The following is a 143,312-nucleotide window of genomic DNA, read 5'->3' as shown; positions in this document are numbered from 1 at the left end:
TGGGGTGGGTGGGGCCTAAAGTTGAGCAGGCCTGGCATATGCTGATCATTTAGGCCTGGTCTGAGCGGGAGGGGGAGTTGCCTGTGTCTTAGGCTTTCTAAATGGCAGTTGAAATGGCTTCAGCGTTGATTCCCGCAGAGAACATTGCTGCCCAGAGAAAGAAGGGTCATGCCATTCCACATTATTTTACCACAAAGAGCCCTCCAACCTGTGGAAATGGTAGAGTAAGAAAACAACCCCCTTTCTGCTGCGTTGAATGCAGGAGGGGTATTTGTGGGCAGGAATGGGTGGGTTTGGGGAGGAGTTTTCTTCGTCCCAGCTGGCCCGGAAGACTCAGGGGAGAAAAGTGTGGCCAGCACCTGAGTGGGGAGAAGCGGGGAGGGGGCGAGAAAGAGGCTGTGGAGCCGGGGGAAGAAACTCCATGTCGCAGTGTGTGGGGAGGAGAGAAATGCCCAGCAAGCAGGGAGAAGCATGGTGGGAGGAGGAACATGATGGAGGAAAGGCAGTGGGGCTCTTCCAACACTTTTAAAAACCACACCTCAAAAGAAATCAGGAGCTTTTCAGTGCATGAGGGGAGGAGAGAAACGGTCACCCAGCTTGAGTGGGTGAGGAAATCCGCAGTCCACAGTCACTTTGGATAAAATTAAGTGTGGGAACCCACTGATCCAACCTCAGCAAGCCCTCTCATTTCGAAAGGCTCTCTGTCAAGCCAAGCAGAATGAGAGGACAAGAGGAGATATTGGAGTAAGGAGTCCATGATCCAGACCCACAGATTTTGGCCATCAGTACCACCTCTAAAGTGACAAATGCCCATAGAGATTTTTGGCAATGTTTCGGCATTGAATAAACTTCAATGTTTATTCCTTAATTTAGTCATTAAGTTTATGCATTATCTTGCCATCTTGGAGAACTGTTGTTCCTAGCCTGTTCTCTCTTCAATGCCCTTTTAACAACTGCTCTCTAACATGAGCGCACCCAGGGATCTCACCCTCTGCAAATGGGCGGTTAATTACAACCATGCTCTCACTACCGCAAGATCCGCGCTCCTCTCTGCCTCTGGCTCTTTGGAGTCTTGCCCGCCTGCATTGGAACCAGCCCTGCAGCTGACCCCAGAGCGTGTGGCTTGCCGATGAACTTGGCTGAGGCCTGACAAGGAGCCTGATGAATGATGCCGCCTGCTTCCCAGTGCCTTTCAAGCTACACTGTTCCCACTGGTGACATATGAACCATGACCATTGATGGGGCATCTCCGGCATCCCTTCTGAGTGGCATAAAGTGCCAGGATGTGGGCTCTGTTTGTTTCTTCGATCACTGGGAGAACTCCCAGAGTTATTCCCGGAGATGTGCCCCCCTCCCTCTCCCCGGCAATGTTTTTCACAATATCAAGCCATTAGTATCTTCATTGCTTCCAACAGTAACCTGGAGATTGGTGCTGATTCCTGGAGACACCAGGCCATTCGTGAAGGGTCGGCAACCCAAGGTACATGGGAAGGTGCTTTCTGTTGAGTCGGATCCTTGGTCCATCTAGCTCAGTATTGTCTACTCTAACTGGCAGCAGCATCTCGTCTCCAGCTTCCACACAGGAACCTTTCCCAGCCCTACCAGAAGATGCCAGGGATTGAACCTGGGACCTTCTGCATGCAAGCAGATGCTCTACCACTGGACCATAGGCAGGAAAATAGGAAGCTGCCTTATACTGAGTCAGACAATTGGTCCCTTAGCTCAGTATGGTCTATACCGATGGGCAGCAGCATTTCCAAGGTTACAGCCATGAGTGTCTCTCAGCCCTGTCTCGGAGATGCCAGGGAGGGAACTTGGAACCTTCTGCATGCAAGTATGCATGTGCTCTTCCCAGAGTGGCCCCAGCTTGTAAGGGGAATATTTTAGTGTTCACAGGTAGTCTACCATTCAAATGGAAACCAAGTTGGACCCTGCTTAACAAAGGGGAGAATTCATGCTTGCCACCACAAGACCAGCTGTCCTCAAACAGAGGAGATTGTTGCACTTAATAGCTTTATCTAGGAACATAGGGAGCTGCCATATACTGAGTCAGACCATAGGTCCATCTAGCTCAGTATTGTCTACACACAGACTGGCAGCGGCTTCTCCAAGTCTGCAGGCAGGAATCTAAGAATGTAAGAACAGCCTTGTTGGATCAGGCCCAAGGCCCACCTAGTCCAGCAACCTGTTTCACACAGTGGTCCACCAGATGCCGCTGGTAGCCACAGGCAGGAGGATACTCAGAGGCATCCTGCCTTTGAGGCTGGAGGTGGCCTATAGCCCTCCAACTAGTAGCCAATGATAGACCTCTTCTCCATGAAGTTATCCAAACCCCTCTTAAAGCCATTCAGGTTGTTGGCTGACACCACGTCTTGTGGCAGAGAATTTCACAAGTTGATTATGTGTTGTGTGAAAAAGTACTTCTGTTTGTTGGTTCTAGATTTCCTGGCAATCAATTTCATGGGATGACCCCTGGTTCTGGTGTTATGTGACAGGGAGAATCTCTCTCAGCCCTGGCTTGGAGATGCCAGGGAGGGAACATGGAACCTTTTGCTCTTCCCAGAGCAGCTCCATCCCCTAAGGGGAATATCTTACAGTGCTCGCTCATCAAGTCTCCCATTCATATGTAACCAGGGTGGACCCTGCTTATCTAAGGGGACAAGTCATGCTTGCTGCCACAAGACCAGCTCTCTGTCTTATCGCCCCTTCTTTAGCCCTAACTGCAAAGGTGCCAACCTTATCAGAATTCACAATGAACATTTCTCCCCCAGATGGTACAGACCACCCCAGCTGGCTCATGGACTAAGCTGCTTGCCATGGCTAACATCAGTGACTGGCTTGCATCCTCTTGGCATGTCCCGGAAAATAAATGAGGCTTCTCATGGTCTATGTTGCCAGCAGTTCCTAACTTTGTTCTGTCTGGGATTTTGGGTCCCAGACAGTACTATCCACTATAAGGAAGTCAAGTGAAAGTGTCAGTTTTCTTACACTCTACCATTTCCTGTTTAGGCTGCAGGTTGGCCTACAAGCCACTTTGAATTTAGTTTGACTGGATAGGATGCAAGCCAGGAATTGGGGAGTGGATTGAGATTGATTTTTGCAGAATGAAAAAGTTCAGAGAAACTCTCCAAGCTTCCAAAGTTATTGGAATCCCTAGTCTTTTGTAAATGGACTCCTTGCTTCAAAGTAGGTCAACAGGAAAACAAACAAAAAAGTCAATAAAAGAGGAATATACTGAGAAAAGATGTAATGGAGACATCTGAAGAGGTTTGCATTGTAGCTACTAGAGGCCTGATACTCTCCTCTCCTCATGGGACATGAGCAGAAATCTGACTTGCATCAGCTTGGTACTGGATACAGGGGCGGCCTTTTCATGAGGCGGGGTGAGGTAGTCACCTCAGGCGGCAAATTATTGGGGCACCAGCAGGGCAGTGAGATGTCACTTCCCACCATCCGAGCAGCTCTTTGAGACCAACCAGACCCATTTCACACTTCTTACAAAGCTTGCAGGAATCAGAAGCAGAGAAGGAGGCGGCTGTTGGCAATCTTCCCTTCTTCCCATCCTCTGTGCCCCTTTCACAGCGTGCAAGGTTTGGTTTTAGTTTATCTACCTACCTACCTACCAGTGTTCCCTCTAATTTTTTTCATCTGTGCACTGAATATGTTTTGTACTGGGTGGCAGTATCAAGGCAGTGTGCACACACACATTCAGAATGAATTCTTCCTGATTCAACCTGAGCGGGGTCCAATATTAACTGAATGGATGTCTAAAAACTTGTGTGTGTATGCACATGCACACACCTTAGAGGAAACATGGCTACCTACCTGCCTGCCTACCTTTCACATTTATATGCTGCCCCATATAAAACCTCTGGGCAGTTTCCAAATTAAAACACAACAATTAAAACCTTAAACATCATAAAAAAACAAATTAAAATAACCATCAATAAAACTTCAAAACATGGCAGACTAAAAGCCTGATAAAATAGGTTGCATTTTCAAGAGTGGCTTAAAAACAGCCAGAAGTGGAAGGTCCCGATTTCATTTGGGAACGCATTCCAGAGCCCTGGGGCAACCCTAGAGAAGGCCCGGCTCTGGGTCACCACCAAAATGAGCTTTTGAAAGAGGGCTGGCCCCCACCAGAGGCGTGGGGCAAAGAGGGCTGCCCCTTGCTGGGTAAGAGAAATGGCTGCTAAGGGCAAAAATTGCTTCTGGTTGCAGAGGCCTCAGCATTTGCATGATTCTCTTCATGCATGGCAGATAATGATCATTAAGAACTAGCTTCATTGTTAGCTACATATTGTGGGTTGGCAGGGGTTTCCTAAGTAGTCGTATTGACTGCTGGTTGGTCTCCTGGGATGTGCTATCAAAAACTTCCCCAAAATAATATAGATCATTCTTAGTGTGTCATTCCATAAAAAGCTTTCTTCAGGGAAGTGACTTCCAGAGACATCCCAGCAACTGCTAGATCCAGATTGATGCCCATATAAACATTCTCAAGAAAAGAGGAGTGGATTGCTAAGCCCCCTACTGTGCCTTCTTCTGTGACAGAGTCTGAAAGAGAGCTGGCATTTCTAAATAAGTAATGAGGCCTTTCAAGGCAACTTTCCCTCCTGGTGTGGAGGGTGACAAAAGGCCCTTCCCCAAAGGGATTTCCTTTGGCATCATGATTTCCTTCCCGACCCTTCAGTCACCTGCTTGGTCAGGGGCGGCTCTAGAACAACTAGGTTGGGGGAGCAAACAGGTGGCAAAAAATATTGTTAGGAGAGCGGGGATTTTGCTACACATTAAGCTCTTTCACATGACCATATAGGGGTGGGCTGGAGGGGAGGCATGCTCCAACCTCATGCCTTCCAGATGACCCGAACCCTGGGTTGGGTTTATGTGCCCAGCTTGCACATGATCTGGCTGCTGCACTCTCTGGGAGAGGGGGGAAAATGAGGGGGGTCCTCCAATATCCCACAATGCATGTCAGGAGAAGTGGAGAGGCAGTCCTTAGCATTGCAGCAGCTGTGCAGTGCCTGGCCCCACTTTACACAGGACTCTATGACCCTGACGGCTACCAGCAGCTGGAGCTGCTTCTTAAACTGATCGTGCACACAGATGACCCAATGCAGAAGTAGGAGAGGAGCTGTTTTCCTCCTACATCAGTCTGGACCTGGGTAACAAGGTCTGGTTACCCAGGTCTGAACGGGGTGGGTGTGAGAGAGTCCTGTGGGCCCAGACGACCTTGAAAAGCTGGGTTTCCTCTCTACTACCTATCTTTTCTAGTTGTGTGAACAGCCCCATTAAATACTTATAAAGGTAAGGTAGTTAATGTTGTTAGTTTGTTTACCTTATGAATGAAGCTTGCTTGACATTTTCAAACTTATTCAGAAAATGGGCCAGGTTCCTCTTATTTGCCCCTGTTAACTGGGCAAAGAGGCACCTTTTTAATGTGGTATCCACCCCCAGCACAGTCCCTCCTGGTGTCCATCTTATATTTCTTTTTAGATGTGAGCCCTTCGGGGACAGGAATCCTTATTTATTTATTTATTTATTTATTTACTTACTTACTTATTTATTCTCTATGTAAACCTCTTTGGAAACTTTTTTTTGGTTGAAAAACGGTATATAAATATTTATTATTGTTGTTGTAAAATACTAGGCTTGTTCACACAATCAGAAATAGGGCAGGACAAGTGTCCTCCCCAAGTTCTGGAGCGGTGTGCACTTTTCTGATTGTGTGTGAGTGAGAAACAAAGTAGGAGGCATGAGCAGTGATTGTCTGCTAAGTGGCAGCTGGTTTGGAGGGCTTTTTCTCCTACCTCATTAAAGAGGTGGCTATAGCTGCTGGGTAGGATGCTCCCCAGCAGCTCCTACCCAGCTACCACTTAGCAGACAATCACTGTTTGGGCCTTCTAACTGGTTTTTCACTAGCTCATGATCGGAATGGAACCATGCACAGCTCTCAAACTTGGGTAGGATGCTTGTCTTACCCTATTCTGAACATGTGAATGAGCCTTCACTGCAGTGTGTAAGTTTAAACAAAATCAAGATCAACAATAACTGGCCCGGTGTTGAGGAACAGCCCTCTATTCCTCCTAACCTTTTTACCGCTGCCACCAAGTGGACTTCTGGTATGGCTGGGTCCACTACAACAACCCATCCAAAACAAACAAACAAACCCTCCGTAGTGTGGAAAGGCTTATAGGCGTGGAGTGAAGACAATCAACAAGCTTCCTTATATATATATATATAACAAATAAAATTTACTTTTAGAAAAATTGGTTCAATTAAAACATTACTTTTGCAGCAAAAATAAATAAATACAAATTCAAAAGTTATTAACAGAGCATGTCAGGGAAAATAAAAACTGGAAAAATGCATCTACTTGACTATACTGGTCCGTACTCAGAGTCCTCTGTGCTTTCTTGTCAGCTTCTGGCTTGCTGGGTGGTTCTGATTACTGTACAGGTCTGGGGCTTAATCCAGCCTGGTGGTTCTTTTTCTTCTTAGTGATTTCAGTTGGGTTTCTCCCTCCAGCAGACTGACTTCCAGGACTCTCTGAGGCTCTACACATGTTCCATGCGTAGAGCCTAACCAGGCTTTGTGAGAAGAGCGGGCTCTCCCTACAGATGAGAAGGGAGCTTGCCCTGGGTGCTCGGATCAGCCACCCACATGACTACCGGCTCTGTCATGGAGCGGGTAAGGGCGACAAGGATCAGGGGCTTCCCGGTTGGGGTCTCCTTGCGAGTTGCCGCAGCACAGAGCCGCGCCGTGGCGACTCACAGTCGCAAAAACGGGGTTAGCAGAGCACTCGCTCCACTAACCTCGTTTAAGGAAGGGGGAAATTAAGTGGGCTAACTTCCAGGAGCCACACGGCTCCTGCCGGTCCTCAGCATGCTTTAGAGCGGTCATGTGAATAGCCTCTCTGTCTTCTTCAGTCTTCAGCTCTGACTCTCTCCAGCAGACTCTTGACTTCTCCATCTTCCAGGCCTCTGTCTCTCAGGACTCTGTTGACCCCCCTCACAAAACACTCCGGATATATATCGTTTCTCTGCCCCAACAGTTTTTAAAGCCATCCAATTAGAATAAACAAAAATTCCCTCCATTTCTTGAAATCTCTTTTCCCTCCAAAAATCAACTGTCAGAATGCTAAACCAAAAGTGAAACTACTGAAAGCCAAGAATGAACTTTTGACCCTGCCATCCTTCTCCATGCACAGGGATTTGCAAGCACAGAAATCCTGTTACAATACTGCGGAGTTTTTATGAATATAATATAACACAATTCATTTATCAGGGCTTATTTCCAAGAAGAAGTTTGGGAATATTAATACACGATACAATACAGGGGCTTATTTACAGAAACCCAAGAGTTCTAGGCCTCGTTCCTTCACACAAGGAAATAAAGATCAATAAAGCAGACAATACAGAGCACAGGAAACGTTGCAGCAGTGTTGTGGATGGGGTTGTAGATCAATGGTAGAGTGTCTGTTTTGCATGCAGAAGTTCTCAGGTTCGATCTCTGGCATCTCTAGGAAGGCCTGGGAAATATTCCTGCCTGAAGTCTTAGTGGGCTGCTGCCAGTCAGCGAAGATCAGGCCTGCTCAACTTAGGTAGCCCAGCTGTTTTTGGCCTACAACTCCCATAATCCCCAGCCACAGTGGCCAATAGCCAGGGATTATGGGAGTTGTAGGCCAACATCTGCAGGCGGGCCAAGGTTGAGAAGCCTTGGCATAGATGATACTGTTCTAGATGGACCACTGGTCTCTGACATGGTAAGAGCAGAGGCGTAACTATAGGGGGGGCAGGGGGGGCACGTGCTCCGGGCGCCATCTTTTCTGGTCACATGGGGGGGCGCCGCCATGACCAAATTTTTTTAAAAAAATTTTAAATTTTTTGTTAGTACAAATGTTTCCTGCTCAGTGCAGCAGCGCTGCAGCAGTCAAGGGTGGGGAAGGGTGCCCCCTTCCCCACGAGCGGTCCCTTCCGTGCCGCCTGCGCCCCCCCATTGCTTTGCTGGCGCCTGGCGGCCAGTCAGTGGCCTGGCTTGGCGGCGGCGGCGGGCGCTTGTGAGGAAAAACCTAAGTATAATGTAGTATGTTGGGGGGGCGGCGGGGGGGGGGGCACGGTGGGGGGGGGCGCCATTTCAGTGTTTGCCCCAGGCGCCGTTTTCCCTAGTTACGCCTCTGGGTAAGAGGCAGCTTCCTATGTTCCTAATCAATCCTTAAAGGCTTTGTGAAGAATAAGGTATTATTACATGCCTCTGGAAGGGTGGCAGGGAGGAGCTTGTAGAAACTTCATTTGGAACAGAGTTTGGAAACATTGGGTCTGACACCGAAAAGGCCCTGCTTCTTGGGTAGGCTAATCTTGGCTCTCTATGAGATGGAATCTGGAACGGGACCTCATCAGAAGGTCCCAAGTGCTTGGCTGCTGGGTTTTGATTTGGGGTTCTCTAATAGTCCATAATACATGCAGCTTGGCTGATGCTGCTCCTTGTGCATTTGCTGTATACATTCATTTTTTTAGGTCTGTGACTTATTTCAGAAGCAAAGGTGCCTAAATACGTGTAAACAGTTGTTTCCCTATTTCTTCCCGACAGATTTTGAAGTATTTGAAAACTGTCAACATCCTCCCCCTCCCAACCTATAATCTTCTTTTCTCTGGGCTAAGTATGTCTAACTCCTTTAGCCTTTCCTCATATGACTTGCCTTCTAGACCATTTTTATCTCTGACTTCTCCTCTGAATCCTTTCCAGTTTGTCGACGTTCATCTTCTTAAACAGAGAGGCACAGAACCAGAACACCGCACTCTAAAGAAGGACTTGCCAGTGAAGAAAAAGTATGCACTTGAGGACTATTCACACACTAAGTTTAGGGCTGCTATATGAAAAAAAGGACAAGTCTTCTATGACTTTAAGAGATGCATGGAAGAGGGAATTTCAGCAGGAGCAGCTTGTTATGCAGAGGGAAGAAGAGCTTCACCTACTGAAATTCCCTTTTCTGTGAATCTAGTAAAGGTACCGGAAACCTTTTGTCCTCTTTTCTACATGGCAGGGATGTGCAATTTTATTTGACCTCAAATTGTTTTGGGTCAAATTGGGGGAGATTTGAGGGTTTGACCTTGAATCGAATCACCTTCAAAATAGAGGGCCCGATTTGGGGGTCGAGGAGAATCACCCCCGATTTGACCCGAATCATAATAGACCAAAAGGGGGAAAGGTAATACAAAATACAATACAAGGCATTTTAAAAACTCTTTAAAAATAATTTTAATAAATCAAATTTAAAAATCAAAATTTAAAAGGCCTGAGTGAACAAAAAGGTGTCTAAAAGAACAAAGTGATGAAACCAGGCAAATCTCACTGGGGAGGCTATTCCATAAGTGGAGTGCAACCACTGAAAAGGCCCTCTCCCTAGTAGCCACCCGCCTCACCTTGCTTGGCAGGAGCACCCAGAGGAGGGCCTCTACCGAAGATCTTGTTGGGAATTCTCTCTGATAAGAGAAACCCCTTTTCATTATAGCAGAGTGCACAGAACCACAACACAGCAGAATTTGGTTAGGCATGCATGTGTGCTGAGAGTAAAATAATTTGGAGCCAGTTCATCGTTTCAAATCAATATAAGGAGTATTTATTATAGAACTCCATTCTAGATAGTAAAGTGAAGAGAAAGGATCTCTAATCTAGCTAGCTAGCTGGATGCAGATGGATTCTGCATGTCTGCACACATGGTGCAGGGAGAGAGGAGCTTGCATGTTGCAAGGGAGAAGGAAGGGAAGAGAAGAAAAGGAAGAGGAAGGAAGTGGCTGGAAGGATGGAAGCCCCTAAGATTAGCAATCTACATATCAAAGGGATAGTGTCAGAGCAGTAGAGAAGGGATGACCAATGTCTTGACCCTCTAGCCCTCTGACTCACTAGTCTGTCCTCCCATGTCATTGAGACAAGAGACAGCGCATAGTTCTTCACTTCCAACGGATCTTAAGGTCCGGATTGGGACATATGGGGCAAGGCGCTCTCTCAGATAACTCAGTCCCAAGCCATTTAGGGCTTTAAAGGTTAAAACCAGCACTTTAAATTGGGTCTGGAAACGTACTGGGAACTAGTGCAGCTGACGAAGCACTGGTGTAATATGCTCAGATATAATTTTTGCTTAGTAATCTTGCAGCTCTATTTAGTAATCTTGTAATATGCTTAGTAATCTTGCAGCTCTATTTTGTACCAGCTGCAGTTTCTGGACCGTTTTAAAAGGCAGCCCCATGTACAGTGCATTGAAGTAATCTAAGCAAGAGGTTACCAGAGCATGAGTAACGGTGGCCAAGCTATCTCTGTCCAGGTAAGGTCGCACTTGGCATCTCAGCCGAAACTGATAAAAGGCGCTCCAAGCCACAGAGGCCACTTGAGCCTCTAGTGACAGTGCTGGATCAATGAGCATCCCCCAACTGCGAACCCGGTCCTTCAGGGGGAACGCATCTCCGTCTAGAATGGGCTGGACATCACTCATCCATAGGGGTGCCATATTCCAACTTCCCAAATCTTGCATATTATGCGGCAACTAATTTGCATTTTATTTATGTATTTATTTGACAGATTTGTATACTTTCCCTTCTGTCCCTGCCCTCCCATGTGATCGGATCCAGAGTAAAATCTGGGCGGTCTGGGCAGCACATTTGAAATCTGTGTAAATCCAGGGTGGAATTTAACAGCTGGGTGGAGGAGCCAAAATCCAGGGGCTCCCCTAAATTCTGGGGGACATGGCAAGGCTATTCACCCGTGCAGAGGAACCACCGACCAGCAATACTGCCTTGTCTGGATCGAGTCTCAGCTGATTCACCCTCATCCAGTCCATTGCTGCATCCAGGCACTGTTCCAGGACAGTCACCGTCTCACCTGCGACTGATGAAAAAGAGAGATACCACTGAGTGTCATCTGCATACTGATTGACGCCTCCGGCCAAATCTCCGGATGACTTCTCCCAGCAGTTTCATGTAGATGTTAAACAGCACAGGGGCAAGAGTGGAACCCTGCGGAACCCCAAAGCACAACTGCTAAGCGGCTGAGCAGTAATCCCTCTTCTGAAATGCTGGGAAGTATGCGAGAAATGCACAGTGCTTTGCCTTTCCTCTCCTAGTCTTGGAAATAAGGCTAGAAGACAACCCAGGCATGACTGATAAGAGCCAAGGAAATCACGAAAGCCTCAGAGGGCAGGGAAAGCTGGGAGTAACAAACGCAGGCTGCCGTTCCGCTGGACCCCATATTTTGCTGTCTGGCAGGAGGCTATTACTGTAGTGGTAAATAGAGCAGCAGCAGCAGCTAGCTGTTTGACATGGCCAACGCTGACCTAATTAGTCTCTCAAACAACAAATGGGCCCAAATATCTCAAGTCTCCAGCTTCTGAAGCAAGTGATCTCCGTCTCAGTTTGAGGCCACGGCCCTTAGGACATGTTCCGGGCAGGTGGCACGTTCATTCTTCTCTCCTATTCAGGGGGCGGTTGCATGCCATCATCTGACCTCATTAGCTTGCCTTCAGGTTGCTGTTCCCTGCATGCGCCTGCCAGTGTGCTAATTGTTAAACAAAACTGTCTGCAGGAATTTACTCCGAGGAGGCTTCTCCTGCCACTGATCTGAACAATCATTGGCAGGGGAGGAAGCGCAGGCGAAGGGTATTGGAAAGGGGGAACATGATGAGATTCTGGATTCTGATGAGGATTCAAGTCAAAAGTGAACCAAATGGGATAGCCTAATTACTATTTATATAGCATGTCCTCATTCCCTTGCTTCTTGCTGTCCTTCCTCCCCCCCACCCTTGATTGAATGGAAGGTTTTAGGAAGTCAGATTCTATGCCGTCGAGATTACGGGATTTCTCTTATTCTGTTGAAATTCCTCTTACTCTCTCTGCCCTTCTGATTGATTGATTGATTGATTTCTAGAATTCTGGAACGGTAGAACCCGATTCAGACATTATGCTTTGTGAGTGTACAGATGTCTGTACGCTTGTACATGTGTTTGTGTGAATGACTGTACCTATGTTCATTTTAAAAGTAAACCTGTAAAAGTAAGGCCCTTCAAATGCATGGTACAAATAGGAAGTGTACTTCTGTACCCGCGTTCAACATGAAATGTGAATGATTGTACCTGGGTACAGATGTGTGCCTGTGTACGCTGTGCACTCGTTGTATGAGTGTTGAACACAACATGTGAATGGCCCTCAGGAATGTGCTATTTCCCACTGCTTTTTGTAGACTCCTTCTCACTATTATTAAGGTAGAGGAAGCCTAGTACCCTAATAGGGCAGCTCGGTGTGTTCCTGTTTTGTGACCATCTGTGAGAGTAAAACAAGGTTGGAGGTGAGGAGCTTGCTTGTGCACTAGGCCCCAGCTCGGCCTACCCAGATTCCGACCCCAGTTTCGGAACGAGGTAGAAGGAAAACTCTTCCTCCTCCCCAGCTGGGGCTTAGCACACGAGCAAGCACCCTTACTCCAACTAGGGGCATCATTAGGGTGTGGCTGATGGGGCTCGGCACCCCCAGTGAATGGCTCAGGGCCCCGAATCCCGTCAGCCTCTTCCTCCTTGAATGCAGAGTGGGCGGTGGCCTCTGCTGCTCCAGCAGCCGCAATCGCTTCTTGTCTCTCGGAAAGGAGAGCTGGTCTTGTGGCAGCAAGCATGACTTGTCCCCTTAGCTAAGCAAGGTTTTCATTCATTCAGTCATTCATTCATTCATCACATTTATATACCGCCCAAACTTTCATCTCTGGGCTGTTAACATAAAACAATTAAAACACATATAAATATTTAAAACAATTCAACAATTTAAAATCAATCACAAAATTAAAACCAACAAATTTTAAAAGGCTGAGAAAGCTTGGTTAAAAAGATGGGTTTTTAGATGTTTTTTAAAAATTGCCAGAGATAAGGAGGATCGTATCTTAGTGGGGAGTGCATTCCACAATCTCAGGGCAGCAACCGAGAAGGCCCGTCTCTGTGTAGCCATCAGACGAGTTGGCGGTAACTGGAGACGGACCTCCTCAGATGACCTCAATGGGCGGTGGGGCTCATAGTGAAGAAGACACTCTCTTAAATACCAAGGGCCTAAGTCATTTAGGGCTTTATAAGTTATAACTAGCACTTTGTATTTTGCCCGGAAACCTATTGGCAGCCAGTGTAACTCCATCAGCAAAGGAGTAATATGGTCTCTCCGAGATGACCCAGAGGGTTGCATATGAATGGGAGACTTGATGTGTGAACACTGTAAGATATTCCCCTCAGGGGATGGAGCTGCTCTGGGAAGAGCAGAAGGTTCCAAGTTCCCTCCCTGGCAGCATCTCCAAGATAGGGCTGAGAGAGAGTCCTGCCTGCAACCTTGGAGAAGCCGCTGCCAGTCTGTGAAGACAGTACGGAGCTAGATAGACCAATGGTCTGACTCAGTATATGGCAGCTTCCTATGTTCCTATGTCTCTGTCTCCTTAAAAGGTGCTGTGATGGGAACAAAAGAAATGCTTTAGCCCCCAATATAGCACTTGTCTGCTCCAGTTTCCCTTTGGAGAGGAGGAGTCAGACATAATTATTCGGGAGTGGGGCATGATTGAGCTTGATTATCAAAAGTGGGAGCTCTGGGTCAATGGAGTTTTCCACATAGGGCTTTTTGTTCTCATCTCCTAGAGTGTGTGTTCACATATAGGCCAAGTTTACCCCTAAGTCCCTGCGAGCTATCAGGGAGCACCACACACGATTCGGGTTTTTCATTGTGTGTTAGAGTGCAGCCTGATTTATATCCAGGGTTTAAAAAATCCACTTTTTGCATCAGTTTTTTGGAGGAACATTGAACTTGCGGTAAAGCCTCTCAGTAAACCCACAGTAAAACCTACTGTCTGGGAAAGCGCCAGGATCTGGACCTTTTGAGTACCTAGCAATGCCCCTGCCTCCAACCTTTTTTTACTCTCACAGACAATTACAAAATGGAAACATACAAAAGGGAAACACACTCAGCTCCCAAACTAGGGTAGAAGGCTTCTCCTACCCTAATAATAACCGTGGGAACGAGCCCAGGTCCTCCCATTGAGCTCCTAAGGCACAGGCTTTGTGCCACGCCATCTTTTCCATTCAATGTGGGCAAATTATTATTCCAAGACGAACCATGGACGGCAGCCCAGTGCCTTTTCTGTCTTTTCTTCTTAAACAGGACATCCCACCTCCATTCCACATCACAGCCTGATAACCGTTTCCATTTCCATTTCATTTCCCTTCCTCATCACCAGCTTTGCTTTTGTCTTCGTTTCCCTTTACAAATGTTAATTCTAGCTAATATCTCCACTGTCGTCATTTCGGTGCATTGTCATTCCAAGAGGGCTTCTTGCTTTCTGCAAAAGGAGGAACAATACAGAAGCAGCTGCGTGGTGGTGGGGGTGGGGGTGGGGTGGGGTGCAGATAATGAATGGTGATGATGAGGATCATAATAATCTCTTACACACACACACACCCCAACTCCCCAGAAACAAAACACAAAAAGCCCTCAAGTTGCTCTGAACTCTTGGAGAATTGCCCAGCCGCTTGCCGCACGTCACTCATGATATTAAGACTACCAGAAACTGGGGGGGAAAAAAAAGGTGACCCCAAAAAGCTACCCAGGTTTTCCGCCTACCTTGTTTACATACAATCGCTTCTACCCAGGTTTTCCTCCTAAGTTGCTTCCACATAACCAAAAATTGGGAGCACACACAGCTCCGACACCCAGGCAGAACACAGTTTTTTATTATTTGAATGATCTCATTGTGTAGGCAATTCGGAGCTAGATGGACCAATGGATTGACTTGATCTAAGGCAGCTTCCTATGTTCCTATTCTGAAAGATCTGCACTGGCGTCTATGGAGGCTTACCTGGTGATACCAGAATTTGGTGGCTTTTTGGTGGCAGGTGAAAACCTTGAGGCTCTCTTCACGATCTCATGAACAGGCTAAGGGAGCCCAGCCCAGTTTCTGCTGCTCATGTTTCTGCAATGGGAGCCGCCCAGCTCCCGGCAGCCAGCCCTCTTAATTGCCCCCCTCCGTTAAACGAGGTTAGCGGAGCGCGCTCTCTTCTAACCCTGTTTTTCTGGTTGTGTGGCGCTGTGCTGCACAACTCACGAGTAGACCCCTGACAGGGAGGCTACAACTAGCCTCCCTGTGTCGGGGGGCTCCCCTAAATGCCCTGTGCACTCATGCATGGCATCCTGGGGTTTTCAGGGGCCAGGAGGCCCCTGATCCCCACCACCCCAACCGGCTCTGTGACAGAGCCGGTAATTGTGTGGGAGGCCGATCTGGCCGCCCAGGGCGAGCTGCCTGCTCATGTGCGGGGAGAGCGGGTCAAGCCCACTCTCCCCACAGACCCCCTGCAGGCTCTCCACACTGCTCATGTGGAGAGTCTCAATGGGATTTTAATTCTCTTCTGCTAGTTTGTGGCTGCTGCGTTTAAGTCATTTTGTTAATGGTTTTATTTATTGGCTTAATTGTGTTATTTTAAATTGTCCTGTAAGCCACTCTGGGAATTCCAAGACTGAAGACTGGGTTATTAAACAAGTAGAGCAACAGAAGTGCTTTTGGAGGTGAAAAACCAAAACCAAAAAACAAACAAAACAAAACCCTGAAGCAGAAAGACAACCGGGGATTGGAAGAGCCCAACCTGAGAAGCTGCTTTAAAAGATGAAACAGATCAAGCAGTTGGTCTGGACAGAATCAGTTCAGTGGCAGAGCACCAGCTTTGCATGCAGATGGCCACAGGTTTAATCCCTGACAGCATTTCCAGGTAGGGCGGGGATGGGGTTGCCATGCCCCCCGGAATTCTGGGTATCACCTGGATTTTAAGCATCTCACCCAGATTGCTTAGCCCACCCGGATTTGCCTGGATTTCAGCTTTCTTTCTTTCTTTCTTTCTTTCTTTCTTTCTTTCTTTCTTTCTTTCTTTCTTTCTTTCTTTCTTTTTAACAAAAGCTACGCTCTAGCCCTTGTGGAAGCGGAGTTATGGAGAAAAGCGTGCAGTCACTATTCTGCGATACTGGACTAGATAGGTCAAGGGTCTGACTCAGTAGGCTCACATGACCTCTGGCAGGGTAGGAACTCGCAGCAAAGCAAAATATTTGTTGCTCTAGTTGTGCAGGAGAGCCCCCAGCTTGTTTCTGAAGGAGCATGGAGAGCTCCTGGAAAAATCCTCACCCCAAGCCACATAGCTGACTTCTTTTTCCCTCTCCCCGCCTGCCCTTCTTGCTGGAGAATCTGTTCAGACTGAAAAGCAGAAGCCAGCAGTTGGCCAGGTGAGCTGCAGTTCAGAGGCTGTGCCAGGTGCTCGCTCTGCAGCTGGTCTGAAGTACAACTCCCAGGCTCCCTTTGGGGAGGGCTCTTTGAAAGGGCTGCTGCAGAACTTTCTTATATGTGTGGCTGCAACCTTCAAGATACAGCTTAGGGCAGGCATCCAGGGAGGGATGTGTGGTGCTTTGGGTTAACCCATTCATTGATCCAAGCCAGCTTTTAAATGGTGCTTTAGTTACTTTTATTCCAATCCTGTTGTAGAGGTGGGGCTAACAAATAGCCAGCAGCAAGAGCACTGAAAGACAGTCTGCGCTTGCCTCTCTGTAAATCACGAAGCTGTTCTGACGATCAGCCAAAACCACACTAAGAAAGCCAAGCCCAGTCTCAGCTGATCATCAGAACCGCCTGGAGTGTGTGGCTCTCAGTGGCAAACCCACCTCCAGAACCTGCCTTTAAAAATGAGGTTTAGGGAGCAAGCACAGTGCATTGTGGGAGTTCTGGGGGTTAGGACAAAGTGTCCCAGTCCCCGACCCTCTGCGCTGCCGGTGGCTGCTAGCAATCATATGGACAGACGATCCGCCCATTCAAGGAGCCAAGAGGGATCGTCTGTGGGGAGGTAAATGCAAGCAGCCTTTCTCCCCATTCTTCCTCGAGCCCTTTCTCACCAATAGTGAGAAAGGGCTCAATATGAAACCATTAATTTTCCTGGTTCTACTCCCCTGCCTTGTCGTTGCACACCACAACTCTTTCCTCTGGATTCTATAGGGATGGAAGAGTCATGCTATGCAATTACCTTGGATTTAGCTGACTGGACAACCCCCTCTTCACTCTCATCTTATTTATCTGTTATTTTTCTATTCATTTATCTTATTGATCTATTATTTATTTTTCTATGTAAACTGCTTTGAGAACCTTCATTGATCAAGGGACCCCCATTAGGTTCAGAGTCTGAAATTACCTAGCTGCAGCCCTGTACTTCCTTAATGTTTGCAAGCACATGACCACCAGTTGGGAGCACACCAGGCTTTCCTACCCAGGCTGGGCACTTCCGTATCCTGCTGGTGGTCATGTGAACAAGTCTAGAATATAGGCAGGATCATATAATCAAAACATTTATTTTGTTAACTCCATAGATTCATGAAACGGTGGCAATACCGTGTGTGTGTGTGTGTGCGCGCGCGCAAGTGCAAAGCAGATATTTAAAAGATCTGATAAATCCATTGTTTTCTCCTTCTGGAATTGCAAAGTTTATGAAGAGAAGACATGTTCTTGATAATTCACATGTTCTTGCTAGCAACACAAATGCATCTCAGGGGGAATGTTTGGGGATCTTGAACAATTGAATTAACCACCTTTGTGACGTGTATGAGGAAACCTCTGCCTTCCAGCTAATTCAATCAGAAGCTCATTTGACTTGCTGCCTAATTCGATCAAGACTCCTGGAATGAGCCATTTGCATCCATGGTATCACTCTTCACTCCAGCTTTTGATCAGTTCAGCATCGTGAACTCTGGCAAAAGAAATGCAAGGAGACAATAAGGGAGGCAAAAGGAGAGTTTGAGGAACATTTAGCTAAAAGCATGAAGGGGAATAACAAAAACTTCTTTTAATACATCAGACACAGGAAACCTGCCAGGGAGGTGGTTGGTCCATTAGATGATGAGGGAGTGAAAGGGATTATTAAAGAGGATATGGAAACTGCAGAGAAGCTAAATGAGTTCTTTGCATCTGTCTTCACAGCAGAGGATACAGTGTATACCTATACCTGAACCGAGCTTTTTAGGGACAGCAGCTAAAGAACTGAATCAGATAGAGGTGATGAGAGATGATGTTCTAAATTATCTGGAAAAAATAATAATTAACAAATTGCCATGGCCAGATGGCATCCATCTGAGAGTCCTTAAAGAACTCATACAAGTGAAACTCGGAAAATCAGAATATCGTGCAAAAGTCCATTAATTTCAGTAATGCAAATTAAAAGGTGAAACTGATATATGAGACAGATGCATTACACGCAAAGCGAGATAAGTCAAGCCTTAATTTGTTATAATTGTGATGATCATGGCGTACAGCTCATGAAAACCCCAAATCCACAATCCCAGAAAATTAGAATATTACATGGAACCAAGAAGACAAGGATTGTAGAATAGAACAATATCGGACCTCCGAAAAGTATACAGTGTACTGTGCTTGATTGGCCAGCAAACTCGCCTGACCTGACCCCATAGAGAATCTATGGGGCATTGCCAAGAGAAGGATGAGAGACATGAGACTAAGCAATGCAGAAGAGCTGAAGGCCGCTAATGAAGCATCCTGGTCTTCCATAACACCTCATCAGTGCCACCGGCTGATAGCATCCATGCCACGCTGCATTGAGGCAGTAATTGCTGCAAAAGGGGCCCCAACCAAGTACTGAATACATATGCATGCTTATACTTTTCAGAGGTCCTGGCTACTCACGATCCCAAAAACCGGGTTTAGGAGTGCTTGCTCATCGTGTGAATAGCCTCTATATATTGTTTCATTGTTACAATGTCTTTCAATCCTGTAAAACATGCTTCAACACAAAATATAACAAAATGATCATGGTGATCGAAGAATGTGGAATGATAGGTCTAGAGCCATTTTTGTATAATGGTAAGTGTCCAAAAGTAATGGTTTGTCCAGTTGCAATGGCTGAATACGTGATGATGAGTTCCACAGGATATAATGGCTACGGAGTTGAAATAGGACCAAAATAGCTGCGAATGCTGGCGACTGAAAAAAAGTTTGTGCTAATTCTCTCTTTCATGTATCTTCTTCAGTTCCAGTCAATATAACTGATTCAGGTCTGTACTCAGTAGTCTTCATGATCCACTTTGAACTTCGATGTTTATTTCTTAATCTCCTCGTACCATTATCTTGCCATCTTGGAGGACTGTTGTTCCTAGTCTGTTCTCTCTTCAATGCCCTTTTAACAACTGCTCTCTAACATGAACGCACCCAGGGATCTCACCCTCTGCAAATGGGCGGTTAATTACCACCATGCTCTCACTACCGCAAGGTCCGCGCTCCTCTCTGCCTCTGGCTCTTTGGAGTCCTGCCCGCCTGCATTGGAACCAGCCCTGCAGCTGACCCCAGAGCGTGTGGCTTGCCGATGAACTTGGCTGAGGCCTGACAAGGAGCCTGATGAATGATGCCGCCTGCTTCCCAGTGCCTTTCACAGAATATCTTCCAGAATATCTGCACAGGACTTGTGGCTGGATCATTCAGTGGCAGCAGCTAGCAGGGATTCCATGCCACACTGTTCCCACTGGTGACATATGAACCATGACCATTGATGGGGCATCTCCGGCATCCCTTCTGAGTGGCATAAAGTGCCAGGATGTGGGCTCTATTTGTTTCTTCGATCACTAGGAGAACTCCCAGAGTTATTCCCAGAGATGTGCCCCCCTCCCACTCCCCGGCAATGTTTTTCACAATATCAAACCATTAGTATCCTCATTGCTTCCAACAGTAACCTGGAGATTGATGCTGATTCCTGGAGACACCAGGCCATTCCTGAAGGGTCGGCAACCCAAGGTACATGGGAAGCTGCTTTCTGTTGAGTCGGATCCTTGGTCCATCTAGCTCAGTATTGTCTACTCTAACTGGCAGCAGCATCTTGTCTCCAGCTTCCAGTCAGGAATCTTTCCCAGCCCTACCAGAAGATGCCAGGGATTGAACCTGGGACCTTTCGCATGCCAAACAGATACTTTACCATTGAGGACCATATCTATCTATCTATCTATCTATCTATCTATCTATCTATCTATCTATCTATCTGTCATCTTTTTACACCGCCCAAAACTTGCGTCTCTTCCCATAGGCAGGAACATAGGAAGCTGCCTTATACTGAGTCCGACAATTGGTCCATTAGCTCAGTATGGTCTTCACCAATGGGCAGCAGCATCTCCAAGGTTACAGCCAGGAGTGTCTCTCAGCCCTGTCTTGGAGATGCCAGGGAGGGAACATGGAACCTTCTGCATGCAGGGGCTCTTCCCAGAGTGGCCCCATATCTTACAGTGCTCACAGGTAGTCTCCCATTCAAATGCAAACCATGTTGAGCCCTGCTTAGCAAAGAGTACAATTCATGCTTGCCACCACAAGCCCAGCTCTCCTCCCATCCCTAACCCTGGCCAGAAGTAGGGCAGTTTCTGATTGGTTTCCAGGGGTGAGAACAACCAGAGCAGCCTGAATTTCTACCATCTTTCTAGAGCAGTGACAGATCCTGCTGAGGCATCATGGCCTCCAGCTAACTCCATTTGTTCCGCATCAGAAGATGGAAGGTGGGATGAATAGTAGGTCAGCTGAAGTTAAGCGCGATGCTGTTTTGGGTTGCTGTAATATAATCATTCGGCTGCCAGGAGTGGCAGCGCTCCTGCCAATTACAGGAATGGGGTCCATTCTGCTAATACAGGGGCTCCCGACTTGTGGTACTGCAGAGGTTGCTGAACTACAACTCCCATCATGCCCAGCTACAATTTATTGTGGCTGGGGATGAGGAGAGTTGTCGTTCGGCAGCATCTGCAGTACGCCAGCTTGGTAACCTTTGGACTAGTACAGGGATTATTTATCATTATTTCTCAAGTGGGGGCCGCTTTGACCAAAAAGAAAAATCTTCAGTGTTTCCCACTGTGCTGACCTCCCACACAGTACTTCGCTTTTCTCAGTGCTGGGAGGGCCCTTTAAGAAAGACAGAGACTTCTCTTAAGAGCATTAGGAGCAAGGGTGGCTCCTTAGAGGGGTCAGGGCAGCAAGTGCCCCCTTCAGAAAAGTAGCCCCCCACAGCTGCCCCCATTTCTGTTTCACAGCTCACCTGAAATGCACCCTGTCCCTTCTTCTGTGCCCCCATCCCCCCCCCCGGTGCTGCCACTATCTAGGAGGAAAGCAGTGGGAAGGACTACACTTCCCAGCATTCCATGTCTGCCTTCCAAGCTGGTGCAGGGGCTCAAGAGGGCTCCGTTTCCCTTAAAGGAGCCCCCTCTAGCACTGGGCAAAGCGCAGCACTTCACGGTGAGAAGGGTCATCTCCGCATGGTGCCGAGGGGGACTGGGCAGAGTATTCAGCTTTGGCCAAATCTTCATACAGGGCCCACGAACAATTATTCAGGGAGCCATACTTAAGTATGACGACGACAAATGACAATGGTTTATTTACCGCTTTTCAGCAATAGTTTCCAAAGTGGTTTCCAAGTTGTTCTAGTAAGAACGAATTTGCCTACTTTCCTTTCACTAGCTCTACAACTGGACTAAATTTGGTTCAAATCGAGGTCCACAAGTTAGTCCTTAAATGTTGATATGTCTGCCATCTTGGTCAAGGTGGGTGACATCATCACAAACTACACCATTGGGGCATGCCTATGTGTCCCTACAGCTGTAGCAAATTTGGTTCAAATCGGTTAAGCAGTTCACAAGTTAGCCACTTGTGCCTCAAAAGTTTATGTGCCCGCCATCTTGGATTGGGGTGGATGACATCATCACAAAATATGCCATTGAGGTGTCCCTGTGTGTCACTCACTATGACTGTACCTACTTTGGTTCAAATTGATTAGACAGTCCACAAGTTAGCCCACTTGCACCTCAAACTTTCAGGCATCTGCCATCTTGGATTGGGGTAGATGACTTAATCGCAAACTATGCCATTGAGGTTTCCCCATGTGTCCCTACAGCTGTAGGAAATCTGGTTCAAATCAGTTAGGCGGTTCACTAGTTAGTCTACTTGCACCTCAAATGTTTGCACATCCGCCATCTTGAATTGGGGTGGATGACATCATCACAAACAACACCATTGAAGTGTCCCTGTGTGTCACTTACTACATCTGTACCTAATTTGGTTCAGATTGGTTAGGCGGTCCACAAGTTAGTCCACTTGCGCCTCAAACATTTACGCATCCACCAGCTTGAATCGGGGTGGATGACATCATCACAAACTACACCGTTGAGGTGTCCCTATGTATCTCTATAACTGTACTAGATTTTGTTCATATTGGTCTAGGCATTGCGAAGTTGATGGTGGGGGTGGGGGGGATACACATTGACGCATGGATACACAGAATGCTGAGTGATCTCATAAGCCTGCTGGAAAGTAGGCTAAAGATTGCTCCTTGTCTCCAAATTTAGATTGTGGCAGTCAACCAGCGGCAGCCACTTGAGGAATGTTGTGCTTGGGATGGATAGGGCAAGTTGCTCTCCTCACTAAATAAAGAGAATCACCACTTTAGAAAGGTGCCTCTTTGCTCAGTTAACAGGGGTATGATGGGGGCTGCCACTGGTCCCCAGGCCTTATAACCAAGAACACTGCACTAATAGGACTGTAGTTGCACATGGTGTAAATATGACAGTTGTGGGCGTTTCTCTGCACCTTCATTTCTTACGGTGCTGTCATTGTTGGTTGCAGGCAAGGTGCTGAAGAAAAGCTCATGTACAAAGTATCCCCCCCCTCTTTTCCTTTCCTGTGCTAGCTTCTGCAGCTGCAACCAATTTGGCTTGTGATGAGTGCTGGGGTTTTCTTTGTTGCAAAATGAAGATATTTATTGCCTGTTTTCTGAACACATTACAACCACTATGGTGCTTTACAAAAATTATTTCAGAAATCAGGGCTCTCTCCCTTCCCAACTGTTTAAAGCCCTCGGTGTGGAATTAAGGCTGCAGGTGTACTTCACTCGTGGATGGGATCTGGGCAGGGGCCAGCCTTACCAACTTGAATGATGACCAGGGACGTAGCAGCAACTGAGCGAACGGGTTCAAAGAACCTGGGCCACCCTGTTCTAGGGGCCACACCTGGTGCCCCAGCCACACCCCCTGCATCTGACATCAGGCATATGTGGCGTGGCCACATTAGCAAGTGGGGCCGTGCCCCCCGTTTGGAAATAAAATTTGGGCAGTGCCACATTTGCAGCATGGCCTGGATGGTTTCTCCCTGCTTGCAAAACTGAAAGTTCTCAAAAACAGAGCTGTGCAGTTTCAGCCAGCACTGGGCTTAAGTTTCAGCCAGTGCTGGGCTCCCGGCCTGGCTGGGGAAACAACTCCATGCCTTTGCAAGCAGGGAGAAGCCATCCCGGCCATGCTGCAAATGTGGTGCTGACCAAATTGTACTTCCAAATGGGATATGCGGCCCTGCTTGCTGATGTCAGACACAGGGGGCATGGCTGGGGTGGTGGTTGCCGCTGTCAGCAGGCTGGACAGGGGCCGCCAGCCTCCTCTCTATGCCATGGGTTATGATGGTGAGAATGGCAACTTGAGGCATGAGTGAAACCCCAGTCCCGACCCTGGCAAGTGGGGTCGTGAAGACCCCAAAGATTCTGGACAAATGAGCCAAGGGCGAATTCGTGATGTCATAAGCACAGGCCTTTATCACCCTGGGATTTAAAACAAAAAACCAAAAAAAAAACCCCTATGTCAGGATGTTTGCACTGTATCCTCCTGTTTGATCTTCTGTGAATGTGATTAGTGCAGGGTTCTCAAATGTGTGTCCCCAGATGTGGTTGGGCTGCAGCGCCATCATCCCCAACCACAATGGCGAAAGTGGTTAGAAAAGATGGCAGTTGTAGTCCAACCACATCTGGTGACCCAAGCTTGAGAACATAAGAACAGCCCTGCTGGATCAGGCCCAAGTCCCATCTAGTCCAGCAAACCTGTTTCCCGCAGTGGCCCACCAGATGCCTCTGGGAAGCCCACAGGCAGGAGGTGAAGGCATGCCCTCTTTCCTGCTATTGCTCCCCTACAACTGGTATTCAGAGGCATCCTGCCTCTGAGGCTGGACATAGTGGCCACCTGCAGACTTAACGTGGGTCCATTGAACCCATGGTTCTGCACCCTACTGCCACCCACTCTCCTGTCCGAATTCGGCCATTAAGGAGAGCTGTCTGCCTGCCGTCAGCAAGGCTGCAGAGAGGCAGGGGAGCTGGCTGTGCGGGCTTTCTTCTTAATAGGACAGCCAGCACAGACAATTGGACCAGAGTGAGGGAAGAGCTTCCTCCCTCAACTCTGGTTTCATGGGGCCGAAACTGCAGTGCCAGTGTCCGGAAGTAATGCTGGTGCCACAGAAATGGAGTTTAAACTCCACTCTGAAACGAAGGTTCAGATTGGTATAAGTTGATATGTCGGCGATGCAATGCACGTATTAACTCCAACTCTCAACAAAAAGTCCCTTTATTGCACAAAGTAAAAACTAAAAAGTTGAAAGACATAAGAAGTTTTGGTGTAACACACCATCCTCATTTAAGCGCACAAATAAGCACATAAAAACCTCCTCCGTTCCCCAGGTGTTAAATTCCTTAGACGTGATAACACTCTGTTCCATGACTGGCGGAGAGATAATGAGCGGGGGGTGGGGGGGACGGGGCGGGGCGGAATAAAAGATTGGAGTTCACCTGATTGGAGTTCAGATGGGAGTTCGGGGAGGGAAACCGCGGGTCCCTTTCCATAGCAAACTCCATTTTCTCAAATTCGAATGTGCGGGTGGGGAAACCAGAGGTGACGGGACCTCCGGTTTCCTGTTATGTCTGAATTTGGCCAGTCTCTAAATCTCGAGAACCCCTGGGTTAGTGTATCATCTGTGTCAAGTGCAGGCAAACTTTAGACTTGTGGGACCTTCTTGTTTTTTCCTAGCAGCCCAAGGTCCACCAGTTGGAAACCAGTGCATTGTATTGGATTGGGAAGTGGACATACACTTAGAATGATGGGTGTGAATTCTAGACAGGATTGTATGCCATGCAGCATCCCAGGTTGTTTGGCCACGCCCCTTCATATATGCCACACCTCCTAGGCTGCTTAGCCACACTTTCTGCACATTCACAGGCATGTCCCAGTTTTCAGTGGTGATATGTTGGAGGATATGCATACGGGTGCCATCTCAGAGAAAACCCTCTCTCCAGTAACCACTCACCTGGCCTAAGGAGGAAGGAGTACACAGAGAAGGGGGTCTATATAAATATTCCTAGTAATAGCAGTAGTAGTTCAACAACATCTGGGGACCAAAGTTTCCGGCCCTTGTGGCTGGGGATGATGGGAGTTGTAGTCAACCCAGGATTGGAAACCCCTGCCCTGACTGTATGCACTTTGGCTCCATATAGAGGCATGTGGAGGCGAGGTAGCAAAGGGAGGCATTCCACCCCCCACCCCCGATTGAGCCATTCCTATTGAATTCAAAGAGGCTTACTCCTAGGTAAGTGGGTATAAGATTGTAGCCTTTGTCCCTCTTCCCAAAGAAGTCCTGTGGACACCCATGGCTCTGTCTCTGCAATCTGGGGGTGTGTTTTTATGCAAACTGTACGGACAGACCCAAGGAAGCTGCAACAAAAGTTACATCTTTTTGTGGGTTTTAGCAGATTAGTAAAGACTTTCCTGTTTTGCCAAGGTTTCCTAGAACATTATCTGACAAGGCTGCAGAAACTGAGGTCTGAGGGTTGTCACCCAAACGGGTTGCTCCTCCTTTTGTTTCAGTAGTTACTGAATTGTTTTCATGTCCTCTTTTCATTTTCATATTTTTCATTTGCATAGCATGTCAGGTACTTTTGACAGAAATGTGGTCTATCCTTTTTAGTAAATACTTTAAAAACGATTACTCTGGACTAAGCCTTGAGGAGTTCAATGGAACCCACTCCAACCGGAGTGTGCATAAAACGGGAGCTTTAATGGGTGCTCCATTCCCATCTGGCCTGGCGGGGGGTATGGGACTGGGGAGCAGGAAGGCCCCATGTTTTCAATGTTTTTCAAAGTTTTAAAAGCACAAAAATGGCTATAAAGGTTTATTGATGTTTTCAGAGGAATGGAAATGAAAGTTGGCAGGAAGGAACGTCCTCCAAAGATTACTCCATTAAAGAGTACTACAATTTGTTTGTTGTTACCCTAACCCTGACTCTACTTTGTTCTTCACAAAAATGACTACAAGTTGACTCTAATCATTTGGGGGCAGGGATCAAGAAGGAGTGATAACACAGAGAAAGCTGTAAGCGCAATGGTGCTATTGCCTATTTTCCATCTCTATGGGGGTAGATGCCCCTCTAGGAGCAACAATTCTAGGAACACACATGACCAAACAAGGCTGTGCTAAGTGGCAAAAAATAGGGACAAAACAAGGAATGTTGTTTGCCAAGGACAGATTCAGGAAACAGGCTGTCCCTGGTAAACAGGAACATTGGGAGGCTATGGATACACTGCCTCTGAACACAGAGGTTCCATTTAGCTATCACAGCCAACACATGTTGATCGTCCCCAGCCCTCCTCCATGAATTTGTCTAATCCAGTTTCAAAGCCATCTAAGAAGGTGGCCATCACCACATCTGATGGCAGGGGATATTTGGGGAAAGGGACAGGGTATGGGAGATAGGCTGCTGTTGAGGTGAACAGAGCCCTGTGAAAGCCTAAGCTGGGCACACACATGCAGCAGAATGAGATGGTGGAAGAGTTCTGAGGTGGTAGACTAGAGTGTGTGCCAGTCTGCAGCTGGAAGATCTCATGCTTTATGTTCTCCTATATAAACGGAGGAAAACAATCCCTGCCAGTAGAAAACTAGCTGGCTGTACCCAGACCAGGCAAGGCGGCTACAGGCACAAGCTCACAAAGTGAGCTGTTGAGCCAGCAAATGCTACCCTTCCTGGATCTTCAGGCCAGCCTTGGCCTAAAGAAAGTCAGACCTGGCCTGCTTCTACTTTTCCAGTAAGGCCCCCTTTGGGTCAGAGTTGAATCCTGATACTAGTACAAGCAGGGAAAGAGCTGGACGAGAACATTTCTCCCTGATAAACTAGTTTTCTGTGTGTGTGTGTGTCATGCAGAGGAGCAGACTAAAATAGGCATTTCCTACCTGCAGTCTGAAGGTAAGAAATTCTACCATTCTACCCTCACAGTTCTCTTTCACCTTATTCTGCATATGCAATATGCATGATTTGAAGTATGCATGCAGCAAAATACAGTCTGCTGCATGTACAGAGACTAGATCAGACCCAAGATAGAACAGCTTCTGGAATGAATTTCCATCCTTAGTGCCTGGGTTGCATATTTGGGATGGGGATGAGGACCTGACCATCTGAAGACAAATGGTTTTCACCTATGAATCTCCTTGACTCCTAGCTGTAGAATATGCATGGGCACCACGACTGCCTAATAATGGTAAAATGCCCAGATAGCCCTGCTGTTGGTTGACCTCTTTGTTCAGTCCTTGGTGTCTGGATGCAAGTAGCGTTTTATGGTTTAGCTCCGCCATCTTGTGGTCAGATCCACTGATGCACGATTGTGCCTGTTACAAAGCAAGAGAGGCCTTATGCTGTTATTGAAACAATGGATATGCCTGCACCAGCTTTCCTTTGTTGCAGATCCAGTTCGTATCATTTGTTTCTCCCATTGGTTTCTCTGATGTGATGCAACAGTTTTGGTGTTTTTTTTAAAGTTCCAGTTGTGCCACACACTTCCTCCTATCAGGAAAATGGGACAGTTCTCCGGATCTAGGGGATTTTCAGTTCTAAACAGTTCTAAATGTGTAGACCCAGACAGCTCAGAGGCCTTGTGAGAATTATTAATTCTATTGGGGCTAGGGGGCCTCCCCCCACCCCCAAAACGTGGAGGAATCTGTAGGACTCACACAAATGGCTCAATTTGGTTTCTGAGCTGTCCTATGATCTGCTATCAGTCTCTGCCAGAGGCATTGCCTTAAAAAGATCTGTGTTCCAGGCCCACAACTCCCCTTTTGATAATTAAACTCAACCATACCGCTCCCCAAGAATAATTATGCATGTTCTTTAAAGTTTCTAATACTATAATTCAGTACTTCTGAAGGTGGACCCAGCAGAGAGCTTGGTGAGGCTGGAAGCTCTTTCCCCTGCTCTGTGCAGGGACCTTCACTGCTGGTCTTGTGGTAGCAAGCATGACTTGTCCCCTTAGCTAAGCAGGGTCCACCCTGGCTGCATATCAATGTGAGACTAGAAGTGTGAGCACTGCAAGATATTCCCCTCAGGGGATGGAGCCACTCTGTGAAGAGCAGAAGGTTCCAAGTTCCCTCCCTGGCAGCATCTCTAAGATAGGGCTGAGAGAGATTCCTGCCTTCAACCTTGAGAAGCAGCTGCCAGTCTGTGTAGACAATACTGAGCTAGATAGACCAGAGGTCTGACTCAGTATATGGTAGCTTCCTATGTTCCTATGCCTTTCCTTCCTGTAAGAGGTCATGGAGGAGAGGGCTGGTTGGTGGGATCTGGGGCTCCAAACAACTCATTGGGGGTTGCCCCATGGGTAACCTCCCTAATAATGCCCCTGGCCCCTACCAGAGGGGATGCTTTGGAAATGCCTTTGGAAATTCTGTAGCAAATGCAGGAGCAAATCTTTGGACTGAAACCAGGTTTTTAAAGAACATTCTACCTTCACTGGTTGCTGATCAACTTCTGAGCAGAATTCAAAGTGCCGCTGCTGATTATTATTTAGAATATATTTTTGCATCCACCAAGGTGGAAGTGCTTCCATGGAGCATAATGTGAAAATCCATGCCTTACTGGCATTCATAACCCCACCACCACAGTTCTAGCATTTAGCAACGATTAGTAGCTATGATCAGATCCAAGTGGCAGCAGGACCACGATTCCCGGTATAGCGAGGGTTTTCATTTCACATTCTGCAGGAGGACACCCAGCTTGGTGATCATAGTTAACCCTTTAACCAGTGGTGACACCAAAAAAAAAAAAAAATAAATAATGGGGAGGGGGTGTAGAAGGGGTGAAGTGCATTTATAGGTGGGCAAGCTGTGTCCCACATATTAGGTTTCTGAAACGGAAATGGGGGGGCAGGTGATGGTCTAAGCTAGTTATTTGAGGGGGCGCTTGACTCCTTTCTGGAGCCCCCCCCTTATCTATGATCGTGTGTGACATAAGGCCCAATCTGTATTTTAAAAAGAACCAGGCCATATTGCTGCTTCTAATAGCCTCACTTGTCCTTTTAAGTTCAATGGGAGATTTTATTTTATTATTTATTTATTTATCAAATTTGTATACCGCCCCAAACTTTCATCTCTGGGTGGTTCACAATAACATAAAACCAGTTAAAAACATATACAAAAACTTAAAAACTCAGTGATCTGTCAGTGATTTTCCTCATCATGTCAGCAGCCCCGTTTCCTAAAGCAAAAACTGACCTGAAAAGACACAAGGGGTTGCTGATGCGAACACTCCTAACACTCCTAACAGGAGTGTTGCCTAACACTCCTGCCCAAATAGAAGGCAACTCTGAATTTAAGATATATATATTTTAAAAAATACGAAGTTAAATACAGGTAAACCTGTAGTTATCCAAAAGGAAGATAACTCTGAATTTAAGGCGAGCCCCTGATTTCTACCATCAAAGAACTTGGGGAAAGCCTAGTCTTGGATTCAGGTAAATACAGTAGAACAGAAACATCTGCTGTTGTTTTTGGCAACGAATCCTGAGTCTGGGTGAAGAGGGACGCATGATGCTTTTGGGGGCTGATGCTGCATCAGAATTATTGGGAGGGGATATGCACAAGCGTGCTATTGATTTTGGGGACTGAAGCTGCTTGAGGAGAAACTAGGATGGGTGGGGATGTACAAAGGTGTTTGTTTATTTATTTAAAATATTTATACCCCGCCTCTCTGGCACACTACCGCTTGGGGCAGCTCACAACAATAAAATAGATACAATATACAACAAAAGTAATAAAATTAACCAGATTAAGTAAACAAGTTAAAAGTCAGGTTTCTTCTGTGCTGTTTCAAGTCCTTGGTTGCCTTCAATCAAACATGCAAGACGGAACTTTTTGTTTCTGGCCACTGCTTGTTCTACAGCTTTTGACCATTTGTCATCCCTTTAAACTTCCAAAGTGCTTTGTAATCTTTGTGAGGTTTTGCCCAGCCCCACAGCCCACAACAATTGCCCCTCTAAATAGGTCTTTATTGTTATGGGTTAGGCTGTTCAAAATCTCCCTTTCGCTTTTGCATGGCCACTAACAATGCATCAAGCCATCAAAATGCTCTTTGGGTCAGGTCACACCCACCCGCTGCTTGGGTGGCAGCTGAAAGCCAGGTCTAGACTTTGATCTGAGTGGGGTGTGTGTGTGGCGGGGAGTGAGGTAGCTTTTGATTTTGGCCAGAAAAAGATAAATAGAGCACGTTTCTCAAGCAGGCTGGCAGGAAGCAGTGGGGTGGGGTGCGGGGCTCAGCGGTGACTGCAAGGGGTTGCAGGTGGCCCCCCTCCAAATATTTCCTGCTCCCACCAGTCTGGAACTTTACAGCAAAATGTCAGCGAGTACAGTCATAGATTCTTATGGTCCTATAGCTTGAATTAATTGTTTGAAAAGGCCTAAAAGGTTGTTTAAAGAAGCCTCATTCACTCATGCCTCTAATTGAATCATTAATTGGGGATACCTGTTCTGATGTGTTCTCACCCATGAAGTACAAGTATAGATGCTTTTCACACTGCAGAAATTATTGTCCCTAAGGCATGAGCACATCTGCAGGGCATTTTCTAGGGTGGGGGCAAAGCCTGCGACCCTATATGGTACTCACTTATCTGGGAATATGCCCCATTGAATTCAATGGGATTGGCTCAGTTGGCGGGGGGGACTGCCCCCTCTTGCCTCCCTCCAGAAGCCCATGCCCCCCAAGGATGGATACTAGCAACTCATCCCCACCCCAAACTTAGAACACTATTGAGGTCATTTGCACAATCAAAAACTGTATTCTACCCAGGTTGGGGAGCTGTATGTGCAAGGTAGGCAGAAAACCTGGGAAGAAGTGATTGGGAAAAGTTACCCAGGTTTTTTTTCCTACCTTGCTTCCACACAATCACTTCTTTTTCCTACCTAGCAGACTTTTATCAGCTTCAGTTGATATGTGAGCTGCGTCCGTTTCTCGAGATGAATGACCTCAGGACAGTGGTCCGGTCTGCTGGTAACCTCCAGACTGGACTACTGTAATGCGCTCTATGTGGGGCTGCCTTTGTATGTAGTCCGGAAACTGCAGTTGGTCCAGAATGTGTCAGCCAGGTTGGTCTCTGGGTCATCTCAGAGAGACCATATTACTCCTGTATTGAAAGAGCTATACTGGGTGCCAATAAATTTCCGGGCAAAATATAAGGTGCTGGTTGTAACCTATAAAGCCCTATACGGCTTGGGCCCTGGGTATTTAAGAGAATGTCTTCTTCGGCATGAACCCCACTGCCTATTGAGATCATCAGGAGAGTAAGTCTGCAGCTGCCACCGGCTGGTCTGGTGGCTACTCAGGTTCGAGCCTTCTTAGTTGCTGCCCCCACGCTTTGGAATGCACTCCCTGCTGAAATAAGAGCTTCCTCATCTCTGACAATTTTTTTTAAATCTTTAAAGACACATTTGTTCACCCAGGCTTTTGATTCAATACCATTTTAATAGTTTTAACTTCATTTAAAAAAAACATATTGTTTTAAGGTTTTAAATTCTTGTAATGTTTTAGCTTTTTGTTGTCATTCATTTTAACCAATGTTTTAATTTGTCGTTTTATTTGTTTTCACTAATGTTTCAACTTTTTGTTTTTTGTTGCAAACCGCCCAGAGACGTTAACTTTTGGGCGGTATACACATATGTAAAATAAATAAATAAAATTTATTTATTTATTTATTTGAAGCATTTAATACACCACCCCCCACTCCAAAGACTCCGGGCGGTGTACCAAGCCTATGAACTACTATGTGGGCGCCTTTTAAGATCTCCTTTTCCCTCCCTCTCCATTCATTCATCTAAGCTAGCTCCTCCCCTCAGCCCCGCCCTCTCCCGGAATCCCAGCCTATCCGAAAGCGCGGCTAGTCCTCTCGGCGCAGGCGCCTTTCCACAGACGGAGATTCTTTTCACCCCCTCTTCTCCCTCCTCCCTTTTTTCTTTTCCGCCCGCCTTTCGCTCCTCCCCCTTCCCATGCGCTCGACCGCGCGCGCCGGCCCGGCTTCTCGCGCGCTGAGCCTTTTTACCCCATCCTGCCTGCTGGCCTTGCGGTCTCTCTCACTCCCCCCCCCCCAGCCGCCCATTCCATCCCAGGCCTTTCTCCTGCCGTGGCTTTGTGGGCGCGCGCCGCCTCCCTGCCTCTGACGTCAGCGGAGCGGGTAAGCAAAAGGCTCGGCGAAGGGGGTGCGTGGGTTGGGGGGGGGGCGTCTCTGGTCCCGGCTCGGTGCCGTGTGTGTGTGTGTGTGGGGGGGCGCTTGGAAAGAAGCGGTGGCGTGTCAAGCCGGTGACCTCATGAGAGGGGGTCGAGCTGCTGGGCCCCCACTTCAGAACTGACAGGCTGGGGGGTGGTGGGGGGGGGGCGAGGTGAAGGACGTCCGGGCCCGAGGAAGAAGCTGAGCTGAGGGAGCTTTCCTCCCTCCACACCATTTATTTCAGTGGAGTTGAGGATGTTTCTTTAAAAAAACACAAAAAACCTTAAAAGTTTTCTCTCTGCCAAAGCGACATAAAAACAACCAAGGAAATTCATGGGATAAATACGCCCCAAGGACACGTGCTATACATCTGTCAGAGAAAAGCAACGCGACGGATGGATAGGTCTGAAAGCAGACACGCAGCCCTGTAGGCTGCCCTGGGATTCTTGGAGGAGGAGCAGGATGTTAATGTAAAAAAAAATAAGTCAGTGTCAGGCTCCTGAGGAAATGCAGGATGCCTGCTTCCCCCTTGGCTGGCACATTATGCTGCTCATCATAAAAAGCATAGGAAGGTAATGGATATAGAGATGACTGCATGATGAGAAGGCATGTTTCTCTCTGCATTTACCATTCTCCTACTCACTGGCTTTTTATCCTGCCCTTTCATCATGGAGCTCAGGTTGTGGCGCATGTGGCCTTTTCCATTTGTCTTCCACTCTCTCGCCCTCCCAGTTTTATCCTTGCAGAGGTAGATTTATGCTGAGTAGATGACTGGCCCAAAATAAACTGAATGAGGATTGGAACCTGGATCTCCATGGTCCTAGCCCAGCCTCATCTGTTCTGAAGGACATAAGAACAGCCCTACTGGATCAGGCCCAAAGCCTATCTAGGCCAGCATCCTGTTTCACACAGTAGCCCACCAGTTTGGGGTGGAGAGCCAATCTTGTGGTAACAAGCATGAATTGTCCACGTTGCTGAGCAGAGTTTGCCTTGGTTTGCATTTGGATGGATGTCTACATGTGAGCACTGTCTGCTGTCAGATGCACTGTCTTAGGAGAGGAGAGCTGGTCTTGTGTTTGCAAGCATGACTTGTCAGCTAAGCAGGGTCCATCCTGGTTGCATATGAATGGGAGACTTGATGTGTGAGCACTGCAAGATATTCCCCTTAGGGGATGGAGCCGCTCTGGGAAGAGCAGAAGGCTTCAAGTTCCCTCCCTGGCTTCTCCAAGATGGGGCTGAGAGAGATTCCTGCCTGCAACCTTGGAGAAACTGCTGCCAGTCTGTGTAGACAATACTGAGCTAGATGGACCTATGGTTTAACTCAGTATATGCCAGCTTCCTATGTTCCTAAGATATTCTTAGGGGATGGGGCTAAAGCTCAGTGGAAGAGCATCTGTATGCTTGCATGCAGAAGGTTCCATGTTCAATCTCTTACATCTTCAGGTAGGGCTGGGAAAGATTCCTACCTGAAACTTTGGAGAGTTGTAGCCATTCAGTTTTGACAGTATGGAGCCAGATGAACCATGATCTGGGTATAAAGCAGCTTCCTATGTTCCCCCTACATTCCTCCTCTGTTGGTTTTCCTGCTCTTGACTCATAATGGGTTCTTCCTGCTTCTGAAAGTAGAGATTTTTGAAAAGGGTTGAAATCGAATAGCTGTGCAGTCACAGCGAGAAATGACTTGCCTAGCAAGCATGAGGTTGCCGGTTTGAATCCCTGCTGTTATGTTTCCCAGACTATGGAAAGCACATATATCAGGCAGCAGTGATACAGGAAGATGCTGAAGGGCATCATATCATACTGTGCGGGAGATGGCAATGGTACCCCCCCCCCGTATTCTACCAAATACAACCACAGGGCTCTGTGGTCATTGACACCGACTCAAGGGCACATTCCATCTTTTCTACCCAATTCTCAGAATGCATTGAGCAGTGTTTCCAATCTTACAGAGCACATCTAGAGTGCAGATAGTGCTCCACGTGCTAAGGGCTCTTGCACAACAGCGCATGTTCAGGGGAACTGGGGGAGTTGTACAAGGGTGCCTGACACATCCCTGCAGTCCCTTGAAACACACATACTTCATTAGTTAAGATGTCATAAGGACAGCCCTGCTGGATCAGGCCCAAAGCCTATCTAGTCCAGCATAGGATGTGCATGAACCTGTTTGGAGGCCCTTTTACAGTCCTCCCAACAGGTTTGAACACTGGCTGGTTCAACGAGTTTGGCAGCAGGGGTGGGATAACTTTAAGGGCAGGGGAGCACACTCCCCCCTCACCCGCCGGTGCTCTCTAAAAAACCAGTCTGGCGGGGCGGTAGCATACTTTCCTGCTGCCCCGTCCTCTCCTTGGACTGGAAGTAAGTAGCCTGGGCGTGTGTGCATGTTGGGCTCGCTCGTGCATGCCGACATACACACAGGCTACTTCTGCTTACTTGAGGTCCAAGGAGAGGACGGGGCAGCAGGGAGGTACCAATGTCGCTCAAGGATCCATCTGGCAAGTAAACTATTTTGTCTGGCTGGTGAACAGAGTCAACATATCAGGGCTCAACATTTCTTGACCCCTGATAATGCTAATTAATAGCAGCAGTAGTAGTCTACTGGGGAAATAAAATTCTTGGAATTCTAAATCCCATGTATTGTTTTAGATGGATTGTGTTCTTTGGCAGTAGGTTATTTTAATTTTAATTGGTTATTATTTATGTGCTGTGCATGATGTGCTGTGCATGATGCTTTACATAATTACATATGCCAAAAAAACCAGATCCCTGTCCTGAAGAGCTTGCAATACAAATATCAGATATAATTTAGTGATAGGCTTGTTTATTATTGTTATACAATAATATACAATTATTGTAGTATACAATTAGTATACAGATATGCTAAGTAAAGTAGCAGTAGTAGTATACTGGATACACCATTATCTTTTTTGTAAGATATAATAAGTTATAATTTATATAGTTTGAAATTTCTTGAATTTTAAATATCGGTCTTCCAAGATATGATCATCTCAGCTTTTCTTTCTTTAGGCAGAGGTGTTCACTATGTTGCTGTTTTCTTTTCCAGCTATTAAAGCAAATGAAGTACATTCTGGTAACGGGTGGTGTTATCTCTGGCATTGGGAAAGGGATCATTGCCAGCAGCGTTGGGACAATTCTCAAATCATGTGGATTGCACGTCACTTCCATTAAAATTGACCCATACATTAATATTGACGCAGGCACTTTCTCACCTTATGAGCATGGTAAGACGGAAAGAACATGTTCTGTCTAATATTAGTGTAACACAGAAGCAAATAATTAACTTTTAGGAGTGCAGTAATGCTTAGGACATATTTTGTGTTAGTCTGAATGCAATCACACACTTTTTTCACAGTACTATGAAGGTTTGAACTTGCCAGGTGCTGTGGTTAGTGATCCACCTTTTTTCTGGGTAAAAGGTGTCTCTTTGATATTGTGTTAAATTGTGGAGCTTTATTTATAAAATATAAATAGTAGGCCCCATTAAAACCACAACAAAAATAGTGGCTTGTAGTAGCAATATTGACATTATTGAATGGGAGAAAGGATATCAGGGTTGTAGCTACCAAGAACCTGCTCTTTGTGTCCTGTGCACAGATGCAGTAATTAAGAGGATATTCTCAGGAGATCATAAGGGAGGAGGTAGTTAATGCTTCAAGCAAGTTTACTCACTTGTGAATATCACTCTTGGTTGCAGGTGAAGTATTTGTATTAGATGATGGAGGGGAAGTGGATTTGGATCTGGGTAACTATGAACGCTTTCTTGATATCCGACTCACCAAAGACAATAACTTGACCACTGGGAAGATCTATCAGTATGTTATCAACAAAGAAAGGAAGGGAGACTACCTGGGCAAAACCGTTCAAGGTAAAATATTGGAAATATGCTTTTAATAGTTGTTGGTAAAAATCAGTATATTGGGTTTTTTTGTGGGCCTCATGTCATTTGAAGTACAAAAATAGAGTTCTTTGCATATTTAAGTTGACTTTAGTATGCTGTTTTAATTATCTATAGCTGGCAAGAAATTTAACACTTTAAAATCTATGTGTGTTTAAAATACATCTGTTTAGCATTGCTCAGCCCACAGAGGATTCGCACAATGGAGTGCAACTTAAAAAAAAAAAAAAAAACAGCCAAAAAACTACAGCATTAAAAAAAAGAAGTCATTAAAACACACACACACCCCTAAAATATCATCTTGACAGTTCTAAAACAGCTTTGCCACACGATGATTTATAGGCCAAAGGCCACTGTATAAAGAGAGAAGTTTTGCTAGTCTGCAAAGTTAGCTGCTAAACAGGGAGTTCGTTAATTGTACGACTCTGGGGCAAGTACCAAAGACAAGGTTCCATCAAAGAAGTGGCTCAAGATTTCATTGCCCTTGTCCATGCACTATAAAAGAAGTAATGGCCAATATGTCCTTCTCTAAAGATCTCGGAGCACATTGGAGAATATGGGAAGAAGATGGTTCTTCAGATATTTGGTCTCCAGACTACTTAGGGCTTCAAATTATTTATTTACTTATTTATTTTGACTGGAGTCTTCAAAGCAGCATATAGTATTGGCCAAGATGCAATAGATACCTTTACCTTCCACACTAAACAAAATTCCAGTCTAGTTGAAGCAGCATAGGCATCTGAGGTTTACCTCCCCTGACTCTCTTTGCCTCCTGACCCCCATAGTAATTGAGATCTCACTTGCTGCTTCTATCCACCATAAATATGAGAGCTGCCAACAGGGCTACCTCCTGAAAATTTTGGAACATGCAGGGTATTATGTGGGAACAAGGTGTTTCTTAAGAAATCCTGTCTCCAGATTACTTGAGGCTTTAAAACTTAAACCAGCACTTTGAATTGTGCCTGGAAACTTAAAGGCAGCTGGCGTAGAACTTTCAAAACCAGTATTATATGATCTCTGCAATCAGTTCCCATCTTACACTAGTGGTTTTTAAAAAATTTACTTTCCAGAAACCTACACGTTTCTTGAGGAAACCCTGTATGTCACACATGACTTGGAACTTTTGCTTGGCAAAAGATTCTGGGGCATGTTTGAAGGTGCAGAGCCAGTTCCTTTGGGTCACATTGTCTTGCTTTAATTTGGAGTGAGCTCTAGAACATCCTTAACATTCTTCTGCTGCTCTGGTTTGAAGGGGAGTGACTTACGGGGAGAAGAGACACCCATTGCTCATCTTCTAATTGAGCAACCCCATTGATAAGTTTCCAAGGAAGCCTAGAGTTCTTTGAAGCACAGTTTGAAAGCTGTTTCTTACAATAATAATTTTAGTTACATATTTTAATAATCTGCAGTAATATGATATATATTGATAGAATGAAACTGGCTAATAGATTCCACACCAGGGTTGGCGTGGTAGCAAGTTTGGTTGCCAATAAATTAATATTTCTTTAGCTAGAAAGTCAGATTACTTTGACTCATGGATGCGGTGGGTTTTATAGCTAATTTGGTTTGAGACTTAAGATCCTTTCCTGAGTCTAAATCTTGTTTTGGTTTGTTGCTTCCTGTTTACTCAATTGTCTGCCCTATTCTCCAAACATTCTTTTCTTCAACATCTGCGGTATGTTTTACCTTCCTTGACCCAGATGATTCTAATTCTTTCTCACTGTCATTTTTCATAATCTTCCTGAAGCTGCTATTTATTGAATGATGGGATGTGGTCCAATGATTATTGCTTCACTTGGATTTTAAGCATTTGCGTGTCAGATATTGGTTACGTAAGACTGTTTATGTGGAAGAGCTGTTTTTCTGTCTCACTGCTTTCTCACTCTAGTTTTAATGTGTACTATCATTCTACATTTGAAAAGTAATACAGTATCTCCTGGTGATGAAGGATAGGACTTCAGTCCCTGTGAGACTTATTACTAGAAAGTTTCGGCAAATATCTGTTGGTTAGCAGGATTGTGCTGAAATGAACAAAGCTCTTTCTTAGGATACAGAGCAAAGGAAGCATAACAGCAAGTGACTTATATAAAGAGTTTTAGATTGGGAAACATATTGTATTCTTGATTCTTCCCTTCTTGTTTTTGTAGTTGTACCCCACATTACAGATGCTATCCAGGAGTGGGTAATGAGGCAGGCACGAATCCCTGTAGATGAAGATGGCATAGAACCTCAAGTCTGTGTGATTGAGGTTGGTACAGTCTCTTCTGTGTCTATGTCTTACCTTTTAGAAACTAGCATGCATAGATGCAGTAGTATTCTAGACCAAGACTGATAGGGATGCTTTAGCCTGATTGCAAAGCACTTTTGATTTGTTGTTCACTTAGGGTTGGCCTGGATTGGCTTTTGGAAAGGAAACACAAACGTTAATTACATCACCCAGCATCTTATTACATGTCGTGCTCTAAGCAAAACTGTTGACAGTTCCTCAGATGACATTGACACAGGCCATGTGGTCTAAGAGCAGAGTACTGTGTTTAATTTGAGATGCTTTTTTTCTAGCTTGGAGGAACTGTAGGAGACATTGAAAGCATGCCCTTCATTGAGGCATTCCGCCAATTTCAGTTCAAAGTCAAGCGAGAGAACTTCTGTAATATTCACGTCAGTCTGGTACCCCAGGTAAGGCTCTGAAAAGCTGTTCAGTGTTTGTGCTGATTCTAGTCCAACACTGTGTTACATGTAGTGTAACTTGCCCAGTTCATTTTAGAGAGAGAAGGAAAACAACTCCATCTAAAACGTTGATCAGTTGTGATCTGTTTGCTACAGCTAAGATTATTAGAAGGATGTCCTCAGAAACAGCAGAAGACGTTAATGTTTAACAATTTTCAATACTGTGAATTGTAGCAGTTAAAATTCAGTATGAAAGCTTACACATAGATATTAAAAAAGTAAAATATAGTAACTGAGATTATCATACATATATAGTGAAACACCCAAACTAGTTGATGTGTGTCTTCAGTTGTATGGATTTTCACTGGAGAAAAAGTTCAAGCAATGCTCTTAAAGAAGGCTATACCTAAATAGTTGGCTACCCTTCTTGACTCAGTAAAGATAATAAATTATCAAAGCTGGGAGGAACAGAGTTGTTCATGTCTTGGCTAACTCCTGTGGTAAGATGCTTTTCATTCAGTTGATTCCCAAGGTAATTATCAAGTAAGTAATTGCAGGACTCTGAAATACAGGGCAGCATCCAGACTAAGTTAGTCATGACTAAATTCCAGTGGAATTAATGGGATTTAAGTTACTAATGACTAACGTATCTTGATTTCAGTGATACTTAGTCATGACTGTATGTTGCCTGATGTAATTTAGTCAGTGAAAAGTTAAATTGCCTCACTTAACTACTGTTGCTTAACACTCCCCTTTAAGTGAGATTTCTTTTTAAAAATGCTTTTATCAATAAGTAAACCTCTTTTATGCAGGTGAAAATAATGATTAAATATTAACATACCTGTCATTCCAAAAATCACATGAGGCTTTCTTAAAGATGATGTTAAAACTTGTTAGTCTTTTATAGTTATTGTGACACACAATGTGTTGCACAGGTTTACTAATTGATCTGGCAGCATTTCCAGTGTGGCCATGCAGCCTTTTGCTCACAAGACCACCAGTGTTTTCTTAGATGCCTGCAGCAGTGCGGGCCGATTGAAAGCACCAGCATAGGTTTTCAGAGCATGTTGGCCAGTACTTGAAGCGCCCTTGATCTGATACACTGTTTTCTAACATTTGTTTATTGACACTTGACTGCTAGCCAAGTTCTACAGGAGAGCAGAAGACAAAACCCACCCAGAATAGTGTTCGTGAACTCCGGGGTCTTGGTCTCTCACCAGATCTGGTAAGTTCTGCTGTGATATGTAGCAGTTGCACACATTTTATGGAAACCTTTGGCCACCATGAGATGGCAAGATTATGTCTACACCCATGGCCTTGTAAAACAAATAACCAAGGAAGATGCATAGCAGTTTGTTGGTGGAATCTTACCATGTATAATCTGGACAATCTAGGAATTGCTATTATTAGATTAAAACTTGGTGCAGTTTTCTCTTAGTTTTATTGTCATCATTTTCTTTACTAGATTGTGTGCAGGTGCTCCACACCTCTAGATACCTCAGTCAAAGAGAAGATTTCCATGTTTTGCCATGTGGAACCAGAACAGGTAAAAACTGCTCCATTGTAAACACTTTGTTACCATCCATCAACATATATTTTTGCCTAGAGCAGTTTCATTTTAGATACAAAGGCAGCCAATACAAAGTGGGGAGATTCAGGGGTCCTGGACTTGGAGAAGGTGTGGGTGTGGCAGTTGTTATTCAGGTGAAGCACAGAACAAAAGGGCTCTATTGTACCGATTCTACTTGACTGGGAATTTTACTTTGACTGCATTCCACGATATGTTCTCCCTGCTGCTTAGGGCTAGTCTTCTGTATTTTCTTTTTTGTATTAACAAAGAACATTTATTAATGCATGGGATTTAGATGAGTGTGTCAGCTTTTTCTACATAGTCTTTATGCCTGTGGAGGAATAGCTATCCCACCACCGCCAGCACATGTGGAGGAACCGCCCCGCTGCACTACCGTGGGTGACAGACCCCATGGCTACCACCACTTGTGGAGGAACAGCTCTCTGTTCCTCCTAAACTTTTTACCACTGCTACCAAGTGGACTTTTAGTGTGTCTGGGTCCACTACAACAGCCTTCAAATTTATCAAAAATTACAAAACACCTCAGTAGTGTGGAAAGGCTTATAGGCAAGGGATGGAGACAAATCAATAGGGATGTGCCCGAAACATTTCGGAGGCCATTATGAAGGCCTCCAAAACGTTTCAGCACTGGGGGCGTTTCGTTGCCAACGGGGGGTAGCGCTTTAAGGGCGGGGGAGGGTGTACTCACCCCTCCCGCCGCATTTCCCCCGCCGGCGCGCTGTCATTTGGAAGCCCCTCGGGGCGGCAGCGTTCCTCCCTGCTGCCCCATTTGCCCCATTGGCCGGAAGTGGCCGGAAGTCGCGACCATGCGTGCGCCCGTCAGACAGTTTTTCCGGCGAGCGCCGGTGGGGGGAAAGTGGAGGGAGGGGTAAATGCACCCTCCCCTGCCCTTAAAGTTATCCTACCCACGCCTTCAAACTGGCCAGTGTTGGAACCTGTCCGGAGGCCCATAAGAAGACCTCTGAACAGGCTTGTGCACATCCCTACCAGGGGAGTCAGAGAGGTTGTCTGGCAACACACTCTTGTTTTGTGTAACTTTCTTCATTAATCTGTCGAATTCTTCTATTGTTGTATACATCATCATAAACATGCAGTCTGATTATACCTTTTTCTTTCTGTTTTATTAAATAGGTCATTTGTGTTCATGATGTCTCTTCTATTTATCGGGTCCCTCTGTTGCTAGAGGAGCAAGGTGTCGTTGATTACTTCCTACACAGACTTGACCTTCCCATTGAGAAGCAGCCTAGGAGAATGCTCATGAAGTGGAAGGAGATGGCTGACAGGTAGACTCCCTCCTGGGACGCAATCACTCTGTTGGCATGCTACTCTCACGTTCCATGTTATCAAAAGAATAGTTACAAAGGTGCCCCTTCTCACCCCTTGAGCCAAAGCTCCATCTCTGTCTTGACAAGAATAAATTCTGCTTCTACCTCTTCATTCACTGAAGAATTGTAGATACTGTACATCTTCTAATAGGTAAATTAAGAGTCATTTGGTTTTTGTCATTAGATATTGTTGGGTCAGACCAACAAGTTAGATAGAAACATAGGAAGCTGAGTCAGCTTCCAATGCCATCTAGCTCAGCATTGTCTACACAGACTGGCAACGGCTTCTCCAAGGTTGCAGATCTTGGGTCAGATATTGTTGGGTCAGACCAACAAGATATCTCTAAGATAGTCATTAGATATTGTTGGGTCAGACCAACAAGATATCTCTAAGATAGTCATTAGATATTGTTGGGTCAGACCAACAAGATATCTCTAAGATAGTCATTAGATATTGTTGGGTCAGACCAAAGGTGCATTAAGTTCAGCTTTCCATTTCCTGCTTTGGCCAACCAGTTTCCTCTGAGAAGTCCATAGCCTTCCTCTGGCCCAGATGGCTGATAGGAAAGAACTTCTGCTGAAGTACCTGTAATATGTAGATGTGTTTGGCTGGGTCTGCTTTGTACTCTTTAGACAAACATTCAGTTATTTGTCTGGAATTAGCTGCCGCTTTTAGGGATAAATAATGGCTCATTTCATATGTAACAGTTAGACTGTGGACTCTTGTGCTGTCTCCCATGCTCTTCCTTCATGCCCCTTATTTCCTGGTTCAGACAAAAGGTAGTTTTTCAGAATTGAAAACCAAGATTTGAAATGGGTTTCTGCATAACAGCAAACCTATGGTTTGCCCCCCTAAGAAAGTTAGGAGGGAATTGGAGTGTGCAGGAAGGACCACACAAGGTTGAGGCGCAACAGCAAATCCATGGTTTCGTTGTTATGGGTGAACTAACTTGATATTTTGCAGAAGATAAATTGACTTTAAAAAATCTTGCCTAAAGTCTGATCTCATGGACTGCTTTTTCTGAAGAGATGCGAGTTATGGTCTGATACCGTTAGCTTTGGGACAATTCGAGCATGGCTCAGATAAGCTCATCATGGAATGGATTGACAGCACTGTGCCTTAATAACCTCATTCCTAGAAGTGGAGTCTTGCAAAGCTGTTAATGGAGCATTGTAAGGCAGAACTTAGACACAGTCCAGAAGGGTTTTGGCCACCTCAGAGCCGCTGGTTTGTTTTAAATATGAATACGACAAATATTTCTATACCACTTTTCAACAGAAGTTCCCCAGAGTGGTTTAGATAGATCTAAACAAACAAATAAAATGGCTAGATATTGGTATCCTCTCTTTTTCTATTAAAAACAGGTGCAAGGTGGCTCTCAGTATGGAACAAAACATAGCATACAATACTAATAGAAACAATGTAAGAGCAGTAGTCTAAAACCAGATACTGTATTTATCTGGATCGAAGATGACTCTGAATTAAAACAAACCCCTTAAAAAGTAGAGGTTACAGCTGCATTTACTCAAAAGGAACAGGACTCTGAATTTAAGACCAACTCCTGATTTAGAGATATCAAAAAACTTGGGGGGGAAACCTAGTCTTGGATTCAGGTAAAGTAACAATTTGCTGATAACTGCAACTCTGTAATGGGGCAAACCTAGTATAATGACACTGGAACTGATTCAGGCACAGCATAACAAGATGGACTTGCCTTACTCAGGGTTTGGTGATCTGTGTATTCTTTCAGATCAGGGAGTGAGTATTTAAGTTTTAAAATGTCCTGCCTGAAATAGTTAAGCACCTGATTTAAATATATGAAAATTAATATATTTCCTGTATGTACCGAGGCCTGGTCTATACATTTATTAATTTTTTAATTTTATTTTATTTCTATACCGCCCTTCCAAAAATGGCTCAGGGTGGTTTACACAGAGAAATAATAAATAAATAATATGGATCCCTGTTCCCAAAGGGCTCACAATCTAAAATGAAACAAAATATAGACACCAGCAACAGTCATTGGAGGTACTGTGCTGGGGGTGGATAGGGCCAGTTACTCTCCCGCTGCTAAATAAAGAGAATCACCACGTTAAAAGGTGCCTCTTTGCCAAGTTAGCAGGGGCATTATGCAACAGAATAATGTGGTAGAGTGGATTGCATCACTTCAGATTACAAGCAGGGAGTGCCACAGTATTTCTCTTACGTGTGTAAACTCTGCTGGTGGAAAAACTTGCCCAAGAAGCAGAGGGGTTCTAGCTTTTTCTTTTAGTTGTTCTGTTAAATTCTTTATTTGCAGAAAGGCTTTTTAGAAAGGTGAGCATTAAAAATGTGATTCCACCCCGCTTCATTCTGAAGTGGTATCTTCCACTCTGCCATCTTATGAGTCTACCATCTGCTGAGTGTGCAGATCAAGCCTGAAAGCAGACATGTTAATTCAGATTACTCATTTGGTATTTGAGTTGATGTGTCTGGGCAGTAACCACACAAAATCTATGTTGTGTTTTGTTTTATTTCCACAGATATGATCGTTTGTTGGAAACCTGCTCCATTGCTCTTGTTGGCAAATACACAAAGTTTTCCGATTCCTATGCTTCTGTCATCAAAGCTTTGGAGCATTCTGCCTTGGCTATTAATCACAAGCTTGAAATCAAGGTATGCATTTTACCAGCCACAGCAGAACATCTGTCTTCCCCAGATTAGCATTCAAAGCTGAAAGCAGCACTGAATAGGATGAACCCCCCCTGCTTTGAGAGTCGTGTAGCAGTTGGTAGTAAGGTGGTAATACTTATGGGAGTGCAACACTTTCTAGCTTACTGGTGCCAGCAAGGGGCGTGAGTGCTGAAATGATGTGGCCAGTAGGGCGTCAGCCGCAAGCTCCTTAGGATGCAAAAATGAGGAAGAGAAAGTGGACCTCAGCACTGATTTCTATACACATGTCTACCCAAAACAAATAGAGACAATCTGATAGAGTATTAAAAAGTTATATTGAATTCTAATACTAAAAGTACAGTAGTAAATTTATTGGTGGTGTTTCCTTGGTTTCATTGTTCTTTGACTTCTTCAAGCAGGACTTAATCATTTCAGCAGGTGTTTTGTTTCTGACTGATTGCTGTATATGGAGTTGATTGACTGATGCTACTTTTAATATTGCTATGTGTTTTATATGTGAAAACATTTATTTTAGTCACATATTTAAGTGAAAATAGGATAGTATTAATAATTTTAAATAGTTTATGGGTTGTATCCAAAGCAAGGCAGTACTAACGAAGCCCTATTGAAATTAATGGGGCTTACGTGAGTTACAACTTGTCTCCATTGACTTCAGTGTTGTTCATACAGGATTCATTTTCTCTGTATATAACCCTATGTTTTGTATTGGACTTTGTTTACTTTTCTAAAGAAAATAATTCAAAGCTGTGTAAAATATATTGGAAGAGAAATAAATTCTGGTACAATAATTCTCATACCCTCTTGTTTTAATGGCTTTTTTCCTTAGTACATTGATTCTGCTGACTTGGAGCCAGCTACTTTACAAGAGGAGCCAGTCCGATACCATGAGGCCTGGCAAAAACTTTGTAGTGCTGAGTAAGGCATTCATAATTTGCTGTCCTCTCTGAGAGAAAACACCTACTTCTGTTATCTCTGCAAGCTTCTCTTATTGTTTCCTGCTTGGCACAGCATTCTGGTTGGTCCAGTCTATTTGAACATGAGTTGAAAAGGCAGGCTTGTGTTTTATCTTGTGACCTGAGAAAATTATATGCCACACATCTATGTGACTGGAAGCAATATACAAGAAATTCTACTGCCATGGAGTTAGTAGCAAGATATCTTGCCAGCACGACTAAGAACTGTCCCTTGTAGAGATGCATCAGACACAAAACTGCTGGGTGTATCTGTAGAAAGTTATTGTGGCTGGATTATTGAATTTCTGCCTGGACTCTTGTGCAGGTGTCATTTGGAGGAAGCACTCTGCATTGTAGAGATGCATCCATTTTGGAGAGACCCAGAGTACTAGAGCAGGCGTCTCCATTTAATATCTGATTCTGCCCTTTGGAATGTAGTATGGTTTGCTGCATCTAGCTGGACATCAAAGCCTTACCTAACTCTAACACTGAGAGTCTTAATGGGCTATAAAATATATTATAACACAGAGGGCCATAAAATATATTATGTGGAAAGCCAAGCACTCTTGCAAGTTTTACTGAATGGACTCTTTCCACTTTTGTATAGTGGAGTGCTGGTTCCAGGTGGGTTTGGTGTTCGAGGGACAGAAGGGAAGATACAAGCAATTTCTTGGGCAAGGAAACAGAAAAAGCCCTTCTTAGGTGAGAATATGCTGCAACACTTAGTATCGATGTATATCTGTATGTCAATTTGAAATATCTTATCTGAAAAAGTGGAAGTTTCATCTTGTCCTATATCCCAGCTGGATAATTTAACCATAAGGCTATATTACCACTATAATATGCAAGGATCACATACGTGAGGAACCCTGTAGTGAACGGGGAGCCTGCTGCTATGCACTTTTGCTGACCCTTTCATGTGTATGGCTTCAAGCTGATGGGTTGGCTTGTGGGAGAAGAGGATTTTCAGGGTAGTAATAGGCAGTTTCTGTTTCCTTCAGGATTCATGCTTTCTGGGGTGAAGAAGCAGAAATCAACAGTCCTCCCCACTTTTTTGGGGGGGGGGCAGGTCATTGTCATATTTTGTGACCAAGTGGATCCTAGTGTAAATAAAGGCTGTGTAATTGGAGTGCTTCCAAGGATTTAGGCACAGAATCGGGGAGTTCCAGCTTTATGTCAAAGCTAATCTACTCTGTGCTGCTTTCTCTGAACTACCCAGAGAGAGCTCTGTACTAGTTATATATACTTTTCCTACTCTGTTTCTGTAGGAGTCTGCTTGGGAATGCAGCTAGCAGTTGTGGAGTTTGCACGCAAAGTCTTGGGCTGGCAAGGTAAAGTCAATGATGAGCAAGTACCTAGTTGTGGTTGAGGATGCCAATATTTAGGGTCACTAATGATGAGTGTCTGTTGTAGTCCGGTATAAAGAAATTGCCACTTACAAGAACTTAAAGCCTTAAAGACAACCTTCACACACTTTTACTCACCCAATTTTTGTAACTGTTTCCAGCTGTTTGAAAATGGTAAGCCAGTTGACCTAATTTCAGTGGAAGTGGAAAATAAGACTGTATTTCCAGTACTTCTCTTAGTGACTTGAAGCATATTTTAAAGTGCTTTATGATATCTTAGTATAACACATTGTGTCTTACATATAGTTCTTCTCATACACATTCTCGGTAATCTCTACAGTGAGCCTGCATGATAGGTCTGTATTATCCCCATATTTATAGAGGCTGAGGGCTGAACAACATGTTATATTAGAACTCTATGGGTAGGATCCTAAGCCAGTGAATCCCAACTAAACACCATTGAACTTGATGATGTTAGCTGTGACTCACTTACATCCCATTAATTTCAATAGGACTCAGTGATGACTAACTTTCTTAGGATCCAGTCCTGTGTTTGGAGAACCCAGTGTCATTTTTCTTTTCAAAAACCAGCTGGGGAGGGCTGGACTACTTTGGATGTGAGGGAAGGGGCCCAACGCCCTATGCTTCAAACTCAATTTCCCCCCCCCCTTCCAATCCAAAACACGCCCCAATTCCCTTGAACCTGTTGATAGCTGCAGAGTAGAAAACACCGTGACTAAATTTTTTAAGCTTGTAAAATTTCCCCTCCACGCCTAATAGTTTTGTGCAGAGGGTGGAGAAAAGCAAATTTGGATTGGGTCCAGAGCAGAAGGAAAGGGATGGACCTTCCCCAACCCCCATCATACAGCTGTACACGTTACAATTCCCCCTGCCAGCTGCTTTTTGAAGAAGAATGACTTGCCTAAGATGATTGAACGGATCAATGACTGAGGAAACATTTGACTCAAGGACTTGGGGTTCACAGCTCAGTGTTTTGGAGCTAGTGTGTCTTAATAGTCCTCTGATAGCTTTTTTTTTTTTTTTAAGGAGCACTTAAAAAGGAACACTTCTTATAAAAGAGAGTCTGCAGGCACAAGATTCAAAAATATGAATGTCATAAAAATGCTGAAAAATACATGTTAATATGCTTATTTGATCATGCTATCATGAGCAGCTAGGCTGACTCTTAAAGAGTTTGTGGCTGCAATCCTGTACATGGTTATCTGGGAGCTCAAGAGACTTGCTTCTGAGTAGACATGCATAGGATTGCACTGTGTATGACTAGTGGAAAAAGATGACCCATGGTTTGAGGAATAGGAATTATTTAAGATGTAAGTTTGTAGGACAAATTGTATCTAATCAATCTGTAATCTACAGATGCCAACTCTACAGAATTTGACCCCAAAACTACACATCCAGTGGTAAGTATATGACTTGGAGTCTGGTGTAATTATATGCATTGCAATCATGTCATGGGCAAGGAATTCAACATTTCCTCTTCACTAATAATTAAGCCAAAGCATGATTTGGCATGAAACCTCCCCTCCACCTTGTGGAGTACAAAAAATAATTGCTGAGCTGTTGTTTTATGTGAGAGATCAAGATGGGAACAATGTGGCTGTGGATATCCGTGCAACAACAGAGTTCATAATACTGAAGTCAGATGGCCAATGAAATTACCGTTGTGCACGTGAACGGAGTACTTGTAATGGGGTGGGATACAAATCTAAATGAAAACTTGGAAATATCACTGTGTTCTGAATTCAGCCTTTATAATTTCTGGTTGGTTAGAAGTATAAAAACATGGCAGCTGGTGTCTACAAGTGACAGTGTCTACTGTGAGTGTAGGGTTGACTTGCTATCATATACCTCCTTCTGGGATAGTATTAACTTCATGGTTAACAAAATTGCTCAGTTATTTTGAAAGGTTCTCCAATATTGTTAGTTATACCACGTGTCTGGAAAGGTAGTTACTTGAGTGAGGGGAGCTGGAAAGGAATATTTTGATTAAAAACCTTGAAACCTTTAAAAAAACAAACTGAAAGACCAGTGTAAAGGGTATAAAAACCAAACTTTTATTTAGAAATCTGTTTTCACACCTGTTTGGCTTCAGAGTGAGGAGTGTGAAGACAGACAAGTAGGGATGATTCACCATACTAGAAATGGGCTCCCTGTAATGTTGCCTCTTGGGTCCCATTTGCAGGAATGTATAGGATACAAGTTGAGTCCTCCATAGGTATAGCCTCAGCTTCCTGACATTCATTTTAGGAACTGATGCTTGGATAATGAGTTTGAGTGCATTTGGTGGTTAGTTCTGTTACATCATAAGTGTTCTCCAAGAAAAGATGTTGCTAGGGTTAGTAGCCCTTTTAGGCCTCTCTTTTCTAGCCTGTAACTGTCAGGTAAAAATACATTTTTGATGATCCTGTTGAGCAGTGTTTGCCCTCTAATTCCCTTTCAGTCACAATGCATCCTTTGAATTATCTCCTTCAGGTAATAGACATGCCGGAACATAATCCTGGTCAAATGGGTGGAACTATGAGGCTTGGCAAAAGGAGAACAATTTTCCAGACCACAAACTCACTCATGAGTATGGCATTTCCTAGTTCCTTTTTCCTCCTTTCTATCCTGTCTTCCATTTGGTTATTGGTGGGCTTTGCCAAAACTTACTGTGTGATGGCAGAAATGCAAGATGTATTTTAGAAAGTAGCAAAAAGGTTCTGTCAAATCAAGAGCCTCTGCTCTGTTTCTGGGGATGAAGGTTTTTCCTCCTCCTCTCATTCTAGAACTTGGAGTTTATCCAGTGAAATGGATTTGCAGTAGATTCGGGACAAAGAGCCAGCGTGGTGTAGTGGTTAGAGTGCTGGACTAGGACTGGGGAGACCCGAGTCCAAATCCCCATTCAGCCATGATGCTTGCTGGGTGACTCTGAGTCACTTCTCTCTCAGCCTAACTTACTTCACAGGGTTGTTGTGAGGATAAACTTAAGTATGTAGTACTCTGGGCTCTTTGGAGGAAGAGCAGGATATAAAATGTAATAAATAAATAAAAACACAATCTCTACACAATTCATAATTAATTTACATAATTCACTGCTGTAGGTTGTGATGGCTTCTAGGTCATATGACTTTAAAAGGAGAGGGATTGTGCCTGTAGCTATTGACCATGATGATTCCATGGAACTCCAGATCTGGAGGCAGCCTGCCACTGAATACCAGTTGTTGTGGGGTTATAGTGGGGAAGGGCTATTACCTTCAAGCCCTGCCTATTCCTGGAAGCATCTGGTTGGCTGCTGTGGTATACAGCATTCTGGACTAAGTGGACCTTTTTGTTCTGATCCAGCAGGGTTGCGTTTACATTATTTGGTGGGACAGTGATGATTTGTAGAATTGTCTTTCAGTGGAATCTGGTTTTAAAGCAAACACATCACTTTAGAGTTCTTAAACTCTGACTTTGGAGTGGTATTTAGACGCTATTCAGACATTAAATATTTGCTTTCCCCTCCAAGGTCAGAGTTTAACAATTTTAAAGTTTAACAATTCTAAAATGATGTGTTCGCTTTAAAACCAGATTCTACTGGAAGGAAATGCCACAAATCATCACTGTCCTGCCTAAGAACATAAATGCATCGCTGCTAGATCAGAACAAAAAAGGTCCATTTAGTCCAGAATCCTGTGTACCACAGTAGCCAATCAAATGCTTCCAGGAAGTGTCTGAATTAGTTTACAATCATTTAAGGGTTGTATTTTCTTTCTGGATAGGAAAACTGTATGGTGATAGTGACTACTTGGAAGAGAGGCATAGACACAGGTTTGAGGTATCATCCAGCATATTGCAAAGCTTTATCATTTTTCCCCATTGACTTCTATGAGAGTAAGAGATCACATGACTCTTCCTGTTTCACAGGTGAATCCAGAGTTGAAAAACACCTTTGAAGAAAAAGGTATGAAGTTTGTGGGCCAGGATGTTGAAGGCGAGCGAATGGAGGTGGTTGAACTAGAAGGTGAGCTTTTGAGTCAGCTGAGGGGTTGCATGTGGGCTACTACGAGATTTGGCAACTATGAGATACTACTAAGACTAGGAGTTCTTCATTCCTTGGGTGGAAAGAATTAATGATGAGCACTGCAGGAGAAATGAAGTGTACAGGTGGCCCTCGCTATCTGTGGTGGCCGGAGAGTCCCTACAGCCACAGTGCCCGCCACCGCCGCCATGGAGGTGATGGTGGCCTGCCCCATTTGGCTCACCCCCGGAGGCCAAGATAAGAAGGGGTGGTGGGGCAGTCTGCTTGGGGGACCTCTGGGCCCAGGGACATTTGTCCCTGCTTGTCCAATAGAAATTACACCCATGCCAGATGGAACAAAAGTGGCCAAGAGATGATAGTATCCAGAATCGCACTATATATGATATACTGAGTGAGGTTGCTTCAAATATTTTCCTAATAAAACACCTATTGCCTTCTCTGTTAGACCATCCATTTTTTGTTGGTGTTCAGTATCATCCAGAGTTCCTCTCCAGACCCATCAAGCCATCTCCCCCTTACTTTGGCCTCCTCCTGGCTTCTGCAGGGAGGCTCACACATTACCTACAGAAAGGTTGCAGACTCTCCCCCAGGTGAGTTCAACTGAATATCCTGCCTGTTTGCTTGGCAGCCCTTTCCTGAGCAATGTGATGTACTAATCTGTCTCAGGCTTCAGGCTATATAGTATCCTTTTGTCTAACTGCAGCAGTGTCTTGCATAATGATGGGATGGAACTGCAGTGCTTCTCCAGAAACTTGTCCTGTGGAAGGCACCATCCTTGGGATTTGCTCTTCTGTAGGAGACTGTAGCTGGGACACGCTCTTGAACACACATGGCTACAAGTTGACCCTTAGGCAGTGCATTGAGACCCAGTGCTGACCCAGAGTGTGTCTAGGTTTTCAGAACCATATTTTGTCAGTGGTTCTTTCTCAGGGTTCTAGAGGACAGGGTAGCAGTGTTCCCTGTAAGAGGGATTCCCAGATGTAGTTGACTACAACTCTCATAGTCCCCAGCCAAAGGCCATTCCAGCTGGGAATGCTGGGAGTTGTAGTCAACAACATCTGGGAAGGAATCCCTCTTACAGGGAACACTGCAGGGTAGCCCTTTGCCGCCCTTGACATATGTGTGCTTTGCAGAGTGTTCTGAGGAGTACTGGGGGACAACCCTTTTCCTTTTTCCTCAGTGCAGTTCAGCAAACATAGCAGATGAACATAAAATTCACTATTGTCACTGAAATGTGACAATTCCGTGAATGACAGATGATGGTAACGAAAACAATGCAACAAAAGTGCTCTTCGGGCATACAAATAATTCTGTGCTAGCAATAGCAGCTGGGTCAACTTGAAACCTTCCAGGACACTGAGAAGTGTTTGAATTTAAGATGAATGGAAGGGAACGGGGTGTGTGGAAGGGAGGGAAGAAATGAGTTTGGGAGGAACTGAGGCAGTTCTGCACTTCATAAAGCCAGGATTGATGAATCGAGTGCAGGATTTTCATAAGACTGTACTGTACAGGTAAAATAATTTGCCTCTGTTAAGTGGGGTTCCTGGATAAAATTATTTAAAAATTACAAACAGTGTGGAGAGAGTACTAATTAGCCATGATCGGTAAACATAGAGCTTCTTTCTCATGCTGATGGTTAATAGGGATGTCTTGCTGGCATGGCCTCCTTGTGAGTGTCGCAGAGCCTCCTGGCTGATGGGTGAGGGGAATGCTTTGGTCTAGATTATTTTATTTTAATTAATTACACTTAATTAATTACATTAATTAATTACACTTGTATAAAGCCCAAACTTTTGTCTCTGGGCAGTGAGCAAAGATGGACTTTGTTCTGATCCAGCAAGCCTGCAATCTTATGGACAAAACTGGCTTTGGCAATACAGAGAGGGGAGAGGAAGTGACGATTCAGATTCCTATAGTACTGTTATCTCTGCATATAATGTGTGTATCTGCTCTAGCGCCATCATCCTTTGTTTTTAACGTAAATTTTAAACATTGTGAGGCAGCTGTAGATTAGCTTCTGCCTAGCTCTGTTTGTGCGTTCCGTTTACTTATCCAGAGGCAAATGGGAGGCCAACAGCTAAATGCTCTTGGCCCAATATAAGGGTTGTATCCGTTGTATGTATAGCAAACACTGTCATACTGGAGTTCTGTATTTAGTCAGGAAGCTAGCGGGCCTTTGTGAAAAATTGCCACAGACTGTTTTTCAATGGAAGTTCCTGCTGCTAGATTTTTGTGAGAGATTAGAAGTTGTTAACTGTATGACTAGGTCTTTTCTGAGGTCACCAACACCTCTGTAGAAAGGAAAATGTAGGACTTTGTGCTTCCATCTTGGCTCGATTAGGATCTCCCTTCTAAGATAAATTGGTCTGTCTCTTTTGTGCTGATATATCAATATGCTCTTGTCAGTATTTGAGGAGGCTGCTGACACTATGCTTTGGGTATCAGTTTTCGAAATGCTCTTTCTCATGCCTAAGTGAAGGTCAGTTCTTTGTATCCTTCTATGCCTTTGGGGGGGAAAAATCACTATCAAACAATCTTTCATTGCCGTCTTCTCCCCAACCACCCATTCTGTTCTGGCTGTATAGTTCATAGAGTTCTATAACGGGGGAAACGACATTTCCCTTGCAGCAAAGGAACAAAATTGCTCTTTCTAGGAGGGTTGTCTGCAAGAAGAACACAAAGTGTCATTCACATCCTTAGCCTACTAGGCCCAGTTGCTAATGGCTTCTTTGTAAAGGATCTGATCTCCTCATGGTAACAAATAGAAGTCCAGTGATTATGTGGAAAGAATGATGTGTTTGGATCTTGCACAGACGCTCCAAGGGGTGGGTGGGGATGTGCACGAGACTTGTGCTTTCTGCACAGCATTAAAAAGATGCAATTTGCCCCTCTCTTCCATATTTTAATGTGAGTGTTCCAGAGCCATGATGATCTTCTGCAGCCTACTGCAAGGGAAACAGGGTTTCCCCTTTGTACATTCTACACACTATCCTTTGTTACTTGTTTTACTGGGTTGTTGTTGTTTTTTTTAAACTGTTACTGTAAAATGCATGATGTTGCTTGCAGAATCAAGACTGGAAGAATCCTGATTGCCATCTAGTGTCTGCCTCACTCATTCACTCTCTGAGGCAGAAGCCTCTATGCCACGTTCTCTGGACACACCAGTCTGTTTTAAGAACAATATAAGCCCCAAGAGGGATGTGGGAATGAGATTCCTTAAAAGCTGAGAGAATGTGGAATGTTGCCAGAATGTGAAATGTTGCCATCTGGACTAGTTTGGGGAAATAAAGGCCTCATGAAACTAACTGTTGCAGGCTGTAGCACATGATGTGTCTCATGGCTAGATGACTTAAATGAACTTGAATAGCAGCTAAGGAGTTCTGAGGCGTGTTGCGACAAACCTAATTTCTCTGACTTTTGAACTTCACAGGGATACATATAGTGACAGAAGTGGGAGTAGTTCACCGGATTCTGAGATCACAGAACTGAAGTTCACAACTGTGAATCATGAATAGTTGCTGGTAATGTCTGCTTTTAATCTTATGGATCTTCAATTCATTTCATTTGTCTTTCTTGCATTCCTCTCTCTTCCCCACCCTTCATTCCCCAGTTGCAAAACTGAACCACACCTCTTTGACTGTTTCTTAGCTTGGAAAATAATTGTCTGTTTAGGTCTTGACACCTCATGGTGGTGGGGTGGGCTGTTTCAAAGCATGAAGTGCAGACTAGGTGGCATCTCCTTGAGTTGTCCAGTTTGAACTTGGCCTGTATACTTTGGTTATGGTCAACTGTAAATCGCTTTGGGCATTTTCATTGGAAAGTGACTGAGAACTTACTTAATACCTAATAGAAGCTAATAATACATTCTCTTCCTCTTCCTCCTGCTCCCTGCTTTGTCCAGGTATGCTTCACTATGAGAAGATCCTCCATTGAACTTTCCAGGCAACCTTATAGCAATAGTTGGACTGCTGAAGTCTCTTAAATCATGTTGTCATAATTTTTATTTTGAGAAATCATGCCACTCCTTTTTTGTTCGTTTAAATCTATTTTGTTACATTTTAATCTGAGAAGCGAACACTGTAGTGCCTACTGATGTGCAGTCTTGAAGCCCAGAATCTGAGGAAGGAGTGGGACAGATTCGCAACGGATCACAATCCAGATTTTGGATTTCCGAGGGGGCTTGAAAAGCCATTGTACTAGTCATAAGCACTGCCAGAAAAAAAATTCTCTTCAGGCTTTGTTTGTGTTTCCATTATGGGAGTTTAAGTTGTGATGTTTGCCCTCTTAATGGATTGTGAGATGTGAGTGTAGAGCAGAGCGACTTAACCTTACAATGTGACCCGTATAGGTATTTAAAACAAAGTGATGAATTTGGTGCTTCAGTGCTACCTCCAAACCTCTGTTCCAGGAGTCTCATTTTCCTGCTCATGAAACATGGGAGTCTTTGGCTAACTCTGGTCTGAAACAGGTCACGTCATGCTGCAGTGATTATAAATAACATGTGAGTGTGCAACATTCCCCCCTATTTTAAAAGCTTAAGTGAGGGAGGGGTTATTTTTAAAGTCCTGCTTCCTGGACTGCTATTACTCCTTGCATCAAGGGGGCTGTGTACACAAGAAAGTGACTTTTCAGAAGCTGCCTTTGCAACTCTCACTGAGAGATCTGCCTTGGACTAGAAGTTCTGAGGTCCTTATTTTTGTAAGGGAGGCCCTCTTGATTTTATTTTTGCTCCGCTGGGAATATATCTGCATGTAAATATGCCCCACATGCAAATGTGTGGCTCCATATAGTTCCAGTTTCTATTGGGGGAATTCACCAATATATTTGTGGTATTTGTTACAACCTGTATGGGAATTAAAAGATCATGCCAGACCTCCAGCAGTGGTAGGAACTGTGTGAATCAAGTGTTTTGTAATCTTGCCTCTTGCCAGTGTTAAGCCATAAACTGCGTGTTAGGAGAAAATATATATTATTTTTTGCTATAAAATGTACCATATGTCCAAGTACTCTTCAGTTCTTTAACACTTGAGAAAAACAATTTTGAGTCTTTGTTCTGGTCATCTATTAACTTTGGTGGAGCTTAAAGGCTGTTTCCCCGCCTTTCTCTTTTATTAACAAATATGACCTCTCTCTAGATTATATCTTCTTTGTACTTCTTTCTGTTTCCATGTTTTTTATTTTGTGGTCTGATTATGTAAGTCAGGAATGGATACTTTGTTCATCACAGAAGATGAAAAGGTATGTGCATTGTTGTAATGAATACATTTCCCTTTCATTTGTGTGTGAATTGTGTAGCATTGGCTGATTTACAGTTTCATGGCCAAGATTAGACATAGCAGACTGTAAGATTAGGAGTTGACTGGCAGTTGCAACAGTCATCCACCAGCCCAGCTGCACAAACCATTGTGCATACAAGCAGTCTACTTGAACATCATAGTGGACATCTCCAGTTTGCAGAAGAGGAGTGATCTTGTATGAGTTGGCAGCTTAGTCATTAGCTAGCCATTGGAATATATTCTAAGGCCTTAGAGCTGATTTTGACAGTCATGACTGAGTGATTTTGTGAATGTATGCAGCTTTCCTAAGGGTGTGTGTGTGTGTGTTTTGCAGTTTGTGTTAGTTCCTGATGCATAGGATTGTCCCTTGAATTGTTTCAAGATGTCTCTTCCATATGCACATATCAGTGGTGTGCAATTAGCTTGGTTAGTGAGTGAGTTCACATTAAGGATTGAATTGATGGACACACATATGTGCACTGTCTTCACTGCTCTTGTCACCACTGCAGCTTTAGGATGTGGTGGTAGCTGCATAACCTTTCCACTTGGGTTCTGATGCCTTGGTTAGTTAGCATTAAGCCTGAAAGAGAGGAGAGGGAAAATGCAATACTATGGTTGCCCAGCAACTCCACAAGTGGTTTCCCCCCTGTACTCCAGTTTAACCTTTAGTAGCACTGTCAACATAAATTATAATTGTGACGTTTCAGCTGGCTATCCCCATGGTACTTTAATTTTAAAAACTATGGCCAACATCCTCACTATGTGCAGAGACACCTTGTGTGCAAAGCGCCTGCCCAGTATTTAGTAACCTAGAGTCCCACTGTGTAGCCTGGGGGCGAGTCTCATGATCTCTCCTTCCCCTAGAAGTGTTCTTTAACATCCATAAATGTGTCCCTGAGGGTTGTGCAGCTTTCAGGGGCATATTGCCATTTGTTAAAGTGCTTCAGTTCAGTGAAAATTGCCCCCTACTCACATAGCAGGACTCTGGACCACTAAGTAATGTGGAGGTGCTTTACACAGTTTAGCACCTGCCCACAGTGTAGCCGTAGAGTTAGTAAAGCTGTCATCTGGTGCTTCCACCACAGCATTCACATCACTACCCTGAGGGATAACTGGAAAACGGCCAGGTACCGGGCCCTAGTAATTTGCTCTTGGAATCATTTGTTAGGGAATTGGCTGTCAGTTTATCATCTTGAAAGTCTAGCGGTGCATATGTTTACTCCTAAATTTTGTTATGAATGCAAGTTTCAGTGTTCATGTTGTGCCAAGTTCGGGCTTTTTAACCTGCTTTGAAGGTCAGTGGAATTGCAGCAGCAGCTTACAGTGCACGATTGGATTGTGATATGAATGCCATGAAAACAGGGAAGGAGATGGACTGATGAACAAAGTGGAAGAACAGAATGTACTGTTATGAAAATGGAAAAGGAAAATGACTGATGGGGTTATTAGGAAGGTTGCCATCATATGTGTAGGAATGTGGGGGAAGCTGAAATATGGCTTTTATTATGGGAGGTATAATCTAAAATTATTCCAAGTAAAAATAATCATGCAAGTATACCTCAAAACAATTTCGGGATGCCAAGGGAAAGCTCAGCTTATGCAGTGCTCAGGTAGACGATAGCTAACAGTGAATGAACTCAAGCTCTACATACATGTTGTTACCAATCTCATAGCATGGCTAGGATGCCACCCATCCAATAAAACAAGAGACCGGTTGCCCAAGTTCTTTATTGGGCTACATTTCCTTCCAATGTTGTGGGGTAGTTCTCAATGGTTACATGATAATGCAGCAGCGAGCTCTGGTATTTTGCTGTACATGCTGCTGCAGGGTCTCCTTCTCCTTCAGCAAACTCTCTATTTTCATTTCCAACTTCTTGATCTCTTCTGTCCACTTCTGCGGATTTACAAAAGAACAGTTATCCTCCCTTCACATCCTGGTAGCAGCCAAATTATCTCCTCATTAAGCGGATATATGATCTTGGATATGGCAACACTCCCCTTGGACCAAGGGCAATTCACCTCAAATACTGTGGCATTAACTGATACCTGTAATGTGCATCATCCCGCAAAAGAGATGACAACAAGTACTGATTTACTTCATCTGGCTGCTGTAAGGCTTGTCACAGAAGACAGCCCTCCACTGTGGAGAAAACATAGTTAATGGATAACCCCATTGACCAGCAAGATGCACTAAGTGGGTAGGAAGCTGTCCAAGATTTTTTCAGAACCTCATATCCAAATACTTGATGGTTCCTCACAGGGTTTATACCAGTGGAACAAAGTTCCTCAATGGCAGCTGATAGAAACAGTGGGAAAGAATTTGACCTTGGATCAGGACTCAGAGGTCAGGATCATTTCTTGTTTTTTCTTCTGGCTACCACCAAAACAATTCCAGGGACAGTGATGGAGATGCCAACTTGTGGCTAAGCTGCTCTATGCTGAATGAGTCTAACTTCAACCCCCCCACCGCCCCACCCAAAAAAATTACCAACCTTTATGAAAAACCTTAAATTTAGCTTTCAGAAACCAACTAACAGAAAAGGAAACATTTGTTTCTGAGAGCTGATACAGACTTCTTGATGTGAAAGTAGTGTGTTGTGTTGTGTGAATGGAAACCAGACTACTGTGAAAGGGATACCATCTACTCTGGAGAGCACTTTCTAACTTAATTCCCTTTAGACAAGAGTGAATTCATGTTGCTTTCTGCAGCTAGTAATTGGTTGGCATATAGGAAAAGGCCTACTAAATTGTGTTGTGCAATGTGAAAGTTACCTGTCGGCACCACTCTTGGATGGCACTCCCAGACAGCGGGCCCTGAATGCTGCCATCTCGCCGGAGGTAAACTTCCCCTTGATCTGTTTCATAAAGAAGAGGTTCTCCATGCTGTTTGGGGGGCTGAACGCTTAAGCGGATAACCTTCAGGAAGATGCCAGTGTCTTCAGCTTTGATAACGGGGATGAAACTCAGTGTATAGGCTGCAGGAAAAACTTGGGGCTTGAAGCCTTTCAGAAGAGAGTCTATGAGTAGGCGAACTCTATCTTCATCTTTGTGGTCACATCTGACTCCATGCACTAAGCCATTGTCCTCGACCCCAACAAAAAGGCTGCCCCCTTCGCTGTTGAGGAAAGCACACATATACTTCCGCACGTGGTGTTTGAGGGTTACTGTCAGATATTCTCCGCTGCCACGTTTGAATTCCACATTCCGGGTCTCACTGCCCATGAAAGCTCCATAGAAGAGGCGCTCTTTGCCGACAATCTCTCTCTGGACAATGGCACTGTCTGAACGAGTGCCGCTCAGAAAGGCTGCTGGCCGGTCTACCAGTCTCCATGGGTACTGAGCAGACTTCCGGCTAGAATTAGCTTGGGCATCGCTCGAGACCTTCTTCCTGCTTCTCTCTGGTAGTTGTCGCCCTCCCATGGGAGATTCTGAACTGCTCCCTACAGAGTCGCTCTGCAGACATGACAAGAGTACAATCATGCAAGCGGACACAGAGTATGTTGCATGTTGAGGGACGGGGAAGCTGACGAGCAAATGCAGTGGCTTGCACGGGCCTGGGGCCTTGCTTTGGTGGGCAGTCTTACTATAACAAATTCATATGTACTTACACTTGAAGCCCTACTTACCCCTATTCATTTTATTTATTTGTTTGTTTACATATTTGTATACCACCCCAAATCTACGTCTCTGGGCGGTTTAAGTAAAACATTCGTTAAAACAAAAATGAAAAGTTTAAAACACCACAACAATCCAAAAATTTAAAAATATTTTAAACCAGCATTAAAACAATATTAATTAAAAGCCTGGGTGAACAGATGCATCTTTAAAGACTTTTTAAAAATTGTCAAAGATGGGGAGGCTCTTATTTCACAAGGGAGCGCATTCCAAAGCCTTGGGGCAGCAGCAGAGAAGGCCCGTGCCCTCATGGCCACCAGACAAGCCAGTATTCATTAGGTTTTTGCTAATGAAATGAATTCTAGATGCAGGTTTGGCACTAAGAGGGAATAAAGTTTAGCTTCGAGAAATGCCTAGATCTCAGGGTGGATATGCCATGCTGAAGGCGTGCACTAAAACTACCTGTGTTTTGGAATGGCAAACACTGTGATGTGAAGTGGAAGAGATGTGAACATGTGGGTTCACACATTGGACGTGCTGGGGAGTCTTGATTGGTCCACTAAAATCTTGGGAACTTGTTTGTGTCACCCTCCATAGCAGGTTTGTATGGGTTGGTAAATGGTCCTTGGAGCAGGTGGAAAGGTCTGGATTGTCATACCTTTACCTGTTTTAGGGGCAGAGCTGTAGCTCACTGGTAGAACATCTGCTCTGCATGCAGGAGGTCCCAGGTTCACTCTGTGGCATCTCCAGGTAAGGCTGAGAAAAACTTCTGTCTGCAACCTTGGAGAGCTGCTGCTGCCAGTTAGTGCTGAGCTAGGTGGACCAATGGTCTGACTCAGTAGAAAGCAGCTTCCTATGTTCCTAGGATCTATTGGTTTCCATTTAGGGAATCATTCTCACACAGGGCCCTTCCCGTGCCCCCCCCCACTTTGAAATTCAGCAGTAGGGGCATGTCCCAGTTCCTTTGCTCTTACCTCTCTGCCATCTTTGGAACCAAGTTCAGATTTCTTGCCTCGTCCCATAACCAGATTCTCCCCTTTCTTCACCAGCTCCTTGGCCAAGCCTTGTTCTGCCTCGGAGGCCAGCAGCAGCTGCTTCAGGACATGCTCCAGGTTGGCCTCAGTTGCCACCTGCACAAAGGCATGGGCACTCTTGCGTTTCTTCACTACTTCAATGTGGTGTCTCTGGAGGCTCACACTTGCCAGACCTAAGATGTCCTTTAACATGCTGCAGAGGACTTCACGGGAGTACTTGGGGTTGAGGTTCCCAATGAAAAGGATGTAGGAGCGTGCCTGACCCAAACCATCTTCCTCTTCAGCTCTTGCCCCTATCAAAGCTGCCTCTGAAGCTTTGGCCTCATTGCCAGCTGGGAGTGGACATTCTGTGATGGCTTCTGGGGCTGGAGCTGCTTCCATTTTCAGACCTCAAAAGGTGGTCTGACGAGTCCCAGAAGCAGGGTTGGGATTTGTTTGTGTTCCTCATTGGGAGGTTGCTGGCTGGAGCATGGAAGTGTGGGATATCCTGTTTGTTCAACATCAATCTCTTGTTTGTTCCTTAGTGCATGATTGGAGAATGGTTCCTCCTTTCTGGCGTCCTCCTAGAGATGGAGAAGCAGCAGCAGGGAGGTTTCCCTACAGGGTCTGTGGCTGACAAAGCCTGTAAGGGAAACGCCCCATGAGAAGGATGAGTTCTGTCTTGAGCAGTCAAGATGGTCGTTTTCAGGGGTGAGGATTGTGCTCTTGACAGCAAGAGATTGCTGCCTAGTTGTGAGGACCTGCTCGATGGACAGATACTGAAGATGGATCTCTGCTCTTTGGGGGCTAGTTTGATGTCATTGTGTTTGGCTTGGGATGAATGTCAAATGGAACAACATGGGGCTTGCTTCTTGGGTGTCAGCAGTCCTCCTCAAATGAATGCACACCCTTATTTCTTTCTCTGTTCCCTTTGCAATGTGTTGTAATTGTGTGAGTGATTCTTGTGTGTGAGCTGCCTTGAGAGGAGACTGTCCTAGAACGCAGGGGGAAATACATTTAAACAGATAAACGACAGGGTGGTTAAATGAGTCACAAGTATATCATTCTGACTTGCTAGCTCTGATCAGGGCCCATTGAGTCCAGCATTTATTTCCTAAAGCAGCTGGGAAAGAGACTAAGGTGGTCCCACCCCCCTTTTATCTTAAGTAGCCAGGTACTCTGCAACACACTTCCTCTGAACCTAGAGCTTCCATTAGCAATCAAGGCAAATAGGCAAAACAGTGGGGGCTTCCTTTTACACTGTCTAAGTTAGCAGGCATGACCACATCCTGCAACAGTGTACATGGAATGTTTTGTGAAGTACTATCCTGTGTCCCCTGAACGTACTGCAAATGAGTTTCATGCAATCATCTTGTACTGATGTAAAAGAACATTCTCTTCATAAACTTGACAGGTCTACACACTCTGCAGGGGAGCAGACACAGGTGGGAAAAGTCCAAGCCCAGCCTGACTGTTGTGCTAATTTTGTACTTGTGGTGTGAGTCTTCCATGTAGGGGAGCATTAAAAAGAAGTGTCCCTAGCTGCAATTTGATGTGGCATGGTCCATTCTAGTATATTTTGCTGCCTATGTCGACCAGTGCTGAGTCTTTCTATTCTAAATTAAAAAGCTCCAAAGAAAACCTGCTTCTTCTACAGAAGGCGTTTTGACCTCTCTATCCTTTGTTCTTCCCACTTCTTTTTAATGGGGCATCTGGAACTGTCTGCACCATTCCGAACATAGCCAGAGCTTTCAGAAATAGCTTTATAATACTTCACCTTATATTTGGTAATTCCTAGCACTGCTGCTTTAAAAACTTACTGCCACAAGAATTCAAAGTAGTTTCCATAACAAAAGTCTCCCTGTCGCCCAGAGGCTCATAAGATACTGAGTTTCTATTTGCTGTTCACTTTCAACTGTATCCTACCCCTTGCTCTTCCCTTTGTGGCCACAGCCTACCTCGGCCACATTAGTATGCACATATCAAGATGTTCTCCTCACCACATGTATCTCTTTGCACTTATGCTGGTCTTGCAGCTGGAGACTCATCAGTTTTGCAGGTTTTCTGATTAGGAGTCTACCACTGAATAATTGGGTGTTATCCACAAATCTTGCTCTATTCACTTGTTTCCAGAGTGTTTATGAAGAACTTAAAATAGTACCAATCCTTATACAGCTCCACTGCTTACTTCCCTCCACAGGAACAATATGGTATTTATTCCTCAACCTGGTTTAAAAAAAAAAATCTATTTGTGCTATTTCCCTCTTATTCTAATTTTGGTAGGAGGAAGGCAATAGGAACCAGATTCATGATGAGCCTTCATGGTTGGGATACTTGTATAGGCTAATGAGGTGAGGAAGCCTTGTGCCTGTCAATTGGCTAATCTGAGGATATGCCCTCAAGTTGTTAAACCTCACACGGCCTGGTATAGCACTCCTTACCGAAGGCACATGCTTATGCCCTTCAAGTATGTGGAACCTCCCAAAGCCGCCCAGTTCCCCCATTACCAAGGAAGGTGCTGGCACTCATGCTGGACTCAACCACTCCAGGCTGGTTGGCCAGCAACCCTTGTGCATCCAGCAAGAGCACTTCCACGAACTCCTCTCTTCTCTTTAATGGAGCTTCAAATTGTGAGGTCATAGATGCCCTTGCTACAGTTCTAAGCTGGGTTCAGTTGCTCCTGTGGTGGGGAATGCCAACCACACCTCCCAGGGATGGGGAATAATGCCCCTGTCATGGAAGATGCCCTTCACAAGATGCCATCATAACAGTAAAGCAAAGGGACCTGGATTAAAGCAGCGAATGGAGTGTTCTCTTGTGGGGTAAATGATGCTCATCACATTGGGACTGGCTGTTGCTGGCCACAAATACTACACCGGTGGTTGGGATGTCACTTCTGCTTCCCGAACTGGACAAACTGCTTGTATACCTTTGAGCAAAGAGCTCCTGCCAAAGGGATATTTTTACTACTTGTTACCTTTCTTTTCTGCTCCAATAAGTGCCTCTTTGCCCAGGTTGCAGAGACTGACATCGGCTCAATGGTTTCAGATGAAGAGCTCAGGGTGCTATACGTGACCACCCCGTGTAAAGTAGGAGGTGGCAGATAATGTGATGTGGCCTAGGTTGCCCACTGAGCATTTCATGGCTGGCTAAGAAAAAACAAGATGAGTCTCCTTGACCCAGATGGTGCAAGGCACTTCCAGATGGAGACATATTCTGTTTGGATATTGGTTTATCAATTCTCCACGTTATGTAGACCCCTTTCTCAAAGGGTCTTTGTTTACACTGTAAACTGTTTACATTGCTTATCTCTGCCACATGCTGCTCTGCAGTGTCATCTGCTGGCCATCTGTGAGAAACCCATAATGAAAATTGTGTCTTCTGAATTCTGAGTTTCACCAGAGATTTCCTGCAGCTGTAAAGACCCTGTGTGAAAGAAAGCTACACAATGTAGACAGTTGATAAATGTGAAGAACTTCTATTTCAAATGGAATATTTCTCTCTCTGGAAATGCAGCTAGTTTGATATTCTAGCCACTACACTCTATTGAGTCACAGTGGATTGTTTTGTTTACTAAAACCTTGAGATCCCTCACAAGAGCCCTGTAAAACAATGATGGAGGGCAGGGCAGACACACATTTAAAATAAAGCAGTAGGGTGCCTTCTCATCACATGTCCAAGTCCAAGATTTCCCCATCTTTTTACATTAAAAAACCTCACCCCCAGTCTGGTTTCCTCCTCCAACATTTGTTTCATAGCCCAAGTCAGAAAAGGCAGGGTGGGGAGAGAAATACTTTTTGTTGCTAAACTACTGAAAGTCACACAGCTCGAACAGTAGGTCTTAACCTTCCTTCTGTCCACAAACCCCTGGAATTCAGGTACTATCCTGCCTTTAGGGTTGGGATGACCCCCACCGCCCAATCTCTGAGAAGCTCCTCTGCACCCAGCATGTTAACCAGCCATAATGTTGTCCATCAACAGTCAGAAAGCACCACACACCCTACTTTCCCCCTCTTCTTTATTTATAAACAAAACCAACAGAATAAGTGCAGAAAAGAATATTAGCAGGGCCCCCTGCTCGCTGCGGTAGGCAGTGCTCACAGAGGTGTTAATTCTGCAGCCAGGCAGTCCGGACAGGAGAGGGCCTCCTCGCCCCACCTGGGCTACCTCCCAGTAAATCACCTCACTCTGTGGCACTGTGGTGAGCTCTGACTCCTCCACCACATTTGGCTTATTGCCTGTGAATTTTCATTGCTTATTTGGAGAGGCTGTTTTGTATGATCAGCTTCAGTGGTCTCTACTGTCTCCCTCCTGGCCACTCCCAAAAGCACCTCTTTCAGAAGAGCAGGGGTGGGGAGGGGGAGAGAAGAGGAAGACCCATCCACTGGAAGGGCAGTGAAGTGGGACCCGGGGAGAGAGTGAGAGCGTGACACACACACACACCCTTAGAGAGATGAGCCCCGTGCTGTCCCCTGCCAAGTTCCTGAGCAAAGGGCAGCCCAGCTGCCACACCTGACTGGACCTCAGGCTCCAGTTATCTGTGTCCTAAGGTGAGGCGGCTCTGCAGGGCCACCCAGGCGCCCTCCTGCAACTCCCCTGGTCCTCCGGCGTGGGTGCTGTTGCACTAGAGGGCTAAACACTCCAGAGTGCTACTTGTGCCCCCAAAGCACTTTGCAAGGTCAGAGCCGTGTGGCTTCCCAGCACCACTTGGGAGTGTGAGCCCTGGGGCACAACGCATGCGCGCAGGAGGCCCGGGGGAGTTGTCCACGGTCTCCCAGCTCATCCCTGCCAGAGCCTCCCGAGGCGGGAGCTTGCTTGGGATGTCAGCCAGGGAGAAGTGCTCAAGCGGCTTTGGCATACATGAGGAAGAACAGAGAAAGGGCCCACCTCTATGCTACGCTAAATCAGTCAAGAAAAGGTGCTTCTCCGTTGGGCAACATTTCTTTTTTTAAAAACAACCATGGGGGGAGGCCTTATCCAGATTAGGGGCTTTATTATTACACTTCCCTCTCTGCTGTTTTTCTGAACAAATCACTCCCTGGTCTGCTTTTTAGCACCAGCTTGTAGAGAAAATGGAGCAGGATAAAGGATTTATGACTCCGCCACACACCCTTTGCTCCTGGACCCCCATAGCTGAGTTTTTTAAAAAAAACATTGCCAAAGTTAAGCACATCTCTTCATGATGATTTAACAGAGCATATAGTTTACTGTCTCTGCAAGCAAAGGAGGCTTCAACTGAGGGCCTGGAGTGGAGCTTTTGGGGGCACCAGCTTGCTGCCTCCTTTCCCCATCCTCATTTGCCAGCAGTAAAAAAGCCCTCTGCTCTGGGATGGCAAGGGCCACTGCTCAAGTGCCATAAAAATAAATACATTAAACATTTTCCAGCATACATACATACAAAATGACTTCTGCTCCCCACGAGTTTGGGAAGGACAGACTAGTCAGATAAGTGTTCCCCACCCCACCCATCTGATACCCGCCCCCCCACACACACCTGTCAGGCAGGTACAACTGAAAGACTGACAGTGTGAACCGTAATGGTGAATTAATGGTACCATTGTGGAATAACATTTAATTCCCCGGGTGGGGGTAGGGAGTTAACTTGGTTGCTGTTTCAATAGCGAGTACAAAAACATTTCGAGCTCCTGGAGGGGGGGGAAACTAGGCTGCCCAGGAGTGGGGTCCTGTGCTTTCCTCCCCACTGAGCTGCAGGTGAGTGATGGTTCTTTAGGATACTGACACCGCTCCATTGCTGGGCCCATCACAGATCCCCTCTCTTCCTTGCTCCCAATCAATGTCAGAGCTTTCTGCCCTCACACTAGCAACACTCGAGACCTCCTTGGAACAAGAGGCCAAAACAGCACCAAGTGAAAACGTAGACTTCCGTCCCAAGCCAGCAGGGCTAGCAAGCCGGTACGCCCCTCCCTCCCTCCCTGACCCCAAGGGAGTGAGCCATCGGGTTAGCAGCTGCTGCTTCTTTTACGCCAGAGCTGACACCTCGCAGTCAGTTTTGTCTTGTATGGCACAAAATAAGGGAGCAGCTCCTGCCATTGCAAACACTGTCAATGGCTGCCCTCTTCCTGTAGCATGAAGAGGATTCCCAGCAGGGCAGCAAAGGGGACGTGGCAAGTGTGTATTTTTGGAAAGAAAGAGGGTGAGGCCGACCCAGACTCGGCTCTGAAGAGATCTGGTTGAGTTCCATACGCCCAAGGAGAAGCCGCCTCTTCCCTGTACGGCGGACCGCGGGCCCAAGCGCCACCAGCAGAGGGAATGCCCGTCTCTTGAGGCCGAGCAGCCCATAAGCCAAATCCCGCTGGACGGTGAAGGGCGTCCAGAGGCTTCCTTTCTCTTTGTGCCGGCAAAGGCGGCGGCAGTGAAGCCCTCCTCGTGCGGTGGGCAAGGAATGTGGGCAAGGGGAGTCCAGAAGGGATCCTCTTCAGAACTTGCCCTGCTTCAACTTGTCGATGTGGTAGGTGAGCTTCAGGGCGGGCCCCAGCTTCAAGCCCATGTATTTCATCATCATGTCGCTGCGCAGCAAGAGCAAGGCCTTGCCGTCGATCTCCTGCCGGCACGGAGCAGAAGGAGCCACGTTAGTGCAAAGCCTCGCGCCACTCGCTTGATAGTCCACCAGCCAGGCCCACCGGGATCTGGGGCAGCCCCCGTCGAGATGGACAATGGGGGGCGGTGGCATTGTGGCACTGGTGGCTTTCGCTGGGGTATCACCCTTTCTTTATCCCACCCCCCCAAAAAATCACAAGTCAAACTGCAGCCCTTTGAAAGAGTGAGGGTGACAATTAGCAAGCTGTTGTCCTCTCTCCACAGAGTTATCTTTGGAGGACATTCCTGCCCATTTCCATTTCCATTCCTCTGACAACATCAATACAATTTTATCATCGTTTTTTGGTGTTAAAAACTTTTAAAAGCCCGTTGCGCATTTAGCTGCTGCAGGCCTGATCGTCAGGACAATAAAAGCACGCTAAGACCTTGAGAGCCTCGCACTGCTATCACCTCTTTTCCATCCCTAGGGGTGCTGACTTTGTCAAAAATAACAATGAGCACCCCCCCCCCCCCCGCGATGGCACCAACGAGCCCAGCTGGATCGTACAGAATGTCACAGCATGGCCATGAACTACAACCCATGACTGAGAGTGATCCCTGTCTGAAGGAATGATAGGGGGCATGCCTCCTAGTGGCTACGACGGGGAACAACCTGCTGTGGGGTCACTCCGGCGGCAACAAGAGGCAGGAATGGCTGTCATCTACCCAGAGGCCTGCTCATATTTACATGTTTCCGGAAGAGGTCCGCATGGGGTCCCAGTTGGGGGTCAGCTTCTCTCACAAACTGCATGACGTCCTCTACGGTCCAGGCAGAGGGGTCTCGAATGACAAACCGTGAGGCGTCCCGTGAGCCAAGATATCTGTCTGAGCCTAGAGGGCACAACAACAACAACAACATGGCATTTCTATCCAGGCACAGCAGCAGCACCACCACCACAGGGACCAGTGCCTTTAGAAAGGGATCACACACACCCCTAAACGCACACACACAAACAAACCCCCTCCCCCATTATTGCTCAATTGGCACCAAACTTCTGCATAATCAATAGTGAATGTCACCCCGGGCTCACTTTCACTGTATGCAGGAAACTGTCTGTTACCCAGAGTGCTAGCAGGGTCCAACTCCAGTGGTCAGGCCAGCTGTGTCATGGGAGCTGCTGGCTTGTGCTCACACCCCCTCCCCACTGCTCCGTGGATGTGCCACAGCCACTGGAGGAGTCCGCATGGCACAGGCATGGAGGCCAGCTGGGGGGCAGGCACGGAGCGGGGCGCCTGTAGGTTTCCCAGGCTTGGCAGGTCCTAGCTGCAGAGACGTCCATTGTTTAACAAGTATTTCCACCTGCCCTTGCCAAACCACCCCCCCCACCCCAGAACTGTGCAAGCCACTTTATTAAAGTGTGCTTAATACACACACACACACCCCTGTTTGGAACCAGATCTTAAGATATATCTGATAGTCTGGCATGAGGTGCCATTTAATCTGTTGTAGTGTTTGACTGTTTAGTTGGTTTTTTCCTCTGTCCCTACTACCCACCCCCTCCATGTGGGGCTGCCTTTGTATATAGTCCAGGAACTACAATTGATACAAAATGCAGTGGCAGCCAGACTGGTCTCTGGGACAGCCCAAAGGGACCGTATAATACCAATTTTAAAAGAAATGCACTGGTTGCCAAAATATTCCTGAACAGTAAAGCCCTGAATGGCTTAGGTCCGGTGTACTAGAGCGCCTTCTTTGTCATGAACACTGTCACCTATTAAGATCATCTGGAGAGGTCCGGTTACAGTTGCCACCAGTTCAGATGGTGGCGACTTGGGACTGGGCCTTCTTTCTGGCTGCCCTGGGCTTTGTAGTTTGTTCCCTGTCAAAATAGGAGAATCTCCATCTCTGCTTGCTTTTAGGAAGACCCTCAAGACACACCTGTTTTTACTCTGTTTTATATTTGTTGCATTTTAGATTGTGTACACTGCCTAGAGAAATACATATCAGGCAGTATATAAATATGATTAATGAATGAATGAATGAATGAAATGAAATGATGTTTGGTCTAATAAAAAACAAAAGCCAGCCACAGAGCTGGGCACAACTTGTCTGCGCAAGAACCCCGGTTGTATCTCTAGGAAGTATAGCATCAGTCCCTTTGGCAACACTCATGGCCAACCACAACTATTCTCTTATGAAGAAAATACTAAGCAATAGGGTCTCCCCAGCTGAAGAGGCCCTAAACCTGCACCTCTCTCTCTCTCATCCCTTTCATTGCTCACTCATGTTAGAAATGGGAGTTAGAAGCGCTTCACAGAGAAGCGGTTCAGAGCTCTCTCACCTCCAGCACTAAGCCGTTGCAAGGCAGAGGGGCCACACTGAGTGAGGCTGGAGGGCTGGTGCAGGTGCCTGTAGGCTTGCAGTCGGTAGTCTCTGGAATTCCTGCTGGGACTGGATGCGTTGGCGGCGGTCAAGGCAGAGTCCATGGGGTCCAGACGAGGCTCCAAAGGGCCTGGCAGGCCATCACCCAGGACAAATGTCTCACCTGGAAAACAGACCAGCGACTGATGAGCGAATATGACAAAGATTTATATACTGCTTTTCAACAAAATGTCCCCAAAGTGGTTTGCATAGAGATAAATAAATTTTTTAAAAATGGCTCCCTGTCCCTCAAAGGGCTCACAATCTAAAAAAGAAACATAAGACAGACAGGAGCAACAGCCACGGGAGGGGTGCTACGCTGGGGAGGGAGAGAGACCGTTGCTTTCCCCCGTTTAATACAGAGAATCGCCACTTTGAAAAAGATGCCGCTTTGCTCAGTTAGGAGGGGTGCAACATCCAGCGGTGATGCTGTAAGACACACAGCTATCCAGAGTTGTGTGCCAAACAGCGACGCCAGCCCACTTTTCAAGAGAAAGTCAGGTGGGGTGAAGGAGGTCCCTTCTGCTCACGCCCGATGGCTAGTTTTTTTTTCATTTTTCACCCTTATTCCTTGCTCTTCCTCCAAGGAGCCTAGAGCGGTGTACATGGTTCTCTTTATCCTTATGTTCATCCTGCAAGGTAGGTTAGGCTGCCAAAGAAGTGACTGGCCCAGAGTCACCCAGTGAGTTTCACAGCTGAATTCAAGGATGGGAACTTGGATCTCCCCGGTCCTAGCCCAACACTCTAACCCCTGCACTACCCTGGCTCCGTTTTGGAGCGATCTCCTCTCCTGGGTTAGTTGTATTTGCCAATCCAAACTCTCAACTACTTGCACTCCAATGTATTATAATGTATTTGCTGCAGAACTATCCAGCCAGGTTGTCCAGGGCAGAGCAGGGTGGGATAGGGCACATGAATGGCCACTTCAGGGCAGGACGACAGCTCAAACTGGAAGACGCAGCAGGTCAGCTGGACCAAGTTGCATTTGTCTTTGTAGATCCATTCCAGGGTACTGCTGAATGTCTCTTTAGTTGGGTCAAAAAGGGAAGAGGCTCCTCGCCAATCCTTCTCCTGGAAACCAAACACTGTTTTGACCTGACATGGTGAGAAAATATTAACGCAGAGCAGACAGAATGCCAGGACCTTCTCGACTCTGCTTTACTTCTCAGTTCTATAAGGCAGCCCATAAAAAACTGACGGTCGATCTGCAGCCTGACCACTGCAAAAGGATTCCTTCTCTGGTTTCTGCAAAGGTTTCGCCTGGTGCCAAAATTCTAGTTCTTCTTTTCCTTCTTCTCGCATTCCTTAGTATTGCAGTAATAAGCAGAGTAGGCATGGCTTTCCAGTCACTGCCTCATGATGGATTTCCACCTTTCTGGCATAACATGTACGGACTAAGGCTACATGACTGGTCACATGTCATGTGGGAGGAAAGTAAACTCGTCACAAGAAAACATCTGGGAGTGCAGATAAAGCAGCATCTAGATCAGGGATTCTCAACATTGGGTCCCCAGATTTTACTGGACTGCAACTCCCATAATCCCCAGCCCCAGTGGCCTTTGGTTGGCGATTATGGGAGCTGAGGTCCAACAACATCTGAGGACCTGAGGTTGAGAATCCCTGATCTAGACAGGATTTAAGCCAGGTTCCAGTATTTATTTATATGTTGCATTTGTATTCCATCTTTACACTGGCATACACAAGGCAGCTAACAAGCTGACTCAAAACAATTCAGTCTAACATCACAGCAAACGTAACTACTATCCTATAGGAAAGGATTCTTGATAGGAACTTGGAGAGCGGGATTTGGGCACTTTGGCTACTGTCAATTAAAGAGATAGCAACAGCGATGGAGAATGGAGGGTGACAATTTGATGACCCCACCCGCCTGGGCCCAGCTGCTCACAACTGGCAGTCTGCTGTAGCAGCAGCAATGGAAAATGAATGGCTGGCTGGCTTAATTCCTCCTGCTGCTGCCACCCAGAAGGGGAAATCAACGTTTGTCTTCTAACAGAGGGTTTGAACATTCTTTTTGGGGAAACTGCAAAAATAAGGAAACTTAAAAAATGCGGAGCAGCCAAAAGGGACAGGAAGGAAGAGGCTTCAAGCACTAACACAAGGGATTCTCAAACCTGGGTCCCCAGATGCTGTTAAGACTACATTTCCATTCACCATGGACAAAGAGTGCCTGCGTTAATGCACTGGACTGGAGCTGCATGGAGAATTGTGGTACACACAAACAACGAGAGAGGGAGAGCTCTCTTTCTCTCCTTCTCCCTTTGCTTAATCTAGCCTGGAGGAGGAGGAGGAGGAGGAGTTGGAGTTGTTTTGGGAATTCAAAAGCACTACTTTGTGATGTTTTAGTTGGTCCTAATAAAAGGTATTGCCTTTTAGCAATTTAGGAGGAAGTCATTGCCTATGTACCACTGGTTCAATGTGTCACTGAAACAGCACAGAAGAATCCTCTCCAGTGGAGAAGTGTCTGATTTTCCACGTGGGGAACCAGTGAGGTATGTATCCCCACAGATGTGGCTTGTTGGAATTGGATCTGCTGGATGAAATGGCATCAATTCACTAAAAAGTCCCCAAGCAGCTATCATGAGTTGATGCTTCAGTGCCACCAAGGGACATTCAATATTCAGCAGCCAGTTACTAAGAAATCTAAAGCTACCAGCCTGCCAGCCAAAATAGCTGGTCCCTTGATCTGCCCAAATGATGGCTTAAGCAACAGGGCAGTGCAGTTCTACCCACATTCTCACCCAGTGGAGGAGTGCATCTATGTACGGGTTGCTCCTACTACTTGCCCCTGAGACAGAACCAGTGAAAATCCATCCTTGAATCACTAACCCCAACAACTGGGTGCACAACTGACTGTGGCATCTGTACAGGGAGGCACTTGAGGCAGACTGAAATCACAACTCCATACCTGCAGGCATTGACAGGGGCCATGCACCCCCAAGATCATGGGGCTTCAAAGGAAATGTGGCCCACAAATGCCATATCCAAGAGGGCGGCGTGGAGGTTGGGGTGGGTCCACCAGACATTTCAATGACTTAAGAGCCCTAATCCATCTTCAGAACCTCCTAAGGGAGACTCATCCCACAGGATGTCAGGGAATGGACCAGCTGGGCTCATTGTGGAGGGGGTTTGGCATGAGGCCGAGGGTCCACCCCTGCTCCACCATCTGAACCATTGTGCCCAGCAATGGCAGGATGATGCTCTAAAATACAAGGTGAGAAAGGTCCAGAGTCCCCATCTTCCCAACGGCCATGGCGGAAGAGCAGACACCGCTCCTCCAGTGAGTGAGGCAAGGGTCCCCCTAGTTCAGAAAGTGGGGACATCAGAGCAGCACAACTCCTTCCAGTCCTCATATGGATCTCCTGGAGGACCAGTCCTTTCCAGACTGTCCCAACTCCTTTAGGAGGCACCTAATAGTCAGCCTGCATCTGCTCCCGAGGGCACCATTTTGGACAGGGAACTGTCAGCAAGGAACCCACTCCCTCACATGGCTGGTTCTTCCCAGAAACTTTCCTATCCTTTCAGGAAAGGCACAGAGAGTTCTCAAACTTGAAGACCAGGTCCTGACCCAAACCATTCAGAAATAAAGGGCTGGAGAGGGTTTTCTTACTTTGGGGGGGGGGGCATTCTATTCTACCCTCAGCTATTCCAACACCATCCTGGCTGAATAGCAGAACCCCATAGAGAACAAAGGGACATAATTAAAGTCTTATTGGTGGATGGTCCTGTGGCTGTCTTGATCTCAGGAACAATAAAGCCTAAAGATAGAGAGGATCTCCTTAAAAATCCAGACAACCAAAAATGTGATAACATTCTTAGCAAATCCCATGAAGCAACCATGCTGGCCTCGAGAGAATCAAGGGGCACCTCTAGGTTCTCCAAAGCCTCCTCCTTTCTACAGGACAGGGCAACTCCCATCAAACAGGGTTTGAACAAGCTAGGCAAAGGTGCCACCTTTATGGCAGATGCCAGCCTGGACTCCTGACCGTTTACCTCCAGAGCACTGGTATTGGATGTGTCTGTATGCTTATGGACAAAGAGATGGAATGTGGATTTTAGATTCTGATCTAACCTGGCCGCCACCCCCTTTAAGCAGGGCAATCTATTTGGTGGAACCCGAAACATTGCTAGTTGGAACCTGGGATAAGCAGAACCCAGAACAATGATCAAATCATCCTACACAACTCCTGACCTGGCACGCTGATCAGACATGCCGCAGTTTCCACTGCTGCAGTAGTGGGGATGCAAGCACTGGTTGCTAATCGAGCCTTCTGATCGCAGAACATTTAAGGCTGCTTGGCCTCAGTTTATAACAGAGGGACAAGAGCAGAGGTGGGCTTGAATATTTATTATTTATATACTGCTATTCATGTATATGGTACTGCTCCGAAACAAGGACAGTGTGCGATCATAGCTGGCATCCTGTTTTGCTGCTCAGGCAACGCTGGTCAGAAACACTAAGTGAAGGAAAGAATTCCCGGGCTTGTCCAGACAGTTTTACTTTCAAAAATCCAAGCTTGCCATGTCAAAGCTGTTAACTTCCACAGCCCAGGGTAGAGACTGCTTCAGTGCATACCGATCCTGCACTGATCCACGCAATGGACAGGGACCAGGCCAATTCTAGGTTTTGTATTATCAATTTCCTGTACTGATCACAGAGATGTCCTTGTGTGTGGGGCTGGGTGGGTAGGGTGAGGTGGGGGGGTGTTCCCCAGAATACTTTCTGCAAGTCTGGTTGTCTACTATAGCACTTAAACTTAACGAAGTACAAAGGGTGCAGTGGACCTCGACAAATCCACCTGCCAGCTCACCAGTGGCAAGTGCCCCTGACCATCTGGCGTTCAGGCCACCCAGCACCGCACAGACCTTCTCCCCAAAGGTCTCGTTTCCAATGCCATTTCTCAGATGATAAGGAACAGCAGGCATCCCTTTTGAGCAGCAGGAGAGGGCTCCCGCTCTCTCTTCCCTTCTTCACATCACAGTGCAAACGTGAGAAGACCCACTTCTCTTCTAGACCTTCTGCCTGCGGGGGATGGTGGCGAGTGCCAATAATAGCTGGCTTGTGAGACAATCCTAAATATGTGGACTCCTCGGCTTCAAGATGTGCAGCGCTCACGGCAAGTCATAGAAATGTGCACCCTCACTGGGGCGATTTCAGAATAATTCAGTAAGGTGCGGCCAGTTAAACCCAATAGGAGGGACTGGGAGTGCACACAGCTGACAGGGGCCCAAGCAAACCTCGCAGTCCAGCCCTGCACTGGGTGGGGAGGGGGCTCTTCCCGGGAGACGTCTTGCAGTCCCGATTCAAAAAGGCACAGAGCCCCTGTCTGGATGAGGTCTACACAACCAATGGCCAGGCTGGCGGCAAAATACTGGACAGGCCCCGTGTCTCCAGACAGTTCACCAGCCTACACAGCTTCATATTCCTTGTTCACAGCCAGGCTGGGGACGAGATGCTGTGCTCACCTTCCAAAGGGTGACGGTCATTCTTTGGTAACTTGGGGGAGAGAGGAGCACTGTATGGAGGGGAATCTTGGGAATATCTCTTTGTGCCCCGGCAAGGTCCCTGCAGAGAGCCGTCTAACGAAATGCTCCTGTCTAGGAAGAGAGAACAAGCCTGACTTAGGATCGGCGGCTTCCTTGGAAATCCAGCCCCGCCTGGAGAACCCCAGGTTTCTCCCACTCAGCCCAGAACTCAGCCGGGCTGCGGAACTGCATTACCGCTTTGAGACATCGATGGGGTCAGGAAAAGGAAAGGGGGGAAAGCACACCTGCTGGGCTGCCTTTTGGTTCACCCACTAAGGGAAAGCACCTTATGAGAAGAACCGGGGGATTTCCAGTTTGAACCTTCAGAAGGGTTTGTGCATGCTTAGCCAGGCAGCTCTTTAAACAGATTTCATGCCCTACACTCTTAGCAACTGCGCCCAGTGCACCCTGAATTATTTGCTTGCCATCATTTCACTGTTACAACATGTGTGACATTCAGAAAAAAAGCTTCCCGAGGCTATACCGCTTTAGTGATCTCCTGATTTTGTACATATCTCTGAACGGCTCCCAAACAATGTTCAATTTTTCCAATTCTACGGGGCATTCAACTATTAATTATTGTTGTTGTTGTTGTTGTTAAATCAATTTCTATACCGCCCTTCCAAAATTGGCTCAGGGCAGTTTACAGATAAAACAAAACAGTTAAAAACAATCAAAAATTAAAACAAAGGTTTTAAACTAGCATAAAACAACAATTAAACAATAAAAACAGTTTATAAAACCCTGAAAAACCAGGTACATTAAAACCCTTTACAACAATTTAAAAACCCTGGAAGGCCAGGCCAAACAGATGGGTCTAGCTGTGCACGGCCGTTTCAGTACTTACGTCTCCTGCAATCCAGACTTGCAGGGTGCTTCGGTTCATGCCAATAGCTACTAGTCCAGACCACTGAGCTCCTTTCCTAACGCAAGTACAAGTTCAGCTGCTTCGCACTAGGACATTTCCCTCACTCCATCCTGCCTAGGCACGCCAAAAATGACACAGAGAGCTACGGTCTGGATTCAACCTTACAGATATGCCCCTTACTGTAAGAAAGTAGGGATGTGCTCAAAACACGATTCGGCATCCGAATCGCAGCACGATCCTGTTAAAACCAAGGGCTTACACAGCCCCTTTAAAAAAGGAGGAGAGCAGGTCCATACCTGCCCCTCCTCTCACTCGCTGCCACTTCTGTAATCCCGGTGCTCCTCAGGATATCTTAGTGTGCCAGCAGGACATCTCCCAGCTGCCCCTGAGTGCAACACCAGCACACACAAGGCCCCCATGCATGCGCAGCAGCCATGAGCATGCTGGTGTCATGCAGGGGCAGCTGGAAATGCCCCACTGGCACACAATCATAGCTGGGGGGAGCAGCACAATTATGGAAGTGGGGGTGAATGGAGGAGGAGCAGGTATGGACCTGCTCTCCTCCATGTTAAAGGGGCTGTGTAAGCCCTCGGTTTTAAAGGGATCGTGCTGCGCCAAATCGCATTTCGAGCACATCCCTATCACACAGGTTTTCCTCTCCTTGGATAGATAAGCCTGCCACAGGGTCAGGCATCAATTGCATTTGAGATTCTTGGTGCTTCTGCTCTATCTGGGCAGTAGAGAATCGAGGATTCTTATAGTCGGAGCTATTTGGAGCCAAAGGATCACCCAAGATTGGAGCACATACTCATTGTGTGGGAGTCAAGCCAGCCAGCGCAGAAGCAGGAACATGAGCTGTAAACCTGGTGGCCTCTTCATAGAAAAAGCAGGCCCCTAAAACCTCTGCAATGGCACAGAGGACTCCGAGGCATGCTGTCATTTACCACAGTGCTCAGAGCAGGCCTTCATCCTAATCTGAAGGCCCCCTATGTATCTGCTAATTTATAAGAACAGCCCTGCTGAATCAGGCCCAAGGCCCATCTGGTCCAGCATCCTGTGTCGCACAGTGGCCCACTGTAAGCCTCTGAGAAGACCACAAGCAAGAGGTGAGGGCATGCCCTCTCTTCTGCTGTTACTCCCCTGCAACTAGTATCCCCTACAACTTGCCTCCAAGGTTGGAGGTGGCCTATAGCCCCCAGACTAGTAACCATTGATAGACCTCTCCTCCATGAATTTGTCCACACCCCTTTTAAAGCCATCCAAGCTGGTAGCCATCACCACATCCTGTGGTAGAGAATTCCATAGATCAATTACACACTGTGAAAAAGTACTTCCTTCTGTCGGTCCAAAAATTCCTGGCCTTCTATTTCATGGAATGACCCCTGGTTCTAATGTTGTGAGAGAGAAATTTGCTTTGCATAACATATCCAGCGTACAGAATTTTGATGCATCTAAATTACAACGCACACAGTCGAACAGAGGAAATACTCAATTGTATGTCCCTAAAGCTCTTCTCCAGGAGAATTTTAAGAACGTGATTCAACTTTGCTACACATTTGGCACACAACTTTGCTACACATTTAGAAGCAACAGAATGGGGTAGCCTGCACACAGAACGCATCAAAAATATCTCGGCTGCACTACAGGGCTTCTTTGCTGGCTTGGAATTTGCTCAGTGGGACCTCCTCCGTCTGGGGAGATGACCATAACTCCCCTACTCAGCCCCAGCTCCTACCTGGTAGGTACCTGTCGTGGTCGTACTCGCGGGAGTGCTGTAGGTGGTGCTGAGTGAAGGGCTGATTCCCAAAGAGGTTGTCGCTGCGTAGGTTGTGGCAGAGTTTCTCAAGGAAGCGGAGGACGTAGGTGATGCTGTTGACAGCAGGCAAGTTCAAAGTATGCTGCTCATGATCAAACACAGCTGGCGAAGAAAGAAAACCGAGCCAGAAGGTAAAAAAGCTGAACAGAGACAGGCTAGAATCGCTGGATCACACAGACCACCCCTGCTCCTGCAACTTAAAGGAAAACTGGAACCACCGCTTGCATCCTGGCTTCTGTCCGAGTACTCAGAACCTCCCTGCTGCACCAAGCACCAGCCAACTAGTCAGCGTCGGTGCAGCAATCCTTATCTGAACGAAGGGCAGTGTCAAGGAGGCGCATGATAACAGAAGCATTGCCAGAGAGGTGGGAATCTCAAAACACATTTTCAGAAACCGAATTTTCTCACATCACAAACTCTTCCTTAAAACCTGCTTCTTAGGGACTACAGCCACCTTTGGTAGACAGAAGACCCCTGATTATCACAGGGGTTACGTTCCACCCCAAATGCTGAAACCACGATAATTGAAAAATTGTGTTTCTGAGAATGATGGGGTGAGGTTCCTTGGTACATTTAAAAAGTACTAGCAATTGCCAAAAAAACTACAAACACAACAACAACCCCCCCCCCGGGGGGGGGGAAACCAGAAATAAGGGAGGAGTACAGCACTGTACCTTGGCTTCTCCAGCAGCTTCTGTAATGGCCCCACAAAAACCAACCAACCCACCCTTTCTTTGCTTCTCTGAAGCAGTCATCAATTCTTGCATGGCCATAATGTGCTAATATAGATAACATCTAGTAGCCAAACTGTTAACTGTAGATGTTAATATAGATAACATCTAGTAGCTAGGGCATTTAACGTCTAACCTCTTATGACGGGCGTAATCCCACTGAAGTCAGTACAAGAGGTTACTTGTACTGCAGATTCAAATACTGCAGGTTCCATATTTGCAGTATTGCTTATTTGATTGATTGATTGATTGATTGATTGATTGATTTCTATACCGCCCTTCCAAAAATGGCTCAGGGCGGTTGCAGGCTACCTGTCCGCATACCAATTTACTAATTATTGTGGAGGGTAGTTCCGCTTATATGTGGCTTTCTACCCCTGCAATAATCAAATCTGCAGCCACTTGCCTCACGCCTTAAAGCCTCCCCACTTCCTAGCTGGGAGAGTGGCCATTAGACTACCAGTCTCCCTGCTTCCCAGCCGGCCTGCAGGGAGGCTCTAAGCAGCAGCGTGAGTGGCTGGGTACCTTTTCCGCCACCTCTTTATGCATCCCGATGCTTCCAAAGGCGGTGGGAGAGGCACCCTGCCACTCATGCTTCCTCTTAAAGCCTTCTTGCGCACTAGCGAGGAAGCAGGGAGGCTTTGCGTGAGTGGCTGCGACATTTTTTGTGCCCTAGCCACTTGCATTGCCTGAGTGTGGAACCTAACCCAATTGGGGGGGTTCGCTTAAGCACTCCAATATCATGGATTCACTGTCTGTGGGGCTGTCCCAGAACTTAACCCCTGTAGTATTGGAGGGCTTCCTGTACATCTACTCAAGAGCAAGTAGCCAGAAGGTAAAAATCATTCCCTGGGTCTCCACAAAACACTTGGTGCAGGTTGCTTTTGCTGTGAGAACTGGCTACGGATGCCAGTCAGCCTATTTTGGTGGACAGATCGTATGACCGGCACTCTTGCCTTTCATGCATTAAATGCACAGAAGAGCACCATGACAGGGCACGGTCTTGAACAAATTCCTTCCCTGGAAGGATCTGCTCAAGAAAAGGGGACAGGCAGGCAAAGTGCTTTGGCTCATCACCTGAAATGACCTCGCCTCCATGGCCTTGCTTCAGGAATGAGAAGACGGTTTTCTGATGGTAAGCACAGTCGATGCAAGCTTGGACCGCCTGCTGGAGGACCACAGATGCTCGAGCTGGTCCAAAATGGTCTGGTAGCTGCTGGACTTTCTTTTTATCCAGGTGAGGCCCGGTGCTGCCATTCTTATTCAAGTAGATACAAACTGGGGGGGGGGGAGAGAAGAGTCAATAACTAATTATTTTCTTGTAACTGGTTGCCTGAATGTGCTGTTCTGTTTAAGTCTATATTACTGAAACACATGCAGCAGCATCCTAGGAATAGCTTCCTTGCAACGCCAGATAAGGCAGAGGGTCCAAAATGCATTTACATCGAGGACCAGTCATCCCAGATGACCAGTCCCGATGCTGATCACCCACATATCAATCTGTCTATCTATCTATCTAATTTATATAACTCCCCATATAAAATCTCTGGGCGGTTTACAAATGAACACACAACAATTTAAAACCTTAAATCATATAAAACAAATTAAAATACCCATTTAAAAAAACACCTTAATAATGTTCTAAACTAAAAGCCTGATAAAATAGGTGTGCTTTCAAGCGTCACTTAAAAACAGCTAGAGATGGGGAGGTTCCGCTTTCGTTTGGGAAGTGTGTTCCAGAGCCCAGGGGCAGCCCTAGAGAGAGCCACCAGATGAGCCGGTGGTAACAGCAACTGGACCTCCCCTCCATGATCTTAACAGGAGGCAGGGTTCGTGAAGGAGGGGGGCCTCTCTTAAATACCCTGGGCCAAATATAAACAGCACTTTAGAAAAACAAATGGTAGCAAGTGGAGCTGGGGTGGAAGAATTTCATTCTCTCTTTTACATATTTCAGTCTGCCAATGCTAACTGAGCAAAGAAGCACCTTTTAAAAGTGGTGATTCTCTTCCCCTGCTAACTTGGCAAAGAGGCACCTTTTAATGTGGTGATTCTCTTTATTGAGCAGGCGGAGAGTAACTGGCCCTCTCCACCCCCAGCACAGGACCTCCAGCGACTGTTGCTGGTGTCTAGCTTATGTTTCTTTTTAGATTGTGAGCCCTTTGGGGACAGAGATCCATCTTATTTGTTTGTTATTTCACCCTGAGCCATTTTTGGAAGGGCAGTATAGAAATCGAATTAATAAATAAAAAATAATAAGAGGAGAGCAACGGGCCCTATCCAGACCCAGCACAGCATCCCTCCAGTGGCTGTTGCTGGTGTCTATCTTATGTTTCTTTTTTAGATTGTGAGCCCTTTGGGGACAGGGAGCCATCTTATTTATTTATTTACTTTATTGATTTCTATGTTAACTGCTTTGGGAAACATTTCTTGAGAAGCGGTATATAAATATTTGTCATCAATACTGCTATATGAACCATATCCATATAGCCCAGAGAGAAAGAGAGAGAGCGAGAGCACCACACTGAGCCTCTGGGAACAGAGCAGTGGGCAGCTTCTTGCCTGCTCATATATAAGAGATGCAGGTTCAGGGACTTATTGCTAAGAACACACGATTCACTGTGCTGCTGGGAGCAGAGGAGAACCGGGTTTCACGCAGCATCAGGAAGACAGTATGGAAGCAAAACCACCAGCATTATCCACAATCCAAACGGCTGAGAACGACAGTGTTCATGTTTGCAAAAACTTGCACCTTTTAAAAACTGCTGGTCTCATGGTGCAGACCCTCCACAGCTGGTCAATTTATTTGGTGATGGCGTGTATTAAATCATCCATTATGCCTGCTCGGAAGTGACTGCTCTACCCACAGCAGATGAAGCAGGATCCAAAGTGGCAGTTCTCAGACTTTGCCCCAGACACCTATTCAAAAGCTCTGATAAAACAAGTCCTATTCAAGTGGACAAAGCTCAATTGTGTTGCAAATCCTATAGGTTCAAATAATACAATCTGTGCACAGACTATTCATAGCTGACCGGTGGGTATTTCCCTCAGCTCAGAGCACATACGTTGTGCTTAACTACTGAAATCTTCTAGGCAAGAAGAGACTGAAGTGTGCATCCCTAGGTTTGCTAGGGAACAGCAATGTAATTTCTCTCCCAGTGCTAGCCCCAGCCAAAAATGGCCAACTAGTTGCTGTGGCGCAGTGGCAGGGATGGAGAGGTTACGTGTGAAGCGGAGTCGAGATTGCCCTAGTTCTCCATCACATTCACGACTTTGGCGCTTTCCAGACTAGACCCTGAAGCAGGGTCACGGCGAATCTCTGAAGTGTGCTTCCACACTTCCTGTGTTGTGACACCGCAGTCCCTATGCTGACAGCAGGGTGTCGTCCATATTTCCGATGCCTTGTTTCGAAGTTAACCGCTGCAATATAGTGCTATGACGTCATATATCCAGTGTTAAAAAGTCACTGTTTTTTCGGATTGTTCGTTTTCGCGAGGCTGCTCCCCCTGCTAGGCGCTTTGCTATTTACGCTTTGAACGTGATTTCCCTGAATGGAAGCATTTTGCTGTTGTTGAGCAGCTACTCTGGAAAGCGCCCATCTCTCCCAAATCCCTCCTCACCAAACTCGGCTCTCAGTTCCTTACCTGTAGGGGCCTGCATGGCAGAGCTGGGGATAGTAGCTGCATCTTGAGGCACTGTACTTGTGTCGGGTTCAGGAGTGCTTGTTGTAGGAGACGTGGGTGCTGGGTTGAGCAAAGTCCGAGGCTTTCTCTGCAGGAAAAAAAAGGATCATATTGTTGTAAGAGGCAATACATTTTAATAACAGCAACAAAAAATGATAATGGGCAAAAGAAAGTAGCGGTTACATGCCGATAACATGGTACTAAGGTCCTCCTCTCAAGAGGTCAGGAGGAAAGGATGATTTATTTATTATTATTTAACATATTTTTATACCGCCCAAAACGTACGTCTCTGGGCAGTTTACAGCAAGATAAAAACATAGGTAAAACATTAGTAAAAAACAAAAACAAGAAATTTAAAACACAACAATTTAATTTAAAAAAATATATTCTAAAAGCAACATTAACAATAAGTATTGTCTACCCAGGCTGGCAGTGGTGCAGGCAGGAGTCACTCTCAGCCCTATCTTGGAGACGCTGCCAGGGAGGGAACTTGGAACCTTCTGCATGCAAGCATGCAGATGCTCTTCCCAGAGTGGCCCCATCCCCTGAGGGGAATATCTTACAGTGCTTACATGTAGTCTCCCATTCAAATGCAAACCAGGGCAGGCCCTGCTTAGCAAAGGGGACCATTCATGCTTGCTACCACAAGACCAGCTCTCCTCCTTAGAGAGAGTACCTCCAGCCACCTTGAGCCTGCATTCCTTATTTATTTATTGAATGTATATACAGCCTAATAAAAAAATCTCTAGACGGTGAACAGAATTCATTAAAACTAGCTAGCCTGGGTGCAGGGCACCTTTAGTTCTCCCCCCTGCCTGCTTGTTCTTGGCCCTCCCCCATCCCTCTTGGCTCTCCCCCCTTCTCAGACCCCTCCCTCGTTTTCAGCCCTTCCCGCTCTTCTCCCCTCCCCTCCCCCTCAGCTCTTCCCCCGTTCTCGGCCCGTCTCGGCTGCCGCTTTTCCACCTCACCAGCTGCCACTTTCCCCAGTACCACTTTCTCTTGGCCATCCATCCTTTAGTCTACCCGTTCGCTTTCCCCCCCCAGCTCACTCATGAACTCTCGCGAGAGCTGCCACACATAGGATTAGCGACGGGTACGTTTAAGAGAATTATATATAGAGGGAGAGATTTAAAAATTAGATTTCAGTTAAAAGCCTGGGATGCTAAAGGATCCTCCTAAAAACAAACAGGAGGAGATGCTCTTATTTCAGCAGGGAGCACTTTCCAAAGCCCTGGGGCAGCCACAGAGAAGGCCAGGTCCCGAGTTGCCACCAAACAAGTTGGCGCCAACCATAACCGGACCTCTAGAGTTACGGTTACGGAAATGGATCCCTAGAGATCCATTTGCTTAAACCATTCTCAAACAAAAATCTAGGCAAGACTGCATCATCTGCATTACATATGCAGCCCTTGACTGTGGATACGGAGCTCCATGATTAACTCTATACTGGGATAGTACTTATTTTGGAAGGTACCTAAGCAAAATTGCTCCCAAGTATGGGGGTAGGTACCCACATGCACACCCGCCACCTACCTTACTGCCAGGTTTTGGTCCCCTCTTTTTGGGGAATTTCAAAGGCTCCACTGCTTTGGAGGGGGCAGGGAGAGGGTGGCTGGTCAGAGCCTTGGGTGTCCGGCCTCGTTTGCGCCCAGGTTTGCGGCCCCTCTGTCCAGGCTGATGTTCCAAGATGGCCTTGGTGCCACTGTGCATGCTGCTCTTTTCAGAGATCACGTCCGGGACAGGGAAGGGGCTCTTTGGGATCACCACTACCACAGAAGAGGAAGAAGAGGAGACAATCATGTACCACCACAGTCTCAGGCAAAAGCCACTTCTGGGGCAGCAGCATGTAGTTAACCACAAGTGGGACCTCCCGAAGCAGTGCAGAACTACAGAAGTAGAGCTCTTTCCCCATGCATTTCTTGCAAAGCTCACATCATCACACCCCAGACCATTATTCTCAATGCTAAACTTCATACCGTATTTACCCGAATAGAAGACAACTCCGAATTTAAGACCCTCTTTAAAAATGCAGGTTAAATACAGGTGTAGCTGGATCTACCTGAAAGGAAGAGGACTGGATTTAAGATGACCCCCCAATTTCTAACACCAAAGAACTTGGGGAAAAACTAGTCTTTGATTCAGGTAAATACAGTACATAAAGCTTTCATTTTCCGCAGGCCATGAGACTGAAAGATCTGTTCGACAACTCATTTTGCAGAGCAGATTCCAGAGGGGTAGTTATATTAGTCTGTTACAGCAAAAACAAAAGACGAGTCTCAGGACACCTAGAGTTTAGTCCACAAAAGTTTATGGCACAATAAACCCAGTTAGTTTTTAAAAGGCACCACAAGACTTTTTAAATTTTGCACTGAACTTTAAGAGGAAGATTTTATGGGGCAAATTCAAAACTGAAGCAAGCCTCACCTTCCTCACTGTAAATATAGTCTATATGATCTATAAGGAAGCAGAAGAATCAGTTTCAGAACTGCAGTCGAAAGAAATTAATGGTGGTATTAGTAACTTATAAACATTAAGGGTACTTCCAGATGGTGGTAAAGGTGGCCTCACGGTTTCGGCAACTGCAGTTTCGTGTATCCGTGGGTCTCTTCGAGAACTAGTTTCATTATCCATGGTATTAAAAACAGGTGATTTTTTACCTAGCCTCAATTCCTGGGCCAAAGGAAGTGACTTGCAGTGCAATTTCCCATCCAGAGGCAGCGCAGAACCATTTTGTGGCTCATGTTCACCAAAAACAAAAACACCAAACCGCTAAAATCAGCAAAAATCAGCTGATTTGGAGGGACTGGGGGGGGCACTGCTGGAAAGCTGGAAAGGAAGGTACTCGGCTGTACTACTATGATTTCTGCTTCCCTCCTGCATTATTTTGTTGTGATTTTTGGCAAGTGTGTGTGTGTGTGTGTGTGTGTGTGTGTGTGTGTAGGAACCTAACCCCCAGATTCCCACAGAGTTAAGGTTTCATTATCCACGGTTTCCGTATTCGTGATTGTAGGCAGAACGGGACCCCCGTGAATAACGAGGGCCACCTGTATATTCCATCTTCTTTGTGGTTTCCTAAGGGCAAGGTTGTTGGGTTCCCAGACAGCCCCTTGCAGATTTTTCTACTATGTTTGGTCTTCCAGTTTATGGAAGGTCAGTAGTTCTTGAATAGTACTTTTCTTTTAATATGAATGTGGAATGCAGTGGCTCATAAGTATGTGAGCTGCTGAAGTGTGCTTGCCATGTGGGCGACGGCTTGCAGGAGTGCTGGCTAAAATGGGTCTACCCCTGCATGCTCCCTAACTTCTGTATTGGAGTGTACCTGCTTCTGGCACAGTTCCACACGTGGCACTTTGCTTCCTTAATAGCCGCCTGCCTCCCTGCTTTCCCACCTGGTGTCTTTCACCTTATGCCTGACAATTCTGTACCACAACACACTTATTTCCCCTCTGGACCACAGTTTCCTCTCTGTGCAAAGATGTAGAATGTGCTCAACTGTGAAACTTCACAAATATGTGGGAATGCACAACTGATCCATTTTTTCTGTTCGATTTTTTTTTTTTTAGGAGACGGCTCATTTGGCTTTTGCCACTGAATAAGCCATTGCTGTATAAACACAAGGTTTGCTTCTAAATGGTTAAAATATGAATATGGCACAAGCCAACGTTGTGCAAACTGATCTGCAATAAGCTGCCATTCAGATAAGCCCACAGGCTATCTCCAAGATAACGCTAATGCTTTGTATTTGTTCCAAGACCAGGGTAAAGTTCAGTTCCTACTGACAGCCATCTATAAGTTAATTTCTGGGTAGGAAAAGCTACCCAGGTTTCCCACCTACCTTGCTTCCACACAATCACTTCTACCCAGGTTTTCTTCCTACCTTGCTTCCACACAACCGAAAATGGGGAGGACACACAGCTCCCAAATTCTGGCAGAACACAGTTTTTGATTGTGTGAACAACTTCTATGTCCAATTATATTCCTATGCAAGATTGGGCACAAACTGGTGCAAAGCAAATACCAACTGTGAGGGTTCCATTCCCGGAAAACCTCGTAGCTGGCGAATTTGCAGTAGACGAGCCATTGAAACCAATGGCAAACAGGGGGTTAGGGGACTGGTGGTCATGGAATGACTGAAAATAAGGTTTAAAAAAACAGAATTGCCCCCGGAAATGACACCCCCGGACCCCCGAAAATTCCCTCCCCAAAACTGCCAAATTAAAAAAATACCTCGCCCAACCACGGATACTTGGGTTGTGGTTGCCAAGGGCGGCTCAGTCGCAGAGACTCAAATCCACAATTGGGAAAACCGCGATTGGCGAGGGACTGTAATTGGAAATGTTGTTCTAAGAACACAGTATCATGTAAGGACAGAATGAGTAATACTTGCCACCAGTGTTCCCTCTAACGCATGCACTCATGCTCACATATGTTTTGATGTCTGCTCAGTTAAATTCCACTCCTGCCAGTCACACAGTGCCTTGATACTGCCGCCCAGAACAAAACTCCTTCTGCATACAGATGAAAGACATATGAGAGAACACAGCTTGCCACTGTCACCCGGATCCAAGGACTTGCTGTCTCTCTGCTTTCTGCCTGCGCGGTGGCCATGTGTGTGCTGACGCCACGCTTAGGCGGCAGGGAGCAGCGCCGCAGCCACACACGGCCTTTTGTAGAGTGAGTGCCGCACCCGGAAAAGCAGTGGGGTGCTGCAGGAGCTGGTAATGACCTGCTGACCTGCTTGTTCAAGGAACCACTCCCCGCCCGTGGCTGCCTGAGCCCATTCAGGCTCACCCCTACTGGACTTCCCAAAGGCAGCTGGCTGGCCATTACAGGATGTGGCACTAGATGGTCCCTTTGCAGGGCTGTTATTATGGCCTTGTATTTTTAATTTGCCACTAAGCAAAGGACCAGTCACTTGAATGCCTGTGTTATGAGAGCGCCCACAAAACCATGCTTGAAAATGTCCACCTCCTGAATGGCAGCCTTGGCAGAAAGGGAGGGATAAACAACAAGCGTTTTTCTTGGCAGAATTATTTGCTGGAGGAGAGAGGGGAACAATAGGGACATAGGAAGCTGCCTTATATGGAGCCAGACCACTGGATCATCTAGCTCAGTATCGCCTACACTGACTGGCAGTGGCTCTCCAAGGTTGCAGGCAGGAGTCTCTCCCGGCCCTAACTGGAGATGCTGCCAGGGACTGAACCTGGGACCTTCTGCATGCAAGCAGAGAGACGCTCTTACACTGAGCTATGGCGCCATCCTCACACATCCTCTGTTCTAGTTATGTGCTTCATAACTGCATTTTGAACAATCGCCTCCCACAAGACTCCCTTACCTCATAATTGCCCATTGTGGGAGTTTTCTTTCTTTCTTTCTTTTTATATTTCTATCCCGCTCTTCCTCCAAGGAGCCCAGAGCGGTGTACTACATACTTACGTTTCTCTTTCACAACAACCCTGTGAAGTAGGCTAGGCGGAGAGAGAAGTGACTGGCCCCGGGTCACCCAGCAAGTCTCGTGGCTGAATGGGGATTGGAACTCGGGTCTCCCCGGTCCTAGTCCAGCACTCTAACCACTACACCACGCTGGCTCTTTAGTCACTACAGTCCCACCTGTGTGGGTGGGGAGAGGGTCCCTCTAGCTGTCTCATTCTCTGTATCACTTCTTATGCGGTTTTGCCCTCCTGCATCTCCCAGCCTTCCGGCCGCTCAGAGGAAGGCACTGCTGAAAAACTCTCCTTCATTCCAACGCACCAGAGGCTAAGGGCGATCAGTGCCAAGAGCTATGACTCCATGCTTTGAAAAATCCAGGAGTCTGGCTGGTGCGTTCCAAGCAATGACCTTGGAGTTAGAGACATCCACAACGCTGAGATTTGGACTTGCCAGAGAGCGGGACAGACTCCTATACAGTTCTGAGTAAGGAGCTCCAGTGCCAAGAGGCGCTGCCAGTCTCACGTGAATATCGTTCAAGGGTAGAACTCCAAGCAATGGGAAGGGCATTAATATTAAGTGGCCAGTCGCAACACAGCTTCCCCCAGGTTTAAGGAGCTACTTAATGACGGGATTCTCATTCCTTTTAACTGCAAAGCAGATTCCCGAAGACTTAACAGCTAGCTATCAACTCTTCACAACAAGGACATCTGACATTACTTCCAATGTTAAATCTTCTTCTGCCTTCCCATAAGACCACAAAGATTCTACCTCATCAGATTTGAAGTCGGTTGGGGGGGTGGGGGATAGGAGCACTAGAAATACAGCTACAGAAAAAGGACAAAATCTGTTACCTTTGCATCCTGACTGGCAAGTCTACAGAGCACTTTCTAGTATCCACCACCTAGCAGTCCAGTCGAAGGCGCACGATCCTCAGGGGCCAAGAAGCGCAGACATTTACAAGTCCTCTACCTTCCTGGATTTCCTGCAGCTACCTGAAGCTGTTCTCCCAGCCAAACGAAGGAAGGCTTTCTGGGCCCTTAAGCTGTATGCAATTGTTTGGAATAATGGCCAACACGTACAAGAAGAATGTATGGGTGCCACTGAAAAACATCTCCATGGTAACTTAAAAACGATTAACTTTTGCTTGCCTGCCGAGCAGAGTAAAGTCTTGAATAGTCTGACTGCATTAATGGGAACAAAGGAAACTGGGGCAAGTGTCTGCAATTACGATTTCTGCTCTACCCATTGTAATGTTCATTGCCCTTGGCAAGGCAACTGGGGGTGGGGGGGGGCATCCTTTCTTAGGTCTCCTTTGCTTGGCAGGACCACAGTGCATCCCTGCCAGCTGGGACGGTGCCAAGGCAGAAACTCCACTCCTCTACATTCCAGATCTCCAGATAAAGCAGAAGACTGCTTCTGGCTCACCGTCTGTCCAGAGACCGTTAACTCTTTCAGAACTGCCACCCAGCTGCTGAACAAATATGACAAACATTTATATACTGTTTTCCAACACATGTTCTCAAAGCGGTTTTCATAGAGATAAACAAGTAAAAGGGCTCCCTGTCCCCAACAGGCTCACCATTGGGGGAAAAAAAACATAAGACAGACACCAGCAACAGCCACTAGAGGGATGCTGTGCTGGGGATGGAGAGGGCCAGGACCCAAGGGAACTTCTGCTCCACTCTGTTCCAGCAGCAGTTATTGTAAAACTGAACCCAAATAGCAAGGAATAAAGCTTGCAGATATAATCCAAAGGCACATTTGTTAAGATAATATTCACAGAGTTTCTGAGCATTTAACACTTACCTGTATGTATCTGCTAATTTATAAGAACAGCCCTGCTGGATCAGGCCCAAGGCCCATCTAGTCCAGCATCCTGTTTTACACAGCGGCCCACCATAAGCCTCTAAGACAAGCCTGCTCAACTTCGGCCCTCCTGCAGATGTTGGCCTACAATCCCCATAATCCCTGGCTATTGGCTGCTATGGCTGAGAATTATGGGAGTTGTAGTCCAAAAACACCTGGGGGGCCTAAGTTGAGCAGGCCTGCTCTAAGAAGACCACAGGCAAGAGGTGAAGGCATGCTAATAAGAAATGCCTTTCCAACTGCCTTTGGCTAATGATTTAATTTCATCCTCACTCTTTTAGACGCCAGAAACATCATCATTAAGATTGTTCTGGACATTTATCAAGTGCCTTGATAACCTGCACCATCAGATGAGAGAAGCAAGGGACAAACTAAGGCCTTAGTCAAATGTTTTGGTCACTCTTCAGATTTACCAGTAAGAGTCAGGATTTTCTGACATTTCCCATCAGCCTCCTGAAAAGCTGATTCACTGGAATTCTGATAGTTACCCTAATGCTAGTAACACAGATCCGAGTGAGGCTCATTGAAATGTAGACATTGATTCTGAACATCTGAGCTTCCTCTCACATCTAGTGGGAAAGTCTATCACTTGTCAGCATGAAATATCCGAAGCTGCTGGCTCCTCTGCGCCAAAGACAGACTAATGGATACCCTGCTCCTCTAGTGCTCAAAGCAGCAGGAGTGCTCCAAAGGGTTTCGTTGCCAATGAAGCCGAGTTCTTGGGGTGGTGATAGTAATTGAAATGTAAATTAAATCCACGTGCACAGAAAATAAGCACACACCTTGCTATCCAGTCGAGGCTTTCTCAAAGCTGTGCTACACAATATTAAGTTGAAGCATTAGAAGCAGCATCTGCAGATTGGCAGTAGCCTTGAAAAAGAAGCAAGTCCCTGTTCTCTGGCACACAGTACTTCACTGATTGAGAATGTGGTGGTGGTGGGAAGGATTTGAGGGAGGGCTAGGCCTCGCTTAGAGCAACTGCGGGGAGGCTGGGCCTTTCCTAATAAGGGGGAAAGCCCGGGAAAATCAAAACAGAAGGACCAATTCAGAGGGCTGGGCGGGAACTACACTCACAGCCACCAGCAGAAGAAGAGAACGCTTGGTTCTGTTTGCTTGTTCTGTCCCAAGAGTGCCCCGAGGAAGCAGCTGGGGTGAGAAGCTGCTGGGGAAATTAGTAGGCCACAGCCTGGAGGCAGGGCGGGAGACAATGCGAAGATCCTAGCCTGCAAGTAATAGGAAAGGGATCTGTTCAGTTAGATGTGTGACGGAAGATGTTTTCCTTTATTGTTGTATTGCTTTAATCTGAGTTGCCTGGTTAGTGAAGCTCTCTCTTTTACAATCCACTTTATGAAGAGACAATTGTCCTTATTGCATACTCTTTTCTTCCTATTAATCTAATAATAAACCCTTGAGGGTGAATGATGCTACTAATTGTGGACGATGAAAGCCATTTAATGGCACTAGAGAAAGATATGCTGTTCTGGTAGCTCCAGGTCTTAACACTCACATCAGTTTCAGAGGATAAATATAACTGAAGGAAGCCAGGATGGGTGCGCGGCTTGGGGAGTCAGTCGTGTGACTTGCCTCTGGGGGCCCCCAGACAACTGTCTCCCCTTGCCCTATTATAGTTATGCCCCTGCACCTCCCCAATTTCCAACATGAAAGAATTTGGAAAAAACCTAGTCTTGGATTCAGGTAATACAGCAGTTGTTCACCAAGTCCTGCCTATCACACTCCTAATGAAGAACTGCCCAAAGCAAGCTTCCATGAGCCAGAAGTCTGTAGAGACAAATCTCCATCTTCCTGGCTCTATGTTATTTCAGGGAGGTTGGAAGGCTGCCTTTTGTAGAGTGGAAGATGATGGGGCAGGCCGGCCTGCTACTATGGGTATGGTTAGGCAAAGACATGGATGAACAAGCTCTGCTCGTCACCCAAAATGATCTTACTTTAAAAAAACACCAAAAAACTGTTCAGCTATAATAAATTATTTTCCATTATAGCAATCAATGTAGCCAGCCCAGAGTTACCGATTCCCCTTTGATGTGGCAGGGCTGGAATTCGACTCTTACCTTTTGTTCCTGGGGGCTGCAAGTTGTCTCCAGTCAGCGAGCACCAGCCAACAGGGAAGATGTCACGAGAATCATAGCGGCACCAGTAATCAAAGGCCCCCCTCCAGCCATCAAAAGTGATGAGGACCTCAGAACCCCGCACCTCCCCAATGGTGGCTGGGCAGATGAAATGCGGGTTTTTCCTGTCTACAGCCTCCAGTTTCATCCCCATTTTAAAGAAGTTCTGGGATGGAGATGGCGGCTCCTAGTGGGAGGAAGGATCCAGAAGGAAGGCATGAGCTACAGTTCCACTAGCATGCATGCAAACACTTAAAAACCCCTGCTTTGGACTGCGGCACACCCGGAGTGGGGAACAGATATTTAATACATTCCTCTAAACTGAAAATTGCCCATATACCCTGCGGCTAGATGCAGCACAATGGTGCAACATCGCAAAATGGTGTGGAAAACTGTTTTCGTGTTTCCTTAGTGACGCTGAATTAAAGCCGTCCTCCTGTTGCATTGGGAAAGCAATTATCTTCTTTGTTCCTTAAGGTCTCCTTTCCTCTGGCTCTTGCCTCTTCTCTCAACTGATCCTACTTGCCTGGATGCAATTATCCCATACTCAGTCCAACTCTCTCATGATTTACCTTCATGGCATACATATGCTTTTCTCACATACCCTTACCCACAAAAGGTACTGTCACGCATAAGTTCCATATCAAAATTAGGGGCTCCACGCAAACACTTACTCCACTCTTTCACAGAATAAAAATAGAAATAGATGCTATCACAACCCCCTCTCTCACAGAGTGCTGTTAATCAGGAAGTATATTCCTTTACCTTAATATCCATCAGTGAAACAAAGCCTTCGTCCCAGTCTTTTCCACAGAAACTAAGGATGTTTAGTAGCCATGGGGGACTTCTAATTTGATAAAGGAACTGGTGCGAGGGGAGGAATATTTAACACTCTCCCTCTGTACTAAATCCTTTTTGATCTAAATTCCACCCCCAACCAAAAGCAATAGCCCTAAGGACAAAGGAAACACGGGTATCTGTACAGTGTCTGGACTCCGCCCCCCCATCCCCCAAAAAGCTCCAGTGAGGCCAACAGCAACTTGGGGATGGGATCTCTGTGGGATCTTGGACTGAAGAATGGCAGGTGTGTGGGGGGAACAGGATAAACACTCCAAGTACCACTCCCCCCATTAAATTAGCAGTCCTCCATGGCTACTGGGAACCCAGTTACAGATCTTCCATATCACATCTTCTTTGGCCCCAAGCAGTGTTCCCTCTAACAGGAATTGGCACTGCAGCTGGGGATGTTGGGAGTTGTAGTCAACAACATCTGGGAATCCGTTAGAGGGAACACTGGCCCCAAGTATAGACCAAATACTTTATCACACCAGATTAATCAAACAGGGAGTGTTGTAGGCCACAGATTAGAGTACCTTATGGAAAATCCGAACAGGAGCCATTTCTGCTCCATTCAGAGTCTTCAGGAGAAACATGGGCCAAGATGAAGCATTCAACCGAAACCCTAAAACAAAAAGAGATGAAAGCCATTGAAGCGTGGCACATCTTCTTTCCGGACCCGCCACCATCCCATTGTGAAATCACCTTGATGACACCATCGTAGCACTTGCATTCTCAAAGATCCAACCACTAAAAATTAAGGAATCCCTACTATGGAGATTCTAAGTCAAACAAAACAAAACAAAACAAAACAAAAAACCATCAGTACAACTCAATGGGCTGCTTCAATGTCACGTGAAACCTTGGTTAACACTAGGCTCCGAGCAACATCCCTGAGCCTCAAGAAAGCACATTCTCTTCTCCCACCCCACTTACGCACCGGCTTCTTATCTAAGTTAAAGTAAGTCAAGACTTGTCATGTAATCCAAACCCACCCATCTCATCTTATTCTAACCTACTTGATTTAAATAACCCGAGATCTGTGACTTACTTCAAACCCTGGGTACAGATCCCAGTCTATCTGAGGAAAGAAGGTTAGAATACGCCGAGATTGGTGGGCTATTTAAACTTAGATAGGAAGTAGATGCTTGAGTGGGGATGGGAAGGCGGAGTGTGTAATCCCAAGGCTCAGTGGCGTCACATCGAGCCAAGCACTAACTGAGGTTCTGCCTGCAACTGAGCCAGCCAGTTTGCATGCTGCGTGTCTGTAAGATTAAATCATGGTTTGTGTTCTTAACAGTGGCTAGTACAAACCATGGTTTTGCGTTGTGTCTGAATCCAACCTATGTGAACAGCTGTGTGTGTCTCAGGATTATACTTCCTGCCCTCTAGTGGAAGAAAGAGAAAACAGCACACCTTTCACTTTCTAAGACCATTACTTCCAAAATTGGCTGGGCCATAGCCAAGACCAACACGCAGGCCCAAAAACAGATATACAGGCACCAATAACTAAGTATTCATCCTCAAGATGACTTGGAAGAACCATTTTTAAGCGGTGCTCCCAGTTCTAGTGCCCACGCTTTAAGGAAAACATGGAAAAGTCAGAGAAGGAATCAGGAAGAATTCGCAAGATTATTCAAAAGGTTGGAAAGCAACCTTTCAGAGGTTGAAAAATGTGGTTGCCAGCAGCAGCAGCTTTGAAACTCCTTCTGGTGACTGCCTGTTTCTGAATGCCCAGCACAGACGTTCTCCAAACACACTAGAATAGGGGTGTCAAAACTCAACCAGGTGGGGGGAGGGGCTAGATTTGGTTCTAACACACCACTGAGGGGCTGCACATAGCGTATCGACATAGAATATTACATTATTATTGTTATTATTATTAATAATAATAATAATAATAATAATAATAATAATAATGTATCATAAAACAGTAATAAAATATGTATGTCAAATAAAGTAACATAAGCTAAAACGGAAATAAAATTCAATTTAAAAGTACACAAAATTATTTAATTAACAAATTTATGTTACACATGACAGAAATCAAAAGGAAATGATAAAATACAATTGCATTCCCAATTGATAAGCCATAATTTATCAAATCAGGCCAGAGGGTTAACTGCCCATAAGAACATAAGAGTCCATATAAGATACCTTTTAATGGCAGATTTCTGTTGTGGCCAAATACTGATAGGCTTGAAATGGTACCAACAGGAGGGAGCTTAGCTGATCTGTGTGGTGCACATCAGGTTACTATCTTCTCTTAAGTTCTGTAACTGTACATATGCAGCAGCTGACTGAGCCCAGGAAACAAGCGACAGCAGCAGGACGGAGACAATAGGATCCCCCCGCCCCAGTGGGGGGTAGTTCGAAGGCAACGGGGAGGGATACCTTTAAGGACTGAGGTGGGTGCACTCACCCAGGTACTTCTGGTCACTTCTGGTCTGAGGAGGCAATGGGGTGGCAGGGAGATATGCTGCCACCCTGCTGGACTCTTTTAAACTGCAGCACCAGTGGGGGAAACACAGCCGGCTGTGTGTGTATGAATGCACCCTCCCCCGTCCTTAAAGGTATCCCCCCCCCTTCGAACCGGTCGAACCACCAGTCTTTTGAACCTGTTCATGCACATCCCAAGGAGACAAGGTTTGTGCACATCCCAAGGACTACAGCCTCTGTGTCCAAATCCTGGCAACACAGGCTAGGGCCAGCTTTTAGTGAAAGTGTCCAGCAAGCCGTTCTTGGGATCTCGTATTTGCTACAGTTTCAGACTGGAGGGTATTAAAATGGCAGGATTTCATTCCACACTGGCCAGTTTTCCTTTTTAGCCATCAGGAATATAGAGAAGGCAATCCACCCAAGCACGATAAAGGAGAAAGGAGGCCTTTTATCAAAGGAGGGTTGCCAAGCAAGAAGGAGCTATGGACTGAATTGGTTTAGGGTTCACAGTGGTAATCAGCCCCGTCTACAACAAAAATGCACCTTTTGAGGATACAAATACTGAAAAGAATAGCCTGTATTCCAGGACAGAACATGGACACGATCCTTGGGGGAAACAAGGTCCCTACTCACCCAGAGGGGGCTGCAGCATCCCTCCATTCTTCTCACAGTTCCCAATGGGCTGGATTTCTGCAGAATCCACCAGCCGCCAAAAGTCATTCTTATTGTCACTGCCGTCCAGGCGCAATCGGAGACGGGCACCTGTCAGCCCCACCACAGTAGCAATGCAAGTGGAAGTAGTGTTTCTGGGGTCCTGGGCTTCGAGTTTCATGCTGATCTTGAATTCGTTGGTAGGTGGGGTGTACGACTAAGGGGGACAAGGCTCTCACAGTCAGACCTAGGACCAGAGGTGCACATTTGCTCCCCCTCCCAAACCCCTCCTCATTTCATGAATTGTTCCTGGCACCTGAAAGCCAAGAGGATCTGGATTTTCAAGATACACAATGAGTCGGTGGCAAGGCAAGGAACAATGAAAGATCCCAGCCCTTAACATAGTTAAACTCCCCTCCCAAAATGTCAGTTTTGCACCATTCTAAGTAAAACTTCCCTTCCAACCCTTCCTTTTGTTTAGAAAACAAGACCTTCATTGGAGATTTCCAAACAGAGGCCTGAAGGTTACCTGTCGGGGATGCTACAGTAGCTGGACTCAAAAGACCTTCAAGCAAGATGATCTATAAGTCTACTGTCCGCCACCCTCGGCCCAGGAGAGGATGAGGACGGCAATGGGCTCTTTCTACCTGAATAGGCACCAGCTCCTCTCCTGTTCCCGGCCTCGGAGCTGGCCTCTCAGTCCACCACTGCCTGCAAATGGCACTGGCCCCCTAGTTGCGGCGAGACTTTGCCGTCTGGAAGTGGCAAAACCCCTGCTAACTGAGCAAAGAGACACCTTTTAAAGTGGCGATTCTCTTAAACTTAGCAGGGGAAGAGCAACTGGCCCTAGCCAAGCCCAGCACAGCATTTCTCCAGTGGCTGTTGCTAGTGTCTGCCTTATGTTTCTTTTTAGACTGTGAGCCCTTTGGGGACAAGGGACCAGCTTCTTTATGTATTATTTATTTTCCTATGTAAACGGCTTTGAGAATTTTGTTGAAGAGTAGTATATAAATATTTGTTGTCGTCGTCGTCATAGTAGCCATCGTCTCACGAGAGTGGGGCCAGCTCTTGCGAGACCCAGCAATCTTGTGTGAACTGCCCCACATGCCAGGGGCTATATAAGACCAGCCTGGCCTAGGATGAGGGGCCAGTCAAGGATGAGAGCTGCCACGGAAATGAGCCCCAGTGACTCCTAAAGGGGGCAATTGGTAGCAGACACCCGCAGACCTGCCTGTGGAGCAATAAGCAGGCCTGGGAGACTGGCAAGCGCCAACAGCCCAGGCCGAGCACTCCGAGGCCACAGAAGGGGGGCAACTACACGCAACCCGCTTGGGACATGACGTCTGCTACTGAGTGCCTTTAGAAAGAAACAGGCAGAATCTTCCAATCCATACTCAAGAAAACTTGTCGCGCTTTGCGGCTCTTACACTCTTATCAGCACCATGCCTGCTTCCTTGTTCAGCTCCTCTTGAGGTCCCAAATCTTGATCTGGAGTCCTGCTGCACTCCCAGACCTCAGCTTCCTAACACCCCCGTTGCTTGCAGTAAATCCACATGTGTACACATTTTCTCAAGTCTCCATCCTTTCCTCCAGCTGCTCCATTTAACCGCTGCAGAACCACACTCCCATCTTCATGACAGCTGTTTTCACCAGAACGCATCTTAAAATTCTATCCAAACATGATGCCCAGGAGATTGCCTCTCAGCTCTGAGAGATGCAGCAAATTTTATGGAGCATAAATTCCATTAACTTTAGGTCTAATGAAGACTACACAAAGAAACTATATTGGTATATGCAATGAGCTAGATTTATACACAACCCAAATTGAGAGCCATCTGAAGTTATTGTTCACATGCACCTGCGAGCCAACTCCTATGACACACATCACCAGCTTTAGGGCGACTTTCCCCAGCTCTGTTCAGTCACACAGTGTATAACTGGATATTCTGCAACGGCTGCTCTTCCCCCACAAAGAGAAAACGCAGGAGTCTATTCCACACTTGGCCACAAGCTGACTAGCGTCTGGTCCTTCACCCCAACCCTTTTAAAGCATGGAATGCCCCCTTACCTGCTTGAAACAATGGGCAGGAGCTGGGATGGAACATGTCTCTTTCAAGTATTTGTCCCAGACGAAGTGACCTGTATAAAGAGGAGGGAGGGAGGGAGGAAGATTGCAATGGAAGCTTTGAGAACATCTCTGCAAAAGGGGTCTGCATCAGAATCCCAATGAAATATCTCGAACTGCACCCACTACTGCTGGTCAGTTCTCTCTCTTGTCCAGGATACTGGAAGACTTGCTGTCAAGATTCAGTGAGGGTGGCACAAGTGACCAGAGTGCTGATAGGATGCTTTGCACACAATTATTGTAGAACCCCTGCTAACTGAGCAAAGAGACACCTTTTAAAGTGGTGATTCTCTTATATTTAGCAGGGGGGAGCAACTGGCCCTATCCAACCCCAGCATATCAACCCTCCAGTGGCAGTTGCTGGTATCTGCCTTATGTTTCTCTTTAGATTGTGAGCCCTTTGGAGACGGGGGGCATTTTATTTATGTATTATTTATCCTTCTGCATAAACCGCTTTGAGGACTTTGGTTGAAGAGTGGTATATGCATATTCGTAGTAGTCATAGAATAACTAGCAGAAGGGGAGACAGCTAAATGCATTTATTGATCATATTTTAGTAAATCTTAAGCCAACAGCAAAGCTTTACACTCAAAGCCTAATCCAGGTTTTATGTATTTATTTCTTGCACTCTTTCCCCCTCTCCCCAAGCGCTCAGAGCAGTTTATGTATGGTTCCTAGGTGGTCTTCTATTCAAGTGGTTTTAAGAGCCAGAACTATTTAGTTTGCTTCGGCAGAAGAGCTGTGCTGGACAGCTGTGGCAAAACAGAGTGGATTATTACAAAGAACAGGGCTGCCTCTGGAAATGGCAGTCACATGCTGAATTCTCTCCCATCTTGAAGTCTAGCTCAGCTCCCTTAGGGCTCTGACATCATCATCGTGACATGCATTTACCCACCCGTCATGAGCAGTCAACGAGGTGGAGAGTGGCCAGGGAAATACATATGGTAGTAGCAGTGATGACAGTGGTAAGAACACTTTTCTCATGATTCAGGCAAGCCACTCTACTATTATCATTGCTGGGTAGAGCAGCTGTCATGCTGAGATGGCTTCTCAAAACTGCCTCCAGGTGATGGTTCTAATGTGTAGATCAGTTCCAAGGCTAACCAATAGACCCAGAGCTCTCTTACTACTCACTGAGAAAAGATTCGCTTTTGCTAGATGTTCTTCTAACACATTGAGGCCATTCACACAATCAAAAAATTGTGATTTGGGAGCTGTGCGTGCTCCCAATTTTTGGTTGTGTAAAAGCAATGTAGGAGGAAAACCTGGGTAGAAATTATTGTGTGGAAGCAAGGTACAAGGGAAACCTGGGTAGCTTTGCCTCCTACCTTGCTTCCACACCATCACTTCTACCCAGGTTTTCCTCCTACCTTGCTTCCACACAGTTGAAAAGTTGAGAGCACACACAGCTCCCAAAACTGAGTAGAACACAGTTTCAATTGTGTGAATGACCTCATTGACTCGAGAGTGTCCCAGACTGGTATTAATTTGGGAGGTATTCTCTAAAAAGGCTGCCTGCACAAGATAAGCAAGTGGCTTTACTCCAGCTCTTCCTTTCACTTCCTTTTATCTCTCATTTCTGTTTCTTCTTGAGGCCGTTTATAAATCACATTGTTAAAATTCAGACAAACTAGACACAAGTTGGCACAAGTAGTCCAGCTTCTACAGATAATGACTGGAGAGGCAAAAGATTATCTTGTCTTCTAACAGAGAAACGAATTAATCAGGGAGATGCAGCTGTGTAATGAAGAGGAGAACCTCATTACTTACATTCTCCAATATAAATCTAAGCTGAACCACAAAAATCCATTATTCTACCTATTTGTGCCCTCTTTATTTTGGGGCTGGCAGAAATAGCACCTCCTGTTCTTCTAAGAAGAATGGAACAATGGAGTGATTCGAGTCATACCTTGGTACTGAGAAGGAGGTTCTGACAGACGTCCATATTTGTGCTTTTTGCCATCTTTCCAGTCTATTGCTAAGACCAAAAGAGAGAAAGAAAATAACCCCCCAAACATTTAAGTGAACAATTAATCTACAACTCCATTTTCTCTTCATACATGAACAGTTATGGCCCATATTGCCCTCGATTTCATGATCAACCACAAGCAGTTTCAACTTATTTTTATTCATTCATTCATTCAATTTGTATACCGCCCTTCCAAAAATGGCTCAGGGAGGTTTACAACAAAAGAAAAACAATTAAAACCAGCTAACAATTTAAATCAAAACTATAAAAACAGAATAAAACCAATTAAACAATCAAACAGTTAAAAACCCTGGAAAACCAGGGCAAACATTTAAAACAATTTAAAACAGTTTACAACAATTTAAAAACCCTGGAAGGCCAGGCCAAACAGATAGGTTTTAAGGGCTCTCCTGAAAGACAATAATGAACTCAAATTATGGATTTCTGCCAGGAGTGCATTCCATAGCCCAGGAGCAGCTACAGAGAAGGCCCGCCTCTGAGTCGCCACCAGATGAACTGGTGGTAACTGGAGATGGACCTCCTCAGAAGACCTTAATGTGCGGTGGGGATCATGCAGAAGGAGGCACTCTCTAAGAGTGCTCACTTGCAACTTATGGTGTAAGTGACAGAATTCCATTCCACTGGAAACAGAACCGAGTTTCTGAATACTGATAAAAGGTTCCTGCATTTCCTCACAAAAAGGGAGAATAAAGTGAGACAAAGGGGAACTGAAACAGATACAATGAAAGCTACATACTGGGGACATCTAAAGAAACACAGTAGCATAGCACAGTGTTTGAACACGCATTAACTCTAGGAGCCAAATACCTGCTAACTGGGCAAAGATGAACCTTTTAAACATGGTGATTCTCTTTATTTGGTGGGGGAGAGCAACTGGCCCTATCCAACCCCAGCACAGTACCCCTCCAGTGACTGTTGCTTTAACACTGGTGTCTTATCTTATGCTTCTTTTTAGACTGTGAGCCCTTTGGGGACAGGGATCCATCTTATTTATTTTTCTCTCTATGTAAACCACTTTTGAAACTTTTGTTGAAAACCAGTATATAGATTGCTGTTGTTGCTTTACCATTAGCTGCCATTATTAAACTTTCAGTAGAGAAAAAGAGACACAAGGAGAGAAAACTGCAGAAACTCAGGGAGTGTTTACCTGGGACAAATGACAGCCTAAAAACCCCCTTCATATGCTTTCTAGAAAGCCATCTGCATGGAGAGGAAGCTGCCTGGCTCGTAAGCACAGGTGCTGGTTTCGAAGTAAGATGCATACTACCACTACTACTACTACTATATCGTGTTCATAATCAGCAGTCACAATGGTTGCACTGGCTGGAGGGCTCAGACTGCACGAAGCACATGAACACAAGGCTGGAATCAATGCTGGGGCCACCACACTGTTGACCGGCCAACCAGCGTCTTTGTTGCAGGCTCTCCCAGCTGCCGCTCAGTATGCTCACACACGAGCTTCTGGTTTCCCCCTCGTTTGCTTTCACTGTATTAGACAAGTGGTGCTAGAGCAGGGGTGCACAACTCAAATACCCCAGTGGGCCAGAACCAACCATGACTTAGTGGGTGGGGGCCAAGGTAAGGGTTCAGCACATGAATGGTTACCTTAAAATTAATTATTAAATAGATATGAAAGCAATTATTAATTACTCATTAAAATAGTAATGGAAGCAATTGTGAGCTAAGCACAGCATGAGGAGAGAAGAGGAGGCTGCTAGCAACCGTTTTCCCTCTCTGCCCTTCAAGCACTGTCAGAGCTTAATTTTGAAAGGGGGCTGACCCCCATCAGGGCCATGGGGCAAGGCAGCACTTTGCCCCTCACCCTCAGGCACCACAAAACTATGGGCCCACTCCTGGGGCCAGCAAAAAAGTCCCCATGGGCCAGATCCTGCTCCTGGGCCTGATGTTGTGCAGGGCTGGGCTGTGCTAGAGAGAGGCTAACTCTCCTGTAGGATGGGCAGAGGGAGATGAAAAAAAGCATTGCATGGAAGCTGAAAAGGGGTGGCGGGAGGAAACATTAAGACAAGTCAAACACGGAAGTTTCCTGCAACAACGACGGTTCATTGCGCGGCAGATGTAGATAAACTGTGAAAGATACTGCCTTCTTCACTGGAAGCCTCTTCCTTGCCCTATATTGCTAGTTAAGTACTCACTGGAGGGGGGAAAGCGAAGGAAAAGAAATACAGCTTTAAAGAAAAACGGCCTTAAATGCTTACGCCGCAGACAGCCTGGGAAAGCTTATGCTTTAGTTGCACGCTGTACACAAGTCCTATGGAGTGCTTCCTGTTCCTGAAATCACAATTGCCTTGCAGTGGGAGGGAGGGAGGAGAGATTATGGCCACTAGAGGGACGTGCCATGAGGTAGGCTGGTTGTTGGTTTCATGCCTCATTAAAGGGGAGGATGCATCTGCCAGGACTGCACTGGCTTGCACCATGCTGGGAGTATAAGCAGATGGTGCCAAAGCAGCGGCACAGGATCGTAGGAGCTCCCTTCAGCTGGCCTTGCCTGTTAACAGGACGGCAAGCTAGGCTCCCCTTGGAACAAGACTGAGAGAGAAAGTTCATCTGTGTGTCACAATGGAGAGAGAGTGACGGAGGTAAACATGCAGCCTACTACTAAGCAACAATGTCAAAGTAATGGCATTGTTATTAGTAAGAATAAACAAACCTTCATGAAGATGCAAGGCACTTTACAGAGCAACACGAGCAAGGGAGAGACCCCTCCTCAAGAAGCTTGCCTTCTTCGAAGGCAGAACTGCAACATTACATGCAGTTCAATTATTCTTTTTACATTTCACAAAATGCAGTAACCGAGGCTGCAATTTGAAGACGACTGGAATTTCAAAATCTCATTTGGTTTCACTTTTAAATTTCTGGATGAATGCATTCTTTAAAAACCAGAAAGAAAGAACCCAGAAAGATGGTAACGTCAGGAGCAACTATGTGCTATGAGTTTTTTCATTATTCTTTTTACAACCTTTTTACATTTTACAAAATGCAATCACTGAGGCTGCAACTTGAAGAGGAAAATGCCGCCTAATAGCAATGTTTTCCTTGTGCCCTGTTTTTCTGCTGAGAATCACCTCTCCCTGAGCCACTTTTACCTTCACTGGGAAAAGTTCTGGGTACCTTTTCCCTAATAGGGGCAGAAGCAGCGGGAAAGGGACTTTCAGCTAGAAAACAGCCGAAGGAGGGAATCCTCCTCCCCACCCATATTGGTCTTCCCCTTCAATTTGTAGCTTAGGTTGCTGCATTTTAAAACACACCCCAAAAATAGTACATAAAAAGGATCATGGAGCGACACATTACACGTAGCTACTCCCCAACCTACCTTTTCTCTCTCTTTTTTAAAAGCGTGGATGGGGACACAGCCCAAAATCTAATGCTGAGGCTCAAGGAATTCTCATCACCTGCCCCATCCCTAACCACATGGCTGCCTAATATTTACTTAAGTGTAATGCACACACATACACCCACACACCCTGAATACTCTTTCTCCTCCTCTGTGTACAACCCCACAGCAACTGCCTTCAGATTATCAAATCATATCAAACTTGTTCATTATCTTCTCCAAGAGCTTGGGTTTGGAGACATCAAATGAACTTAGCTCGGAAAACAATTTCTCACATCAACCTCAGATCTTCACAAGGATAAAATAGATTGAGAAGCTATGTTTACATTTGAAGGGGATGCTCACACTGCCATGCTCAATGCTGTCTAGCCATGCAGGACATATTCTTTGGGAAGATATGTTCTATGAATATTCAAGTTTGCAGGGTCCTTCATCAGAAAGCAGGGATGCTCAACTTCGGCCCTCCTGCAGATGTTGACCTACAACTCCCATAATCCCTGGCTACTGGCCACTGTGGCTGTGGATTATGGGAGTTGTAGTCCAAAAACAGCTGAGGGGGGGCTACGTTGAGCAGGCCTGCCATAGAGCATGGTGCAGTGGTTAGAGTGTTGGACTAGGATTTGGGAAACCCAAATTCAAATCCTCACTCAGCCATGAAACTCACTGGGTGACTCTGGGCCAGGCCTTTCTCTCTCAGCCTAACCTACAACACAGGGTTGTTGTGAGTATAAACATAACCATGTACATCTCTCCGGGCTGCTTGACAGAAGAGCAGAATACAAATGTAAAAATAAAGATGTAATTCTGTATGAATTTATTTCAGAGGAGGACCCCTGTAGCAACAGACACATGCATTCATTATGCACACTGAACGACAGATTTCTATTAGGAATTTTTGCATTCTCTAAAACAGGCCTGCTTGCATGCAGAATAGGAGGACAACAGAAATGCTTTATATGGATCCATGATGTAAAAGATTAAAAGGAAACCCACCCTGCTCTCTCCCCAAGTCTGGATGCTTATCTATGGGACGGGACCTAAGGTCTAAAAAAAGTCCACAATCCTACTTCTCTAGGCCTTTAAAAAAAGCATCTACTACTGCTACATCAAGCATCTGTATCCTTTTGTCTCTGGTTCTATTAATGCTCATGTAATTATTTCTCAATACACTTACAGATAACTCAAGGATTTATCCTCATGGCTGTTTCTTTGGGCTGAGCATTCGTACTTACCTTTCTGAGGGCTTGGCTTCCGCATTATACTGCTTGTTGAAGGTCCTCACCCTGGAACTGGCTGAAGTTCACTAATCTGAAGTCGTCTAGGGTAGAAAAAATGGGAATGAATATGAAATTCCTGAGGGGAGGGGGGGCTCCACAATTTTATACAAACAGCACACAGGAAAGCAAGTTCCCTTTCATTCCAAATGTAATGTCAAATACCAACTGCAAATGTTTTATAAAAAAATATAGCTCATGCCTCAAAATATTATGATTGACTTAAAAACAAAATTTCTCCCTTTTTCTTTTAAATAAAAGAAACTGCATTAACGTAATATGACCCATTTCTGAGGTTTCACAACACACAGCAATAAGGCTTTCAAGTTATGAATGTTAGAAATGCAGCTTTTCAATGGAAATTGCACCGTTTCCAGTGAGATTTGCAATAAAAATAAACTAACAACCCTCTGGAACAAGCAAGGAGCCAACCTCTTGATAAACACAGTCTGCTCACTTCAAGGACTCCATTCTTTTAATTATCAGGATCAAACTTCTCTCTCTAATATCCCTGCAACTTTAAATTTAACAGCTGAGATTGACAGCAGAATAAATTAACAAGAGCAGCATATGCCTGCTTTTATACATCAGATCCCAAGTGGGTTTTTGCTCTTGGCCACTGACAAAGAGGCAAACAGACCTGAAAATTAAGCATACTGTATGTGAAAAGGCGGGGTGTGTGTGTTTGTGTGTGTGTTTGGGGTTTAGACTAGAAGAACTAGTGAAGTTACAGTAAGCAGCCATTTGGATTTTGAATAAAACATATTATTTCTGTCTCCACCCCTTGTTTTGTCATAGACATTTATTTATTTGCAACCTGATCCTATATCATTCACACACAAAAACTGTGTTCTACCCGGGTTTGGGAGCTATGCGTGCTCCCAATTTTCACTTGTGTGGAAGCAAGGTAGGAGGGAAACCTGACCCATCTCCCTGACCCTGCAGAGAAGGTTTGCCTTCCCAGCAAGACCTTCTGAGTTGCTCCCTTCTGACTACAGGCCTTCTCCTAACATAGCAAAATAGCAGGGGGTGATGGAAGGCAGAAGAGGGCAAAGAACATCTGGCAGGCAACCTAGACGGGCTCTGAGCACACACACATGCCAGAAGGCAGCAGTTAGGGGAGCAGAAGTGCCTGGCCTACTGAGAAGTCTCCTGGCTGAGTGCTTCGCAAGTCAGAGGCAAGCGTAGGGAAGGTGAGCATGTGAAGGTACTGGGGGACGGAGTGGTGGTGGTGGTGGTGGAGAAAGACGCTTATTTTGGAACATACAGAGGAAAGAGGGGTCCCTGAAATAGCTGAAGATTATAAAGGCACTCAAAGAAAGCAGCAAAAGGTCTTGGCTGCTCTCCTTCAGTCTTGTTATTCATGCCAAAGAATGCATGTTTGGAACAGAGGACAAGACACAGGAGTAATGAACCTGAATAAGTTCTAAGGAAACTTGTTCCCTGAGCCAGCAACTAAATCCACACGTTTGCATCATTTAGCCCCCTTCTCCCACTACCATTATTTAAATCCTTCTACGCACTAGATACATGCATAACGCATTAGAGGAAGCACTGTGCTGTCTCTGCTCTTCCGATGCTCAACGGGACAGCACCAAATAGTTCCATGAATTGGAACAGTTCACTAGATACTGTCATCGTGGAGCTGTAGGAGCCTCATGCAGTCTCTGGCACAGCGTCAGATGTTCCAACCGTAGAGCAGCGTCGTGTATTTTTTTGAATGGGAGAAGAGTTAACAGCTACGCATACTTGCTCGGTCACAGTGGCATGGCAGTGCCAGGAAAACTAAACCGTGAAAAGATTTCTGGACTGCTCACACTGTTGCAGGCACAAGGGCTGCAGCAGGTGCCAACATTTGGGATGAATACACAAGAGGCTGGGATGAATGACACAGGCGAGGCCACCTTCAGCCTCAGAGGCACGATGCCTCTCAATACCACATGCAGGGGAACAACAGCAAGACGGAGGGCATGCCCTCACCTCTTGCCTGTGGGCTTCCCGGAGGCACCTGGTGGGCCATTGTGCGAAACAGGATGCTGGACTAGATAGGGCCGGATCCAGCAGGGCTGTTCTTATGAGGCAACAGCCTCACGGAGAGGGTGTGTAAATGTAGATTATTCTGAGGTCTTCTAAAAGGCACTGTGAGCACTGACCATTTTCAGCGGCATTTTAGAAACCAAAAGAAGAACTAAAGGCTAATGAGCGCCAAAGATAATATGCTGCCTCCCCCACATACATCACAGCACCTCTATAAATACGCCGTTAAATAGGTCTTGACAGTTTGTCTAATTCAGAGGTGAAGAAAACAATTTCCCCCAATCTTCTTGTATTAAAACAGTAACACAATAAGGGATTCTAGAAAAGGGGGCTTAAGAACATAAGAACAGCCCTGCTGGATCAGGCCCAAGGTCTATCTAGTCCAAAATCCTGTTTCATACAGTGGTCCACCAGATGCCTCGGGGAACTTCTTTGATCACCGAGATTGCATTTACTTCACCCCAGAAGTACCCTAGAAGGCCCATATTTTTAAAGGCATACACAATACCTATGTAATACACATCATCAGTTTATATCAACTAGACAGATGGTCTTCACTAGAATCACAAAAAGTCTGATTGGGAAATAAGAAAGCACGCCCTAGGAATGCCTGTTCCTGGAGAGCAACAGCAGAAGAGGTCTATAAGTAGCATGCCCTTCTTATGGGCTTCCCAGAGGCACCAGTGGTTAGCCACTGTGGGAAGCAGGATGCTGGACTAAATTGACCTTTGGTTTGATCCAGTGGGGCTCTTTCTTTTGAGTTTGCTAGAAGCAAAACTGCAATGTCAGCTCTACTTTTAACCACCTCCCCACCCCCCGCCTTTCTCTGCAGCATAGAAGAAGACAGTTAATCAGAGAAGTCCACATAACTGTTTTGCTTTTAGCAACTCATTTAAGAATATAAGAATGGGAAGCCCACAAGAAGGGAATGCAGGCAATAGATGTTCCCCACTGCTGCTCTCCAGCTAGTGGTATTCATTGGCATACTGCCACTGAACATGGACGTTCTACTTAGCCATCACGGTTAGCAGCCACTTGGTAGCTCTCTCCTTCTCATTTTAAAGCCATCTAAGTAAGCAGAGATCACTGCACCTTGTAATCTATCTTTCAGCTTCCCTTTCTGTAGGTGGGTCACCTACAGCATGGATGTCATAAGCAACACGGGCCATATAAGCGCCCACAAGCCTAGCTATGGCAAAAACATCAGGCACGCACACTTCCAGCTGTCTTTCTAGTACTGTGTTGCTGCCTCCTCCCTAACTCAGCAAACTTGAGACAAAGTCACCCCAAAGCACAGAGGCAGGAGTGCACACCGGAGCAACGCACACATTTACTTCAGGCTTGATATGGCACATGTGGCAAATAGGGCTGGCTCTCACTGAAGACACAGGCACTTTTTACAACTGCTGATTCAGCACATGCTTAATTCTCCCCTTAAAATGAAGGGGGCTTAAAAGTGCATTGAATGTATCGTGTAATGGCCAGCGAATTCTTGAGTTTCCTAGCATTTCAAAGAACGCTTCGCTTTCTCGCAGTCATGAACACAAGAATATAATTACAGCCGCCCATGAATCAGAGCAACAGTGTATCCAGTCCAGCATCCTGTTCCTCACAGCGGTCAGCCAAACACTTCCAGGAAACCATCAGCAGGACAGGGAACCGGACTCCGCGGTTGTCTTCCAGCAACTGGCATTCAGTGGCACTCCTCTGGCCCTGGAGATTCCATTTGGCTGCCATGGCCATGGCTAGTAGTGGCAGGCGGACCTCTCCTTGAGTGTGTCTAAATCAGGGGTGCCCAACCCAAATGCCCTGGTGGCCTGGAACCAACCATAACCTGGTGTGCAGGGGGTCAATTTCCAGCACATAAGTTATTACATTAAAGTTAATTATTAAAAATATGAGAAAGTGAGGGGGCATAGGGCTGGAGTCAGGGGGAAAGCTGAGGGGAAAGAGGGGTGGTGTCAGTGGGTTCGGGCTCAGGGGTGGGGGGCAATTGGTCTCAAGTGGCCAACTGCATTGAGCCACTACTGCTCATTAGGAGGACAGACCAAAAACTCTTCATGGCTCCTGCTGCTGCTGCGGGATATTCCTACCTGTGGGCAATCAGGAAAGTCCCTATGGGCCGGATCTGACCCTTGGACCGTATGTTGTGCAGGCCTGGTCTAAAGCAAGGGTAGGCAACCTTGGCTGCTGTTGAACTATAACTCCCAGTTTATTATGGTTGGGGATACTGGAAGTTGTAGTCCAAGAGTATTGCCTACACCTGGCCTTTTTTAACACCAAGCAAGGCAGTGGCCATCACTAGATCTGGTGGCAGTGAATTCCATATACTAATTATGGGCTGCATGAAAAAGTACTCTCATTTGCATGGTGACACTGACCGGGGCTGTAGGGAGGCATGCTGCAGCCCCATGCACCTGCTTTTTGTGAGAGCGCCAGGGCTGGCAGGTAGACGGTGCCTCCCCTGCCCCTTAAAGAACACCCCCACCTCCGCCCTCTGAACCGGGCTTGAACACTGGTTGACAGAACCAGTTCGGCACTCCTAGAACGCATCCGTGTTCCGTGCACATCCCTACCTCTTACACCAGAACTCTAGAACCGCGCGCAGAGTGTAGAATCAGGGTTTCAAATCTCTTCACATCCCTAGCTTCTTTCTCCACATCTACTTGCACTAAAACTCTAGGATATAAAATCTTCCCACCTCTTCTACGGATACAAATACGACAAATATTTATATAATGTTTTTCAACAGAAGTTCCCAAAGCGGTTTGCATAGATATAATAGTTAATTAAATAAAATGGCTCCCTGTCTCCAAAGGGCTCACAATAAAAAAAGAAACATAAGCTAGACACCAGCAACAGCCATTGGAGGGATGCTGTGCTGGGGATGGAAAGGTTGCTCTCCTCCTGTTAAAAAGGAGAATCATCACTTTTAAAAGGTGCCTCTTTGCTCAGTTAGCAGGGGACTGTACTGTGGCTATACTGTGCAATATCGGTATACAGTATTTTGTGAGTAACTTCTTCTCCAACTCTATCAACTGCAAAACTTGTGCACATCCCTATACAAACTGCAAGAGTTCTTTGCAGGCCTCCTCTAGTTCTTCCCAATTCAGATCTGTATAATTTTTACTCCTCCCCAAGTGGTTCTACATATTCTTAAGAGACCATCCACAAGCTGTAAATGCAGCAGTGTCCAAATATCTTCTTCCAGTTTCTATGAGCAAGAGTGAGGACGGATTTGTCTTCTTTCACCTCATCGTACAATCTTGCATACCGGAACAACAATCTCAACCGGGCAAGAAAGCTTTTGTAAACTGGTTGGGCTTTTTTCCAGGCCCTCCAGGTGTCACAATTGGTTAAGCAAGTTACGTGTGGGCAGGAAGCCTATTAAGTTTTGTGGGCTTATTTGCAAAGCTGTCATATCACATCTTTAATAATGTGTAGGATCAGAACTGGGCACAGATCCAACCGGTCATTTCAGCTCAAACGCTAATCCTAGATCCAAAGATTCCTCAAAAGAGCTTCATTTAAACTGGGGCTCGGCTTTGGTGCCACTTTTCAGCACCAGGCTCAACCCTGGCATATATTTAAAAAGCAGTGCCTCTGGGGATAGGAAGCAACTTTTCTCACCATGTCAACAGAGAAAGGGATTAAGGGTTAAGGCTTCCATGGCAAAGGGCCTGTCTTGCAGGGAATTTGAACCCAGACAATTTTCTTTTTAGAAATTACTCACAACTGGAACAAGAGCTTTTCTTCAAAATCTCTAAGGATGACAATTCTACAACCTTTCTAGGCAAACTACACTTAAATTGGGAAGCTTTTCCTATTATATAACAAAAAAAATCTGTTTTGCTTACTCTTTCTTCCTGTATTGTGCTCAAAAGGCCATAACAACAATTGTTCCTTCTCTTCTTTCATACTGGAATTACAGGGTTCTAGGTGAGTATTTAGATCTTTGTAAGCTGGCATCTCAGAATGCTGAGGGGGACATAGAGCAGCTGAGAGGTGTGATTCTGAGGAAAAAACCCCAAAAATGATCAGGAGGAAAGGGTTAGTTGCACCCCTTCCCCTCTCACCAACGCTCCACTCAAAACTGCGGTCTCCAACATTTCTACCCTGTATTTTAGAAAACATTTGGCACAATCTTAACCATATAGCTTATTGGCTACCATGTATATAATCAAAGATGGCTCAGCAATGCAACAGTGCATAATATAGCATACGCACCTAATGGCACAGCAGGAAATTACTTGTCTAGCAAGCATGAGGTTGCTGGTTCGAATCCCCGCTGGTATGTTTCCCAGACTATGGGGGACACCTATATTGGGCAGCAACGATACAGGAAGATGCTGTAAGGCATCATCTCATACTGCGCAGCAGATGGCAATGGTAAACCCCTCCGGTATTCTACCAAAGAAAAACCACAGAGCTCTGTGGTCACCAAGATTAGACAACGACTCGATGGCACACTTTACCTTTATTAAACTGCACAAGACTGAATGAGATATCTATCCATTCAGATACTCTCATTCCAGCACATCCAGTTACCTTATTCAGATGGATGGCCCTCTCCAAGCTTCCCCAATAAATGTTCTTAGACAAAATCTTAGTCGTAAAAGTACAGAGATCAGATCATACTTATCTGATAGGCGAGGGAAGATTCTACAGTCAAGCAATTCACCACCAACACAGACAAAATACATGTCTAAGGCCCAAACATTGAGAACCAAAGCGACAACTAAAACAAGCCTATTTTAGACTACAGTGTGCACATTAGTACAATTATTTCTCCAGGTTATATTTAAGAGTCCAACTTATACATCAATCCCAAAATCACTAATGTGGAAATGAAACCCCTCTTTCTTCAGTGGGACTCAGCTGCTTTTAAAAACTTTACTTTGAACTTGAATGTGTTCTCAAAGGAAACAATGCAGTTAATTCACATGATGACTTTAACATAGTTTTGATGTCAGTTTGTTTTTAAGTCATTAACAAATAACTACATTAAACTTATGAAGTAATGGATTTAAAAAAATCAGATTCCCAAAGTTTAAACACTTAAATACTGAATAGCAGAAGACTTATGCCGTAGCAGATTACATTTCAGTACTGCGAGAAAACTTTATATAATATGCGCATATTCTCATAATCCCAAATAATATATGTATACACCAGGCAACAGTTATATTCATGTCCAGCATATATTCAAACACAAATTGTTAAATGGTTTTCTAAATTCTGTAAATAATAATAATAATAATAATAATGTCACTTTTCAACAATAAGTTCACAAAGCTTTTCAATAAAAAGTTCACAGTATGAGAAAATGGTTCCTTGTTCAAAAGAGGCACAAAATCCAAAAAGAAAAATAAGGGAGACACCAACATACAGCCACTGGAGAGATGTTGTCCTCCTGTTAAATATGAGAGAACCACCACTTTGAAAAGTGCTTCTTCACTCAGTTAGCAGGGGTCATTGCACTACCTTTATACAGAATGAAATCTAATTTATTCCAATAGTACCTGCATCCCCAAAGCATATTTTGGATCAGGATGTCAGATCCTGGTGAGCAACACGTCGCAGGGTCATCAGAACAACAGTCAAGGATGGCATGCCACTGATTGTGCTTGTCTACCAATAATAAAGCATCATTTCTGTTTTACCAGAAACTCAGTGGATAACGATATTCCTAACCCAGCCCACATCCACGTGCCACCATGCCATTCTCCTACAGCCTCACTCATTATTGCAACCAGAGGAGGCGGCAGTAGTGAAACAAGTCAAAATGCATAAGGGATAATGCCCGACTAATCCTAACCTAAAACACATTACAGAGCTAAGGTGGAAGGGGGCTGGGTTAGAGAGGGAAACTATGAAGAAGTGTGCTTTTGACAGCTCTCTGTATTTGACAGCTGTCTGTCTATAAGAGCCACAAATATTTCTCAGGGAAAATTCCCTATCGGCCTGCCATGCCGAGGGGCAAGCGAAGGAGGGAGGAGCCTGGTTAACAGATCTCAATATTCTGGAACAGAATATTAGAAAGGTAGCCTAGAAATCTTTTTAAACAAACAAATCAGAACAGCCCAGCTGGATCAGGCCAAAGGTTCACCTAGCCCAGCGCCATGTTATACTAACAGCAGCCAGAAAGCCCAAAACAGCAAAGTCTGGGGGCATCAGCCCTCCCCACTGACGGCCCCCTCGGCACAGGTACACTGCCTCTGAACATGGAAGCTCCACAGAGCCACGGCGAGATGAGCAGCTATGGATCGATTTCTCCTCCATGCAACTGTCTAATGCCCTTTTAAAGGCAGCAGCGGTGGCCACCACACTGCGTGGGCTGGGAATTCCACATACCCATTGGGGGGCCATGCAAGAGGATTCTCCAGAGAGGGGGGCCTGTGCGCAAGCAGGGAGAAGGAGAGAGAAAAGGAAGGAAGGCAGAGGAAGGAAGAGAAGGGCAGGCCGCTCCATATACTGGAATCTATATCTATAGATCTTAAAAATGCTAGTGATGAAAAGGGAGGAGGAGGAGGAGGAGGAAGAGGAAGAGGAAGAAGAAGAGCAGCAGCAGCCTCCCCCAACACAAGGCCCCCATTCAGGCCTGCAAGGGGAGCAGCAGCAGCATCACCCACCGACCCCACAGCACATTATACCCCCCCTCCCGCCATCCATTCCCACCCCATCCCCACGGAGGCAGCTCAGTGGGCCTGACCCTGCCCCGCCACACAGGCCAGAGAGGAGGGTCCCAGAGATGCTCCCCCGCCGCCACGCAGGGCAGACCGTGGTGGAGGGGGAAAGACTGAGGCGGGGGCCAGCCCCGAGGTCAGTCCGCCGGGACGGGCTCGGCGGCGGCGGCGGCTGCTGCTCGTGCTGCCCCTGGTGGGGCCGGGCCGGGCCGGGTCTGCGCTGGGAGGAAGGAGGAGGAGGAGGAGGAGGAGGCCCCCTTCAGCTGCCACCAGGCAGGCCGCCGTGCCCGGCTCCCGACCCTCCCTCTCCTCCTGCCGGGGCAGGCCTGGCCGCTGGCCGCCGGCTGCCGCTCCAAGGGCCCCGGGCCCTCCCGCCTCGCCCGCTCACCTGCTGCGGCCGCGCGCCCCGGCCGGGCTCCCCTCACTCCTCGGCGGCGGCCGCCACCCCTGCCGCCGCTGCTGCCGCCTCTCCCTCCGCCACCGTTATTGCCGCCGCCATGTTCGGAAGCGCCTCCTGTGAGGAGGAGGAGGAGGTGGTGGTGGCGGCGGCCGCGGCGGCGGCGAAGCGCAGGGAGGGAAGGAGGGAGCCTGCCCGGCTCGGCCCAGCAGAGCTGCGCCGCCCCCTGCCGCCCGCCCGCGGAGGAGGAGGCGAGGAGGACGCCGCGCCGGGGCGGGAAGCCCAGCCTCCTGTCAGCCAGGCGCGGGAAAGGCTCGCTTCCCTCGCGCGGCGCTGGTGGGCCGCCGACTCTGCGCGCCCAGCCGCCGCCGCCGCAGGAGGCCTTGCCAGAGCCCAGTTTTGCCCTGTTCCCCTCATCAGCATCATCACCCGCACTCCAGCCGGGGGGCTGCTGCGCCGACGTCCCCCGTAGTCGCACAGACCCACACACAGGACGCCGCCCGCCACAGTCGCACCGCTCCCCGCGGCGATGACAGGGCTCCCGCCCCCCCCCTCCGACCCACGAGGGTTGCCGACTCTCTCTGGGGGAGAAGCTGTTCCTGGAGGAGATCCTCCTTCCCCGCGCACCTCACCCCCACACCCGCCACAATACTAATTTCAAGATAATAAAGAATAAGAATAAAACAATCCAAGAGTCACACTGGCGACTGGTGCCGGTTCCTGCCGGGCCGGGCCATTCTGCTTCCCGCTACCCCAACATCTAGCCCGCTAGTGCTGTTTATCTGCCCTCTGGAATAAAAAACCGAGAACAAACTAAAAGCTTGGGGAACAAACTCAACGCCGGTCTATACATCTATCCTATTTGACAACGGAGCATTCTCTTTTTGCTGAGTACTCTGTCAGTCTCCAATAAAGCACTATCCCTGTTCACACGTTACATTCAATGCGCATCCCATCTGGACAGTGTTCACACTCTGTGTGTGTGTGTGTGTGTGTGTGTATACATGTATGTATATGTGTGTGTATGCATGTGTGTGTATTCATACATGATGCTCAACAAATGTACAGCAGTATGTGCAATCTGTACGCTACATTTTGGAGGGGTCCAGGCCACCTGCATGTGTGTACACACCATCGTGGGTGAACTGCCCTAGAATCTTCCCCTTTTTACTTTTGGAAAAGGCAATGTCCTATTCAGACATTCTGCACAGGGGTAGAATAAGTGTACCTAGGAAGCTGCCGTATACTGTCAGACTATTGGTCTATCTAGCTCACTATTGTCTTACACAGACTGACAGAGGCTTCTCCAAGGTGGCAGGCAGGAGTCTCTCTCAGCCCTATCTCTGAGATGCTTCCAGGGAGGGAACTGGGAACCTTCTGCTCTTCCTAGGGTGGCTCCATTCAATCCCGCCTTGGGATTGTTTTAATGAAAGGTGGCATATAAATGTTACAATCTATCAATCAATTAATAAAATAAAATAAAATAAGGGGAATATCTTGCAGTGCTCACATGTGGTCTCCCATTCAAATGCAACTAGGGCAGACTCTGCTTAGCAAAGGGGACAAGTCATGCTTGATTGCTACCACCAGAGGCGTAACTAGGGAAAATGGCGCCCGGGGCAAGCATTGAAATGGTGCCCCCCCCGCGCCCCCAACATACTACATTATACTTAGGTTTTTCCTCACAAGCGCCCGCCGCCGCCGCCAAGCCAGGCCACTGACTGGCCGCCAGGCGCCAGCAAAGCAATGGGGGGGGCACGGGCGGCACGCAAGGGACCGCTTGTGGGGGAGGGGGCGCTGACGCACTCCCTTGACTGCTGCAGCGCTGTTGCACTGAGCAGGAAACATTTGTATTAACAAAAAAATTTTTTAAAAAAAATTTTTTTGTTATGGCGGCGCCCCCCATGTTACCAAAAAAGATGGCGCCCGGGGCACGTGCCCCCCCCCCTATAGTTACGCCTCTGGCTACCACAAGACCAGCTCTCCTCTCCTTTGGGAAATTGAGTGAGATCACAGGGGCAGACCTTGCCCCAGCTTTATACACATTATGTTGAGGGCCATTTCACACAATAACTCCCAATCTGGCCCGTTACATGGAGGGAAGTTTGCCTGCCCTCCCTGCACATCAAAAAGCCTCTGATACTGATCTAAATGTTCGGGTAATATAGAATATGTGGGTGGGGACGGACAATCCATGGCGCTCTTACCCAGGGTAACCCCTCGACTTCGGGGCCAAAGTGTGGGCCTCCACACACCCCAAATCCTCTTTAGTCTGTCCTGGGTGGTGTGGTCACCACTGGCCCGCACTGTGCTGTGCAGCTGAATGCAATTATGACCTGTGCCAGGTAATTTAGAGAGGGGAGTGAGAGTGGGGAAAGAAAGATGTGAGATGGGAATATGTTAAGTTGCATGTTGAAACGTTTCTGCTAATGCATATTTGCATATATACCTGTTTTATATTCTCACATTCTTGTGAGTTCAGTTGCTGTTTATGCTCTCAAGAACCCACGTGTTAAAAAGACTGTGTGTCATGGTGTGTGTGTGTGTGTGTGTGTGTGTGTGTAGGGGGATGATGCATAATTTGCAGTGTGGGTGGATGAGGGCCTTCAACAAGGAGGGACCTCCAAAGGTCTTTAGTTCCAGGCCCCAAAATTACCTAAGTGCACCTCTGGGGACGATGTTATCTCTTCTCCATCACAGCAAGTTTTTCCCCATCCTCAGGTTATCCCCCCCCACCAAACTTCCTGCAGCTACAGAGAATCCCACAAAAGAAAGCCCCACATGGTGCACGGCAGCCCAAAATATACTCTTCCCGCAACAATGACTCCTCGGAGGCATCGAACCTATTGCATTGATGATAAAGCCCCGATTCCAAGAAATCTCAATAAGAAAAACCGTGTTGATAGAATAAGCAAATGCAGTGGACAAGACTGAGGAAGCAGTGGCAAAAAAATAAATAAATGATACCTAGGCAGTTTTCAAGGACTATTCTCATACATTCTGGAAATTTGAATACACCCATCTCAGCCAGCTGTTTAAGTCTTTGGATCTGGAATCAAGCGTTTTACAACCCTTTGCTACTTCATTGACCCATGAAGATTATCTTATCTCCTACATGAATGGGAACGACCCACCAAGGAAACAACAGAGACTTTACCCATTGGGTCTATATAGGAGCTTAGTTTCTCCTCCTTAAACACCTGCTTTTTCCAGCCTATATATGGCTTATGTATGATGGGTTATATTGACTACTATTTTTCCACATTATCTGTATTTCTCCTGTCCTATTCATGTATTTAAACTCTGTGATACTTCATGATTATTTGTGACTTTGTGAAATTAATATTAATATATGATTGTTCTAACCAGCCTTAACTGAGTGATATTGATATATTAATATATGGATTGACTATATTTTTCATTGAATATATGTATTAGTCTTGTCCACTGCATTTGCTTATTCTAACAACACGGTTTTTCTTATTGAGAAAGCCCTGACTCCAGCACAAAGATCCCAATAGTACTTACACCCACAAGAAACCTTGTCTATATTTCGGCATATTTCACATCATAGTCATCAACGAATGTGCATTCATAAATACTAATAGTTCAGCTACCTATTGCTGCATAGTGTTACTTCCTTGCTTATGCAGTCATGCCAAAAATCTCTGTCCTGGTGTTGTGTGATTATGGTGATGATGATTTATGTATATATGTATTAACATATTTTTATACCGCCCAAAACTTACGTCTCTGGGCGGTTTACAACAAGATCAAAACAACATTAAAACATTAGTTAAAAACAAAAATAAGACATTTAAAACACAACAATTTAACATTTTTAAAACAATATTCTAAAACAACATTAAAAACAATCAAAACAGTATCAGTTAAAAGCCTAGGTGAACAGATGTGTCTTTAAAGATTTTTTTAAAATTGTCAGAGATGGGGAGGCTCTTATTTCACCAGGGAGCGCATTCCAAAGCCTCGGGGAAGCAACGGAGAAGGTCCGTCGCTGCTGCTGATGTTAAAATAGTAGCAGCAGCAGCAGCAGCATTATATCACGTTTCAACAAAAACGTTTTCACAGTGGTGTACACCATAGCAAAATAAGTGAGAAGATGGTTAGTTGTCCCAAATGGTTTACAGTCTAAAAAAAGAAACACAAGGGACTCACCGGCAACTGCCACTGGAATTTATGCCATGCAGCGGTGGTGAATAGAGACCGCTGCCACCCCCTTGTGATATAGAAGAGAGGCGCCACTTTAAAAAGCGCCTCTTTGCCCAGCCAGCATAATACCTGTGTGAGTCTGAAAATTGTAAGGTGAAATTTTTACTTCGTTTAATTCCATGTGGTCATTCACATAATCAAAAACTGTGTTCTGCCCGGGTTTGGGAGCTGTGTGTGCTCCCAGTTTTCGGTTGTGTGGAAGCAAGGGAGGAGGAAAACCTGGGTAGCTTTTCCTCCTACCAGCTCCAACAACCTCCCTGCAAGATGAAATGAGTCCTGTTGGACAAGGATCAGAAGAACATTATGCTATCCCCACTCTCTTTATAACACACTCCCCACTATCTTTACCGGTGACAGACCCTATTTTCTAGCCCCTGTAGCTGGCCTAGTTGATATCATTAATACCTCACTGAGGGCGGGTGGGATGCAGTGTTCCCTCTAACAGGGATTCCCAGATGTTGTTGACTACAATTCCCAGAATCCCCAGCAGCAATGGCTTTTACTTGGGGATTGTGGGAGTTGTAGTCCACAACATCTGGGAATCCTTGTGTTAGAGGGAAAGCTGGGAGCATACCATCTTGTTTGAAGGAGCCGGTGGTTAAAACCTTGCTTAAGAAGTCCACTCTGGATCCCCTGGTGATGGATAATTATAGGCCAGTCTCCAACCTCTCATGGTTGGGTAAGATGATTGAGAGAGTGGTGGCTGACCAGCTCTAAGTGGTCTTGGAGGAAACTGATTATCTAGACCAGGGATTCTCAACGTTGGGTCCTCATATGTTATTGGACTTCAACTCCCATAATCCCCAGCCAAAGGACACTGGGGCTGGGGATGATGGGAGCTGAAGTCGAATAACATCTGGGGACCCAATGTTGAGAATCTCTGTTCTAGACCCATTTCAGATTGGCTATAGGGTGGACTATGGTGTTGAGACGGCCTTGGTTGGCCTTACAGATGACCTTTGCCAGAGAATTGACAGAAGGAGTGTGACTCTGCTGATTCTTTTGGGTTTCTCAGTGGCTGATAACATTGACCATGGTATCCTTCTGCATTGCCTGAGGGATTTGGAGATAGGAGGCACTGCTTTAAAGTGGTTCAGCTCCGATATCTCGGGTGGATTTCATATGGTAGTGCTTGGTGACAGTTGATCTTCAAAATGGGAGCTACTGTATGGAGTTGCTCAGGGCTCCCTACCGTCACCAATGCTTTTTAACATCTACATGAAACCGCTGGGTCAGGTCATCAGGGGATTTGGTGCTGGGTGTTATCAATATGCTGATGACACCCAAAATGTTTTCATCAATATCAGAAAATGGCATTAGCCTCTTAAATTCCTGCCTACAGGTGGTAATGGGCTGGATGAGGGCTGAACCGGGAAGGCTTAGTTTGAAGCTGAATCCAAGCAAGATGGAGGTGCTCATTGTTGGGGATTGTAATCTGCAAGATAGGATAGAACTTCCTGTTCTGAACAAGGTTACACTCCCCCAGAAAGAACAGATTCGCAGCTTGGGAGTGCTCTTGGACCTGGGTCACACCCTAGTGTCTCAGGTTGAGGCTGTGGCCAGGAGTGCTTTTTACCAGCTACAATTGATTCAACAACTCCGCCCATTTCTTGAGGAGAATGACCTTAATATAGTGGTACACCAGCTGATAACCTCCAGCTTGGACTACTGCAATGCGCTCTATGTAGGGCTGCCTCCGTATGTAGTTTGGAAACTTCAGTTTGTTCAAATGCAGCAGCCAGATTGTTCTTTGGGGTATCCCGGAGAGATCACATTCTGCCTGTTCTTAAATAGTTGCACTGGCTCCCAATATGTTTCTGGGCAAGTTACAAAGTGTTGGTGGTTCTTGTTGTTATTACTACATTTATATCCTGCTCTTCCTCCAAGGAGCCCAGAGCGCTGTACTACATACTTAAGTTTCTCTTTCACAACAACCCTGTGAAGTAGGTTCAGCTGAGAGAGAAGTGACTGGCCCAGAGTCACCCAGCAAGTATCATGGCTGAATGGGGGTTTGAACTAGGGTCTCCCCGGTCAAGTCCAGCACTCTAACCACTACACCACGCTGGCTCTCAGTTATTACCTTTAAAGACCTAAGGCTTTGGTCCAGGTTACCTGAAAGACCACCTTTCTCTACAAGATCCCCATGACTCAAAAACATCATTAGGAGGGGTCAATCTTCGGGTGCCATCAGTTCATCTGGTGGCGACCTGGGTTTGGGCCCTCTCAGTTGTCTCCCATAGCTGTGGAATGTGCTTCCTGTGGCTATAAGAGGATTATCTTCCTTGGAGGCCTTCAGGAGAGCCTTAAAAAAACCCATCTTTTTACCCTGGCTTTTAATGATATCTAGTTTGAATTTTTAATTTTAATGAATTTTAATCTGGTTTAAATGACTTCTGATTTCACTTGTTTTATTGTGTGTTTTTGATTTTGGTGTAAACTCTCCTGAGCCACTTCAGGAAGGGGAGTATATAAATTGAATTAATAAATAAATAATTGTCATGATAGGTAAAATGGCTCTCTCTTGCTAGTTCTTGGGTAGCCTGCAACTTGATGATGAACAACAGGGCAAGGCAATAGGACAATAATTTGTATATTGCAATGCTCCTCTTAAACTACAGGTCTGCAGCAGTTTCTCTACTAATCCAAGGAAAGAGAGGGAGTGGGAGACACACAGATACTAGTGTCTGTTTTAGTAAATTTGTTAGCTGTCCTTCAGGGTCAGCTCTCAGGGCAGCTTACAATCAAGAAACGAAATCAACAGAGCTGAAAGCACAACACAATCAATAGAACATATAAAGCCAAAGAAGCAGCAACTATCCCCAGATGATAAAAATCCAGCAGAACCATAAAATGTCGGCTAAAATGAGTGATTCGACATGCGGAACACTCCTGGACAAATTAAAAAAAGTATTCGCTGGCACTGAAAAGATATCAAGGTTGGTGTCAGTTGAGCTCTTCTGGAGAGGGCATTCAAGATCTGAGGTGCAACGACTGAAAATGCCCTTCTCTGATCACTACCTGTCGAGGCTCAGATTGAGGGGGGCAGAATCCTCGTTTGCTGAACATAGAGTTTGGGCAAACTCATGTGGTAGGAGTACATGAACCAGCTGGGGTGGTCAGTACCATCTTGAATGCTCATTGTGATTTTTTGACAAGGTCTACACCAGGCCTGCTCAAATTAGAACGCTCCCCCAGCTGTTTTGGAACTACAACTCTCATAATCCCCAGCCACAGTGGCCAATAGCCAGGGATTATGGGAATTGTAGGCCAACATCTGCAGGAGGGCCGAAGCTGAGCAGCCCTGGTCTACACACTTAGAGATGGGAAATAGGTGATAGCATAGCAAGACTTTCAGTTTGTTCTCATGCTTTTATTGTCTTGACCATCGGGTCTGCAGTGGCCAAATTTGCAATGGTGTTTCAAAAGCTTTTTAAAAAATTTAAAAACACAATAACATTCTATTGATGTCAGAGGAATGAAAGTGAAAATTGGCAGGAATATCCTCCAAAGATCATTCCACGGAGAGAAGACAATAATTTGTTCATTATTACCCTAACCCTGACCCTAACCGTTTTCTCAGTGCAAAAATGATGCAATTTTATCCTAATCATTTGGGGAAAGGAAAAAAGAAGAGGTGATAATATGCAGAAAGTTGTAAGTGCAACCATGCCATCACCTATTTTCCATCTCTAGGCAGGTAAGGTAAGGTAAAGCGTGCTGTCAAGTCAATTTCGACACAGGGCGCCTACAGAGCCCTGTGGGGTTTTTTTGGTAGTATATTGGAGGGGGTTCCATTGCCTCCTCCCGCACAGTGTGAGATGATGCCTTTCACCTTCTTCCTATATCGCTGCTGTAGACCTTACCGAAAATCACTATTAGCATTTGTTGCAAGATGGTACTGCTGGCCAAAATTTGTGAGTCAGGCTCATGGACTATAGAAGGTGGTCCTTCAGGTAGCCCCCATACCAACATTGTCTTTGCAAAGTGACCTATTTCAATATTCTGCATTGCCTTTATTTTCTTTTTTCTTTTTTGCTATAATCTAGTTAACAGAGCTGTGAATGCTGAAAATTAACACTTATCCTGAGAGTGAGAGAAAAGAGCTGCGTGAGGGACATCTGTGCTTGTCATTTTGAGTTTTTCTGCTGCAGACTTGCTTACTCCCAAGAGAGGAGAAAATATTGTTCTCCCTAGGAAATTGCCATTTTAGAGAGAAAAAACAGAGTGTATGGAATATATGCAATGGCTTTGGCTGGCATGGTTTCTTCTTCTTATTTTCCTACCTTTTCCTTTCTCTCTCTTCCTTTTGCCTCCCTTTCCCTGCCTTCTCTTTCTCTAGTTTAGATTGTGAGCCTTTGGGACGAGGAATATTTGTATAATACTGTTGCTGATCCTGAACCCCTGGGATAGGCAGGCTGTGAATTTTGATAACTAAATATTCCCATATGGAGCACTCGTCAGATTCAAGATATATAAACAGAATAATTTGTTCCCTGCTGCAGCGAGGTTCTTGGGGACCCTAGACAGAATACACCCCCCTCCCCAACAACATACACTTTTCTGTAAATGATAGCAATTTAAAAACAAAGTCAGTCTCATGAGCAGACAGTTCACATGGGGACTGCAGTCACACCTGGCCCCACTCCCTTAATGGCAGAGCTGGTTTGATAGCAAACCGGTCTGCTGTGAACCAGGCCGGTTCAAGTGGTTCATGTCGGGAATTCTCTCTGGTAAGAGAAACCCTTTTTCATTATAGCAGAGTGCACAGAGGCACAACACAGCGGAATTTGGTTAGGCATGCATGTATGCTGAGAGTAAAATAACTTGGAGCTGGTTCATAGTTTCAAATCAATATAAGGAGTATTTATTAGAGAACTCCATTCTAGATAGGAAAGTGAGGAGATAGGGTCTCTAATCTATCTATCTAGCTGGATGCAGATGGATTCTGCATCTCTGCACACATGGTGCAGGGAGAGAGGAGCTTGCATGTTGCAAGGGAGAAGGAAGGGAAGGGAAGGGAGAGGAAGTGGCCAGGCAGGAAGGAAGGAAGTCCCTAAGAATAGCAATCTACATACCAAAGGGATAGTGTCAGAGCAGTAGAGAAGGGAATGACCAATGTATTGACCTCTCTAGCCCTCTGATTCACTAGTCTGTCACCCTCTGTCATTGAGACATGAGGCAGCGCAGTGTGCACACCCCTACTTATTGGTGAGAGGCCAAAGTTGAGCGGCAGAGCACACAATTATGCACGACATGGACAAAGTGGATAGAGAGTTGTTCTTAATACTAGAACCCAGGGTCATCCGCTGAATCTAAATGCTGAGAGATTCAGGATACACAAAAGGAAGTACTGCATTTACCTGAAACCAAGACTACTCCCCCGCCCAAGTTATTTGAAGTTAGAAATTGGGGGTGGTGGTGTTTGTCTAAAATTCAGAGTTGTCTTCTATTCAGGTAAACACGGTACTTTTCACAACATAGTTAAATTATGGAATGGCCACCAGTCTAGACAATTTTAAAAGGAGGTTAGACAAATTCATGGCGGATAGGGCTATCAACGGCTACTAGCCTTGATAGCTACATACTTCCAGCAGGATCAGTCAGGGCATGCCCCTGAACACCAGGTGCTAGGGAGTAGGGGTGCGCACAAAAATGGGTTGCCTGGTTCAGTTTGACTCAAACCGGACCGGGCATGTTTGGTTTTGCAATTTTTTTAAAAAAATGTTTTTTAAAATATACGGACCCCCTCCAGGGGGTCCTGCTGCGGCCATGGCAGCACCCCCTGGGGGGTGAGTACATTATTATTATTATTATTTTAAAAAGTAGAACCCCCAAACAGGATGGGAGTTCAGTTTGATATCGGACCGTGTGTGTGGTTTCAGTCCAATATCGAGCCAAACTCTGTTCCAAACCTGTTCACATATCCCTACTCGGGAGCACCAAAGGAGGGGGCAGTAGCCCTCTTTCCCCTACTAGCAAGCTACTTTAGTTCACCTGGCTGGCCACTGAGTGAGGCAGGCTGCTGGTGTCAAGGTCTGGCCAGCTGCTAGGGAAGTTCATGAAGCAAGCGGAGCTGCTGAAATCGGATATGGCTTGGCTGAACGCTGTCGACAAGGAATGTTGACGAACGTTGATTCTCAGCAATGAGTAGGAGGCTGGAGAAGTGATTTATAGAGCAAGCCGAGAGCTCCCAGCTGGTAGGAATTCAAGGCTTGTCAGCCCTCAGCAACAGGCATTTGCTCCTCCTGACAGCCTCTAATTGCGTCCTCCGCCTCGTGATCCTGCGCTGTTGTGGAGTCAGTGGTGTTTCATTGCATAGCTCTCCTTCGGATTGGTCCCTCATGCTTTCTGCTGACTCAGGTTGTTGTGCCTGCTCTAAATCATTAGTTGGATCTACCACAGCCGTTTCCTGAATGCTGACAGCCGGGCTCTGCCCCTCAGACACTCCTGAATCGGCAGGAAAGTTGACAGCTTCCCCTTCCTCCTCGCTGTCGGAGATCGAGGGCGTGACAGCTGGACTGGATGGACCTTGGCCTGCTCCAGCAGAACATTTCTTATGTTCTTATGCTTTGCATGCAGAAGGTCCCACCTTCAAACCCTGGCATCTGCAGGTTGAGCTGGGATAGATACACACTGCCTTAAACTCTGGAGAGTTGCTCCCAGTCAGTGTGGATGAGACTGAATTAGATGCACCAGTGGTCTGACTCGGTATAAGGCAGCTTCATACGTTCCCCACCCAGCATTTAGTGGAGAAAGGGTGCAACTCGCTCACTGACACACGGCAGTCACAGGCACAGATGGAGGCAGTGCAGGAAGAGACTAGCTGCAGACTTCCCAGCTGCTGTTGCTAAGTGTTCTTTTTCTTAGCAAGCGCTAGTCCAAACACCACCGAGACATAGAAGTAGTACATAAAGCCTTTTCCTTATTGCATGCTACAACAGATCATTTTGTACAAGGACCCCCTCTCCTCTCCTGTGGAAGAAGAGCTGGTCATGGGAGGAGAACTGGTCTTGTGGCAGCAAGCATGAATTGTCCCCTTTGCTAAGCAGGGTCCACCCTGGTTTGCATTTGAATGGGAGATATGTGTGTGAGCACTGTAAGATATTCCCCTTAAGCAGGCCTGCTCAACTTTGGCCCCCTGGCTGTTTCTGGACTACAACTCCCATAATCCCCAGCCACAGTGGCCAATAGCCAGGGATTATGGGAATTGTAGGCCAACATCTGCAGGAGGGCTGAGGTTGAGCAGGACCGCCTTAGGGGATGGGGCCGCACTAGAAAGAGCATCTAGGTCCCAATTTCCCTCCCTGGCAACTCCAGATAAGGCTGGGAGAGACTCTTGCCTGCAACCTTGGAGAAGCCGCTGCCAGTCTGTGTAGACAATACCAAGCTAGATGGACCAATGGTCTGACTCAGTAGAAGGCAGCTTCCTATATTCCTATGACACACCAATGATACAAAGAAACTAGTTTAAGTAATTCTCACTCCTTGCAATGAACCATCGTTCTTGTGTAATTCTTGTGTGTATGGGGGGGTGCGCTAGAGGTTACTTATCTCTATCCTAGGTATCTTATCTCTCGCTTCATGGTATCTAAGAGAACCTCTTCATTATGAACCCTGCTGCCTATTAAGATCATCAGAAGAGGTTCATTTGTGGTCATCAGTGGCTCATCTGGTGGAGACTCAGCAATGAGTTTTTTCTGTAGCTGCCCTGGGGCTGTGGAACGCACTCCCTGTCGAAGTAAGAGCTGCACCCTCTCTGATGGCCCAGGCCTTCAGAAGAGCACCAAAGACACATCTGTTCAGTCAGACCTTTAGTTGATTTTTTGAACTTGATTTTAAATTTAATCTATCTGTTTTAACTGTGGATTTTAAGTGTATAGATGTTTTAATTAGTTGTGAACCACCCTGGTTATCGGTGGCTTAAAAGTGTGTTAAATAAATAAATAAATAAATAAATAAATGAATGAATGAACAAATAAATAATTATAGCAGAGAATGCCCAGTACAAACTGGTGCTGGTTTTGACCTGTAAAGCCCTTAACGGTTTGGGCCCTGGATATCGGAAGGACCGCCTGCTCCCAAGGGTTTATGCCCACTTGATGAGGTCATCGGAGGGGGCTCCGCTCAAAGTGCTGATGGTGAGAGAGGTTTGGCTGTCAAGCATGTAGGACGGGGCCTTCTTAGTCATTGCCCCCAGGCTTTGGAAGTCTCCTTGACAGTTTTTAGGAAAAAAGCAAAGATGTGGCTCTTCACCCAAGCTCTTGAATGAAAGTATTGTTTTTACTGCTGCGGCTTTGTGTTTTATCTATTATATTTTAATGGGCTATTAACGTTTTAAATAGATTATATTTATATTTATATTTATATTATCTCTACTTTTGTATTTTAATTATGCATTGTTTTTATTATATTCTAAACCGCTTTGAGATTATTTTAATGAAAAGCAGTATATAAATCGAACAATAGATAAATAAACAAAAATAAACTACAGTTCCCAGGATTCTTCGGGTGAGTGGTGGAGCTGGCCGGGAAACTCAAATAGGTGTAAAACTGCTATAATTGTGGAAGAAAGGTGATGCAGTAGTGATCAGCCAAACATTTCTTATTCAGGAAGGCAGATGGGAATTAAAGCATTCATACTGGTGATTAGAATATTAGATTTCTTGTTGCAGACAGATTACTCAACTTGCAAAAGTCAGTTAACATAAGAACAGCCCTGCCGGATCAGGCCCAAGGCCTATCTAGTCCAGCATCCTGCTTCACACAGTGGCCCACCAGATGCCTCCGAAAAGCCCACAGGCAAGAGCTGAGGGCATGCCCTCTCTCCTGTAGGGGTGTGCACGGAACCGCGGAGCTGTGGTCCGGCACTGGGGTGGGGGGTTCCTTTAAGACGCGGGAAGGTTCAGCAATTCTTTTAGTAATGGGGCGGCAGCAAACCTCCCTGCCACCCCTCCCCCCGCTTGCGTGCAGTGCAAAAGCCTTTTGCAGCAAAGGATGCAGGACCATATGATACTTGCTGGGTGACTCTGGGCCGGTCACTTCTGGGTGCAATGCAAAAATAAATAAATAGATAGATAGATAGATAGATAGATAGATAGATAGATAGATAGACAAACAAACAAATAAATAAATATGTGTGTTCCCATCAGACATGATATCTGAAACCGCCTACCAACAGTTCCCAATTCCAGTTCCCCACTTTGGATTTAACTGACTTTCTGCACCCCTTGAAAGAAACCAGGCTTGACAACGTCAGTAAAATGTAAGGTGGAAGTGGGTAACAGGGATCAAGAAGCAGAGGCGGGCAGATTCAGACACCATCCATGCCCACTGAGAGTGTGTGCTCCCCAGTACTTCCTACTCCTCCCGTACCTATTTTGTATGTACTTATAGGTGGTTGTGTGAACCCACCCATTGTAACACTTTGGAGTGCTACTGGAGGGAATCTCATTTTTCCTGGGTGAAAACTCTTTGCATAAAAGTAAAATAGTACAAGAGGGAATGAGTTGGACTAGAGCCTCTCTCTCTCCCTCCCTCCCTCTTTCCCTGATATACATTTAAAAAAAAAAAACTTGCAAAGAGTAACACATGACACCAGTCTTGTTGAATTTTATTATTGGGCAGGATCACAGTGTAACAGTCCAGGCTGCTGGTCTGCTCAGGACACCAGTGCACAGTGATTAATCTATTCCCAAGGCGATCGTTTCTTTGAGTTAACATTTCTCAAGTTTTCTTGTGAACCTGTCAAGTGAGAGCAGGTCATAGCTCTTGGAGAAATCAGAGCAGGTCATGAGCCTTGCGGAAATCTACTATGAGAATCTATATAAAATAGTTAGTGCTACTAAGATTTCCCAGCCACTGTAGCTCTTTGGGGACTGGTTGAATCAGGTCAAGCCCTGCTGACTTGAATTTATTGAGCATGATCTTTCCCCCCTCTCCAACTTATTTCCCCCGACCTGGTGTTGCTAACTATCTCCTCATGGCTTTGATCTTCAGAAAGATGAGTTGGGCTTGATGATTTTTGCCTTCTCATCTGAGGCCATCTCTCAGCTGATACGGGCCTGGTTCACACAGAGCCCTTCCACACGATTAATGAGAAAGGGCTCCAATCTGCAGGGGAGGAAACCTCGAAATGCTTACCACCACCGCAAATGATCCTCTCTCCTTTCCTGGGCAAACGGATCGCTCACCCAGACGGATTGCCGTCTCCTGCTGGCAGCAGGGAGCCTCTGTCGCCAGGAGGCCCCCAGAACTTCCATAACGCACCACGCAGTGCATTATGGAGAGCCTCCCGATGCTGGTCGGGAGGCTACTTGTGTGTCGGTGCTGCGAGGAGCTGTGTGGCATCAACTCACAATCCTTTATCCCAGGTTGAGGGCACATTTGCGCCCTTAACCTTGGCTAACAGCCGGGGCACCAAACAGGGTTTGCCACCATGGAGCTGTGCATCTTCTGGCAGTTCACATGTGCCAGCAACACGTGCCTTTCCTAGCCCAGTTTTGCCTCCATGTGTGAACAGCCCCACAATTGTACAAATCTAGGTTTAATGTGGGTTATGACATTAGCGTGATTGTGTGAACCCATGCTAACGTAGGCATCTCAGGTTTTTCTCAGGCCACCAACCACCTTGGCAAGTGGTTGACTTGATTCACAACCACCTATTGGAGGCACGCCTGGCTCTCCTACCTAGGCTGGGCACTCCTCCCACCCTAGTGTTGTTGGTGTGAATGAGCCTTCGGTATTGGCTGGGGTTGACCAAAATTGGGACTCCAGCCATATTAGTAAACTTGAATTTAAGTCTGAGCTAAAATGGACTTCTCCCCAGGTTTTTCTCCTCCCTTGCTTCCACACAACCGGAAACCGGGAGCACACACAGCTCCCCAAAACACAGTTTTTGACTGTGTGAATGACCTCTTAGGGGCTATTCCCACACATGTGCAAAACTGGGCTAAGGGAGCCAGGCCCAGTTTTGCACGCTCGTGTGAACCTCGGGGATTGGGCCCGATCCTGGTGGTTAGACGGCTGGCACACTAAACTCAGATAAACTCAGGGGGGAGGAAGGATCCCAATAATGCACCGTGCACTCACACAGTGCATTATTGGCACTTTGAGGGGAGGGAATGTGTGGTGGCATTTCCCTGCACCCCGATGCCCAGAGCTACCGGCAGGAGTCGATGCTCGTCTGTGCAGGCGATCTGCCCACCGAAGGAAGGACAGTTGCTTGTCTGCGGGGAGGGTGAGTATAACCTGCTCTCTCTGCAGAACTCTCCGCCCCGGAGCTCTTCTCACTGATCGTGCGAACAGCTCCTTTGTCTTCACCAGCTGAAAATAAGCTAGAAATTGAGATCCTCAGCGCTAGCATTAGAAACACTAGACAGACCAAGAGACAGAATTCCTTCTGTTTCTGTGCTGGGCTCATGAGTTTGGGAATCAGGAGGACTGGCAGATGAATGGAATTTTACATCTTCTCTGAATCAGGTTTTGATGTTGTCCTTGTGGTTGCCGTTCTTTGTTGTTAATTAGAGAACCATGATTTCCTCTGAGAGTGGCACTAGCAGCATCAGGCTACAGTTTAAGTCCCTCTGAAACTTCCCTCAATCGCTTTTATATGGTTAATGGCTCTCTGCAGAGCCTCTTGTTATGTCAAATGTGCTGAAAGTTTTGATCAAAGTCCTTCTTTGGCTCAAAGTGAATTTCGGCATAGGTTACAGAAACTCATATAATCAGGATGACTCTTGAATAAGCTCACGCATGTCTCAAGGATATTTTCCACCGCGCAGCATAGCAACTAGTCATTCATTTGTTCAAATTAGCGTTCCTCAAGGCCGTCTTCATTTCAGAAAAGCTTTTTGCCCTCCAAATTCTGTTTTGGTACTTGTATTAAATAATATACCTAATATTAATTCAGGGGGTGGTGGTGTACCCACAGGAATACTCCTCATTACACACGCCTGTTGAGTATTGTGTATATTTATTGAGGACATTCTATCCCATTCCCCTCCTCTCCATTTGATGCTAAAGGAGGCTCACAAACATGGATTCTATCCAAATAAGTTATTATAACTAAACACTGCTGAAATTGTTTCCATTGATGTCTATGGTGCTTAGTCATGAATGAGGCCATTCACACAGTCAAAAACTGTATTCTACCCAGGACACTTTCCTGGGTAGATTACACACTACAACATGGCTAAAATTCTTCAGCTTGGCAGGATCGTATTGAAAACAATCCCCAGAATATCAAACTCCTACAATGGGAAAATACAGCTACTTTTTTTTGCGATGCACATGCAATGTTGTAGCACTATAATGCAAAGATACAATCCGAAAGAAGGCATTGGAAATGTCGGCACCTTGCTGTAAGTGCAGGGACTGCAGTGTTACAACATAGGAAGTATGGAAACATACTTAGCAGAACCGTTGTGACACTGTTGTAGGGTTTACTCTGGAAAACACCTGGGAACTATGCATGCTCCCAATTTTCAGTTGTGTGGAATAGAAGCAGGGCTTCCTTCGATCTCTGTCAAGAGTTCACTTAGCACTGCTAAGGTACTCCAAGAAATTAGACACTCTTCTGGAACATCATTTACCTAAATCTTGTTTTTTTACATTATAAGGCTAGGAATCAATGGTCTAAATTCCTATTTACACCCTAGAGTTGCATTCACTGCTCTCAGTGGAGGAACTCAAATCTCGGAGTAAAGAAAACATTAGAGACTGGCTCTTTGAATGGGATGCTTGCAGAGATGCCGCTGCAGTACAGGTCTCAAGGTTTTCATTTCAGTACTATTATAAGGAGCATAGAAGCTTCTCATGGTATCCGGTTGATCTTATCCGCGTATCACTGAGGACGGCTTTCACAACCTTACACTTTCAAACCATAGGAACATAAGAAGCTGCCATATACTGAGTCAGACCACTGGTCTATCAAGTATTGTCTTCACAGACTGGCAATGGCTTCTCCAAGATTGCAAGCAGGAATCTCTCTCAGCACTATCTTGGAGATGCTGCCAGGGAGGGAACTTGGAACCTTCTGCTCTTCCCAGAGTGGCTCCATCCCCTAAGGGGAATATCTGACAGTGCTCATACTTCCAGTCCCCCATTCATATGCAACCAGGGTGGACCCTGCTTAGCTAAGGGGACAAATCATGCTTGCTACCAGAAGACCAGCTCTCCATGCCCACAGCATATCTCAAAGGGTTAGTACTTCTGAAGGCACAGAATTTCATCAAGTTGGTGCCACGACACAAAAGGCCCTTCACAGGTGCAGATTTAATCAACTCTGGGGTTGTCAAACTTGACTCCTCCTTTGAATGGCAGCTGAGGATGATGTGGGTTGTAGTCCAAAAGCATCTGGGAAACCAAGTTTGAGTACCCAGGCCTTTGATTAATAATCAACTGAAATCAGGGGCATACCGTCCATTAGGCAAGGGGAAACAGTTGTCTCCCGGCCCGCTGCCTCAAAGGGCCCCCCAGAGGCAAGTCACATGATCCATCCTGACTCCCCAACCCCTGCCCGATTGCAGCCCACTGCCTGGGCGGGCCACGCAATGGCATGCAGCTGGTACATACAATGATGGCGGGGGCCCTTTCCCTTGCTGCACCTGCACCCCCCCTCTCAAGTGTTTGCCACGCCCACCCCACCCAGTTTATTGAGGCCGCTGCTCCCACCTTGCTGGTTGTTACAGACGCGTCTGGGGAGTGTGCGTCTTGCTCCCTCTTTTTGGCAAGGGAGACGGGAGCTGAAGTGGCTTCCACTGCTGAGCCGAATTCCCCTCCCTCCCCCCGGCTTTTGTGGCACTTTATTGTGGGGTCCTCCTCTCTCTCCTTCCTCCCATCTCTTGAGAGCGTGTGAAAAAAACACAGACCTCCTTGCGCGTGCCCCTTTGCCAAGAGGAAGAGCAGCCTAGGGAGCTGCAGAGTCAGGGGAAAGGCCCCCGCGCATCTGAAAAAGGAGGCAGCTTTTTCCCCCTGGCTCCTCTCTCTCTGTGGGAGGGCACCGATTTCTAGCCCGAAAAGTGAAAGGCACACCACTACCCGAGGAAGGGATCTCGGTTGCATCGCTCACTCTCCCGCCAACTGTGCCGGGCACCTGCATGGCAGAGAGTTACTTCGAGTCGTGGGGCAGAGAAGATCAGCGGAGATTTCCCTTTTGACTCCCTTCAGGGCTGGCACTGGCAGAGCGTGAGCGAAGAGAAGGACCTTCCTCTTTAACTCTGCCCTCGTCATCCTCCCAAGCAGAACAGGATCCCGCTTGATGGCAGAGGGCCTAAGTCAATCCCTCCGCCAACTCTTGCAAATGCCAGCTCTTGCTTGCCGGCTTCTGCTCCCTGCTTGTTAATGCACTTGGGGGTGGGTGGGCGGAGAAGCATTTCATTCTTGGTCATGTTTTGTGTTGGGTGCTTCCTCTCAGTGCGCGTCTGGCTTGGCTAGAGAGATGAGGAATCGCTGCCTATAAGAAACACTTAGGGTCCTCCAGGAGGCAGTTCTTAGAAAGGGAGCTCCGTGCGGGGATTGAGCTGCCAACACCGTGAGGGCGGCTGGTGTATATGTGTTTGTGAGTAAAGACCTGGAGTCTGACTCCTCGGTTAGTATGAGACCCCAGTTAATTAGTGGGGGTTGGGGGGATACTATTCTGGTCATCAAACTTTTATTGGGCTATTGTAGGAATGTTAATACCTGATTAAAAAGTGGTAGAGCCATTATAAAGCCAAGTATGGGATGTAACTAATGTAGGTTTTATATCTGAACTGTAGGTGCAGGATGTATTTTTACCTCCGTCTGTGAAAGCACACTGAGACAATCCTCTCCATTATTTTTATTTTATGGCAAGTATATTAAATACTGTGGGGTTTTTTTAGTGTTCAGAAATAATGTCTTAAAAGTCAGGAAATTATTTAGGAAAATATGTTTCTCACACGTGGCTGAAACAAAAAGCATGAGCTTGTCAAAATTAAGCACGTACAGAATCCATTTATTTCAGCTAATTGTTAAAGGCATACTTTGACTTCTGTTGAAATTGATACGTAAAAGTGCTTCACATTGGCGGGACCATGCAGAGACATCGGGCCGGGAGAAGGAGAGGAAGGCAGTGAGGGGCCCAGTTTAAAATCTCATCTCTGGGCCCATTCCAACCTTGGTATGCCCCTGACTGAAATCAATCTAAAAACCATTCTAATTGTATGGCGATGACATCGTCGTCATATGAACCGACCGACGTTTCTTTGATTGAGCAACAGCCCTACATGGGACCAAACTCTGTTCTCTCTCGCCAGTTTGTGGCCTGCCACAGCATTTCAATTTGATGTTTAATTTAACATGATTTCATGGCAGAACCCTGGGATCCCTGCTGGAACAGTGAAGGTCAGCGTGACAGCTGGCTAAATGGATTCATGCCGAGCAGAAGGACAGCGAGCATTTAACTGCCTGTGCTTATTAGCACGTTTCATGTCGTCGTCATCCCTGTCTGCCCTCCCAAGCAATAAAGAAATTCCATGGTGCACAAGCACTTCCCACATGAAAGAGTGAACTCAGGCTGGCTGGTTTGGTCAGGCCACTCCTTTTGCAAGTGCTGAAACCCACCCGGCCTATCCCTAATCAAAAGAGATCCTGCGTCCAAATTGCCCACCATGTACCTGGCCCTGCAGTAACCAATTAGCTGTCTCGCTTAGTAAAAGGTTCAGCTCTGCAGATCAGCAGGGAGAGCTGTTAAATAGACTTAGGCCAACGCATAGTAGAGAGAGAGACTACAAATGAGGGTCAAACTGCTCATTATGTTGAAGGTAATTCTTCTTTTTCTTTCTTTTTCTTTTTCTCCTCCTCCTCCTGCTTCTCCTCTTCCTCCCTCCTGCCGCTTCTCCTCCTCTTCCTGCTTCTCCTCTTCCTCCTCTTCCTCCCTCCTGCTTCTCCTCCTCTTCCTGCTTCTCCTCTTCCTCCTCTTCCTCCCTCCTGCTGCGTCTCCTCCTCTTCTGCTTCTGCTTCTCCTCTTCCTCCTCTTCCTCCCTCCTGCTTCTCCTCTTCGTCCTCTTCCTCCTCCTGCTTCTCTTCCTTCTGCTTCTCCGCCTACTCTTTCTCCTCCTCTTCCTCCTCCTCTTTGGACATGGGTGTCCCTGGTGAAATTGCACCCCATGAATCTGCTGTTTGCCCTGGGAGGAAAGCTACAATTGATGTGTGTCAAAATCAAGGTGGGGTTGATTTCAGGGCCAGCTTGGCCATCCACGCATAAGAACACAGGAGGAGTCCTGTTGGATCAGACCAAAAGTCCACTTAATCCAGCATCCTGTTTTTTCTCATGTCCAATCCGATGCCTCTCTGGGAAGCAAAATATAGAGGCGAGCTTCATGATCTGCGTCCTATCCTGTGTCTGCTTCTTGTGAAGAAAGAGACTGTTGTTGAAGCCTGTTTCTCAATGATGGGCTTAATGTAATGAGTCCATGGTGGAGCCAATAGGCCACCAGTAGACTAGACAGTCTGCGAAACCGCTGCTATTTCCCCCCAAAGCAACAGCACCCTCTTGGAGCCCACCCTCAAGTAGGGATGTGTTTGAACTGGTTCGGTGCCTCAGGAAGGCACTCAGGATCCTATCCATCCCCGGCACAGCTTCCTATCCATCCCTCCTTCGCCCAATCCATCCCCAGCACAACATCCCTCCAGTGGCTGTTGCTGGTGTCAATCTTATGTTTCTTTTTCAGATTATGAGCCCTTTGGGGACAGGGAGCCATTGTATTTATCTATTTATATCTGTGTAAACCTCTTTAGGAACTTTTGTTGAAAAGTGGTATATAAATACTCATCGTATTGGTATTTGTAAAAGGGAGAAGGAGAAAATGGAGTTGCTGCGGAATAAACCTTTAGTTAAATCTGCCTAAGATTTCCTTGTGTGTGTATCAGGAAAGCAGCTGTAACACACTAGCTTGTGTCACAAAGCAGGAGGATTGTGGGGAAAGACTGTGATTGCCACATTAGTCGGTAATTATGCTCAACATGCTTTCTTGCAGCTAATGGTCGGCTCTTATTAGAGGTAGGAATTAGAAGCAGATGCCCAGCCCTTCTGAGAGCAGCTTTTCACGGAATATTTTGCATTCAGGTACAGGGGGAAATAAATAGGGCTGTTCTCACGATCATTATTAGGGTAGTGGGAGAAGGCTCAGACCGTAGGTCAGGAGCTGCACATGCTCCCAATAGTTGATCGTGTGCCAGATAAAAGCAAGGTCGGAGGAGGTGGGGAGGCTGCTTGTCTATCAAGCCCCAGCTGGGTGGGATGATCTCCTGCAACTAAATACCAGCTGTAGGGGAGCAACAGCAGGAGAGAGGGCGTGTCCTGTGACCTCTTGCCTGTGGGCATCTCAGAGGCATCTGATGGGCCACTGTGGGAAATGGGATGCTGGATTTGAGAGGCCATCAGCCGGATCAAGCAGGACTGCTCTTATGTTCTTATCACGTCCAGTCCAGATTCTGTCCCCAGCTTCAGAATGAGATAGGAGTGAAACCGTCCTCCCTAGCTGGGACTTGTAGAGGAGTAAGCTCCCCGCCTCCTCCGACCTTGCTTTTATCTGACACACGGTCCAATATCAGGAGGGTGCACAGTGGCTCCTGAACTAGGGCCAGAGGCTTCTCCTACCTTAATAATGATGGCAAGGACAGCTCCCTCAGGTATGCTGCATCGACTGGGAAAGTCATATACATATGCATATGCCCCTGCTAACAGAGCAAAGAGGCACCTTTTCAAATTGGTGATTCTCTTCTTTGAGCAGGGGGAGAGCAACTGGCCCTATCTGTCCCCAGCACAGCATCCCTCCAGTGTCTGTTGCTGGTGTCTAGCTTATGTTTCTTCCCCCCACCCCACCCCACCTGTTGTTTTTTCCCTTTAGATTGTGAGCCTTTTGGGGACAGGGAGCCATTTCATTTCATTCATTCATTCATTCATTCATTCATTTCATTATTTATTTATTTATTTATTTATATCTGCGTCAACCACTTTGGGAACTTTTGTTGAAAAGTGGTATATAAATATCTACCGTATATATTGAAAGTTGCTCCCACATATTTTCAGGAGTGGCGAAGAAGTGGAGATGAAGAATATGCAGGAGTCCTTTATGGCCGATACAGCACACTCGTGTGTCGTACTCGGCTATTGGTACTCAAGTGCCAAATGCTCTGTGAGAAGCTGTCCTAAATATTGCTGTGTGTGTGTGTGTGTGTGTGTGAGAGAGAGAGAGAGAGAGAGAGAGAGAGACTTTTCTGAGCCTGTAAGTCACACAGCTGGCTCCGTTCTGTTACCGATTTTTAACATCCTTCATCCCTGCTCTTGAGTCTGAGGCACAGAAGAGGAGTGCTGCCAAAGTGAATGTCCATAACACGATAAAGAGCAGAACGCATGGTTTCCTTGGCAACAGAATCATTCGGGTAATTTTTAGCAATTTGGTGTTTCAATGAGCAGGATTTATCTCCAGTAGAGGGCACTGGGTGCTCACTTGATGGCAGAGTCTTGTCCCTTGTCTCACCCCCCCACCCCCACCCCCCAAAAACCCAGCTGGGAAGGAAGCCCAATTATTGTCAGGGAAATGTCTACCAGGAATCTCTGGTATTGCTATTCTGGCCGTTGCATGTGCTGTGGTTTCCGTTGAACGCAGATAAAACATGAAATGTCTTTGTGGGTGAAACCTACAAGCCTCTGTTGATAATAATTAGTCTGACGTGCATCAGTTCATTTTTATGGACGTGGACCGCATGCTCACTTGAAATTGTATTCATGTATACATTTATGCCTACTGTGTTTCCTGACAATTGGCACTTAATGTCCTTAATGTGAAAACAAGGCAATAAAATACAATAAACCCACATTTTCAAAATGCACCCTAAATTTAATTTTTTAAAAGGTGTGTGGTGGGGGCAAGGGGAGCTGGAGAGGAATGGGGAAAATGCACTCAAGGGGACCAACAGTGGATTTTCAATCTAAAGGTGCCTGGAAAGTGACACTAGCCCGATTCAAACATTATCCTGAGTGTCTGTGTGTACAGATGTCTGTACACTCATACATGTGTTTGTGTGAATGGCTGTACCTCTGCTTGTGTTAGAAGTGAACCTGGACACAGACCCTTCAAATGTGTGCTACAGATAAGAAGGGCACCTCTGTATCTGCGTTCAACATAATGAGGCTATTCAGACGTGCATGCAAAACTGGATTAAAGGAGCCTAGCCTGGTTTTGCACATGCATGGGGGATTCTCCTACCCAGTTTCTGTTCTTGAGAACAAGCCCAGACCCTCACTAAGCCTGATCCACCTCACAGGGTTGTTGTGAGGCTGCTTAGCAAAGGAGACAATTCAGGCTTGCAACCACAAGACCCACTTTCTCCCCTTACTTGTCGGGAGTTGCTCTCACATGGGGGGACATTCAAAACGGGTGCCCCTACCGGCCACCTGAAATGCTACGGTCTTCTCTACCATCTCAGGATCCCATCACTTCATTCCGTTGCTTGTGTAGGCCAGGCCTGCCTTCTCCCCAAATGGCAAAATTGTTCAGGACACCAGAGCCTAGGGCCTGTCACTGTGCCAGGTAAGGAGGAACCACTGGGCTATATGTGAGCTTGGTTCGGCTCCCGTTTCACGATCTGAAAGCCTGCCACAGCGATAGAGTCACTTTGCTGTGAAAGGGGACCTGCACTCCATTCCTTTAATGCAGTCCAGATTGCGAATGTCCCACCTCAGCAGTTGAGCAATCCTTTGCTAGCACCCGTCAGAACTCCGGCTAACATTGCTCAGACAAGCCCTCCATTTATATACTTTGCAGCATTAAATATGAACTGTGTGGCTCACTTATCACAGAGACATTCAGCCATCTCAGCAGAAACAGCAGCAACACTGCCAAAGCATCAGAAGGGCCTTCGAAGCTTTGCCTCAGATGACCCTGGATTTCTGAAGGAGAGTTTCCTGGTGCTTTCCAACAGTGTGCTACCTCAAGCTTGTTCCAGACCATGATTTGCAGCGTGAAGGTTTTGTTAAACTCACCCTGTGGTGCTCGAACCAACTATCCAGTCAGTCATCAAGTGCCTGGCCACACTGGGGGTAGACAATTTGTTTTCATGCCTGGAATCTACTAGAGATGTGCACAAAATGATTTTTTTTTATTCAGTTTGAATCCAGATCGAATTCTGAACATCCGTTTCAAATTTGAATCGAATTCAAATCTGGTTCAAAAATTCAATTCAAATTTAGATCAAATTTGAATTGATATGTCCCTTTTTGGGCCCCTTTTTAATCATTCAGGGGGCCTGATTGGTTTTTAAAAGGTGCCTAATGGTTCTTGAATCGAATCTGAATTGAATTTTCAAAATCTGATTCAAATTTGAATCAAATTACTTTATGGGGTGGTTTTATTCAAATTCGAATCACTCAAATCACCCAGATTTCAGTTGAATCGATTTGAATTCAAATCAATTTGCACATCCCTAGTAACTGCTTGGAAATTAGAGGTGGTTTAGCCAGTCCCTGCAACTGAAATGATAGTGGTTGGTTCAGTATTAAATCATATGGGATGTTCTTATTAACATTAACTGGATGGGAGAAGCATTCTACCTAGCTTCAGGAGCTGTGCACACTTCTGGTTTTTGGACCTGTGTGAATTAGAAGTTAGGTTAGAAGAGGGGAAAGTGATCCTGTATAAGGCGGGTGCAGGCTCTGACAGTGAAACATAGAAACATAGGAAGCTGCCACATACCGAGTCAGAACATTGGTCCATCTAGCTCACTATTGTCTACACAGACTGGCAGCAGCTTCTCCAAGGGTGCAGGCAAGAGTCTTGCTCAGTCCTATCTTGGAGATGCCAGGGAGGCAGGGCTGGTGCTACCATTGGGCCAACTAGGCTGCCTCCTAGGATGCAGACCTCAGAGGGGCGAAGAGTGTAGAGTGTCAATGTGTTAAGAGTGTGAGAAACCAGAATAATGAGTAGAAAAATGAGGGGGGGGAAACCAGTTCATTGTTTTCAACACTAACAATACTGTTAAACTGAATTTATAAATTATAAAGAAAAAAATCTACTGAAGATGTACTTAAGGCCTGCAAGAATTTGGAAAAAATCATTGAGGTATAATGGAAACAAAGATATTGATGCTGAAGATCTGTGTTGTGAACTTATAGCAATAGCTTGAAGACTTCCAAAGTCTATGCCGTCACAAGGAGTACTTCTCTTCATACTACAACAAAAACTCCTGGATAATGTGCCTAATGTTTCCATTGCTCTAAGGATCCTTCTCACACTTCCAGTATCAGTGGCAAGTGGGAAATGTAGTTTCTCAAAGCTCAAACTTGTAAAAACTTAACATATGCTCAACAATGTCGCAAAAGAGACTAGTCGGCTTGGGAACTATATCAATTGAACATGAACAGGCATCAGCACTCGATCTGATTGAATTAGTGAGAAAATTTGCAAAGAAAAGGCACGCAAAGTGAGATTTTGATGTGGTGTTGAGGGTTGTGTTGCCCTTGGCAGAGGTATGCACTCTACTGAGTGCCCTTCTAGTTCAAAATGATTTGTGTGCCAAAATATTTTCTTTTGTATTTGAGAAAGATAATCAAAAATTGATGTATTACCTATTGTTGCAATTTAAAATGAATCTGTCAGTTTCACATTTTTGTGCTTTTCATTTTTTCTACAAAATATCTGTTTTTGAAAATCAAAATTGAATTTTTTTGGGGGGTGGGTGCAAGTAGCCTTGCCTAGGGTGCAAAGTAGTCTGGCACCAGCGCTGCAGGGAGGGAACTTGGAACCTTCTGCATGCAACCATGCAGGTGCTCTTCCCAGACCAGCCCCAGCCCCTGAGTGGAATATCTCACAGTGCTCACACATGTAGTCTCCCATTCCAATACAAACCAGGGTGGATCCTGCTTAGCAAAGGGGACAATTCATGCTTGCTACCACCAAACCAGCTCTCCTCCCATTCCTTCCTACCTTGCTAATATGCTGGGTAAAAGTATTAGGTAGGACAGCACCACTGGAGCCTGTGACCGCCTCCCACAGGATCATTTCCCTCTCTTCCGACCCAGCTTTTACCGTCTACCTGAATTCAAGATGATTCTAAATTTAAGACAGACTTCTTAAAAACAGAGGTTAAATACAGGTTATACCTTTATCTACCCCAAAGGAAGGGGACTCTGAATTTAAGACGACTCTCTGATTTCTAATGTGAAAGAACGTGGGGAAAAGAAACTAGTCTTGGATTCAGGTAAGAACATAAGAACAGCCCTGCTGGATGAGGCCCAAGGCCCATCTAGTCCAGCATCCTGTTTCACACAGTGGCCCACCAGATGCCTCTGAGAAGCCCACAGGCAGGAGTTGAGGGCATGCCCTCTCTCCTGCTGTTACTCCCCTGCAACTGGTACTCAGAGGCATCCTGCCTTGGAGGCTGGAAGTGGCCCACAGCCCTCCGAATAGTAGCTGTTGATAGACCAATCCTCCATGAAGTTATCCAAACCCTTCTTAAAGCCATCCAGGTTGTTGGCTGTCACCTCATCTTGTGGCAGAGAATTCCACAAGTGCATTATGAGTTGTGTGAAAAAGTACTTCCGTTTGTTGGTCCTAGATTCCCCGGCAATCCATTTCATGGGATGACCCCTGGTTCTAGTGTTATGGGAGAGGGAGAAGAATTTCTCTCCATCCACTTTCTCCACGCCATGCATGATTTTATAGACCTCTAGCATGTCTCCCCGCAGTCGTCTTTTTTCTAAACTAAAAAGCCCCAGGTGTTGTAGCCTTGCCTCATAATAAGAAAGGTGCTCTAGGCCCCTGATCATCTTGGTTGCCCTCTTCTGCAACTTTTCCAGTTCAACTATGTCAACCTTTTCCAGTTCAATGTAAATACTGTAACTCATGCAGAAGCGAATATCGGGAGCGCACACAGCTTCTGAAGCTGGGCAGGATGCTTGTCCTACCTAGTTAATGGTCATGAGGATAGCCCTGTAGAATTTGATTTGGAGGGGATCTTGGCTATCTGCTAGTTGAGCCCCCTCCTCAGTGCAGAAATTTTCTAGATCATCCCTGACGGATGACCATCCAGTCTCTGTTTGAAAACCTCTAAAGAAGGAGAGTCCACAATTGCATGAGGCAGGCAGTTCCACTGTCGAACAGCTCTTGTATAGGCAGAGCATGGTCGCCCATATTGATTAATTCTTGTTTATTGAATTAATCTCTTATTGAATTGATTCTTGCTTAGAGTGCGAGAGGTTCTGGGTTCAAATCCCCGACAAACTTGCCCCAAGGGAAAGGGTGGGAGTAGTTTTAGAACAGGGCTGCACAGCTTTGGCTCCCCAGCGATTGCTGGACTTCAGCTCCCATCATCCCTGGCTATTGGCCACTGTGGCTGGGGATGATGGGAACTGCAGTCCAACAACTGCTGGAGGTCCAAAGTTGTACAGCCCTGCTTTAGAATATTGTCATGATGGTTCCATAGAACCCCTGTTACTGACACATCCCGCCTGCCTGAATTCCAGCCAATTCAAACAGCTTCCTCATGAAGCTTTGATCTCATCATGCCAGTCACTGCTTTGCAATGACGGAAATGGAACGAATGTCTTTCAGAAGCGGTTGTATTCGGAGTTTGTTTTTGTTAAGGTGATAGCCTTAGACTGAGACTAAGGACATGAGACTAGCTGGGTGACTCTGGGCCAGTCACATCTCTCTCAGCCTAACCTATTTCACAGGGTTGTTGTGAAAGAAAAACTTAAGTATGTAGTACACCTCTCTGGGCTCCTTGGAGGAAGAGCGGGATATAAATGAAAAAAACACAAAAACGAAAAAAACCACCCAACAATGGCATCTTCTAGCTGGCTTGTCCATGAAATGTGCAACGGGATGCAATGGCACAACTTTGCCTCTAGAGGGACCCAATGACCAACCCAACTGTAGGAGGACAGTACATCAAAATCCGAAGAAACTGGAGCAACGGGAGTCCTTTCCATGTGACCTGCAGGAACCTTTATTAACATTTCAAATTCCTCTGCTGGAAAGAACGAGAGATTCTCATGCAGTTTCTGTTCTTCAAGTAGCCGGAAAGATCGTCTTTTTTATGTGCTCCCTACTTCTCCAAGAATGATGGCAACCTTAACTTTTAGATTAAAAGTGGAATATAAAATAAGTTAAATAGATCGCAAAAGCAACAAACTAAGGCAAACCAGGCATCAAAAATGGGGAACTGCCAGCAACCAGAGGGGTTCTCTTCTCCAACCACTTGGGAGCTGGTCTATGGGAGGAGATCTGGTCTTGTGGTAGCAAGCATGAATGGTCCCTTTTGCTAAGCAGGGTCCGCCCTGATTTGCATTTGAATGGGAGACTACATGTGTGAGGCTGTAAGATATTCTCCTTACAGGATGGAGCCGCTCTGGGAAGAGTGCCTGCATGCTTCCATGCAGAAGGTTTCAAGTTTCCTCCCTGGCATCTCCAAGATAAGATGGAGAGAGACTCCTGCCTGCAACCTTGGGGAAGCCACTGCCAATCTGTGTAGACAATAGTGAGCTAGATGGACCAATGGCCTGACTTGGTAGAAGGCAGGTTGCTATGTTCCTTTTGGAGATGGAGCCATAGCCCAGTGGTAGAGCATCTGCTTTGCATGCAGAAGGTCCCAGTTTCAATTTCTGGTAGTATCTCCAGGTAGGGCTGGGAAAGACTCCTGCCCGAAACCCTGGAATACCACCACCAGCTAGAGTTGGGAGGAGAGCTGGTCTTGTGGTAGCAAGCATGACTTGTCCCCTTAGCTAAGCAGGGTCCACCCTGGTTGCATTTGAATGGGAGACTAGAAGTGTAAGATATTCCCTTGAGGGGATGGAGCCACTCTGGGAAGAGCATCAAAGTTCCAAGATCCCTCCCTGGCATCTCCAAGATAGGTTTGAGAGAGACTCCTGCCTGCAACCTTGAAGAAGCCGTGCTGCCAGTCTGCATAGACAATTATGAGCTAGATGGACCAAGGGTCTGACTACCGAGTAAGTAGTCACTATAAGGCAGCTTCCCATGTCTCCCCGGACATTCTCTCTATATTTCCAAAATCTGGTCGTATTAACTGCCTGGATCCCTCTGCTTGGCACATGCACCTACAGAGCAAGTGGTTGAGACAATTCATCTTTGGAACAGCAGGGCCTTTGTTCCGTTCCTAATGCTTTTGCTGATCTGACTGCCAACCCACAAGGAAATGGAGAGGGACATCTGGGAAGTTCTGGCTAGCCCCAGATTTGTTATTATGCTAATTAGCAATGCCGAAAAGCAAAGGGTGAGCCTGAGCGGGGTGCATTGTTAGGGAGGAGGTCTGAGTGGATTGTTTCCGGTGGCATCGCAGCTTGCTTTAAATTTCGGCAACTTTGGCTTCTCGGCTCGGAAGCGCACGGAAGGGAATGTCCTCCTTCTGACACATCTGTCGCAAATGAAACCCCGCCACAAATTTCTTGGCATGGGTGTCCCGGGGAATTCGGAGGCCTGGTTACCTGCCATAGGCAGATAAAATCTGATCAGCTTGCAGATGGC

General features: G+C 46.0%; 3 protein-coding genes across 14 annotated transcripts; 1 reads left to right on the top strand and 2 right to left on the bottom strand.

The window, feature by feature from the left end:
- The first annotated feature begins 32,086 nt into the window (after positions 1–32,086).
- CTPS1 (CTP synthase 1) lies at positions 32,087–56,021 on the top strand. Its single transcript, XM_053267142.1, has 19 exons — positions 32,087–32,342; positions 35,437–35,614; positions 36,088–36,258; positions 38,436–38,536; positions 38,848–38,964; positions 40,097–40,180; positions 40,421–40,501; positions 41,678–41,829; positions 44,395–44,527; positions 45,372–45,460; positions 46,106–46,200; positions 46,767–46,829; positions 48,222–48,265; positions 49,338–49,434; positions 50,606–50,661; positions 50,751–50,847; positions 51,311–51,455; positions 54,296–54,386; positions 54,767–56,021. The coding sequence occupies exons 2-18, from the start codon at positions 35,449–35,451 to the stop codon at positions 54,378–54,380; spliced, it is 1,776 nt and encodes a 591-aa protein (XP_053123117.1). The 5' UTR covers positions 32,087–32,342; positions 35,437–35,448; the 3' UTR covers positions 54,381–54,386; positions 54,767–56,021.
- Positions 56,022–57,853: 1,832 nt separating this feature from the next.
- Positions 57,854–63,980, bottom strand: SLFNL1 (schlafen like 1). Of its 5 annotated transcripts, XM_053267144.1 has the most exons (5): positions 63,277–63,980; positions 62,770–62,995; positions 60,731–61,763; positions 58,914–59,594; positions 57,854–58,035 (listed from the first exon to the last, which is right to left on the bottom strand). In XM_053267144.1, the coding sequence occupies exons 3-5, from the start codon at positions 61,169–61,171 to the stop codon at positions 57,916–57,918; spliced, it is 1,242 nt and encodes a 413-aa protein (XP_053123119.1). In that variant the 5' UTR covers positions 61,172–61,763; positions 62,770–62,995; positions 63,277–63,980; the 3' UTR covers positions 57,854–57,915. The 5 variants fall into 5 exon arrangements, with proteins under 5 accessions (XP_053123119.1, XP_053123122.1, XP_053123118.1 ...); XM_053267147.1 differs by lacking the exon at positions 62,770–62,995 and having other exon boundaries at positions 63,211–63,980; XM_053267143.1 differs by lacking the exon at positions 62,770–62,995.
- A 790-nt stretch (positions 63,981–64,770) lies between these two features.
- Positions 64,771–114,129, bottom strand: SCMH1 (Scm polycomb group protein homolog 1). Of its 8 annotated transcripts, XM_053267137.1 has the most exons (17): positions 113,569–113,984; positions 110,352–110,507; positions 104,416–104,501; positions 99,751–99,819; positions 97,785–97,855; positions 95,699–95,933; positions 93,163–93,251; positions 91,733–91,976; positions 84,792–84,821; positions 83,901–84,133; positions 82,329–82,455; positions 79,765–79,965; positions 77,876–78,058; positions 75,213–75,344; positions 69,649–69,852; positions 68,055–68,197; positions 64,771–67,331 (listed from the first exon to the last, which is right to left on the bottom strand). In XM_053267137.1, the coding sequence occupies exons 3-17, from the start codon at positions 104,438–104,440 to the stop codon at positions 67,206–67,208; spliced, it is 2,112 nt and encodes a 703-aa protein (XP_053123112.1). In that variant the 5' UTR covers positions 104,441–104,501; positions 110,352–110,507; positions 113,569–113,984; the 3' UTR covers positions 64,771–67,205. The 8 variants fall into 8 exon arrangements, with proteins under 8 accessions (XP_053123112.1, XP_053123111.1, XP_053123108.1 ...); XM_053267136.1 differs by lacking the exons at positions 110,352–110,507; positions 113,569–113,984 and adding an exon at positions 114,007–114,129; XM_053267133.1 differs by lacking the exon at positions 110,352–110,507.
- Between the last annotated feature and the right edge of the window lie 29,183 nt (positions 114,130–143,312).

This window comes from Hemicordylus capensis, chromosome 7 (assembly GCF_027244095.1).
Source record: "Hemicordylus capensis ecotype Gifberg chromosome 7, rHemCap1.1.pri, whole genome shotgun sequence".
NCBI lineage: Eukaryota > Metazoa > Chordata > Lepidosauria > Squamata > Cordylidae > Hemicordylus > Hemicordylus capensis.
The sequence above is the reverse complement of the archived record's forward strand: the minus strand, read 5'-3'. Positions and strand labels throughout refer to the sequence as shown.

What these genes read in the sequence shown, in the direction of transcription:
- CTPS1 (XM_053267142.1), top strand. Translation starts at nt 35,449, where the DNA reads ATGAAGTACATTCTGGTAACGGGTGGTGTTATCTCTGGCATTGGGAAA. An exon ending in TTTCTCACCTTATGAGCATG is followed by an intron (nt 35,615 to 36,087) that starts GTAAGACGGAAA and finishes TCTTGGTTGCAG; the next exon opens with GTGAAGTATTTGTATTAGAT. An exon ending in CTCAAGTCTGTGTGATTGAG is followed by an intron (nt 38,537 to 38,847) that starts GTTGGTACAGTC and finishes CTTTTTTTCTAG; the next exon opens with CTTGGAGGAACTGTAGGAGA.
- SLFNL1 (XM_053267147.1), bottom strand. Translation starts at nt 61,171, where the DNA reads ATGGAAGCAGCTCCAGCCCCAGAAGCCATCACAGAATGTCCACTCCCA. An exon ending in GTTCCAAAGATGGCAGAGAG is followed by an intron (nt 59,595 to 60,730) that starts GTAAGAGCAAAG and finishes TCATGTCTGCAG; the next exon opens with AGCGACTCTGTAGGGAGCAG. An exon ending in TCCAAGAGTGGTGCCGACAG is followed by an intron (nt 58,036 to 58,913) that starts GTAACTTTCACA and finishes GTAAATCCGCAG; the next exon opens with AAGTGGACAGAAGAGATCAA.
- SCMH1 (XM_053267136.1), bottom strand. Translation starts at nt 104,440, where the DNA reads ATGCGGAAGCCAAGCCCTCAGAAAG. An exon ending in CTATATTTACAGTGAGGAAG is followed by an intron (nt 84,134 to 84,791) that starts GTGAGGCTTGCT and finishes CTTCTGTGGTAG; the next exon opens with TGGTGATCCCAAAGAGCCCC. An exon ending in TGCCATGCAGGCCCCTACAG is followed by an intron (nt 79,966 to 82,328) that starts GTAAGGAACTGA and finishes CCCCCCCCCCAG; the next exon opens with TTTGTATCTACTTGAATAAG.